General features: G+C 46.4%; 2 protein-coding genes across 8 annotated transcripts; both read right to left on the reverse strand.

The window, feature by feature from the left end:
• Nucleotides 1-3,085: 3,085 nt before the first annotated feature.
• On the reverse strand, nt 3,086-81,002 carry UXS1 (UDP-glucuronate decarboxylase 1). 7 transcript variants are annotated; one of them, XM_040993894.1, is made up of 15 exons: nt 80,880-81,002; nt 50,569-50,596; nt 47,970-48,018; nt 46,435-46,478; nt 39,124-39,184; nt 26,885-27,065; nt 19,885-19,989; nt 17,241-17,300; nt 15,869-15,990; nt 13,724-13,843; nt 10,194-10,237; nt 7,217-7,277; nt 5,882-5,939; nt 4,196-4,299; nt 3,086-3,893 (listed from the first exon to the last, which is right to left on the reverse strand). In XM_040993894.1, the coding sequence occupies exons 1-15, from the start codon at nt 80,971-80,973 to the stop codon at nt 3,762-3,764; spliced, it is 1,263 nt and encodes a 420-aa protein (XP_040849828.1). In that variant the 5' UTR covers nt 80,974-81,002; the 3' UTR covers nt 3,086-3,761. The 7 variants fall into 7 exon arrangements, with proteins under 7 accessions (XP_040849828.1, XP_040849827.1, XP_040849832.1 ...); XM_040993893.1 differs by having other exon boundaries at nt 47,970-48,033; XM_040993898.1 differs by lacking the exon at nt 4,196-4,299.
• A 17,691-nt stretch (nt 81,003-98,693) lies between these two features.
• Nucleotides 98,694-102,071, reverse strand: LOC121165001 (nuclear envelope pore membrane protein POM 121-like). The gene is given in 4 exon segments (XM_040993379.1): nt 98,694-99,941; nt 100,555-100,751; nt 101,046-101,843; nt 101,846-102,071. Coding segments are annotated over 4 exon segments (2,469 nt in total).
• Between the last annotated feature and the right edge of the window lie 42,108 nt (nt 102,072-144,179).

Consider the following 144,179-nt stretch of genomic DNA (forward strand, 5'->3'; position numbering starts at 1 on the left):
ACCATTGTTCACCAGTGGGAGTTATGACCCACCAGGAGAGTTTCCCAAGTTCTTCCACTTGACCTACTTTCAGACCCAGTTCTCACACATGCCAGTGGGTTTTAGGCCAGTGTCCAGCATAGTCTTGGCCTTCCATGAGCTGGTGAATGTTGCAGCCTGGCCCACCCCACATCCTATTTAGGATGCACGTTCAGGTGCTACTGCCTTGACCAGTTCAGACTGTTGTCGATTCCTTTACCTGTGAGTGATGGCAGGCTCCTTGTTTATACCTTGCTTAGTCCATCACCACCCCAATTCTTGAGCTAACCAGTGGGGCTAGTATTTCCACAGGGTTTGGCCCACAAATTCCGGACAGAATCTACTCCTGGAAATGGCTCTCCCATGTGCTTAAATGTCATGGCCCTGCCTAATGTGACCTGTCTCCTGATACTTCATTCTGTCAGGTACTAAGATCTGGTCTTGCTGGACAAGCCCCCAGCCTTAGCTTTTGCATGGACTGGTGTACGGTGGTCTGCATTGTTCAGTGATAATAAGTTCTACAAAGGACTCAAAAGAGGCTGGAATATCAGTCTGAACCATAAAGATATCTGGTTCTTCTCCTCCACACTATCAGGTCTCAGTACCCTTGCTTACCTTCAAAGGAAAAGTAACTCTTTTTGTTGTTCGGGGTCTTCAGGATTGATTCAGAACCCAGAAGCACAGTGGGCTCAACATGGAGGTAACTAGGCAGCAATTCAAAACCCCAGAACCCCAGAACTCACCACTGGGTGGCCAGCAGGTGGAGCCTGGTGCCAAATGGCGCACTGGCCACCAGCGGAAAGCTCACTGTGTGTTCACAGTGGCTGGAATCAGGGCTCCAAGCATGGAATCCAACCTGGCCTGCAACCTGCCAACAGCCAACAGGCTGCTGGAAGTTTTACCCCCCAGACCCTAAGGTCACCCCATCCTGATCCCATCCACTGCACGATGTTGGCAGCTGGTGGGGCCTGGGCCTACCCTGTTCTCAAGAATTCCTCTCTCAGTGTACTCACCAGGAAGGGAGTAGTCTCTGGTGCTCAGGCAGGCCTGGGCACAGCTCACTGCGTGTTCATGATGGCTGGAATCAGGGCTCTGAGCATGGAGTCCGACCTGGCCTGGGATCTGCAACAGCCAACAGGTTGTTAGTAGACAATATCTTTAAAACTCACAGGTCCTGAGTCCCAGGCAACTGATGTGGATTTGCCACACTTCCCAGTCTCCTGAAACAATACTAACTGGAACTCAGCATTGAGGCCCGATTGAAATGGAGTCCAGCTCATGTACAACAAAGAATAATCCACCAGCACGCAGCCCATGAGGTGCCAAAGCTGTGGTCAGCCCTTGTGAGGAGCAGCCACAGTGCTGAGGTGCCACCTGGTGCAGTGGGCTGGGCCCAGCACCCATGAGGAAGTCTGGACTCTCTGATGTGCACCTTGCTTGGGTCCCTGGGACTGTCACTGCGGTAATGAGCGACAGTCCCAGTGCAATTCTTGTACACAGCAGCGGTGTTTCTGAACCGCAGGTGTGCCCCATCATCTGTTCCAACTGCTCTAACAGCGCTTGATGCTGGCTAGCTCACCCTCAGTGCCCGAGGCTGAGGTCCATGACCAAAGCACCAGCACACTTGTGGAGCCTGGTGAAAGCCCTCACTCTGCTTCAGAACCATCTGTGTCCCTTCGTGGAGTAACAGGGGGAACGAGACCCTTGGGCTTCTCTTATAAGGGTGCAAATTGCACTGATGGGGCCCAAAGGCCACACCTTAGTACACCTGAACTAAGATTAGGTTTCTACAAGGGAATTTAGGGAACGACCTGACATTCACACCACACTACCCTCTTCCTGGACCATTCCTGGGCTTAACTTGCCATGGGTCCCTGCATACATTACCCCTTTGCTTAGAGAACTTGACACAATTCCTATTCCATCCTTTCCTGAAAATATGGTGGGAATCATAAAGAAAATCAAAAGAATGAACCAGGTGCTGTCAAGTAACAGTGTTAAGAGGGTTCTGGGCTTTGGGGTGTCGGGCTACTCCCAGTGTGATGTAACAGGGCTAATTCTGGGCTCTGGGGTCTCTTCTAGCCTGCACTGCATGGCCTGGCTCTACACAACTCATGCACTTCCCCATGAATGTGGTCACCATGGCCCGAGTTAGCTCCCAGCTCTTTCCATCCAGCCCAGTCAGTAGCACCTCACCAAGTTCAGGAAGAAATGATGAATCCAACCCTTAGCATCCTTGGGACTTCAGCATCTTCCTGGAAATGCAGCATCCTTGGCTAGGCGCAAGACAATGATGCAACAAACAAGCCCAATCAGAAAATAAAATCCCAAGGTGATTTTGAAGGACAGGCAAGTGTTGTTGACATGAGTTAGGTATCTCAGCATGTCCTAGTTTTAAATGTTTATGCTCTCAGAAGCAACTATTCCATCCGCCCGTTTACCCAGTGCCTGTCCAGGCTTTTGTTGCTAATGGGTGGAGCCAATCAACTTGGAAAATGTGGGAAAAATAACAACTGAGCATTATACCTAATGAAAACAGAAGCTCTCACAGTTTTCACTCAGTGAGCTTCTTAGTCCACAAATCCTGCTAAAGACCAACGGTCCTTCTTGGTCTCCATCGACGCTGTGTTGCCCAGGAAGGTCACAGGCTGACTCTGGGGAAGACCTGAATACTTCACACGGCAGTTAGTTCCAGTCTGTAAACCTGAAATTCACAATACTCTAAAAGCTCTTTCTGAGTGCCACGCTCAAAGTTCTGGATTTCGAAGCAACTCACTACTCAGATTAGGGATGCTCAACTAGCAAGTCTACGGAAACATTCCCAAATCTGAAAAATGGAACTCTCCAATATTCTTTGCCCCCAAGCATCTGGGTACGGGATACTCAACCTGCATGACACGCACAGCCTCAGCTGCAGCAGCATTCACGCAGTTTCAATGTTCACACGTCCCATTATGAACCACACGAACCAGGATGTCCACAAGGCTTCGTTATTTCCTTAGTAACCCAGTGATGGTTCCAGGCAGAGATGAGTGCCAATGTTTAAATTCCAAGTCCACAGGTGGTAAGATTCCATATTTTATTAAAATAGTATATTTAACCACGGTTGTCCAAGGACTTCATTCCCTCCCGCACCCCTCCCCCCGAATATGCAGCACAATACAGTAGTGATTTCAAATATCCTTGATCATGATAACCAACAGAAATATCTCAAAGTCAAGTTTGTAGCTAAAAACTAGACCGTGGAAAAATTCTGGATTAAAAAGAAACATAAAGCTCTCCAACAGAATTTGTTTTTACCTGCCTGAAGGTGAGTGCCGGGACACCACCTACCTGACAATACTGTTTGTTTTCCTTATGCATAGTGTAACGTCTCATTTATAAATATCATCGATGTTTTTCATTCCATTTAATGTTCCTTTTCAGCTTCGCAAAGAAACCAGTAAATAAAACTGTCAGCGACAGTCACGACATAGCTCTCACAGCAAGATAAAAAACCTGGAAGTCGGCAGGGATGCATCTACGCTATTTTACATCAAAAGACAGATCCAAAAAGTGCAAGGCGAAGTCTGCAGGGTTCTGAGGGGAACTTTTAGGCACATCCATTTCTTTAAAGCAAGCTTCAGGATGAAATTCCAGTTTGTTCTTCATGACACCTGTTAAAAAGTCTTTCTTTTTTTAAAAAAAAATACATCTCATCAAGTGTAAAACATGGAGTCCTCGTGTCCTAAGAGCGGAGGGATTCAGCTGTGGCGTGTTCGTCCCTTTTTGATTCTGGCGGGCTTTGGTTTGGGGATGTACTGGTTATTTGCCTGGTATTCCAGTTCTTTACGGAAGTAGTGAATCGCTTTGTTTAGACCTTCCTCCAGCGGGACCTGTGTGAGGTCACAACGAGAGAGACAGAGAGAGAGAGAGAGAGAGAGAGATAGAGAGAGACAGAGAGAGAGATACAGACACAGAGAGAGAGAGTGCACATTAGCAGAAGGCCTCACCGCCCCAGGCCTCGCAGGAGACCTCCTACCATAACAGACAGCTGGGTTCAGGCCTCACTTCACAGTGATGAGTGTCACTGCATCCTGAACGCAGCTGAAGGGCTCCTGGCTCGCGTCCATGTGAGTGGGGCAGAGCAATGGCCGGCACTGTGGACCCTCCACCAGGGCAGAACCCCTGCACGTACCACAGGCTCCCATCCCAGCATCAGCTTGGCTCTTTTGATGTCTGGTTTTCTTTTCTGTGGGTCATCTTGGGCTTCGGAGAGAAACTGGATTTCACTTCCACTGCCTGGAAAAAAGGCAAGAGTCACAAGATGCTACCTGCAGTGGTGCAGCCGTAGTATGGGTCCTTTGCACACGGTTTTCACAAAGCTGTCAAGCTACCCAGGACTGCCCCTGGACTCCCAAGGAGTGTGGTGGCCACACCGGGGCAGACCCTGTGCAGCTTTCTTCTGGCTCCATGAGAGCTGCAGCATGGGGTGCTGGTCTGCAGGCCTGTGTGGTAACACAACAAGGCTCTCACATCCCTCTGGGATGAGGAACTGTGCTTCTCACATACCAACATGCACAGACCACAGCGCATTCTGCTCAGGGAGGTCCATCGGGGGTCCCACGCTGGGTGGCAGGGTTAGGAGTGGGAGGCACGCAGCAATGCCCTCTGTACACTCATCCTTCCTAGGGGGGCACAGACAGCCTGCGATGGAGAAGTTGGCAGGTGGATCTACCCAGAGCCGTGCGAGCTGCTGGAGCCACGGGAGGCTGCAGTTCATGTCTAAAGAGGTGTGCATCCAACGCCTGGGGAAACAGGGTCCCAGCTGTGCAGGCATTAGAACAACGCAATGACAGCTCACACCAGGTGGGCTATGCAGCTCGTGTCAGAGCACCTTCTAGCGTGCTGAATTGTGGGGGCAGCCACCAAGCCAGTCCCATGTGTCTTGACTTAAATTTCTGGCTTACCTCCCTCCAGGATCAGGACACCTCCAAGGGCTAAGCTACCAGGCCTCCACTAAGACTTGGGATTAGGCCCAGAACACACAAGATTCTAAAGTTTAAGGGCATGCCTGGACACGAGCTCTCCTTCTAAGGTGACAGAGCCCACAGCACGTCAGAGTCAGCCCAGCCAGAGCTGCAAGCAAGCATTTTCAACTTGCCAAAAACTACAAGCTGGTGTCGTTGCTACCACTCCCCCTAAGTCTCCATGCTCAACAAGAACGCGCACTGAAAAATCAAATGACTGTCACCTATGCAGTTTGATCTAAAGGAATCACACCCCCAAACGTGGGACAAATCTACTCTTCCTAATGTATGCAGACCTTCAATTAAAACGGAACGAACCAACTGTACCCCCTTTTCTCTTTCTATTACTTGCGTAGAGAATAGGAAACATGTTCTTGATAAAAAATTGGCCATGTTGGGCCCAGCGTGATGGCGCAAGTGGTTAAAGGTCCTCGCCTTGCACGCCCGGGATCCCATATGGGCGCCGGTTCTAATCCCGGCAGCCCCGCTTCCCTTCCAGCTCCCTGCCTGTGGCCTGGGAAAGCAGTCAAGGACGGCCCAAAGCTTTGGGACCCTGCACCCGCGTGGGAGACCTGGAAGAGGCTCCTGGCTTCGGATCGGCATAGCATTGGCCGTTGCGCTCACTTGGGGAGTGACTCATCGGACGGAAGATCTTCCTCTCTGTCTCTCCTCTCTGTATATCCGCCTTTCCAATGAAAAAAATAATAAAAATAAATCTTTAAAAAAAAAAAATTGGCCATGTCTAGTTCAATCAGCCCTTGGGAATTGCCTATTTCTCACCAAGGTATCATCAACAAATGGGGGGGAGGGGGCGTGTCACCGATTTCATTCAAGACACGTTCTCTCCTACTTACCGACAAGGTTTTTAATTAACTGAGCAAATTCTAGGATTGTGTGTTCTTCTGGGTTTCCCTGGAGAAGAAACAGTTTCTGGTTATAACAGTGATGACAGTAACCCAGCAAATCTTCAGATATACTGTCTACTTCCCCAGACCCTGCCTCCGCTGGGGACTCCACTTACCAGCAGATTCAACCGAGCCCCATCTGACCTCTACCTGGGCTATGGAGTGTCCGTGGACAAGGGCTCCACTTACCAGCGGAATCAACCAAGCCCCATCTGACCTCGACCTGGACTACGGAGAGTCCGTGGACAAGGGCTCCACTTACCAGGCAGATTCAAACGAGCCCCATCTGACCTCTACCTGGGCTATGGAGTGTCCATGGACAAGGGCTCCTCTTACCAGGCAGATTCAACTGAGCCCCATCTGACTTCTACCTGGGCTACGGAGTGTCCGTGGACATGGGCTCCACTTAGCAGCGGATTCAACAGAGCCCCATCTGACCTCTACCTGGGCTACGGAGTGTCCGTGGACAAGGGCCTGTGGCTAGGTCAAGGGCATCTAATGACAGCTCACATGTACTGCCTCAGGTTGCAGGAGAGTTGCCCTTACCTAAGGCTTCTGTAACTTGAGGGTCACTTTGCACAGGAAGTCTGAGCTCACACAGTGGTCACGCCTCTCCCTCTGGGTGTGCTGTGTGTGTAACCTGCACGATGATGAGCACACTCACGGACAAGCCTACTGCGCAGCCTCGAGACAGACTGCAGCCTGCTACACTGAGCTTTTGGGGGCTTTGAGGAAAACTGTTTCTTTCCTTTTCTTCTTATACACATCACTGCAGCGGCTGTCGACCTCCCTTCTCAGGCCCAGGTCTCCTAGTTTGGCAACTCTATATCCTAACTACTTCTCATTCCCAATTTCCTAGCTGGGTTTAAAGACAGATGGTCAGAGACCACAGGGGGCCCTGGTTCTCATTATAAAAACCCAAACAAGCCTGGCTAGCTAGCAACACAGAGCCTTGGCAATGAGAGAGAAGGTGGGACTTCTGGGGCTGCTGGCAGACACGTGACTCAGCTTTTAGGGAAGAGGTTTCTAGAAGGGTAATGGAGTCCCGCAACAATCCGGGGCGAAGTCCATCCAAAAGGAGCGAAGGAAGAGGCTATGTAAGAAGTGTGGCTGCTCTCACAGCTTCGGAAGGACATGTGGCAGGGCTGGCGGCGCGCTGCAGTGGGTTTCGAGGTGAGCGTTTAATGGACACGCTGCACGTGTGCTGAGGAAAGCAGCACCATGTCTGGTGCTATGTGGGGTTCCGAGCTGTCCCAGGACGAGCAGGGCAGAGGCAGGACTCACCAGGTTGACTGGGCTGCTGACGTTGCTGTTCATGAGCGCCACGAGGCCGTTCACCAGGTCACTGGAAAAGAGGAGGCGAGATGCTACTGATGGTAACAGCCGGAGCTAACACACAGGCAGGTGGGGAGCAGGTGACGAGTAAGAGGACAGCCTACAGACCAAGGTGCTATCTGTGACGCTAAGGGGTTTACACATGACATGGCAGCCACGATGTCTGTGGGTGTGGACACGGTCAGCGGGAAGACAGCTGGGTGAGCGGCAGACTCACTGCTTTGGGGTGTTTCTGAAATCCTTTACTAATTAAGGACTACAAACGAGCTGGAATAGGCATGTACCCAGAACAGATGGAGTTCACAGGGTTCGTGACGGAACCCTGTGTTTGCTGTGAATCCACGAGCTGACCTGTGCCCAGGCTGGTGGGGATGCTGTCAAACAAGATCCTTAGTGATAAATCTGTCTGCGTAAGTCCTGTCCTGTGCTGGCAAATCGGAGGAAGCCAAGACAACTGAAGGGATGCGGTCAACGGAACGGGGCTGCCTGGTGGCCCACCTCCAGAGGGCTTGGCCTCAACCCAGGCATCTGGGCTTCTCCCAAGCATCATCACGGAGCGAGCAAGCTCTGGGTTACCGAGGCTTGTCCTGATTTCCAGCAGCTTTAAAGTGCGCCTCTGTTACTTTGTAAAAAATGGCACCTCACTGCTCAACGCTGGTCCCCCTGGCCTGTGCGCCTCCCGGGCGGGCTGTGCTCTCAGCAGACTTCCCATGTTGGAGCTTGGTGACACAGACCTCTACCCCCTTTTCCAACTCCATCTGTGCCAGGGGGGAGCTGGCTGCTATAGCTCATGGTCAGTTCCCAAACGGAAATCCCAGATGTACCTTATTTTCCTTTTATTAAACAACAACAACAACAAAAGGGTGGGAGGGAGGCTAGGGTTGTGAATTTAGTAAACCGGTTATTTCTGCTTTCTCACTCAGTGGCTATGTGACATGAGCATGCGTGAAGTGTCCTCACAGTTAAGTCACTGCTCAACTCGGATGTCCTGCTCTCCTTCACCGAGGACATGCAGGTCACTCGGCCAGCAGGACAGCGGTCCCGCCATCACCAAGCTCCAGCACACACCTGTACACGCTGGGAAGGACACAGTGAAAGCTGCCGCCCGTTGGCCCGGATACACGCACACAGTCAGACGCTCACTCTCAAGCAGCTGTCCTCACTGAGGGCAGGCAGACAGCGCCAAGTGTGTCTTATAGGACAAGTCGTCTCTCTGGCCACCTTTAAGGTGAAATCTCACTTAACCCGGGGCTCTTGGAAAGGGTCACCTTGACACAGCGACTTTTTCACACAACGCCCGTTATGTGAATGAGGGTGCAAGTGCCCCAGGGAAACATGGCAGAGCCACGCAGATTTCACTGTGTGTGCTGGCGAGCCTTGTCCCGTCTGTCATCCTCTCAGACTTCACTGAAGGGAGACAAGGCTGCAGCACCATGAGTGCTGGCAGTCACCTGCAAGTCAACTGGCCGAGCTTTCTGAGTGGTCTGTCAGGCTCGCACGGGAGCTGGGAGTGGGTGCTGTGACCGCTGGGTGAGAACACAGCGTGGGCAACTCCAAATGCTCAAAGCATCTTCATCACCAGCTACCCCAACCCTTCAGTGAATTTTGCCTGTGATGCCTCTGAGAAGTGGGGGTGACCAGTTGCACCTCTGCTGTGCCCTCCCCATGATGCCCCACTTGGAGTGGCGGCTGGGGGAGCCTCGGATGTCACAAGGTCCTTCAAGGCCAGTCCGCGGTCTGTGGCTGTTTCAGCGCCCTGGGGACAGTGTACACTGCGGGGGAGGGCACATGACAGAGGAGGGAAGGAGAGCGAGCTGTTACGAAGAGCTGGTCTCCCTGCACACAGGAGCGATTAGTGTGGTCTTGCTGCAGGAAGCAGCCAACACAGCACGTGGGCCCTGAGCTCAGCGTTCCGAATGAACCAGTCCTGATGGAGCGGTGCCCGCCACTGTCCTGCTAAGTGGCTTCTTAGACTAAGCTCCCCTGAGTGTCCCGGGCAGGGCTGGCGCTATGACACTTCTGCCCTGCTTGGCATGAGCGGGGAGGTCACGACACTGGCTGAGAGGCAGGTCGAGTCGCGGCTTTCTACTGGACTAACCAGGAAAAGTTGGTCTACAGCGATCACTTCCTCTTATTAACCAGCAGTTCCATTTCTCCAAGACATGGCTACCCAGGACCCTCAGCTTATCAGACTAAAGTTGAGAAGCGCTGGGAGGTTGCCCACATCCGTGCCCTCTCAGCCAGCACCTCCACCCCACAGTGCCCACGAGAAGGCCCCCGGTCAGAAGGAACAGCACTTTCTGAGGGACAGTTGCATGGCCATGACCCAGAGACAGGACTGTGGGGTCCCAATGCTGCAGCCTGGCAGGAGGGCCTTGCACAGCTCACAGAAGTGACGGGCTGGTGGAGCCACTCTTGTAGACATGACTACTTAGCACACAATGTTCCCCCAGCCCAGCCTGCTGTCTAGGAGCCACCAACCAAACTGATAAGTAATAAAACAGTGAAAACCACCCTGTGAAGCTATTCCAAAGGATGTTTTGGTTTTTTATCTGTATTTAGTTTCGGTTCAAAATTCAACAGTAGGACACTCCCAAATCTCCCACTCTCAATGAGGACTCTCATCCGTGCCCCAACCCTGTGTTCACCATGGGTCAGGCAGCTGCGGAATGTGCAGTGTCAGGTGACTAAGGCCATCTCTGCCAGTGTGGAAGTCACCCTCCGAGCTGGCAGTTCCACCTGTGCAACGCTAGGTGGCAGTAGAGGATCAGCAAAGGAGTCAGATGCGTTAAAGAGATGTGCTCTCACGGTGATGCTGGCTGCACATCCACACACACATATCCATGACAACGCACAGAGTGCCTGCACTGGCCCAGCCCCTGGTTAGCCCCAGCACTGTGTTGCAGTAGCCCGGGCTGGGCCTTACCTGACATACTGGAATGCCCTCGTCTGGGAGCCGGATCCATACACCTGGAAGGAAACTTACAGTTAGGTCTCTGCAAACATCACACGTGCACTGGAAGGTGGGGCTCCGTTTAACTCCAGGGGGTACCTGGACCCCAAAGGGGCAGTGGTACTGACTCAAGAGCATCTCCAGGCTCATCTATATTTCAAACTCACAGCACCCAAATGAAGTGGCTTCCATTAGAAGCGGAAATGGCAGGTACAACTTATGCTCCTGGGACTACAACCCCAGGAGTCCACGTGGCCACAGACCTGCCACCCACAATTAACCCTCCCTGGCTGCCCATCAGAACAGCCAACACTTGGCCCAATGCAGTCCACACACTTTCTGGGGATAAGCAGGTACGTCCTAATGTTGCTATATGGCTTTCCCAAGTGATTCTATCATGTGCCAAGGTCACGGACAGCTCTAGGAGCAGCCTCCAGCCCTCTCTGTGGCCCTGGCATGAGTCCACACTTGTGCATCGCAGCTAATCCCTGCCATTCAAGTTGCCTCTTTCCTGTATCCCAGCTGGCCAGAGCAGCTCACCTCCTAGGGTGCTGCTCCTGGCTCACCTCCATGCAGTGCCCACTCTGGCCGCTGTCCCTTTGTTCCCCACGTGGAACTCCTCCCCACCAGCCTAGCATGGACCTCCACCTCCTGGGACATTCCAGTATGTCAGTGCAGACTGAGCACCGCCATTCAGTACCCCACTGAGCTCTGAGCACTTGGAAACACCAGGGACCATTTTGGAGCTTTAAGGATCTGCGTGCGCACAGTGAGCTCTCCTGGGACAGGATCCAAGCCCTCACACAGGATTCATGCAGGCACATAACCAATGTTTTGGCTGCTACAAGTGACGCATGCGCGATTTCCCACCTGTGGCACCGTGCCATGCCTGAACTAAAAAAAAAGTTTAAAATGTTGACTCTAGACTGGGGATGCTCCACCTGCCAGAGACTTCCTAAGGCCACAGACCGAGGGAGTGACAGGGCCCCAGGTGTCTGCCTGCTTATCTCCTGTAACATGCTTGACTAGGCATCCCAGCGTGAGTGGTCCTGCTGGCCTTTCTCAGTGGGACGCTCCAGCAGCTGGGCCCACAGGACCTAAGAAGCAGAATGCGCGGGGCAGGGCAGGGCAGGGCAGGGCAGCTTCACGTAGTTCTTCTTGGTAACTTGCCATTCACTGACCCCCACCCTGGTCTTTGGCTACAAATCTCTTCTTGCCTAGGCTGTGCCTGGAATGGAGTGCACCCCCGCCCCAGAGCCCCTGAACTGTCCCCCCGGTGGGCTAGCAAGTGTCACTCTCCAGCGATGTCCCCAACAGAGTCTAGGGCTTCTTTCCCCAGTGAAGGCCTGGGGCAGATGACTTCTGCTGTCACGGTGTGAGTGACAAGGGTAAACATTTACGCCAGCACTGAATGTGCAGGTTTCCCAACATTTCCCTTTGGAAGACTTTTAACAAGAGACATGATCTGGAATTAAATTCCAATCCTGCCACACGAGGGCTGTCCACGGAAAATTTATTTTAATAAAATCAATTCTTTTTTCACCTGGAAACTAGAGTCAATTGTGGTAAGGCGCGAAGCAGAGTTAAGCGCCCCCTGCAAATGTGCATGCTTCTACTGAATTCTGAGCCCAGGCTTCTTTGAGGAATAAGCCCAGGAGAGTGGGAGTTCAATGCAGCGGAGAAGCCTCCTGCTGGCGCAGGTCCATGCCACACTGACCCTTAGCTCTGGCTCCTGACTGGCAGCAGCGGGTGACGTGAAGTGCCTGAGCTCCTGCCATCCCTGGCTCTGGCATGGCTCACTCACAGCCAGGGTGGGTATTTAAGGAGTGCGCCAGCAGATGGGAGTGTGTATTCTCTCTCAAATAAATAAATCAAACTTAACAAAAACAAACGAGAATACCAGGAGGCTTCACGAGCTGGATTTACCCAAACGACTTTTCACACTCTGTTAACAGGGGTCCAGTGTTTCCTGAATTTCTGCATGATTCCACTCAAAACACAGCTTCTATATACAATACATTTAGGATAGCAAAATAGTCCCTGGGGTCCCCTAACAGGTACCCTAAATAGCAGTAAGGAGCAATGCACTAACAGGCTCCGGGTATCATCCCTGCAGAGGGTCCCGAGAAAGGGGCCAGGTTCTCAGCAGAGCAGCTGTCATGTCAGTGGTCACATGAGCTCAGCGACAACAAGGAAGCCTGGTTCAGTGGTGACTTGCCAGGAATGGGGCAGCAAGGGCAAGAGGAACACATCTATTGTTCCTCCTCAGGAAGGCGGGCTCTGGGCAGTCCCATGAGGCTCTGCTACACTTCTCCATCTCAACCGGCCTCAAGGGGGATGCCTACCGGTGACTGTGTCGAATTACTGATGGGAAGTATACTAGTGTGTGACAAAAGCAAACCAAGTATCCCGAAAAGGCTCCGTCGGGCCTCCGAGGCACCAGAAGGCTTCTGGAAGGGATGAGGTCGGGTGTAGTGTGGAACTGTGATGACCCTGGATGGCACCAACAAGCCCTGCTCTCCTGGCCCTGGCACACAAGCTCGTTGGGGGAGAGAGGAGCCCAGGAGTTGCTATCACCTGCCTGTCAACAACCCGTGCCTTCTCGGGGCTGCCTGGGAACTTGCCCTCCGGCCAAGGAGCCCATACATCAAGAAGTGATTTAATGATGTACTCCACAAAGTGGCTCTGATCTTACGGGGGGGACCAAGAGTCACTGACTGTGGTGGCTCAACTGGCACTGGGGCTGTCCCCATGAGCAGAATTCTCAAGGGAACAGCTGGCCTGAGGGGTTCCCAGGGCACGAACCCCTCAGAATTCCAAATGACAGGATGGAGTTTCCTCTTGTACAAAAGCTACAACTGCGAGCCTCCAGCCTGGTCCCGGTCACTTGCACCCTTGCTTAGGGAAGCAGCCACCCAACCACGGGTGTGGTCTCCCTCTCATGCCACTTGGATGCCGTGTACTCAGGAAAGCAGGGACACAGCCACAAAGAGGACAATCTCCTGGTTTTGAAGGGCTTACCCTTGAACTCATAGCACTTGGTAAGCTAGAAATGTATTATTTCAGTTGATGACAGGTGCAGTGAAAACAATATGGTTACAGGTAACCAAGGTGAGAACCATTATAGATAACGGGACTTCAAAAAAGTTCATGGCCCACATCTGCCCTTCCTCTTGCCCACCGCAACCCAACAGTGCCTCATGGCCATGTGGTGACCAGTGAACGGCATTTAGACACAGCCCTGGCTCAGGTGCAGGCCAAGAAACATCATCGTGGCAGGTGAGCAGGCAGGAGACAAGGACAGGCAGCAGAACAAGGCCTTGCAGGTCCTCAGTGGGGCAGGCTGACCGTCACCTCAAGCTTGCCCTTCTTCACTAGGGGAATGGGGAAAATGCATGGATGCTAAATGGCAACTGTGATAATGTTACTCCCTGTATCAAGACCCACTCATCCCTCACCACTTGTGGGCTACAGTGGTCTCAGTGGCAGCACAGGGCACCCACCGTGAGTGGCTCCCCCTGGAGAGCTTGCAGGATGAAGTTGCTGACCACACGCCCATCATTCATGTGCATGCGTGGCCCAAAGGTGTTGAAGATTCTGGCCACTCGCACTTCCACGCCTTCCTGGAAAAGAGGAGAAAGGAGAGGAAGTGAGGCAAACCAACCCTCTGTGGTGCAAGAAACGGTCTGTCGCTGCCAAGTCAGAAAGGCTTTGTGTTGATTCCGAAAGGTCCTCATCACAGACTGACCTGGAGACCAAAAGGGGGCCAGAGGCTGCAAAGGGGGAAAGGTGCCAATAAGAAAGTTCCCTCCCCCTATCCAGTAAATATGTGATTCCAAATGAAATCACAGCATGAATAGGCTTTTAGAAATGATTATTGGAGGCAGAGATGTCAAGGCAGAGACACGGAGACAAGACTGTTAAGACAGTTCCCACCCACAGCAGCTGTGGCTGGACCAAAGACAAAGACAAAGACAGGGGCCAGCAGTTCAATTCGGGTCTTCCCTCCCAAGCAGGTGGCAGCGACTCAGCTAACTGAGCTATCACTGTTGCCAGGTCCCTCCTCACTGGGATCTGAATTCTCGCAGAGATGGCGCCAGGAGCCAGACCCCATTTAGGTCAACCATTACTGCAATCACCAGGCCCGCAACCTGCCACCTGCCCTCTCAACAGCTCTTTATAAGCCTTTTCACATAAGCTATTGTGCAAATTTGTCACCCAAGAGAGGTGTTACGTCCATGAATATTTGACTACTGATAGAACACTAAGAAAGCCCTCTGCCCTGGGAAAGCAGAACTACAGATACGCTCTTAAAAGGCTACTCTGCACCTATGTCACTAAGATATTCTAACAAAAAAAGAACCTGTTTTGGTGTCCAGCTAGATATGACTTAGCACCCAATGGTGGCTACCACCTATAGCCAGGGACACAACAATGCTACTGGACGCGGCCATCTCTGTCTGTAACTCCCTACCCCTTCATTCCTTCTATGCATGTTTTAAATGCTTCGATTGCTACAGTAAACACGTACTGCTCTTGTAAACCAGAAGGATATTTTCTTGTCATCAGTAATGTATTTTTTTTTAAAGCACCAAAAACTTCCTCCAATGAATTTTTAGATCTCACAGACTGCCTGCCATGGAACCGCACGTTTTCACTGCACACCTTGGTTTAGCGGATCTTCATGTGCGTGTGTGCGTAGTGCCTGTGTGTTTTCTGGGTATCAGAGGGCATGTAGTGTGTGATGTGAGAACCCGAGGCTCTTGCTCCCCATCCCTGTGACATGAAGCCTCCCTGCTTTTGAGCACGAGAAAGCGATGGAAGACAGCCAACGGCTCGGGCCTGCACCCATGTGGGAGACCCTGAAGATGCTCCTGGCTTTGGACTGACTCAGCTCCAGACACTGCAGCCATTTGGGGATTGAATCAGCAGATGGAAGATTCTCTCTTCCTTAGTGTAGCTCTTACGAATAAAGAAATCTTTAAAAAAGGAGGATCTCAGAGTGGAGATCCCAACAGAAGGACACACTCCCTGAGAAAAACGGGGCAGAACAGCCCAGGCCCTGCCTGAGTCCCTGGGAGCCCGTCTCCTGAACTCACAGTTCCTGCACAGCCCTGAGGTAGGCACGGGGGGGGTACAATGAACTCCAGCATGTCAGGGCTAGGACCGGAGTGGCCAGCGGGTTCTACCACATGTTGGCAGAGCTGGCGTGGGAATTTTAATTTCTTAAGTATCAGGGTGAGCAAATCTTTACTTTGAAATAGCCATGTCCAAAACACCCTGTGCAGAAGGGATGGGTGGTAAAGCAGGAAATAACAGTAAGCCAAGCAACAGGGAATTCATTTTATACTTAAAGAGGCGACTGATATGCCAACTTGGGACTTCATGAATGCAGAGAAAGCCGGAGGTGGCTGAGGACAAGCTGGCAGCCTATTTACACCCATCAGTCACGTAACAGCATCCTGTTCTATTGGCTCATCTCCAGCAAAGCTTTTGGAGAGAGAGAGAGAGAGAGAAAGAGAGAGAGAGAGAGAGTGCTATTGATAGCACCACTACAGCATGCTGTGGGGCAACTGGGCCTCCCCAGGATCCAGCCCGGGCACAAGGAATCCTGCCTATTCCATGAGCCACGGGACATGTTTCTGCACCTGCTTCATGTAGGCGTAGCACATGGTCTCTGCCACCCGCTTGCCTTCGTCATAGCAGGCCCGGGGTCCAATGGGATTCACGTGGCCCCAGTAATCCTCACTCTGAGGGTGCACTTCAGGGTCTAAAAGAGAGAGAAAAAGAAACTGCTTTTATCCATCTTTCCTTGCAGTTCATATACAGTAGAAACGATGTGTGATTCTGATTCAACAGTTCCCTTGCAGGAAAGCAGAGAGCAGAGCTCAGGAATCTATGCGCACTCTATACTACGTGCCAGTAATTCGGTGGCTTTACTTCTGATACTGAGTGACCACAGCATTTTACACGGGGAATAAGCAGAAGAGATTAAGTCTTTCAATCTGAAGTCTTGCCTATCTTTTATAATTTGCCAATGCTTTTTGTATTAGGCAAGCTATAATTGAATACAATTTATATGAAGAGACAGATGGCCTAATTTTATGTTGAAGAGGTCTACAATTTGAGCAAAACATGTGTCTTCTAAGCAGTGCACTGATTTTCACAGGTGCCCTACTAGAACCAATCTGATACCCAGACAAGATGCACCACCGAGCTGTGCAGGATGAGCAGGGGGTGGCATTATTTTAACCAAAAAGCTTCTGTGTTTTCTTTTTGTCACCCATCAGTTGCTTAGTGAGTGGTGCATTTTTCAACTCCACGCTGCTGTAAATTTTTTGTTTTAACTTCATATCTGTTGTTGACTTTTTTTGTGGCTTCTCATTTAAGGGAATGTATAGTGATGGCGTAATAGAGACTGTCATATTCAGAGTGAAGATACAATGCAATATGCATCCCTATTTCCAAAGCAAAGATGGACTCCCAGTGAAACTTATGGACTTATGACTGCTTATGAAGCAATGTATTGTTGTAATAATATGGGCAAACTCAGCAGGCAGGGCGGGGAAAATCCCAGACCCGTGGAGTATACCACAGAACTAAAAACAAACAAACAAATACACCAAAAAAACAAAAACAAAATTGAAGCACACACATGCCAACTTGCAGGCCACGGCAGGCCTCGCACATGATTCTTCCTGAAGAACACTAAACTCCACCTGTATAGGCTATATGCTCCTGAATGGCCATGACCTCGGGGCACTTGTGGAGCGCAGTGGCTCCTTTCCCAGGGAAGGCGGCCTTCCTAGAAGTATGGTAACATCTGTCCCTCTCAGAGGATCATGCCAACCACAGGGGTCAAGATGGCAACCTTCTTAGTTGCTCTGTTTGGGAAGAGCACCTGCAGCCTGGGACTGCTTAGAGATACCACACCATCCAGATTCCATTTCTCCTGCACCCAAGACAGAATGCAAGCAGCTCTCCTGACCAAGAAGCGACCCCCGTAGGGGCCTCACTCACCTCCATACACCTCGGATGTGGAGGCCAGGAGCAGACGGGCACCAACTCGCTTTGCCAGCCCTAAAAAGGCAAAGGCAGGATTAAAGTATTTCTCAATTTATCTGACCAAGTACTTTTTTGTGTGCACAGTTTAAACAGTACATTAAAGGTATCTGATGATCTACTGAGTTACCCACTCTTAGCACAGCTGGTTTGCAACCAAAATCCAGCAGAAGCCAGGGCAAGCATATGGTGCAGGCTTAAGATGCTTCTTGGGGGTGGGGGGCAACATCTATTCCAGAGTGTCTGGGCTGGAGTCCTGGTCTGAGCTGAGTCTAGCTTCCTGTTAAGGTATACCTGAGAAGCAGCAGGGGTTGGCTGAAGCAGCTGAGTCCCTATACCCTCACTGGAGATGTGACTGAGTTTCAAGTTCCTAACTTTCTTGACAGACTCCTATGCTCTCAAATACCACACTGTAGTTCATCCGGTAAAATCCCCCTGGTAGGCAGTGGGACCTTCGCACCTGGTCTCCAGGCAGGCCACCTGCCTCAACCTGCTTGCAACCTTCCAACTGTGCCTATGCAGCTCTCATCTGGGCAATGCAGCAGCCCTCTTAAACCTTCCAGGCCTAGCTCATCCACCCCTTCTCCAATGCCGCTCGCCCTGCTCCTCAATGCTTTGAATCCGCTCTAGTACTTGACTGTACAATCACGCACAGAAGGAACTAAAACACAGCTATCTCCAGGTACCATGGAATAGAGAGCCCTCAAGCTCTTCTCCAGGGTCCCTGTGGCCTCAGCAGTTTTGAGAAGCTCATGATCTTTATGAGGCCCTTTGCTTCCTAAATACACCCCATCACTGAGCACAAACTGGAGGGGAGGCTGAGCTGGGAAATGCACCTAGCAAGAATTCTCCAGCAGGCCATATAGAGATGGGAGATGAGACATGGATGTACACACGTATGGGCAATGCTGGGGGGCTGAGCTGGGCACTGCACCTGGCAGGGACCCCCCAGCAGGTCATGTGAGAGAAGGGAGATGAGGCACAGATGTACACACGTATGGGCAGTGCTGGGGGGCTGAGCTGGGCGCTGCACCTGGCAGGGACCCCCCAGCAGGTCATGTGAGAGAAGGGAGATGAGGCACAGATGTACACACGTATGGGCAGTGCTGGAGGGCCGAGGTGAAGGATCTCATCAGGAGAGAAAGAGTGTCTGAGCTTCTGTGGGAAAAGACAGCCATGAAGGTGTACCTTAAGAACAAGACAACACGAAGCTATTGTAAGGTGTGGAGAGAGAGAGACCTGAAAGAAAGGATTCTGAATGTTCTCATATTAAAAAATGGTAAATGGTTTGAGGTCCATGATCCAAATCATGTGTACTGAGATTTGAATGCTACACAATATGTACAAGCGCTGAAACATTATACGTACAGTTGGCAGGCCACAGCTACGTTAAAAATTTTAGAAATTAATAAATAACAATTAGATATGGTACCGCTAAGGGTGAGGACTTGGCGATCAGTGGGACTGAGGCCACCCACCATGTGCTAGGGTGAAGGAACGTCTAGAGAGACGGAGTGTCAGTCTGGGGACTTCACAGACCCCGTACACCCCACACCAGTATACAACAGCACCACAGCAGGGAGATGGGGGTGTTTTCAACAAAGGGTCCCCTGGGCATTTCAACAACTTCACCTCATTGCAGCACAATGCACACCGTCGGCCCTCGGCAATCAGTCAGCTAGCTTCATACAGACAAAAAGGAGGAAAGCAGAATGGTCAGCCCGGAGTGTCTGTGATCATTCAAGTGTGTTCACACTGATCGGTTACAAACTGTGAGTGCCACACAAGGAAGTGCGTAAAGGTTATTTAGAATTGCTCCCTCATGATGAGCTCTGAAGGAAGCTTCAAACTGCAGGGGCTGTGCAATGAGGGGGCCAATACAAAGATTAGACACCAACATTTACAGCTGCTCCACCGCATCTGTGGTTCAGTTAGCTACAGTCAATTGCCATCCAAAAAAATGAGGTAGAAGCTTTTCAGAAGCTAGCAGAAATTCCTAAGTTCAATTTTGTGCTGTTCTGAGTAGCGTGATAAAATCCTATATCAAGCACCTCTGTCCCACGTGATGTGAATCACCCCTTTGTCCAGCATGTCCACGCGTTTCACGCCCATCGGCCACTCGGTAGCTCAGGTGGTCAGATCGACGGCTGTAGTATTATAGTTCTTGTGTTCAAGTCACCCTTACCTTACTTAAAAATTGCCTCTGAAAGCTAGAAGAGTAGTGGTGGCCACTCAAATATGCCAACGAAAATTTATAAAATGCTTCTCTACGTGAAGAGGTATAGGTTCTCAATTAGGAAAAAATTTCCAAGTTTATGTGAGATCTATGGTAAGAATTAATTTTCTACGCATGACATTGTGAAGGAAAACAAAATTCATGCCAGTTTTGTTGTTACACTTCAAACTAGAAAAGCAGAGTCATGGTTTGCGATGAAAAAATCAGTTAAGACGGAGAAGGTGCAAAATCATAGGGCTAGGTATCACCCACGGTCTCACCTGATGAGGTGGCCTCCCAGACAAGACGGGACTATTCATTCCATCTATGCCTGAAATCTCACATGTCCCCAGACAGAGCGGCAAATAGAAGACAATGACAACTCACCCAACATGTTTAGTGTCCCAATTGTATTGGTCTTCAGCGTCTTGATAGGATTATACATGTAGTTGGGAGGGGAGGCTGGGGAGGCCAGATGGTATATCTGATCAACTGCACAAACAAAATAACAGCCTGTTATTCCTACAAAAGGCAGGCATGTGTGCGTGTGCACACATGCTCACACGCAAACACACACACACCCTCCCAAGAATTACATCATTTAATAATGGCAATAGTGTTTCTTTCACTGAAAGTCTAGTTGTTCACATGTTACTATTTATAGATACTAATTCACATTTGGTAATTAGAACAAAAAGAGAAAGTCCAGCCTTCTATAGACAAAACACACATTGAGTCAGCTGTCTGAGGCTATTCGTCACCAACCAGCGGAAATTTGATCACCGAATTGGTTGATTTCTGAGGTACCTGTCCCAGATAAAGCACTCAAATCACAAAATTCAGCCTGAATATCCAAAGCAAATGTTTTCATTTTGTTGTGAAGCAACATACATAAAAGATCTGGGGCTGGGGGTGGGCAAAGTAGGGAAATTGTAGGGACTCCTCTGGTGGGCTGCAGCTCCCACTGGTGAGCGTGAGAACCAGAGTCTGGGGCAGGCCTGGCCTGATAGGCAGAGACACCGCCAGTATAACTGTTAGCTACATAGGGGGGTTGTGTATGAGACCTGAATGGGACGAGGGATGAACTGGGCCAGCCTGCAGCATAAATCAGTATATGCAATAATGTGGCTGGGGTCGGGGCCTGATGGGGGATCCTGGAAGCCACTCTGACTAGGCTGAAGTTCCTGCTGGTGTGCGTGAGGGCTGAGTGTGTGGTGGGCAGGGTTAAGCTAGGCCGCAGCCGCAGCATCCAGTTGGCAACCCGTATAGCAGATGGGGTTGGGGAACTAATCGGGCAACTGCAACCACCAGTGTGTGTGTGTAGGCTGAGGTGGGAGATGGAAAAAGCCAGACCCTACACTGGCTGGCACACAAGGAGTCAGGTCTGGGGTTATCGCTGGTGAGTCTTCTTTGAGGATCCCTCACATCCCAGCTGGACCACTGGACTCAGAATTGCAACCATAAGGAAAATTATAGACTGTGTGGTTTGACTGTGGAGTGCATGTGCCAGAACTGGGTCTCCTCAGCTGCTGAAGCCTGTGCAGAGGATAGCAAGCCCAGAAGCACATGGGGGACACGACAAGCAGTTCACCGAGGCCTGCGGAGGATGTCTAGTACCATGCAAGCAGAACAAACTGGATAGTTCTGGTCAAGCTTTGACAGCAAATATCTGGGTGAGTGGAGAGACTAAGGTGGACCATGTCAGCCAAAGGATCTTGGAAGAATTTCCTCATCCCTGCAGCAATGAGATCAAGAGCATCTCAGACCTATCACGACCACTTGGGCAGTACTCTCAGACATGCTCCACACTGGGGACCCTGGGATGACGTCGGGTGGCCATCCCCCATATCCGGCTGCTGATGTGTTTGGGCTATTGGGAGTGGCTCCATCCCCTGTTCTCCCCACTTTTCCCAGATACCGGAAGAAAAAAAGACTGAAAACAGTAATCTCAGCCATTATCCTCCATTTCTTGACCCTCTCTACCCTAGTTGCTGGTCCCCATGGGGGTGCATTCTTAACAATGTAAACATCATCAAAAATAAAATAAATTTATTATTATTAAAAAAAAAAACCACCAGAACATACTCCTCTATACCAGCTGACTCTGCAGCAGGCGTGACATGCAGGGGAAGAGAGAAGATGGAAGACGGCAGGCTCTGAGAGCACCTGCTGCTGTTCCCTGACCTCCATGGCTTCTGGGCCTGAGCTACTCGGGGACGGTGCTCAATATAAGCCAGCTTAGTGGAAGAAATGAGCTGCAAATCAGGCAATCACGCATTTCTTCTGACTTACTGTAATCTATCTAGCTAGCTACTTAACGTCCAGTGAGACTACATCACAGCGTCGGTTTAGTAAGGTTGACAGGTCATCCCACCTAAGAAGAATTAGAAAATTCAACGCTCTCCATAGTCCCTCTCCTAGGAAAATGTTCTACTTGTGTCATTAAAACAGTAACTCCTGCTCCTATCCTAAGAGGGGCACTGTACTAGAGATTTCTGATCAGCTAATTAATAAAGAGTTACAAAGGGGAGAGGCACGAGAAACTTAGGGACAAATAAGCAGCAGTGAGAGATGCAAAATAAGGCAATTTAAAAAAGGCTTAGTAAAAGACATCTTGGAAATGCAATAAAGCAGCAGAGTTAGCTCTCACCAGCCAGGCAAAAAGCTCTGGGAGTGTGTCAACTATGTTGATGATCACTGCACCAAAACCACACAGACCATTCAAGAATCCAAGGTGGGCAGAGGAAGGACCCTGGCAGCAGCTGTGGGCTGACAAGAGGCACGCTCCTTCATTGCTGAACACACACAGCCTTTGGAGGCTAGCCACCCAGAGACCCTGCCATGACTCTCTCACTTTTGCAAAGCCGCGTATTATGATTTCATCCAGAAAAATAGTAGCCCCAAGAAATGAGCTAGAAAGAGCCCCAAATAATTATCAACAGCATCTCTACCGGAAGGCAAGCACATTATCACATTATTCTCAGGTAACTTAGGGCTGGGAAGCCGGCGAGGGGCTGGCCAGCCTTCCGGGGATTCTGAAGGGAAACTCAAGCAGTCTTGTTACACATCCTTCAGATGAATTCTGTGTGCTTCTATGTCCACCAATGGCTCTCAAACAGGGGAGAAAACGAAACGAAACACCAGCTCGCAGAAACTGAGTAGATTTGGGGACAGTCCCAGATCACTGTTCAGAATCAACCAGAGAAATCAGGTAATACGCAGTGGAAATATGCAGTGGATTATCAAAGGGGAGACCCACCTAAACTGCCTGCCTGCTTACACCACCATTCAGACGGCAGTCTCTGAGATGCGCTGTATCGAGGCCCCTGTGCCAGTCCCATGCCCACAGAGCTGCTAAGTGTCAGTTAAAGGAAAGCAAAGACTATGTTAACACTGACAACTAATTCAGCACATGTTCAAATCTTATCATAAGGGCACCTGTACTTGTATTCTTCCTTGTGCCAAGCCAAGGCCTGGCAGAAATACAGCTGACCCTGCACAGCCAAGGGTTTCATCACCTATGGACTGGAAATGACTGCCCTCTCCTGAGAAAAAGCATGCCTGTGTGAACACACAGACCATTTCTGCTTGTCTCCCTGTTTCCTAGACAATATAGTCCAAGGGGAGCATCCTGGCTGGGCTGATGAAGAAGGCAGGTTAGCAACATGCCACGTTTCACTATGCTTGGTTCTTTAGTAGTTCAGATTGAACTCCCTTATTGCAAATGCTTAAAGCCACAAGTACTTCAGTTGTAAGTGTTTGGGATTTAGGAATATCTGCGCAGACTTCTCCATCTGAGCATCCACAAGCCAAAAATCTGAAACCCACAAAGGTTGTGAAATCTGAAACTTGGGGCCAGATACTGTGGTAACTCTTTTCAGGTGTCTTCTATGCTTGCCTGATAAATCCAGCGGCTTTATGACCCCCTGTATCCTAATAGGTGTCTGGGTCACAGGTCCTATGCAATTTTCAGCTGGTTTTTGGCTAAGCCTCTGAGTCTGCAATCAAAATCTTGGTTTGGCTGTATTCCTTTTTACAGAATTTAATTCAAGACATTGGCAAAATACAGTTCCACAAGGCTGCTCAACTGAGTTCTTCATTTCCTGCCAGCCACAGGGGGGAGTCCCGTTCAGCCGCAACGGCAGCAGTGGAGGTAAGGTCCTTCTCCACTGTGACCCTCTCTGGCTGCCCGAGGCATCCCTCTACGAGGCTCTCTTCCACTTTCTTCTGCTTGTAAGGGTTCAGAAAATCCAAGAAACCTAGGTTTAAAAGCAGCAGACCTGAAGTGTATCAGAGCATCTCTGCTGAACACTGGGAGGGGCTACCTGGGCAGGACGGCTGTAGAAGTCCACCTGCTGAAGCGCTTCTCACCTGCCCTCCCTTCAACTGACCCCACCGCAACTCCACAGAGAAGGCTATCCGTCAGCTTTGGTACTAGCTACCATGAAGAGACGCTCATCTAGCCTGCAGTTCCAGAGATCCAAAAGGCATGGCACTACGTGAGCTCTGCTGTGTGAGGCCTGGATGATCAAGACAGGTAGCCAGTGGCAGTGGAGTGTCAGGAAAAGGGAGAGATTCAGAAATCACTGTCCCTTCTTTACAGCAGGTGTGGGGGACCTTCGTTTCCTGCCAAGAGCCATCTCAATATTTATAACCTCATCTGCACGTCAGAACAAAATTATCAACTTAAAAATCAGTCCACTATAGCGATTTACTGGATTTCAAGTCCTGCCTGTGGCTGCCTTGAGGTGCTGGACCCAATGGTTTTACAGGACCTCTACGGCCCACAGGCAGCCGCTCTTTGCCCTCCCTGTGTCAGAGGGAACACCTCTAACTGACCCAAAGGCTCAGCTCTTATTCATCATCCACAGCTCCACCCAATACCACCTTGCTGAGGGCCAATCCTCCGGGCACAATGGGGTCCTAGGCGACACCCACACTACACCCTAACCCTGGTGTATCAGACAACTGCCTAAGTTGTTGTCACAAAAACTGCAGCCTAGTCCCCATGTGGACCCCAAATCAACGGCCAAGTGCTTCAAAGGGAAGCAGGAGGCCAATAAAAAACTGACTACTTCAGAAATGCTAACTATTTATGCAACCTTGGGATTGTGAGAATATAAAAGGCACAGAAGAAACAGCAGAGGGATATAGGCAGATAAGATTATATTAAAATGATACCAGTTCAACAAAGTGAAAAGGCAACAGCTAGACTGGGGAAGGAATGCTGTAACTATGTCCACGGCTCACGTCCCTACTGCCTAAAACTCGAAAAGTGAGTGAAAACAATTTGCAATTCTTTTTGTGAATTAACACTTTAGAAAGTCTAACCTTTTTTAGCAGCCAAAGAAATGTACATTGAAACAGTGCTTTCTGTCATGTCAGTGAAACACTGTTAGTTGTTTGAGATAAGGCTCAATGCTACCAATATAGTAGAGATGACAGACACCACTGAACAATGAAGGAAAGAGAACAGCATGACTGGGTACAATTATTACATGATTTCTACTGCAGATATAAGATTCAGACAGGGATATTGGTAATAATACTCTCTGGAGAATACTGAGTAGCAGTAAGTAGCTATGATATATTCACACAGTGAGAACTGCTCAGCAGTGACACGGATCCCTCGAGGTACTGTTTACTGACATGCAGGAAATGGTTGCGATCTGACCTGAAACATGAAAACAGAGCGGAATGCTCTGTGGCAGCGGGTGTGGTGGGAGAGGAGCAGCTAACTGCACACTTGGAGTTGGATCCAAGCCTGAGTCCTCGGCCGCTGTGCAGTCAAGTCTGATCTAACCTGACTCCAGTTCTTCTTCTAGGCAGGGGTTGTTGAGCCGCGGTCACATAAAGAGAACACAGTTAAGTCTGCGGGCTCCTCAGAGGCGTCTATGAGCAACACAGCTTACAGAGTCTCGGAGGAAACGGTTTGCAGTCTACAGAAGCCTGCTAAATTAGCAACCTGCATGGCTGCTCTACTCAAGTACTGCAAACCAGGTGGTTATAAACAGCAGGCAAAGTCTGACTGCAAGGTGTCAGCAAAGCCACGCTTCCTCCAGCAGCTCTAAAGGAGAATCCTCCCCTCACCTCCTTAAGTGCTCCTTGCCATGGCCTGTGGGACCCCACTCCACCTTCTCCTCTTCTCTCCATGTGCTCTCTCATCTCCGCCTTTCTTATAAGAACATGGAATTTTAGTCCATCCACAGCACTCAGAAATCCTTGGGCACATTTGCTTGGGCTCATTTGCAAAGACTCTTTCGCCACCAGCATTATATTTCCAGGTACTGGGTGTTAAGCTTGGGACCAATCCTTTTTGGAGTCACCATTCACTGCATGACAGCCCCAAACCATAATTCCTTTTACAGTAGAAAAGTAACTTCCAACACTGCTAAGTAGGACATCATCATGAATTCAGCATTTTCCAGCAGCTAACTTCCCACAGGAAGCTCAGAGTAACTGCATGTGAAACAGCTCAGGCATCCCCTGCGCTATGGATGCTTACTCTGTTTAGCAGTGACTGACAAATGACAGGCGTGTACTGAGCACTCCTGAGCTGCTGGCAGCCCTGGGTCAGTGAGAGCCTGCTTCCTGCCCTGGTCTACAGATGGTGCCTTCTCTGCTCTCATACAGTGTAACAGGTGAGGGAGTCTGCAAGGTCTCTTGTCTAAACCTACCAATCCCCAAAGGTCTGATCCCCAATTCCACCAATTTAGGGGTTTGGATTTCAACTTGCAACATTTGGGGGGGGACATACAAATTCAGACCATAGCACATGTATATTTCACAAATATTCCTTTTAACGATTGTCAGAAGCTCAAAACTGTTCACGGAGGGGCCCGGTGGCATGGCCTAGAGGCTAAAGTCCTCGCTTTGAATGCGCCAGGATCCCATATGGGCACCGGTTCTAATCCTGGCAGCCCCACTTCCATCCAGCTCCCTATTTGTGGCCTGGGAAAACAGTCGAGGACGGCCCAAAGCCTTGGGACCCTGCACCCACATGGGAGACCTGGAAGAAGTTCCTGGATCCTGGCTTCGGATCAGCATAGCATCGGCCATTGCGCTCACTTGGGGAGTGAATCATCGGACGGAAGATCTTCCTCCCTGTCTCTCCTCCTCTCTGTATATCTGACTTTCCAATAAATAAATAAATCTTAAAAACAACAACAAAAAACCTGTTCACAGAGCAGTGAAACTTGAAGCTCCCACTGACAGACCCCCCACCGCCAGCACTAAGATGCTGCCCTGTGAACAGCCAGCTCACTTCAAAGGCAGAACACAACACTTGGCGCAGCCAGGTCAGAAGGACTGCCTGGGGGAATCTGGCTGCCCCAGGAGGGACCATCTGCCAAACGGAAAACAGTGACGCTGTGCAGGTTCCTCTCACCTTCAATGTAGAGAGGCTCCACCACATCGTGGTTAATCAGCTCGAAGTTCTCGTGGCCGATCCAGTGCTCCACATTTCTCTTGCGGCCTGTGAAGAAGTTGTCCACCACGGTGACCTCATGGCCGTCCATCATGAGTTTGTCGGTGAGATGGGAACCCACGAACCCTGCGCCTCCAGTTATCTGCAGGAGGACATGCACGTAAGACATTCCTGGAAACGGCACTGGAGAGCGTGGTGATAACCGTGTGTGGCACAGCCAGTTTCGGGCCACTCCCACGGAGACCCATCCCTCAACTACCAACCAGGTAGGCACACTAGCTCTGGTAGACACACTAGCGCGATGCTCTAAGTCACAGCAGTCCTGATGCTCAACAGCCAGCACTATCTCCAAAATGTCCTTTCATCAGAGACAAGGAACTGACACCCAAGCTGAGTTTTTCATTGAGATCATCAGGAAGGAATAAACCTCCAGCCTTCCGAAACACATGCTCTCTCCACCATCAGCCCGGTTTGTGTTTTACCTGGAGCCCTCCTACTGCTAAGATTCAGAAACAGCTTCATTCTGCCCCCAAGTACTTAAGTGCATGAAATTTGGTCCTCAGTGGGCTGACAGAGGGATGTTACCTCTGGGAGGAATTAACCTCCCAACAGGAGGACTGTCACACAAGAGGACTGTTACAAAGAGCAAGCCTGGCTTTGCCCTACCCTTCTGGTCTTGACATCTGATGCCTCCTGCAAGCAGTCTTGCCATGATGACACCTGCCATGCGGTCTTCGCCAGAAACCAAACGAAGGGGGTTATATGATATTGGACTCTTGGCCTCCAAAACCATGAGCTAAGCATACTTCTCTATACAGAGCTTGGCCTCAGGCATTTTGTTAGCACAGCAGAAAAAGGACTTCCAAACCTCCATTCCACAAGTGCACCTGCACAACAACAAAAAGATTCTGAAGAGAAATGACTGAATTTCAAATCTGACTCACTACTAAGATGCTTAGTTCATAAAATGAAACTTCATTTCATCAATAAAGCTTCAATTTATTGTGTTTGGTCAAAGGTTGCACAGTATCCAAATCAAAAATATCCTATCTTAAAGAACTTTAACCCCTTTTGATTAATATACATATACGTAAATGTTTCAAAAAATATTCTGTGGCAATATAACACTACCAATTTACCTAAAACAGCTGGCTGACAGCAAAGAGCTGAATGTAACGCACTAAACTATACAACACCATCTCTAACGGGTCAATATTTTAGCAGTGACATACACTTGCTGGGAGGGGGGCATGTGTTTGGGGTAGTGGTTAAGATGCTGATTAAGATGCCTGCATCGCATACCAGAGTGTCCGAGGGCAAGTGTCAGCTCTGCTCCCAATTCCTGCCTCCTACTAACGCCAACACTGCGGGGCAGTGGGGACATCAAGTGGTGGGTTCATGGCACCCACACCACAGACTGCAGGAGTTTTCAGCCCATGGCTCTGGAGGCACCCAGTGCCAGCTGTTGTGAGCATCTGGGGAGTTGTCTAGCAGATGGAAAAATCTCTTTCTACATTTCAAAGAAATAAAATTTTAAATTAAAATAATTATAGAGATTAACCTGGATTACTATGCATTTGAATTATTTTCTTGAGCAACTCTCTTCTGTTGAGAATACTAAAGGACTTCTGTGACATAAATGGGAAGTTGTAACATTTTTTTCTCAGCACGTTCAGCCCATTAGGCGAGTATTTCAAACGGAAACCAAACCCAGAAGCACAGCCTTTGGAAAGCTTTCTCAGAAATATCACCAAGCTCGTTCCCAAAGGATGCTACTGGAGGAGAATGAAGACTACTTTCCTGCAAATACTTAGAACACAAAGAGCTCTGCACGGCTTTGCGATGTAGGAGCTCAAGTCCACATGCTTCCAGTGCTTTCTCTGGTGGATCCTACAGGTAGCTGGAGGATGCAGCTTAAGGTCAAGCAAGCAAACCCACGTTCCTCAGTCAATTACCAGAAAGAATACACTTCCCAACAAAACTCTCCTTTGTTCTAAGGCTTCAACAATCACTGAAAAGCCTTTATGGTCTAGAAATAATCTGTGAGACACATGTGCCAAACGACTTTCAACACATCCATACGCTTACCCTATGGGACAGCGAATGAGTGGGAAATGTTAGGTCCTTTTGCAGTGACGCTGTGTAAAGTGACTTTTATTCTGGAACACTCAGTATCCCTGGAAAGAACAGCCCACACGGAAACAGTAACCCTGGCACTACCGAGCAAGTTTCATCTACTAGTGCTGCTGGAGTTTGCATATGGTCCCCCAAATGCATGTGCTAGAAACTTAACATCCAGTGCCACCAAGTGGGAGTTGCAACTTAACAACAGGGGATTAGTCTAGAAAGGTATTGTCCTCATAAATGGATGATTGCTGCTACCTCAGAAGCAGATCCATGATTACAGGGATGACCGTGCCCATTCTTCCGCTTTCCTGCCCTCTCTTTGCCCTTCTGCCACTGTATGATAGAGCACAGAGGCCAGGTAGCAGGCCTGGATCCTGGTGCTCCCAGCCACCAGAACCATGAGACACTAACTTCCAGCTCACAGTAAACGACCTAGTCTGGAGTTCTCTGCTACAACAACACAAAACACACTGACACAAGACCATCAGATTTTGATTGGTCTCATAAGAAAAAATTAACCTTGAGAAACCAATGATTTTTTCTGTCACTTGCACATTCTGTGAGTGACAGAAAAAAACCCTGAATGATGGGCACACAACTGTTGAGATTTTAGCGTCTGGGCCCAACTTATGTAAGCCTTCTTGGAACAGCAGGAGGAACAGAGTCTTTGGGATACACATTGCTACAACCCAAATGACAGGTGAAAGTAAAACAGTCATTTATTGTCACAGACGAAAAAAAAAAAAAAGAGAGAAAGAAAAATTCTGTGGAACAGCAGTGTGAAGCACTCCACAGACCTATTCTCCAACAGTATCCCAACTGATGCAAACTCCAATCAGCCAATCAATAACCAGAACTGTAGAAGTCAGAGACAGGCATTTGGCCTAGTGCTTTAGAAGCTGGTTAAGATGCTGATGGCTATTTTTACTTTTTGCAAATGTCTGTTGGCCTTTGGGTTGATTCCTTGGAAAAGTGCTCATTTCCATCACCCATTTCTTCACTGGCTTGCTCTTTTAGTTGCTATGGCCATGTTGGAGTTCTCTGTATACTGCGTATATTAGCCCCTTGTCTCCTGTGTAGTGTGCAAAGATTTTCTCCTACTCTGTTTGCTGCTTTTTCACTTTGTTGTTTCCTTGCTATACAGAAGCTTCTTAGTTTGATGTAGTCCCCAAACTCCCTAGCAACAAGGGCAATTCAAATAAAATAACACTGAAGCTCCACTTAACTCCAGTAAGGATGGCCCCCAGAGAGAAAACTACCAACAATATCTGCTGGTGAGGATGTGGGGAAAAGAAACCCTACTCCACTGTTGGTGGGAATGCAGGCTGGTGCAGCCACTGTAGAAGTCAGTATGCAGATTACTCAAGCAACTGAAAATTCACCTGCCATAGGATCCAGCAATTGCATTCCTGGGAATATATCCAAAGGACCTGATGCATGAGAAAGCAAACATTCACCCCTGAATTCACTGCAGCACAATCACAAATTGCAAAAACTTGGAAACAACCTAGCTGCCCATCAACAGAGGACTGGATAAAGAAACTGTGGTTCGTCTGTTCTATGGAATACTACTCAGCTATTAAAAAGAATGAAATACAATCGTTTGTAGCCAAGTAGGCTGAACTGGAGACTATAATGCTAGGGGAAATGAGCCAGTCTCCAAAGGTCAGATACCACATGTTTGCTGTGATATAAGATAACTTCCATCAAAAATCTCAATGCTAATATTGCTAAGGATTGTTTGGCTCATCCTCTTACAGAATGGCTCTCTCTTATTTCAATTTGCAGTTTTGTGGGGTCAAATTTAATTGTTTTTGCTGTAAATCTTGCCTTTTCATTCACACTTCCTATTTATTTGTGTCTCTCCCAATAAGTTCCTGTGATTCATTAATTGATCATCCATAAGAGATGGATTGCTTGTAAACACTTGAGATTGTAAATGTCCATTTCAACAGTTTTGCTACATATCATGAGTAATGAGGGTCTAGTTTTTTATTGTAATTTCTTCAGTGCCACAAGGATGATGCATTGGCATCTATTCCTACCAGAAGGTTGATTTTTTCACCACCCCTGTGATGCATTTTTATTTTAACAGCATGTTTGTTAAATTCATACTGATGAAAACTTATTATTTTCACCCCTGTGGACTGTGCTCAATGGTGCTGTAACTTAAGGGATATATAATGGAAGTGAAGCAGGTGTTGATATGCTCATATGTGGAAACAAAGTATTGTATGTCTCTATACATACAGACCAAAGATGGACTCCCAGTGAAAGAACTGAATACATCCTAACAGTAAGATGATGAACTGTGACAATGTCCATGCCTACCTTGTTGGGAAACACTTCAACAACATGATGGACTTGTGACCGTTCATGGAGGACATCCATTATAAAACTAGAGGAGAAACCAATGGGTGGTGGGTAACCTTGCGAAAGGGCCTGGGCAACCCCAAAGCCTATGGAACTACATCATAAGACAACATAAAATATTTCTAAATGTAAGGAAAAAATGGCAATGGTTAAGTACCACTGTTCAAATACCTGCCTCTAGCTCAATCCTGACTCACTTCCTGCCTACCCAGCCCTTGGCAGGCAGCAGCGATGGCACCAGCAGCTGGGTCCCTGCCACCCACCTGAGATACCTGATTGAGTTTCCAGCTCCTGGCTTCAGCCTGACCCATTCCTGGTCAAGGCGGCCATCTGCAGAGGAAACCAGCTTCTCAAACTAATTAAAAAAAAATCCAAAACACAAAATTCTCTCATACTTGTGTTAGGCATCTACAGCACATGAAATAACAATTTCAACAAAATCTAAACTAGAAGAGCCAAGAGAACATGACACTTGATTCATGACCTCCTCCTGGCACCTTCTTCTTCCCCTCCTCCTCACCCAAGTTCAGAGCGTGTTGAGTGTGGTTGAATGCTCCTACACAGTACAGCGGAGAACCACAGGATTCCGGTTCCCCCGGCCTGCTCCTAGGGGCTGGGTTCAATGCCCAGAGGAAAGGCAGGAGCCGGGTCATGGCTCCAGCCCAGCACCCTGCTTGTGAAGCACAGCAGGCCCCTCTATCCTCAACTCCACAGCACTGGCTCACAGACATCCTCTACACACAGAGCTCATCCATGCAGGTGGCTCCACAGCTGTCCTCACGAGCCCCCAAATGTTGTGCCGGTTTTTGAAACCCCCAGATAATCATCAAGTCTGAAGTCGGTGCTGAGGCAAAAAGGTGGTTTATTCAGGTTAGCCTAGGTAACCCAGCCACCTCCCCCAGCCCAGCATGGCTAGGCGGGGGAGGGGCAGCCGCAGCCGAGGCTGCAAAGATCCACAAGGAGGACAAAAGAAGCGCGAGCCAGCAGAGCCAAGGGAAGGGGCGAGAGCCCAAGCCCCCCAGTTCTTATACATTTCAGGCTATTAATTATACAGTCATGATTTAGTAGGCTTCTATTGGTGGGTTTGAAACAAGCAATTTTCAAAAAGTACAAATCGATGAGCTATTGGCCTGTGAATCTTATCAAACACCAGGTACCTCCTTCCTGAGGAGTGGTCTGCCTACATGACCTGCCAGGTGTCCTGCCGGGTGTCACGTGGACTATCAGGCCTGAGGTTCACACAGCCCCCAGCCAAGCCATTAAGGCAGAATCACAAAAGGCAGAAAACGCCTAGGTTCTTCACTCACAGGAACTGACTTCACTTCAAAGAAAACATAAGTAAGTTCAAGAACAAGCGTGTTCTCAAAAGCAGTGGGAACTTAGTGAGCAATCAGCAAGAGACAGTCGCTCTGAAAAGAAATATGCCAGAATCGAGATGAGCTCATCAGCCAGAGGGAACCGAGGAAAGGGTGATAAGGAGCCCTCTGGGCATAAGAAGTAACCTCAAGCATATGGATCAAAATCCACCTCTGAGAAGGGTTGGAATTGAACTGCATCTGAGGGAGAGTTTACACACAAAGCACCATTGGAAGAAAACATCACCAGCTGGCAATGATCAAAACTTAACAGTTGGGTGTGATGCCACAAGAGGCAGACAGCTGAGCCCAGAAAGGAAGGAGACAGTCCATGGAAATCTGTCAGAATCACTGCTACCAGGGGATGAGGCCAAGGCTACAAGGCAGACTAACAGGCAGAGGTTTCAGGATGTGGGAGAAACTGACCTCAATGAAAGAAATTAAAGACGTCACTAAACATACAGGCTGCAGGTAGGGGGTGCAGGCAACATTAGAATTCCCACAAAATAGTCATCGCTCAACATCCACAGGGAACTGGCCCAGGATCCCATCAATGCTCAATTTCTTCATGTAAGAAGTATAATTTAACATAATCTAGGCAGATCTGCCTGTGTACTTTAAACCGTCTCTAGCTTACTTCTAGCACAAATGTCAGTGTACCACTGCTACATTGTGTTGTTTAGAAAAATACAGAGCCTCAGATCATTACAGGACATCAGTATGTGCACAAATATGCATGCAAAGAGACTGCAGGAAGAAGGGAAAATAAGTAAAAAAAATTCAGAGAAATAATTGCTGGGGTCAACACAGTGGCACCGTGGCTAAAGTTGATGTCTACAACACTGTTATCTCACGGGCCCTGGTTCATGACCTGGCTGTTCCACTTCTGCTCCATCTCCCTGCTGATGTGCCTGGGAAAGCTTGGGCCCCTGTACCCATGTGGGAGACCCAAAGAAGCTTCTGGTTCCTGGCTTTAGCCTGGCCCAGCCTGTCCATTGTGGCCATCTGAAGAGTGAATCAGTACATGAAAATTTCTTTTCTCTTGGTAGTTCCTAATGCTCCCATTGGATTCGATATGTATGGGCTCCCCCTGCTGATGGAGGCAGATTGGAGTGTTGCTTCTACACAAGGAGTGCCAAGGATGCTGTCACAGATGCTTCCAGAGGCAGCATGGTCCTGGTAACACTTTTATTTCAGATTTGTAGCTTCCAAAACTGCAAAAGATTAAATTTCTGTAGCATGGGGTTGTTACAGTAACCCAAGGAAATTAATTCAGCAGAAAAAGAGAAATGACATGTCACAACACAAGGGAACCCTAATCTGATTAACAACTGACTACTGAAACAGACAATGGACAAAGCAGTGGACAGCACATACACAGTACAAAAAGAAAGAGACATTCAAGAACACATCCATATGGGGCTGGCGGTGTGACACAGTGGACAGAACTGCCACCTATGCCACCAGTGTCCCACATGGATGTTAGCCTGTGGCATGCCTGTTTCTCTTCTGCTTCAACTCCCTGCCTACAGGCTAATGATTAGGACTGCAGTCCACCTACGTCGGAGACCGAGATGGAGCTCATGGTGTCTAGCTTTTGCCTGGCACAGCCATGTTTTGAGGGGTAAACCAACAGATGGAAGATCTCTCTGTTTCTCACTCTATGTCTATCAACCTGACTTTCAAAAAACAAAATCTTTAAAAAAAATTACATATAACTGAAAATAACTATAAAATATAAAAAGCTTTGCTACATAAATTAAAAACTTGAGAATATTCATTGCAAGCAGAACCATGAGAAAACTTGTAAGGAGATGTTGTTTATACAAAAAGCAAGTGTTCTCGGACATGAGCTAGAATCCATAGGGACACTGCAGTGCTAGTGGTAATGGGGTAATCGTAAAACACAACTTGAGGCCATTTCAACAAGTTCGGAGAGTTGAAAAAATAAGTTTATTTCGGTGACAAATAATTTCTGAAATCTATATACATGGAGAGTCTTCAAAAAGCTCATGAAAATGTACATAGTAAAAAAATAAGCAAGAATTCCAAAGTGTTGTTTTGCAATAGTTAAGTGGCCAATTAGGGAGTGAACTAACAGATGAAAAAAAATCTCTCTTTCTCTTTCTGTAACTCTGCCTTTCAAGTTAAAATAAAGTAAATCATAAAATAAAAAGACTATGTGGGTGAAGTTTCAAAATGGCAGGGACTGGGTAGGTGACTGAGAGACGGATGGGAAAGTTGAAGTAAAAGGCCGGGAATCGTCCCTTCGCTGCTGTTTATAATCCCGAGAACCCAGAGGTGTGGGTGTGGGCGGGTTTAATAAAAGAGGCAGCCGCTCAAATCACCAAAATGGGACAAAGATCTGCACCATCCTCCAAGAATGGAAAGGTATGGACCCCACTGACCAAGCCGGAAAGCAAACTGGACAGAGAACTGGGAAAGAACAAAAACAATATAGAATGGTACGAGCTGTGGTTTCAAAGATGAAAATTCAGCGCAAGAGCCACAGTTAAATGGGAAAGTACTGAAAGACCAGCGTGAAAAGAAAAATGAGAATCCACATACGCATATAGGAATGAGAAAGCCAGAAACAGAATATAAACAAAAGAAGGTTCAACTTAGCCAACATTTCGATGCTGTAAAGGTAATGGTTGCTTCTGAGAAATAAAACGCTATATTTTGATTTACTCTTGAAAATGGATTATGTATAATCTAGTCATCTTGGTAATTTCTTACATTAAAGAAAAAAAAGCCATAAAGCTACTCTATGAGCCAGCAGACCTGACCCTCTGTATTTACAAAGGAGAACCTGACAGAGTAACAGGCAGAACTGGAAACAGCTCAGGTGTCCGTTAGCAGCAGGAGCCCTCCGTCTATGTGACTGAATGATGCTCAGCAATACAAAGGCATGATGCGCTGACATCCACACGCTCCATCCCACGCTGGGTAAGTCACGCAACACGCGGAGTGCTTCCACAGTCACCAGGCCACGTGTGTGGAGCGCTAAGCCAGCAGAGTCGCCCCACGATGGTGCTAGGGATTGATCAGAAGGAGTATGAAGAATACACATTTGCCAGCTCTCACTGAATTTACACGTTTCACTCCAAGTTTTATTTCAAAAGAAAAAATAACAGATTTTTAAAAAAAGATCATGGGGATCTGGCAAAGGGCAATGGAATCGAGAGTCTAGAAAGAAATATATCAACGGTCCAGAGACCCTCAGGATGAGCGCCACAGGACAACTCAACAGGCAATAAGCAGTCATTTCAATAAGCTATGCTGGACGGCTCGCCGACACAGACAACAGCAGGATGGACGATGCACCCTGACATAATACTATATTAAAAAGCTACTCAAAATGGATCACAGACCTAAATTAAAACAGTAAGCTCTAGCCAACTTAAATTGGGGAACTTTCTTTTTTTTTTTGTAAAGATTTGTTTACTTTTATTACAAAGTCATTAGTACAGAGAGGAGGAGAGACAGAGAGGAAGATCTTCTGTCCAACGATTCACTCCCCAAGTGACAACAACGGTCGATGCTGTGCCGATCCGAGGCCGGGAGCCAGGAACCTCCTCCAGGTCTCCCACTCTAGTGCAGGGAACCAAGGCTTTGGGCCATGCTTGACTGCTTTCCCAAGGCACAAGTAGGGAGCTGGATAGGAAGCGGGGCCGCTGGTATTGGAACCGGCATCCATATGGGATCCCGATGCTTTCAAGGCGAGGATGCTAGCTGCTAGGCCACCGTGCTGGGCCCAGGAAACTGTTTCTTAAACATGGCAACAAAAATTTTTTTTAAAAGTCAGGGGGAAAGAAAAAACAGACTTCATCAATGTGCTTCAAAGAATACCGTGGAGAAAGGGAGAAGCAATGGGGTCACAGGGATCCGGCCTAGCAGCTAAGACACTCCCAGCCCACTTGCAGTAACAGGTCGCACCTTCCTGCTCATGCGGACCACAGCAGAAAGACGAGACGGCCCGGGGACTGGGCAGCATGTAGAACCCTGCACGGAGCTCCCAGCTCCCAGCGTCGACCTTAGCCAGCCCACCAAAGCAGGCGTTTGGGGAAAGAACAAGCTGCTTTTATCTAACTCTCAGTTTAAGAAAGAAGAAAATACTGCAAATCATATATTTGATAAGAACCTCCTATTTGTACCATATAAAGGATTTTTATAAATGCATAATATAAAGGGAAAATAATCCAATTACCAAAGATATGGAAATGACCAGTAAGCTCTTAAAAAGACGCTCAATATCATTAGCCCTCAAGGACTTGGGGCTAGGACCGGAAAGGCGTAGTAACAAATGGTGTTCGGTGTGTTCAGGAACCGGAAGCTGATGGCTGCCACGGGGGCCGGAGAAGGGCAGAGTTTGCCTCCAACCAAAGCCGGAACAGATGGTGGAATTCTGGCAGGCCCTTCAGGTGGTGAGACCACCGTTGCACCAATGAGGGACACAGACTCATATCCCTCCACCAATAAGGGCCGAGGTGACTCCCGCCCCCATCTCGGCTTCCGTGTCAAGGAGAGTTTAAAACGCCCCTTCTCCATCTCTTTCGTGCTCTTCTTACTCTGCAGCCCACTCCTTCATGTCTGTCTTTGTGCTGCATGGGAAAGGGAAGCCCGTGACTGTGGGTCCCTGAAATAAAGGCCATCTAAATTCTTTTCATATGTGTGGCCGAGTTATTCTTTCCCTGGTGGTTGGCGAATCTCATTTTGGCAAGCGGTGAATCTAACAGAAGCCCCAAGCACGGTTGCTGGAAATGTTCGACGCTCCTACCCTGGCAAACTTCTGTTAGTTACTCAGAAGGCTAAACAGCTTTCATAGGAGATAATAAATGTACTAATCAAATGCGGTAGTCACACAATGTACCATTTGACAATGAAATACATAAAGACTGATGCGAAGTGCAACATGAATGACCTTGAAAACATTCTACTAAGGGAAGGAGCCTGTCACAAACGGAGAAATACCACATGATTCCAGCTTTATGAAACAAATGGCAAACCTTTGTGAACAGAGAGTAGAAGTGTGGTTATCTCCGGCGTGCAGTGTGGAGGATACTGGAAAATAGGTAATGATGGTCACAGGGTTTTTGAGGCTTTGGAATTGGATGTGGTGATCATTGCACAACTCCATAAATAGACAAAGTACCACTGGCTTCTAGACTTTCAAGGGTGAGCCACACGGTGTTGGGCTGTTACCTCCAAAAGGCTGTTACTTAAAAAAGAAAAAAGTTTAATCTCTTTGTTCACACTGTGCTGCACAACAGGCAAATAAAACTCTTTCACTGGTAAATCTGCACTGACCTCCAACAAGGGCATGATTAGTCAAGCAAGCGTCAGGGTAGTCATCGAAGTGATACAGGAACCAGAAAGGTTAAAACCAGCATAGTGCAAAAAGAAGGCGTCATACTTTTTCCAAAGTTTCCATACTATCTAATAGTTCACTCCGTTCCAACAGCCAGGACTGAAAGACTGTCCACAGAGAGGCTTACACCTGCTAGGTCCACAGCGGTATTACTCAAAATGCTGTCAGAGGATTAAGGACCACAAATGTCCATCAACTGACAGGCAGAAGAATAAAACGCTCTGTCTGTCCATACAGTGAACTACTGTCCAGCTACGAAAAGGAAAGGAGTACTGATTCATCCTATGGTGTGGCACACCTCACTCATTCGAAATGACCACAAAAGGCAAATGCGTGTTGGCAGAAGGTCATTTCAGAGGCTGCCCAAAGCGACTCAGCTAGGAAGGGAAAGTGCCCACTAGTGGGGGCAGGTCTCTTTTCAGGACTATAACAAACAGAAGCACTTAGAAGGGACCAGTACAGTAGCCTAGAGGCTAAAGTCCTTGCCTTCTGCGCACCAGGATCCCATATGGGCACTAGTTCTAATCCCGGCAGCCCCGCTTCCCTTCCAGCTCCCTGCTTGTGACCCGAGAAAGCCGTTGAGAATGGCCTTGGGATGCTGCACACATGTGGGAGACCCAGAAGAAGCTCCTGGCTCCTGGCTTTGGATGAGCTCAGCCCCGGCCATTGTGGCCACTTGAGGAGTAAATCATCAGACGGAAGATCTTCCTCTCTGTAAATCTGACTTTCCAAAAAAATAAATACTTAAAAAAAAAAGGTACTGAGAAATCAACACACCAAAAACTCAAAATGTGGTGCTACTGCAAAAACTTCACACACATATCCTTAACTCCGTAACTGGATGCTCAAGCGGTGTATGAACTCAGAAGCTTATACGTGAATTCTGTGCTATGTCAGTTGACTCTCAATTGAAAAACAAACAAACAAACAAAAACTTTCTTTAGATTACTAATACCAATGATGTACAAACTTACCAAAATTCTTTTGCGATCCTTTTCTGATAAAAACTTCACTGGCGGGTATTTCTGGGTGAAGCTGTGTCATGTGGAGAGATTGAAAGCGAGAGTCAATCATTTCACAGTATTCTCCCCATCCACCCTCAAGACCAGGCTGGGCTGCAGAACTGCTACTGTTCTCCTTACTGAAAATGAAAGTGGAGGACCAGAAGGCTGCCTAGCTGAAATTCAAGAAATATCTGACCTGTTCCTTGCTCAGAATTAAGCTGACAGAATGTTCTGAGAGGTGAAAATTTAAGCAGCCTCCTCTTAAAGCTTTTAGAGGGTCCCCTCTCTAAATCTAGTTAAAAACAAAGAATGAGGGAGGAAGTGGCATTCTGAAGATACCACGAGAAGCATGGCAGATGGCAGCAGCATGAGGCTGTGGTCCAATGCGGGAGACAGGGCCTCCCATGGTTCTGGAGACGCCCAGAAAGCTGCCTCCTATTCTGGGCAGTCACAAATCCAAGCTCTTTCTGACCAGCGACCCTGGCAGCAGCAACTGCTGTCTGTCTATGTACGCTCTGATCCTTGCTCCCCTAAAGGGACCATGGGGTCCTCAGCTCAAACAGAGCCAATGAATCCAAACTGCATTCTTGAAATGACTGTTAGTAACAGAGGCGATTCAAGAAAAATCCAGATGACCAGCTTCATAGCTCCTATTTTAATTTCAGAGGTGTCAGGCCAGGCGGCACAGGCTTCATCCAGAGTCCCTGTCCCCACCACGGGCCCACAGCTAGCACAAAGTATATTTCCTTTAATTTTGCTGGATGAAACACAGTGTGATACGTCATCAGACAGAAGACCTTGACAGGTGTCCTTCGCATGCGAGGCAGCGTGCAGGGGTGTTTAAACCAGTACAAGAGGCCTTGCTATTATAATGTAGACATACAGTGCCATTAAGAGCTTGTAGATTCTCTAAAAAATCAAGTTGCCCTTATAGACAAGGAAACCAGAGACAGGCAGATGGGAACGTGTGCCTAGGTACCCAGGCCTTCCCCTTGTTAGCTCTGTGACCCCCTGTGAGCAGGGGTTAACCACAGCTTTCCTTCCACGGGCTGCCTTGGATACAGCCTGTCTCCAGCACATACTGCCCACAGTGAGCCCACGGGCTGCCCTGGCTACAGTCTGTCTCCAGTGCGTGCTGCCCACAGTGAGCCCACAGGCTGCCCTGGATATAGCCTGTCTCCAGTGTGTGCTGCCCACAGTGAGTGTCTGTCACTGGGTGACAGGGGCAAGCGCTGCTTTCAATTGGAGGCAATTCCATAGGACTTGGGGGAGAGAGAAGCCAAACTGTCAAATAACTTTTGAGTCATTCTACAAGCTTCCGCCATCATTCAGCAAGGGGCTGGCAACATAAAACAGAGCTGTCTGCAAGTTCCCCTCACCCTCTGAACTTGCAACATTCATGCCTTTAGCCTCAGTGCCATCCCACCCCAAACTCAGTCACACAGCACAACAGAAACTCGCCTAGCTCCCATCTGCCCTCAGAGCACCATGATGCCAGCCCAGGCTGAAGCCATCCCCTCAACTCACTGTGGAAGCCCATTCTCTGCCCCCTGTGGCGGGGAATGGCACTGCAGCTATGTGCAGGAACATAGAAGTGGATGGGTAGAACCCGCCCTGTGAGGAGCACTCCTGGAGCCAGCAGACCAGTTTAGTCAAGAAACCAAGTTTTATCCCAAGTTGCTAGCTTAAAATAAAAGTTTCCCTGCAGGTCACTGGTTCTAAAGTTCCATGTAGCCACCGACATCCAGATTTCAAATCCCTTCTATGCAATGGCATACTGCTTGCCTATGACCAACACATTCTCTTGCAGTCGTCAGATTGGTCTCAGGTGACTTACACTACCTAACACAATGCAAATACCAGGTAACTAGTTGCTGCATGGTGATGCTGAGGAAATGATTACAAGACAACAGTGTCTGCACAGGTCCCATATAAAGGCATTTTTCCCCACCAAATGATTTTGAAGTTGTTGGAACCTGCAGACAGGGGAGTCACAGAGCCTGTCAGAAAGCTTAACGTGGAACTTAGTGTGCTATTTATTCCAGGAAGAAAACGACAGGTGGCTGTCCTGTACTCAATGTGACCAAAGAAAAAGCATGGGTGCTGACACACACGGTGACTTGTGCAAGAAGGACTAAATGGAGGGTATCTACCATGGCTAAAACCTTTCATTTAAAAAGCAAAACCCGCTGGCTTCTTGCTTTGTTTTCTTTAAAATGTAGCGAAAACTTTTAGATTCATATGCATAACTAACTCATTATGGCATTTCCGCAGAGTGGCCAACACCTGCAGGCGGCCACTCGGTGTCCCCCAGCACCTGTTCGGTTTACCCAGTGTGGCATGCTGGGGTCTGTGTGATGGATATGGAAGACAGGAAGGTGTGAAGAGTATCGTTCCTTTGCAGGCAAGGCCGCAAGGAATGTCCCGCTGTGTGGCAAGGCCCGGTGGATGTCTACAACACCTGAATGCAGCTCTGCCTCCCTTTGCATGGACACCGGACAACCCCATTGAGATTTCTATAATCTATTTAGGCATTGTCTGCCTCTGCGGAGTTTAACATCAATGGGAGCTTAGAAGCTGATGTTGCTGTTGCCGTTTTTTAGCCAAAAAGTTGTTATTGCTGTTAAGGCTGCATCCTGTGGCAATATGCTAATCAAGGGTGCTAACTCCCCTTTTGATCCTATGCTAATCAAGGGTATTCTGTTTTCAGGTGTAGTGGGAATCTATTCTTTCCCTCTTTCTTTGATCTTTTAGGTCCCTTCCTTCCTTGACTGTCTCAAGACCAAGCTGTAAAGTAATTGTGGTAGGAATGTGTTAGTGATTGATATGCACCATCTATTGAGAACTTTTTCCTAGCCAGGCGCCAGGTGCCAGGCACCAGGTGGTTAACATCCTAGCCTTAGGTGAAACAAATGGCAGAGTTATCTTTGGAAACACCCACTTGACCATGACATAAAAGTCTGAGCCAGAGTTTGACTGATTCTGTATAAATAAAGCGGACAGCTTTTGTGTGTAGTCCATTATGATGAACAAGAGTCCCTAGTGGTCCGTCTCTTTCTTTCTTTCTTTGCGCCTCATCCACGCACCCTTCGCGAGCTCCGAACTCAGCTGGGGCTGGACTCCGGCAGTGGCAGGTGGAAAGCAGGCCACGGAGAGGCACAGGGCTTCTTAGAAAGGTGAAAGGGGCTGAAAACATGACTCTGTATGGGGCCGATTCACTTAGGCGCTTCAAGCTGAGCACCTGCCCTGCCGTGCTAACCACGGGCAACAGTGGACCACATGGAAGGAAGTCCTACTCCAGGAAGCCTGCTTTCCAAGCAGGAGACAGGCAAGCAGAGAACTGAGAAGAACATGGCAGAGTGGACCTCTGCCTACCTCCTCTCCAAATCAACCCTGCACTCCTTATACATGTGATGCTAGGCCTAACCTTGCTGTTTAGTCGAAATATTAGTAAAAAGTCGGCTTATTTGGAATACACACTATTATCCTTATTTGCCATCCATTCATAGAATAAAGCCATGGAGGTGAAATTAAAAGACATTTAATTGGTTCTCCACATCACAGGTTCTGCAAAGACGGATTCAAGCAATTGTGAACAGAACATATCAAGGGAATACAAGCAAAGTTACATCTAGATTGAACACGTGTAATCTTTTCTGCTTGTCATTAGTGCCTGCACAATAGAATGTACCCTCTACTTACACAGCACTTACAATGTATGAGTAGCCTAGAAAGGATCTTATCCCTGTGGGAGAGGGTGTTTGAGTTAGAGGCAAACACTGCACTTTGCACAGGGAGCTGAGTGAGCATCCTCCAGGGCTGGGTCCACTCCCCTCCAGAGCCTCCACAGGCCACAGCAGCTGACTGCAACAGTGCTGCAGGCTCCTCTACCTGCTCCTCCACGCCACCAACCAGCAGACCCTAGGAAATTCTTAAGGCTAAATTCTTATTCCTGTTTTAAGGGATCTTGTTTGTAAGCTCCAGGGAAGTCATGCAATGGACACATTTCTCTTTTCAAAAAACGTTTAAACAGGGGTGGACTATAGAACAGGAGCCAGCCTATCAGTAAAGATGCCAGTCCCACTTGCAGTGCCCGAGTTCCATTTCCGGCTCCAGGGCCTGCCTCCGGCTGCTCCCTGCTGCACCCTGGACGCAGTGACAACCACTCTGGCTAGAGATGGGGATTGCACCCCAGGGCCTGCCTCCGGCTTCCAGCCACTAGGTGCAGTGGGCAGTGAACGAGCAGACCATAACTTGCTCTTTATGGCATCACACAGCCTCTCAAATAATAAAAATTAAAAACATGGATATTATTACCTAAGAAAATGACTGTATATAAATTTTTTTTCTTTGCTTGCATTGGGTTTTCTTGACATACCTAAAATATTTTTAAGCTTCCTTTAAAATCTCTATATAACCTTATCAAAGGCAGGATTTCTGGCGCCTATTCAACACAACGTTATCAGGAATTTAATTTCTCTACAAAATCATGGCAAGAAAAATGCAAAGCAACTGCAGCCTCATGTTACTAAGGCAATCTACTAAAAATACCCACCAGCTCGCACTCCAGTACGAGTGGAAATGAAGGCTGCCCTGATGGCTCCGCTGAAGATAAGAACAAAAGGAAGGAGCATTCCTCTCCACTCTCATCCCCTCTGATCCCTTAATGAAAAAAGTCAAGGGGAATCTGCTCTTCGTTCTTCCTTTTCCTTCTGGACTCCCATAAATACTGACTCGCACCAACCAAACTCATCACAGGAAGAGATTATATAAATTCTAAAAAAACCATCTCCAATTTTCTTTTTCAAATTTTCTTAAGATTCAGTTGTTACTTCAGACATACAAAGTTTTCTACATAGACACTCAAAGGAAAAGCTCTGGTGCCAGAAACGCAGACATATTATTATTTTTTTAAGAGTCACAGAGAAGACCTGGCACCACAGCCTAGTGGCTAAAGTCCTCGCCCTCAACGCATCAGGATCCCATATGGGTGCCAGTTTTGAACTGGCGGCCCTGCTTCCCATCCAGCTCCCTGCTTGTAGCCTGGGAAAGCAGTCTAGGATGGCCCAAAGCCTTGGGACCCTGGCACCCGCATGGGAGACCCGGAAGAGCTCCTGGCTCCTGGCTCTGGATTGGCACAGCTCTGGCCATTGTGGTCACTTGGGGATTGAATCATCAGACGGAAGGCCTTTCTCTCTGTATCTCCTTCTCTCAATATTCTCTCCATATATCTAACTTTGCAATAAAAATGAATAAATCTTCAAAAAAAAAAAGAGTCACAGAGAGAAGGAGAGACAAAGATAGATCTTTCAACTGCTGGTTCACTTCCTAAGTGGCCACAAGGGCTGGAGCTAAGTTGATTCAAAGCCAGGAGCCAGGAACTTCTTCTGGGTCTCTCACATGGGTGCACAGTCCCAAGGCTTTGGACCATCCTCCCAGGTTACAAGCAGAGAGCTAGATGGGAAGTGGAGCAGCTGGTACATGAACCAGCACCCATGAGCTTCTGGTGCTGTGCAAGGTGAGGATTTAACCACTAGGCTAATACACCAAAAGTGCAAACATTTTATAAGTGTGAGTGACACAGAGAATGACCCAAAGCTTGCATGCTCTGCAATCTCTCCAAGTCAAAGAGGAGGAGGAATTTACTTTGGAATTGAATTCAACTAAGTGTTTCTGTCATGTTACACAATTCTGGCTTCTTAGCCACTGTACCTGGACTTGGCTTCCCAAATTCACGCAGGACATCAAGATCTCAGTCATACGGTAAGTTAATGGGGCTGATGGATTAGGGTGGAGAACCTCAGCAGAGTCCTGGTTCAGCCTGGCTTCTCCACTTCCTGGCTCGCCATACACTCATAACTTTGCACCTGCTCCACCAGAGGACAATGAGGGGGGTCTCCTGAGCCTGAACTCCGACCTCCAAGCTGTAAGCCTAAGTCTTTCCCTTTTTAAGAATGTTCTTTGCATTCCTGAAGGTATTTTAGTTAATGTAACAAAAAGCTAGCAGAACTCCTGATACACATTGGGTATAAAAGCAAAAACCGACAGAGAAAGCACGATGTCCTGGACCCCACACCTACAGCTTCCGACAGTGTCTCCATCTCCACCCTCCAGACGAGTCTGCTCTGAATCCTGCTGGACTTATCACTACACGCACAAGCCAGCTGGTGTCCTGCTCAAGTTATTCTCAACAGTTTACACATAGGGAAGCCCTCACAGACCCAGATTCATTCTTCTCTCAGAGTTCTAGTGGGGCTTATACGCAAATGGAGGAAAAGATCAAAATGTTTAATGTGGACATCTGTTTAGACGATCAAACTAACATCACAAGAAGAACTTTAGCAATCTGTGTGGTAGAGATAGCCAGGCAGATAGAAAGAGAGCGTCTATCCACTGCTTCATTCCCCAGATGGCCAGCTCCACCCAGATCTTCTCTGTGGATGGTAAGGACCCAGGGTCTGCATGACCAGGCAGCTGGGGTCAGGAACCAGAGCTAAGCATCTGACTCAGCTTCTCTGGGTAGGTGCTGTCACACAGTGGGACAGGCTGCCTCAGGGAAGGCCTGCCATTACATCCAGGAACGCCTGGCTACTTCCCAGCTACTCTGCTTCCAGCTGAGCTCAAAGGTCACATGCCTGGGAGGTAAGCGAAGGTGGCTCCAGTGCCGGAGTCCCTGCTGCCTACGTGCGAAACGAGGATGCAGTTCTGGGCTGAAGGTTTCGGCCTGCCCCACCCGGGAGGTTGTGAGCATCTGGAAAAGGTATCCTTGCAAGGCAGATATCTCTTGCTTTGTGTCTGTGTGTGCGTGTCTCTCCCTTTCTCGCCATCACTCGGCCGAAAAAAATAATTAAAAAAACAAAAAAGCACAGAAACCTAGCTACTCAGACACAGCCAGTGTACTCCATACTTGGAGTCTTGCTGCTATGCTAAATGTTCACTCCAGAGGGCTTTAAACTTAGAATTTAACAGTTAGGTTTTAGGAAGATTTTCTGGAAATATAAACTGATTAAGTAAATAAACATCCTCTATTCTGGAGAGAAGTCACGACTCATCAGAAAGAGTCTTTCAATAGAGAGAGAAAAAAAAAAGATTTTAAAACTCTACATTCAAAGTGAAAAGTCCATACTGACCTTTTCATGGAAGGGTTCTTTGAAGGATGCCTTCCATTTTTCATGACAGGGAATTAATTATTCAGCTGATATGAAATTAGATACTGACTTTTCCCTATTACAAAGCCCAGTATCAGCATTTTCCTCTACTCAAGACGAAGAGAATACATACCTTTTCTCCAAATCTCTGATTTTCTCTCTTAGTGGTTCAACAATCTGGAATAATAATGATAATAATCAATTTTAAAACAAAAGCAATTTTTTATCACTTTTACCCCATTTTGACATTTCGGATAAGCATGATAAGATGCAAAATCGATTTTAATTTCTACCAATTGACTTCCAATCTGAAATTAAGGCAAGTTACTTGAATCACCATGCTAGAATTACACAGGTAAATGACATGCTAGATCTCACTCCAGTTACCTTTTGATCAGGAAGAAAAAAAAAGGGACTGCAGGTTCATTAAACCGGGCAGGTCAATACGACCTCTCTCTTTCCAGGAAGAAAAGAATCCCCCAAGAGCAGCCTAGGAAACTCCACCTCCTGTTCCTGTAGTGAGATCCAAGTGCTCAGCATGTAAACTGCAGGGCATGGCCGAGTCAACCCACATTCACATTCATAATGTGAGCTTGGGCAGAAATAGTGACCCAAGGCTTCTCTAGGACGCCAGAGCCAACATGAATGACTCCAGTCTCTTTCTGCAGCCAAGACAGTGGGGCTATTTATCCATGGCCTCCCACCTGTTTTAGGGTCATGACCTACTCAGGGGAATGCACATTGGTACTCCCCATCTCTTCTAGGCAATCAGTTCAAGTGTGAGTCAATTATTTCTGTCCCTAAGGTGATAGTTAATACATCATGTAAGGACTTATTCCAATATCCCACCCTGGACCCTGCGCCATTTCTTCTTCCTCATAGCTCACAGGATTCGCGCCAGTCCAGCCATCCACCAATCGGACGTAACCTGGCATTCCACCTGAGAATCCCACCCCCAATCTCCCAGCCCCTTCCCCAACCACGCCCACTCACCAATCATCCCCAGGCATTCACCTGCAGGCACCAATCCCCTGGGGCCTTGACCTCAATCCCTCCAAATCCCCGCCCCCCACACCTTGCAGACAAAAAAGGCCCCCAGGTGCGGTTCTCTCTCTTGCTCTTGCTCTCCTTGGTTCCTCTCCCCTGCTCTTCCTCTCTCTCTCCTCCTTCTTACCTCCCTTTCCTCCCCTTCCCTGTTCCTGCCCCACTCGGTTCTCTCTCTCTCTCTCTCTCTCTCTCTCTCTCTCTCCTTCCTTACTCTCCTCCTCCCCCTTTCCCCTTCTCCTTCCCCTTTTCCTGCCCCGCTGGAATAAACTTCCTAAGATATGTTGTTGCGTCTGGTGTTTTCAGCTCACGGTAAAGAACCAGGTTGCGAGAATTAGCTGCGCGTAAAGTATCTTAATATCGTATGACCTAAAACTAGAACTCTTCCATTCTTTTAAATAACTAACACATCACACCCTTAAAATCAGGCAGTGGTCACCAAGAGACTGCTTCTCCAGGAGAGTAAGCAGGAAGCCTCCTCTTGATTAACGGAATAATCTTCTGAGCAATGGTTTTGAATCCCACAACAGCACTAAGTTATCCAAACAGACACCAGCACCAGCAGGGACAAGGGGATGGCGAAATGCAGCAATGCAACAGAAGACAACGTGGAAAGAGACTAACCTCTTCAATCTTGCTTTCAATTTTGAGTTCGCTGGTTTCCTGGATAGACCTGTTGAGTAGAAAGCTACAAAACTGAGATCAATGGAAAGGCTCTGTGACTTCAAGATATGCTTCCGATAAATCATGACACTAGCACTTGAGCCCATCTCCTTGTCCCGTTCAAGTGTCTGTCCTGGGTGCTCACTGCCCCTTGAAGGGTGTGGCAGAGGGAGCAGACCTTGCATACCCATCCATGAGCACACCGCTGTCCAAAGGGACTGGATCTAGAACTCCCCTCCCACACTAAAATCTGCTGATGTTTGTTCCTTACATAAGAAGGGATATATCTGCACATAACCTAGGAACATTCTCCTCCCATTTGCTTTAAGTCATCTCTAAATGATCTCTGATGTCTGACACAATGTAATTGCTTTGTAAATTGTTGGTACACCATAACATCGAAGAAAGAATAACCTGGAAAACAAGTCTGGATGTTGGGGTCCGTGCAGTGGACATGGGGACATGAAGAGGTGAAGAGTGTTGTTCCATTGCAGGCAGGGCCGCAAGGAATTTCCCCCGCTGTTCAGCAGGGCCCGCCCAGTGGATGTCTCTACAACCACCTGAATTCATCTCCACCTTCTTTTGCATGGACACCGGACCACCCTGCGGAAGAATTCTAATCCATCCTGGCATTTGCTACTGCAAGGCTGGCCTTTTGCTCAGTCTGAGCTTGGAGGTCAATGTCTTGCAAAAGGGCCCTTTATTATTCCTACTGTCTTGGCTGTCCCCATTGAGCCTATGCTAATCAAGGGATCTAGATTTAGGCTTTCATTCTTTCCTCATTCTTTAGGTTCCCCTTTTCTTTGTGATACAAGATTGAATTGTAGGATAAGAATTGTAGCAGGAACTTCTAGGTACTGGCAGCAGGAACTTCTAAGTAATACTATGGCAGAGTTATCTTTAGAAACACCCACTTGACTGTGACGTAAAAAGTCTGAGCCAGAGTTTGACTGATTTTGTATAAATAAAGCGGACAGCTTTTGTGCATCGTCCATTATGATCATGAGGTCCTAGTGGTCTGTCTCTTTCTTTCCTCTTTACGCCTCATCCATGTACCCTTCGAGAGTTCCGAACTCAACTGGAGCAGGACTCTGGCATCTGTACATATTCTGCTCCGATTTAGCCACCAGAGGCCCAAATCCATTTTTAATATGCAGCTGATTAAATCCAGGAATACGGAGTGCCCTGTGCATTACCTAATGGAATGTTGATACGAAACTACAACAATCTCCTTTCCATCTTGCCTCATGATGGGACATTTAAAGAGAAGCAAGAAGTATTTCTATAAGAGCACGTGTTTGCCTGCTGAGCCTTTTCCACAATTTAATGCAAAATGGAGTATTTCCAAGTAAAAACACAGAGCTCCTTCAGACGGGATCTGAGCACCCCACCCAGCCACACACAGCCGGCCTTGTCAGGAGACACAGCAGCCCTGGTGGCGAGATGCAGACCAACACCACCCCACCCACCTTGCAAGGCCAACTTCACAGGACAAGCTTCCTGGGGCACGGGCACCATTCACACAGCATTTAAGGCTGATGCCAACTTCATCCTCACAGTTCGGAGTGCTATTCTGACATTTCTCAATGTCATGAAACATAGCAGAGTGAATTTTTCTTTACATGAAAAACTGGGCTAACAATGTCAAATGTTTTAAGATCAATGCTTGTTATGTTTTGTAGATTAAAAAAAAATCCAAAAAGTTTATTACTTATTTAATTTGACTAATTCCTAATCCTTCTATGCAGACACAGCTTTTGCTTTTACACGCGTCCCTCCTGACCTATTAGGAAGCACAAGTTACTCAGGCTTGGAGTACAAAGCTCCCTAAGGTTGCTCTGGCATACACAGGTGGCCTCAGGCCCCACACTCCAAACAGCCTGAGCACCCCTCATCTGAAAACCCTAAAGCTAAAATGCTCCAAAATCCAAAACTTCCTGAGTACTGATGTGGTGCCCCAACTGGAAAAGTCAATATTTTATCTTATGTGACCTGCCACAGTCAAAACATACATATAAATACTGCATAAGACCACCTTCCAGCTATGTGTCTAAGGTATTTGGGAAACATCAATGACGATTGTTTTGACTTGGGTCCCCACCCAAGATATAGCATGATGTACAAGCAAACATTAAAAAAAAAAAAAAAAATCCCAAATCCAGATCACTTCTGGTCCCAAACTTGAGTTAGCTCCCTGGAGCCACGTCAGCCGGTCCCTCTGGAAAGGCTCTGCAGAAGCACCGGCTGTGCTGCTTGCCAAGCTACCTACATGTGGTCACTGGCCTTCAGTGGTGTGAAAGCCAGGGTGTGGGCTCCAGGGTAGGGCAGGGAGTGGGCAATCTGAAGGAAAAGCTACTGCATCTGGGTGCTGCTTGGGTAAATGTTAATATCAGGTGATCCCTGTGAATATGCACATAAGAAAGGGTTTTATGTATGAACTACACAAAATTCAATTTCATTTCAAAAATATTCTCCGATTAACCCACGACATCTATGGCCTATCAGCAGCAACTAAAATGTGTCTATAAAACCCAACCATAAAACAATTAAAAACAGTTACCTCATATTAACGAAGTTTCCCCAAACAGCTGTGAAAAAAGAAGACAAAGATAATATTTAAATCCACAACACTCAGGGTTTTATTTTTATATAAACATGATTTTTAATATTTATCAATATCAATATTTTAAAGCTGACTGAGAAAATGACATTCTAGTCCATGAAGACTACAAAGTCGCCACTTGATTTTCCAAAATCCACCTAAAATGAAAATAGAACTCCTGTTTGGCCTTTGCAGTTGAAGGGTGATGAGCTTCTGATGAACAGAATGGCCCAACGTTTGCCTGGGAGAGGATCCTGCAAAAACTGAAAGCCTGCATTCCTAAAGGGAAGTGAAGGGTTCAAGTCAGCCCCCACTCCCCCCTCCCCCGCCCACCTTTAAATGTTGATGAAGCTGTGTCTTAGCATCATCAGTTCTAGGCACTCACCAATTTCCCTTCTACAGTCTGCTCTGCCAGGCTTTCCCTGGTAGGCAGGCTAGTGGACACAAGCCAATGGACACAGTCCTCCACACAGGGTCTAACCCCTAATACAGTGTTACTGCAGGTCACTGTTGCAGTTTGAATGTCTGCTGAAGTGAGGTCTCCACATCAGTGACGCATGATGAATTGGGACCAGGTGGGCAGACAGAACTGGGTCTAGTGGATTAATGGGTCACAAGAAGGGTATCTTTGTTGTGAAGATCGAGTTTCCTCTGGCAAGCTTCCCGTCCCACCATGGTGCATTCCTTTCTGCCCTGACCTAGCAGATGCCTCTGACATGCACTTGACCTTCAAGAAGCATGGCTTTGATACACCTCTTTCCTTTGTAACTTGTTCATTCTCTGATGTTTTATCACATCAACACAAACCAGACTAAGACAATGGTTTGAAAATGCAACTCTAGACCATGAGCAATCACCGTAAGCTAAAGAAACCTTTAACATAAAATGTGTAGACCTGATATTTCATACACATTTCCAGGTGGCTTGGGACCCTGCACCCATGTGGGAGACCCAGAAGAAGCTCCTGGCTCCTGGCTTCGAAAAAGTTCAGCTCCGGGTGTTGTGGCCACTTGGGGAGTGAATCAGCAGAAGGAAGATCTTTGTCTCTCTTCTCTCTTTCTCTGTGTAGATTTGATTTTCCGATAAAAATTTAAAAATCTTTAAAAAAAAAAAAAGGTGGTGGTGGGAGAATGCTAGTGATTCCATAAAGACACTTCTATATCTTTAAATAGAAGAGAAAGCTGCTGACAGAGAAGGCAACCATAATAAACTCAAGTGGCAAGGAAGTGAGAAATGTGAGAAACTAACATACAGCCGTAGGAGGTTCATTAAAAAAAAAAGAAAGAATGTCTACATCTTTGGATGTAATTTTAGAGTATTACTCTCAGGAAATAATTATATATACTCATACAAGAAAGCTGTCTTCAGAAACATCATGACCTTATTTATGCTCACACCCATGAGCAAGAACAAACCTAAATATCCCCAAGCTGGATCAATTATGCTACAACTGTTCAGGGTCATGGCTGACAGTCCTGTAACCAACTACAGGTTAACAAGGGGAAGGCAGAATGACGTCTTTGGATCACAGCCACACAGTAGCCTCCAGAATGAAGACCCAAAGACATAGGGTAAAGTCTCTACTTTATGGCGACAACTGCAGAAATGTGACAGTGTGTATGTGTCAACAGTAACGGCTAACAGGACCAGGAGCACTCCCAGCAGGGCCTGTGGGCTCACGTTCTTCCTGGTCTCTCTGTGCAACATTCCTTCCTGCTGGCCGTGAGCCAGGGGCCTGTCGGCACTGAGGATCTTCACCCAAGGAAACCAGCAAGCCCAGACAAATTTCTTCATGGTCAAGGGGAGGGTAGGAAGGCTGGACAGTTTCAGGTTTTAAGGCTGGCTTTGAGGCGAGGGAAGCTACTTCCTAAGATCTCCCTTAGGAAGAAGCTTGGAATGGAAGACAGCAGGAACCAGGGAGACCTGGTTCTGCTCTGAGGCCTTCCAGCCTCCTCCTGTTCAAAGGACCCGGCATGCTCAAGGGCCATTCTTTAGAGTTTTCAGAGCCCCAAACACGAACATGTTGCTATGACACAACCAACTGACACAATAAATACCTGGCATGACTTCCACGCTCCAAATTACATCACAAGAAAGAGACTGAAACTGCCCAAGTCCTGAGTTTACTGTTCCTCAGTGATTCTTCTCCCCTGTATTTATGCACTTACGTGCTTTTGCAAAAGGAGGGGAGAGATTCTAAGTGCCCTGCCACACGCTGCATGCCCCCTCGGTTCTTGGGTTCTTGGTCTCCAGCCGACTCCAACACTGAGAAGCCCCCACTCACTACCCAGAGCCACCCAAGGCCAGGAGCACTTTACTGTGCCAACCGCAACAACAGGCAGCCTCTCACTTGCTCTGCTGAAGAATTCTCTATCAGGGGCCTTGTCCCTCAAAGGGGCAGCCAGGCATTATTAATGGATGATCTCCACAAATATCTGAAACAAAGTGAACTGAATTAAACTCTTATACCTAACACCTGGAGTCAGTATCAAACGAATAAATACAAGAGAGACATAAATCTACTATTACTGACAAAAGCTTAAACTGAATTCCCTGAACACATTTCAAAACACGATGAATTTATTCCTGTCTTTCATATAAATTTTAACAATACTGTTGCGCACAAACTGAGGACCAATGGTTTCACAATTCTCGTTATGTTATGTCTTTGTATATACTCTGTGGTATACAGGGAAACCCAGTTCAAGAAAGTCTAAATTTTCACACAGAGTCAAAAGTTGAGTTATTTCCAAGGGTATGATTAGAAATGGGGGCTGGTTAAGTGAGTTAAGCCACTGTTTATGACACAGTGCCCCAGTGCTAATCAGTGTTGGCTGCTGTTTCCAGTCCAGCATCCTGCTAGTGCACCTGGAAAGGCAGTGTGGATGATGCCCAAGTCCCCCCACTCCACCTGCTGCACCTGAGGAACCTCCAGGACATTCCAGCCTCAGCCCTGGCTACCACAGTCATTTGGGGAGTGAACCAGTGGTTGGAAGGTCTCTATCTTTTCATTTCTTCAAAGAAATCTTCATAAATCTTCATAGTAAAGAAAAAAATGAGTGTCTTTTCCAATGAAGAAGAATACAACAGTGCTTTTGGAGTCTGTGTTAGTCTAAGCAGGCTCTGCATCAGCTAGCACTTGAGACAGCTCCTTTTGGAGCACAATCTCTGAATCTGAAGTGGGGTGGTCTTGTGGACTTGGTAAGAATTCCTAAAAGTCCAGGGCAAGGATCCCCTGAAACACACACACAAAACCCCGTGCCCAGAGCTTTCTAAAGCCTCCAATGAACCAGAGGTCACAAGCAAACTAAAACACCAGCAGCTGAGAATTCACACAAGCTTGCAACTTTCGGGAGAACAGGACAGGCAGAACAGAACCTGTCAGCCCGCTGGGGAAGGCAGGTCTGCAGCAGACACGTCAACAGCACTGTGACAATGCTGGACCTATTCTGCTTGCTATTTCAATCTAGCAAGCCCAGGTATTTCACGCTGCATTCCACGAAGAGGCAGAACTTCAGGAAGCTGCTCCACCCCTTTTCCAGCACAAGCCCAAGGTACACAGTCTGTGTTGCTGTAAGGCATGCCTACAGACCTGGATGGGCAGCCACACCTGCCATGCCTCCCAGACTCCTTCACTGCCCAGCCACCAGACACCGGAAGAACCTGCAGCACAGGGCAGGACAGGTGAGACTCAGCATACAACAGCTGCACCTTCTACTTGGCAGTGTGCGTTGTGACCAAAACGCAGCAGGATGCTGAGGGAGGAAAGCCTGGGAAGCCGGATGGAGAAGCTTTCCCCCTAAGCTGAGCCGGTTAACAGAAAACAGGGGAGGTCCACCTGGAACTACAGGAAGCATGAGCATGACACTCATTCTAGGAAAAGAAAAGAAAACAAAACCCACAGTACAAGTCACCAGCTGGGCACTGGGCACCTAATCCACATTATGCACCTAGACAACCGAACTGAACAAGCATGGGGAGAAATGGCGTGTCTTAAAACAGCAGGAACACTGGCAGTCAGCAGGCATAAATGCAGGTCTTTTAAAAATCAATTATCAACATAATTTACTGAGTTACTCCTTTAGGCCAAGCAAGCCACAAAGCTCCATGAACAAGGCTCCTAACCGTGTGGATCTTTAGCAGTGAAAAGCTCTCCAGGACCTGGCAATGACTGAGGTCGGGGTCAGCCCACAATGTCCAAGCTTCCATGGGGTTCCACGGCCTGGACTCCAGCCCTGAGTCAGAATCTGCGAGATTCTCCAACCTGCCAGGTGGGCCCTCGCCTGAGTGTTCTTCCAACTCGTGCCCTCCCTCAGTTCATACAGCTCTCAGTCCAAAAGTCACTTGTGGGCACCTCAGAAATGGAAGCTCCACCTGCTGCCCCCAGGCCCGTACACCTGCACATGCTGGGCACCCTCACCTAATTGGCTTGGGACCAGACGCGCTCTTGACGTTTTCAGATATCCTGGGCATGGGACACAAGTCTGCATGTGGAGCGGATTTGTTTCATATGTGCATTATCCACATGGCCTGGAGGCCATTTTATTCATCCTTAAAAAAAAAAAATTCATGGCATGACATTTTCCGTTTGTGGCATCACACTGGGGCTCAAAAAGTTCAGACTTCAGACAATTTCAGATTCAGATGTTGAGATTACAGATACTCCATGTTTATTATCTGCCCCCCAATAAAATATGAACACAGGTTTTCCATGTTTCCTTCATTACTTCAATCTAAAGTATGCAGGCAGAGGAACTCTATACGTGCTGAAAGGAGGAATTACGAAAACCTCCCTAGGTCCCTGGATCACTGCCCTGAGCAGGAGCTGGCAGACATTTCCAGCAAAGCGTAAGAATGAATACTTCAGCGTCGGCAGGCTCTCCATCTGTCCTACCTGCTCCACGCTGGCGAGGGCAAGCACAACGCGCAACCTGTGAACGCGCACTGTGTCCTTACACCACTGCAGTCTCACTTTCACATGACTCTCGGGCGCTGTGACTAATGCTTCTGCCATCACTTTTTCCTGATAGAACAAAAATTGTTAAAAAAAATTTTTAACTCTTGGGTCTCACAAAAAGAAGGAGAATCTGAGGCCTGGGCAGCCCAGAAAAGAAGCCACTGCGCTGCAAAAACGCATGGAGGCTGTCAGCACAAGTGGGCCAAATGACGGGCACAAATGAGCCTGCAAGGAGAGCTGGGAAGGGGCCACGCGGGCAGAGGCCCCTGGGCAGAGGAAGAGGAGAGAGATCACAAGATGAAGATGGGCCATGCCAGACGGACATATTCATAAGATACTCCCCAGCAAAGTTCTATTAACGAACCAAAGATGCATGCCATCATGTTCCTCTGCTACTACAGAAAGACGACAAGCCTGGGTCAGTTTGCACCAAAGCATACGAGTGGAGTGTGCAGCCAGAGGCTCCTGCCTACATTTCAGCTGACCAGCCGACAGAGAAGCTGGGGTAGGGCAGAGCTCCAGGGCCTGGGAGTGAGTGCGGCGAAGGACGGGGAGTGGTCTGGGATAAGCACATGTTCAGGTCGTGTCAAGACATCTTAAAGCAATCCCGGCCAGGATGTCCCCCTGGTGAGCAGAATCCGAGACCTGAAGCTTGGAAGGCCAACACCAGCCAGGGGAGCCTCACGGGGGACTGGGTGAAGTCTCCTTAGGACTGCCATGTGGAGGACACAGCCTTGCAGCCAAGCCACACTGCCACGCTCTCCTGAGCGCCTACTCCAGGCAGACCGTGCAGGCTCACCAGTGTATCCACAAAGTCAGGCTGTCGTTAGCTCACACAGCCAGCGGCAGAAAGGAGCAAGGCAAGAGCCCAGGATGTGCTCCAATTCACACAGTGACTGCCTGCCCAAACTCTGCCATGCCTCGCCCTTCCATGGTCTGTGTGGAGTTGCCCCATCTGCATGCAAGAAGGACTACGTGCTCATTTTCCAAGCTTGTTCTCAAAATGAGTCCCCACCCCCCGCCTTGCCCTGACTCTGCAGGTGCAACATGACTCGTACTCTTACTGACAGAAACACCAATGAAATCCATAGGGGGCAGGCTCCCACATGGAACTCTCCCTGGCTAACGTGAGGGCATTTTAATAGAGGTCCTGAGCAAACAAGGTACCCTGAGCACCTTTTAAGTATCATTGGCAGAGAGGTCCCAGGACTGGGCTGCTGCTGGACTGTTTGTTGTTCTCACGTTTTTCTGAGAATGTTAACTGCACCAAGATGTCTGACCCATAACCATGTGGCCGGTGCTCACTGCACAGCTGGACAGCGTCACTGTGGCTTTTATATAGGGAGTCTACAAGGTGGTACTTTTAAACCCTATCCAAACATTGTCTGATGTGCTTCCTGTGGGGGAAGCCTCCACGTCTGCCTTTGAACCTGGGACTTGTGCTGCTCACATCACAGGAAAGGGTGGAGATGACTTCTGAAGATAGTCACCAATGGTCAGCACCGCTCCCTCACCTGCTGGGACATTCAGTTTTAGAATTAGAGCCCGGGCCACCATGAAAGACAGCGAGCAGCCTGAACCTACTGAGACTTGGCAGCGTCTGTCCCTGGAGACCCGTGAAGCAGCCACCTGCAGGTGCGCTCTCAGCTCCTGACTTGTTCCAAATGAACTCCCCACTCCATTCCACACTTCTGACCCAAAGAACCTAGGGGTATAACAAGATGATGGGCGCTTTCCTCCAGAAGCTGTGAACCGGCTGCTTAAGTCGGTTCTGCCACTCTGTAATCTAAAATTCGGTCAACCCACTGAGGCACTCACATAGCTTTTCCCATTCAAGCATTCCCTGGCAGGTGTGGCTGCACCAAGAGGCACAGCTCTGCACAGAGAACAACCAATCTGGGCCAATCGTGAGAGGCAGAGGAGCAGGCCCTGACCCTCTGAGTCCCCACTCTGGCTCCTGATGCCAGCTCAGCATCAGGGCAGCCCCTGGGAGGCAGCAGTGATAGCTCGGGAAGCAGGGTTCCTGCCACCCACATAAGAGACCTGGAATAACTCCAGGCCATAAAGCATATGGGAAGCTAGCTTACATAGTGGAGCTTTCTGTGTCTCAAGTAAAACTTTAAAAGCTTTCTAGCTAAAAGAAAGTAAAGAGCCAGGTCCAAAGTCCTGGCAAAATCCTGAGTGCTTCCAGCCTAAGCTGCTTGCTTGTACTCCTCCTGTCCCCAGCTGAACCAAACGGTGGATGTGTCCAGGAGAGAAGTGCCTTTACTCACCCCCAAAGCAGCTCAGCGATCTCAGCTCTTCGGAAACAAGCCAGTACCTGCCTCGCCTTAGGAAACATAGAGGTGGCAGAGTTTCAATGTTTTCCCAAAGCAGATAAGAACTTGTGTAAGTCCTGCAATAATAAAAGTACTGAAAGTCTGGCTTAAGTTGGCCTAGGTTCCAAAGAGATGATACTGTTCTCTTTTCAAATTTCTCGAATAAGGAGCACGTGCAGGAGCGAGAACGCACTTTCTCTTTTATACTGAAAGGATGAGGTTGCTAACGGCTGGGCAGCGTAAGCCACCACAGAGCAGCCACTCCCTGTGGAGCATACCCTGCCCACACACCCTCAGCCTGTTTCTCAGCCTGCCAATACAAAGGTCCCCACCAAATGCGGCCCCTCAATTATTGTATGTCTTAGCTTCCAAAGCAGAATCTATGCTTTATAATTTGCCCAATCACATTCTATTAGTAGGAAAAAACAGACTAAGAAATCCACCATCATTTTCAGGGAAAGTATTTTTGTCCAAAACTGCCATGGTTATTAAATGGGTGGTTAAAAGTGAAGGAAACTGGGGCAGCACAGCACATTAAGCCATCACGTGCAATGCCAGCATCCCATATGCAAGTCCTGGTCCAGCTGCTCAGCTCCTGGGCCAGCTCCCTGCTCCCACGCCTGGGAGGCAGTAGGATGTATCTATAGGAGACCATATGCAGGTCCTGCCTCCTGGCTTAGGCCTGGGCCAGTCCCAGCTGCTGCGCGTGTTGGAGGAGTCAATCAGTGGATGGACTGCTTCTTCTTGTCTTTCCTTTCTGCCACCCTGCCTTTCAGAAAAAGTAATATTTTTGAAAGGTGCAAGCAACTGTGGACTTTGTAGATATCTGGATCCTTAAAAAGCCTATATAGATGGTAAGTGAAAAAGGCAATCTGGAGAGCATAAACATAGAGTCGATTTTTGCTTCTTAAAACTACAGCATGTGTATCTGAATATTCTAAAGGGAAGTCTGGAGGACAGAATGAAAGGCATTTCCATATGTTGGTACTGAATTATTTCGATTTCTACAACCCACAGCAAGTTCACGTGTATTTTTGAAGTCTGTAGAGGATGCTGATTTGGTTTAATGAGTCCACAGGGGTCCATATCAGGGCTTTCAAAATGCGATGTACAAATCCCGCAAAGTATAATTTGAATTATAAAATAAAACCCAGGTCCTGTGCTGCGGAGTAGTGGCTTAAACATCTACTGTCCCAGGGTAACATGCAGGTGCCAGTTCAAGTGTCTTGGCTCTCCCCCTTTCAGTCCAACTCTCTGCTGGTGTGCCCAGGAAAGCAGCAGATAATGGCCTGAATGCTTAGGTCCCAGCCGCCCATGTGGGAGAACCAGATGGAGCTCCTGGCTCCTGGCTTCAGCCTGGTCAGGCTCTGCCCATGGTGGCCACGTGGGGAGTGAATCAGACAGAAGATATCTCTTTGTGTGTCTGTCTCTCTCTTCCTCTCTCTTTCAAACAAATAAATATAATAAAAAAAAATTAAACTCACACAATTTCTAAATTAGAAGAGCTAGAAATTCAAAACTAATTACTTCACTATCTCAAAGAGAGCACAAAGGGTGGCCCCAGAGAAGGACAAGAACTTTCTGGAAATGCAGGCTCTCGGGCCCAAAGCAGGGCTCCTGTTACCATCTGACTGGTCATGTCCACCCGAGATTCACAAGCTGAAGTCCTAACTCCCACTGTGACGGTGCTGGGAGAAGGGGCGGAGCCCTCAAGGATGGAGCCAAGGACCCTCTGGAAGAACCCAGGGAGTGCCTTGCCTCTCCCCCACATGATGAGAAGGTACCACCTGCGGACCAGGAAGTGAGTCCCTGACCAACACTAAATCTGCCCACGCCTTACCCTGGACTTCGAGTGGACATCGGGGATCTCCACCATGGGAGAGCACGCTATATCGCTGTGGATGCTGGTCTACGACAACAGTGTAGAAAGCAGGCAGCTGCGGAATTACAAGCTCTAGGGTAGGCCCAGCCACGAGAGCTCCAACAGGTGCTCCAGGGAGCACTGCTGCGGCCCACAGCCCACCTTTACTCTCTCCACTTGTGTCCGCACACAGCCGGGGTTTGGGCAGCACAATGATCAGAGTGAACACACCCACCAGAAAGCACTGTGTCAGCCCATGCAGACAAGCCATGTCTCCCTGCCTTGCCCGGACAGCTGGCAGACCCTGTGCCCAAGCCTTTATCATTAAAAGTGTTTTATTATTGACGATAACTACATTTATGGGCACAGAGGGAAATTTCTGCTTTTCTTTGTGCTCCTAAAGCACCCAGGTTTATTGTCAGTTGTTGTGAACTGGCTGCAATAAACACGGGAGGGCAGCTAACTCTTTCATATGCTGACTTAATTTCCTTTGGATAGAATCGCAGAAATAGGATAGCTGGATTACACTGTAGACCCATTCCTAGTTTTTTTGAGGAATCTCTGTTATTTACATTCCCACCAACAGAGTATTACAACACCTTTTTCTCCCAAACCTCGCCAGCGTTTGTAACTGTTTTGGCTTCTGGATGACAGCCACTCTAAGTGGAGTGAGAAGACTCCTCACTGTGGTTTTGACTCACATTTCCCTAAAGACTAGTAACACTGAATCTTTTTTTCTTTAAGATGTACTTCCTTAAATGAGAGGCTGAGTGACAATCAGATAGGGAGAGGTGGACTTTCATCTGCTGGTTCACTGCTCAAATGACTGCAACAGGCAGTGCTGAGCCAGGAGCCTGGAACTCCAAGTCTCGCACATGTGTGCAGGGTCCCAGGGACTTGGGCCATCTTCAAGTGCTTTCCAAGGCACAGCAGCAGGGACCTAGAAACAGAGTGGAATAGCCAGGACTCAAACTGATGCTCTTGTGGGAGGCCCACACCGCAGAGAGCACTTAACCTGGTGTACCACAATGCCAGCCCCTGAGCATTTTGTTGTATCTGTTGGCCACTGGATTTCCTCCTTTGAAAAATCTCTTGTCATATCCATTGCCTACTTAACTAGATTCTTAGCTTTGCCACTGTTACTGAGTTTCTTGAACCCCTAATCTATTCTGAATAGTCTTTAAAAGATTTGCTTTATTTTTTAATTGGAAAGGCAGACACACAGAGAGGAGACAGAGAGAAAGATCTTCCATCTGTTGGTTCACTCCCTCAAGTGGCTGCAATGACCAGAGCTGAGCTGATCCAAAGCCAGGAGCTAGGAGCTTCTTCTAGGCTTCCGATGCAGGTGCAGGGTCCCAAAGCCACAGGGGCATTTTTTTTTTTTATTGTTTTCCCAGGCCACAAGCAGGGAGCTGGCTGGGAAGTGGAGCATCTGGCATATGAACCAATGTCCATATGGGATCCTGGCGGATGCAAGGTGAGAATTTAGCCACTAGGCTATCACACCTCTGAGTATCTATATAACTATCTATATCTATCTATATCAATATCGATATAGATATATTTATTTAAGATTTCGTTATTTTTATTAGGAAGATTTACAGAGAGAAGGAGAGACAAAGATCTTCCATTTGCTGATTCACTCCTCAAGTGGCTGCAACAGCCCGAACTAAGCCAATGTGAAGCCATGATCCAGGAGCCTCTTCCGAGTCTCCCATGCAGTGCAGGGTCCCAAGGCTTTGGGCCGTTCTCTACTGCTCTTTCAGGTCACAAGCAGGGAGCTGGTGGGAAATGGAGCAGCCGGGAGATGAACCAGCGTCATATAGGATCCCAGCACATGCAAGGTGAGGACTTTAGGCAGTGAGTCACCGTGCCCGGCCCTATGCTGAATATTAACGCTTTATCAGATGCAGAGGTTGCAAACACTTTCTCTCCTTCAGTCGGTTATTTTCTTAACTAGATTTTAACAGATTTAGTATGGTTTGCAGACATGATTCTAAGAAAATAATAATATTCCTTACCTTCTTCATTCTCCTCTTAGTTTTTGAGATAATGTAATTTAGATTTACATCATGGTAAAGTAATACTTCATCAACTAAGAAGCATGACAAGTAAAAGGTGAAAAAATGCTAGTAGGAACATAGACAACGGCTGGAAACAGTGACCATTCACCCATACACTAAATTTCAAAGTAATCACAGATCATTAAAAGTATATTTGCATGACATTAACTACTGGCTTGGCAAAAGTATGAAGTTTCATAAAACTGTATCAGCAGCAATACTGACAAACACAGGAATTTCTTTTTTAAATTTCAGCTCCCACATACAAGAGAGAACACGCAGTATTTGCCCTTCTTTGTCCAGCTCATTTCACTCCACAGGATGTCCTCCAGTGGCAGCCATTTTGCTACAACTGGTAGAATTTAACTTTTTTTAAATAGTTAAATGGCATTCCGTTGTAGACACAGATGACATTCTCCTTACCCATTCACTTCAACGTGGCACCTTGGTTGATTCCACACTTGGCTACTGATACAGTGTATTTCTGCCTTTTGGGGATATACCCAGTAGTGGGATTGCTGGATCATATTGGGCGAGTCAATTTTTGTTTTTTTTTTAAAAATCTCCACACTGTTTTCCATAGTGGCTGCATTAACTTAAATCCCTATGTCACCATTCCTTTCCTTTAATCATTTCCTTTGCTGAGCAGAAGCTTCTAGTCTGATGTACCTCCATACATTTTTTCTGCTTTTACTGCCATTGCTTCTGGAGGGTCTCACCCTGACAGCCTTCTAGAACAACGCCTTGCAATGTTTCCCCCATAATCCTCTTTAGTTGTTAGACAAATTCAGAACTCAAGTTTAGATTCTTGATTCATTTTGGCTTGATGTTTTCTATAGAGGATAAATGGGGGGTATTATTTCAAACTTCTGCATGTGGAAATCCAATTTCCCCAACACCATTTATTGAAGAGACCGCCCTTTCTCCAGCGAATGTTCTTAGCACATCAGACAAGAATGAATTGGTTGAAGATGTGTGAATATATTTCTGGGGTTTCTATTCTGTTCCATTGGTCTACATGTCTATTTTTATGCCAGGACAATGCTGATTTGGTTACAACAGCTCCGTAGGATGTCTTGGAAGCTGGTAGTGTGAGCCAGATGGTCTCCCAGCCTTCCAGCCGCTGCTCTACTTCACAGCTGAGAGTGGCACAAATGCTGGGCCAGGGAGGCAGGTCTCCCAGAGCTGGCAGAGAGGGGCTCGACCTGTGAGTGTGGCTTCACCCTCTGAAATCATATGTCTGGGTTTTCTCCCTGGAGGTGGAGAATGCTGCCCTTCTCTGTGTGGCTGTCTGGGATCCCCACCTTTGCACCGCCCCGTCCATTTGATCATCCCCACCAGCTTCACAGCCCTTCCGGTGCCACAATCTCCACTAGGCACCACTCTCTCTCACCGCAAGATGGCTTGTCATGAAAGCTCTTGTCCTTGCCATTTTCCTGTTCAAGATTTCCAAGTCACCACTGTGACTGCTCACCTCTGATTATGGAAAGAATCATGTAATAGGGCTGGCATTGTGGTGCACCACAGAAGGCTCACATCTCAGAGCCTCACATCCCATGTGGGTGCCAGTTCATGCCCATGCTGCTCCACTTTCAATCAGCTCCCTCCTAACAGCCTGGGGTCAGCAGTGGAAGATGGTCCCAGTGCTTGGACCTGTTATTCCTGTGGCCTACCGAAGGAAGCTTCCGATTGGTCTGTTCTGTCTTGGCTGCTGAGACACTCTGGGGAGTAGATCAGAAGGTGAAAGATCTCCATCTCTCCTCTCTACATAATTCTTTCAAATGAATAAGTTTATCAAAAAATAGATATGCATTATTGTATTATGCTCATTAAAAAGAAAGAGTAAATTAAAAGCATGTGTCCTGAACAAACCATGGTTTGCACTCAATCGATGAGAATGCAAAAATGATCTGCAATACATGGAAATCACACTTGGGATGGTGCAGGATACCAGGCAGCAGCAGCCACTGCTACAGTCAACCCGAGGGTTACCAGGGAAACCACCACACTCCACAGTGCTGCACTTCCGGGCTGGGAGGGAGGGAGACCAGCACACCCCACAGTGCTGCACTTCCAGGCTGAGAAGGAGGGAGACCAGCACACCCCACAGTGCTGCACTTCCGGGCTGGGAGGGAGGGAGACCACCACACTCCACAGTGCTGCACTTCTGGGCTGGGAGGGAGACCACCACAACCCACAGTGCTGCACTTCCGGGCTGGGAGGCAGACCACCACACCCCACAGTGCTGCACTTCTGGGCTGAGAGGGAGACCAGCACACCCCACAGTGCTGCACTTCTGGGCTGAGAAGGAGGGAGACCACCACACTCCACAGCCTGCACTTCCGGGCTAGGCTAAGTACTGGGTAAGGCGAATTCAATGTACTATCAATGCATCATGTCTTCAATTGATTTTCTGCCAGAATATTCCTTCTTTGTAACTCCGACAGCATCCACGTGCGTGAATGTGAAGTAGTAGTGAGTTATACAATCCCTTTTCATAACACTTCATGTGAAGGCTTCCAGCATCCACTTTAATGAATGCCTTGCACCTGTCCACCTTGCCACCCTGCTGCTCCTCCAGCAAGCAGGCAGTACTGTATGAGCACTCTCAACCCTCCAAACCCAAGGAATACCTTCCAGCTTTTACACAACAGATGCACTGCCCAACTATGGAATCAGTGATGTTGATCTCAGATGGGTCTCCTGACAGCAAGGAGCCCTCAGCACCATCCCCCACGAGGGCTTGGGCACAACTAAAAGTAAGGCTGGTTACCTTTAGTCTCTGATGCAAAACCCGGCAGGACCACGCTGTCTTCCTATTACCACCGAGCACGCCCAGTAATTCCCCGGCTTGGCTCTAACGCATGGCCACAGTCCAGGTCCCCTCTCCCAACGACAGCTGACCCCAGGGCTCCCTATGTATCCAGGCATCCCACAAAATCCTGAGGGTCCCTTTGTAAAGAAGCAGGATTCACCACTCCTCCAATCACCTCTCAGTTCTCAGTCCAGCTGTCCTCCCAATGCAACACTGAACACTCTTCATAAAGGCCTCCTAAGAGCCCAGCATGATAGCCTAGTGGCTAAAGTCCTCACCTTGCATACACCAGGATCCCATGTGGGTGCCAGTTCTAATCCTGGCAGCCCCTACTTCCAATTCAGCTCCCTGCTTGTGGCCTGGGAAAGCAGCTGAGGACGGTCCAAAGCCTTGGGACCTTGCACCTACGTGGGAGACCCAGTAGAAACTCCTGATTTCGGACCAGTGCAGCTCCAGTCATTGAGGACGTTTGGAGAGTGAATCAACAGATGGAAGGAAGATCTTTCTCTCTGTCTCTCCTTCTCTCTGTAAATCTGACTTTACAAGAAAAATAAAATAAATGTTAAAAAACAAAAAGGCCTCCTCACACTGCTTCCACTCTGTGTCTCCCCCTTTCCAAGACCTACATGGCCCTGCCAGTCTTCTGCCCTCTGTGGTGTTTCCCACTCATTTCTGCCTCTAGCACCACAACAACCTGTGGGGCTCAAGGGCAAGCAGGTAACTAATTCACAAAATGGCGGCTAACGAAGAGTCCAGGGTGGGGACCAATGTCACTAGGTTGCACCTGGCAAATAAGATGGCGACCAAAGGAAGAGCCCTGGGTGTGAACCACGCGGGATCAAGTTGTTTAAAGAAAGAATGATTGGCCAGGGGCCATTTCCGTGCTCACCTGCCCCTCACCTATGGACTTCCACAGTTGTGCTGAGGACTGGCTCTTAGTTCTCCTCTACTGGAATTCCTGGAATTCCAGCCCTGAGGCTGTTCCTGATTCCATATGAGTGTGTGTTTCCCAAATAAACCAGAACTGCTCCTATGGAAACCCTGCCATGTCTGCTTGTCTCTCACATGCCCGTAGACTGGAATGCCGGTAGACTGGATGGCAGGCAGTTGGCTCACCCCCTCTGACAACGGGGTACTAGAGGATCAAATCTGTGGGGAGGGAGCCCCACAAGAACTGAGTCCCTGTGCTAACCATTTCTGAAGGTAAAACTGAAGTTAAGAATGATAGCAGGACCTGGTGCGATAGTGTAGTGGTTAAAGTCCTCGCCTTGCACGCGTCAGGAACCCATATAGTCGCTGGTTCCAATCCCAGCGGCCCTACTTCCCATCCAGCTCCCTGCTTGTGGCCTAGAAAAGCAATTGAGCATCGCCCAAAGCCTTGGGACCCTGCACTCACGTGGGAGACCTGGAAGAAGCTCCTGGCTCCTGGCTTCGGATTGGCTCAGCTCCAGCCGTTGTGGCCGCTTGGGGAGTGAACCATAGGATGGAAGATCTTCCTTTCTGTCTCTCCTCCTCTGTATATCTGACTTTGTGATAAAAATCAATAAATCTTAAAAAAAAAAAAGACTGATAGCAGAATAGCAGAATGTAGACTGCAACAACAACTTGAACACAACTGGTCTAAACCCCAAGACATGAAGACATGTTATACGGTAAAGTCTCACTGATCTAAAAATGAAGTTCTGTCCTTCAGGGGTCTCATCTTCTTCAAGCAAGGTGTGAGAACATCAGTTGGAAGGAACAGGAGCCTCCCCTCCCCCTGGAATCCTCACCAGGCAGTCCATACTCCCAACCCCCTGGCAATTCTCACCAAGCAACTCACCCCCTCCACCAGCTGCCCACAATCCTTACCAGGCAGCCCCTCCCCTCCAGCCCCAAATCCTCACCAGGCAGCCCAAGTTTTCAGTTACAAGAGGACAGTGCAATATAAGCCCACTACACATGAGTGAAGTAAATTTCTGCATGGGAAGACGTGCTCCGAATAGACAAACTAAAAAGCAAATTCGAGCAAAATTGAGGCATAAAACCATGATGGAGTCAGTATGCCACATCCCATACGGGAGTGCTGGTTCAAGCTTCAGCTGCTCTGCTTCTGGTCCAGTTCTCTGCCACTGCACTGAGCAAGCAAGCGAGGACGGCTCAAATCCCTCACTCCTGCCAACTACCTGGGAGACCCTGATGGAGCTTCCGGCTCGGACTTCAGCCTAGCCCAGACCTGGCTGTCGCAGCCATTTGAGGAATGAATCATCACCAGATGGAGCATCTCTCTTGCTGTCTCCATAACTACCTATCAGATAATAAACAAACAAACAAAAAAATTTTAAAATTTACATTTAAAAGGCTTGGAGAGGGTGACAAGTCATCCTGTTTGGGAGGGAACTGAAAGAAGCTTCCCGTTGGCTTCCATAGGATTTGAGTGCTAAAATTATGTACTGCAAGACTTTACCACCTTGCTGTGCAAACTCTACCTAGCCCTTAATCACCACGTGCCTCAGCACCCAGATCGTCCCAATCAGCTTAGCAGCAATGCTCGCCCATGATGGGGATTACGAGCAGGAAGCTTCCTGGCTGCAAATCTTCACGGGACAAAACCATACTGCCTCGGCCATTCACAGCAGTGCACTGTAAACAGGCCAGCTCCTGCCCTCACACGAGGTCCAGTGCGGTGACATCATTCTTCAACCAACCTTTAGAAATGTCCGAATGTGAAATGCTAGAGGATGGCGTCAAATATGGGGAAGAGGATAAGCAGAGACAGGAAGAAAGCGAGCTCCACAAAGCGAAACCACTGCCAATTCTGAGACAAGCATTAAGTGAAAGGAAGTGGGTGCCCCTTTCTCCCGTGGGCCTCACCAACACCAGCAGACGTCTAGCGTGCTACAGAACACCTGCCACGTCATTACCTTTACTCATACAGTCTACCAAAGGAAATGCAGTAGCAGTTTATCTAACAATCACATTCATATGCAAGGGCACTGCCAACTGCTTACGGAAATTTATGAAAAAAAAACTGTTTTTATTTCAAAGGTTGGGGAGGGCAGCAAAACAAACCATAAAATGAACTTTTCAAGCATCCTTATATATATGCCCTAAGGGACCAAACAAATGCAGCTCCTTAATTTTCTCAGTGAAGGGAAGAATGGATTCATTACAAATAAAAGAGCACCAAGGGAGTACAAGCCACTGGTCCAGGGTGGGGAACAGCCAGGTCAAAGGTAGAGAGCCGCTGAGGCCATTCAGTTCTGGTCCCCACCAAGGCGACCCAAGGTGGGACGCAAACTACAATGAAGCATTAGCACGCTGATAGGCTGATAATGTTGTATGGCTGCAAATGCTACACATCATTCAGTAATCAAAAATACTGCTTCTCTGGATCCTACCACCACATCCTAAGACCCTTGTTTCTCACATTAGACAAACAAAGAAAATGGGTTGGGAGAATAATAATGAGTCCTAGGTTACTAACAATGCTGTTTCTAATTTGGCCATTGGTTATAAATAATGAGAGGGCAAAAACCTCATTTACCATGTACTTTCATGGTATATATACTGTATTTCAATAAGATGATTTAAAATGAAATAGATTTCATTTACAAGAGTATAAAATATTTAGAAATAAGTCTATATTTGGGAAACAGAAATAGTTCAAGTAAAAGAAAATTTGTGTAATTGAATACTTCTAGATGAGGAAGTTAAATAAATATCCAGATGGCCCTTGGCAGCGAAAAGGTTTTCATGTCCTGCCCGCGCCCGCCAGCATAGGACCAAAGGGATCTAACGCAGCACCCCTGTGGTGCCCCCAGTCTCACATGCCCACCATGGGCACACTGCTCTTCTCCCATTACTTCTTGCTGGACACACAAGGCAGAAGCGGGCAACCCTGCACAGCCCACAATCCCACACAGCAGTTGGCAGCGCTGCCAGGCCTCTGTGGAGACTGCTGTGGGCCCTGCCTCCCCTCCGGCTTCCTGCAGTGCCAACCATAACATTGATGGGGCTATTCTGAGACTTCGCACTGCCCAGGAAGCCAAGAAAAACAAAAGCAGTTTTGGTGAGGAAGCAAAGGTAAAACCAGACTTTTCGCCATGCTCCTGTACAAAGGGCCTGCCCTGGAATCGGACCCTGCGAGCTAGGAGACAGCCTGGCAGGTAAAGTCACACGGATTCCTTCTAGCAGGTGGCACACCGTGAGAAGAACAAGATGGGAAAAACAGAGGAGTGTCAGAGGCAGTAGGAAAGGAGTCGGCCTACAGTCTCGGGTGAATTCTTGTTCATATTTCCCCGAGTTTCAAGGAGCTCCCTTACCTGCGAGGCGTGGGACCCGGCAGGCTCCAGCTTTCAGGTACCTTCAGGTTTGGGATTATTTGCATATACATAATGAGGCATCTTAGAGCAGGTCCTTAGGACTCAACAGAAAACCCCATGTGCTTCATAAAAAGCTTACACACACTGCATGAAGGTAATTTCACACAACATTTTTAATCATTTTGTGCGCGGTGCTGCGTGTTGTAGAACACTGTATTCCTGGATGAGGCATGTTCACCTGTAATGTGTTTGGCACTGTGTTTTTACACAGAACACTGCAGAGAAACTTGATAGCAGCGCGTATCACTGAAAGCACACGACGCCCGCGTGACACGGGCCTGCATGAGGGACTGGAGAAGCTCGCCTGTGTGTTCAGGACAGGCGGCCTCGGCAGCAGGCACAGGCTTGAGGACTGCGATTTCTCTTTGCACTTTACTCCCTTGTTTTCTTCCACACTGAAAGCCTTACATTCTTATTTCCACATTCTTTTGTAATTTTTCAATGAGAACTTTAGACAGCTTAACTTTAGACAGCTTTAAGGCGGTTTTCTACTCCTCTGTTCAAAAGGAGCAGAATGAAAGAACTCTGGGATGGGGATTGCGGTCTCTCCAGTAGGAACCTGGAAACTACACTGCCCACGGACATGACCTCGGGACTCATTCTCTCCCGTGTTGGGATGGGATCCCAGGCTGTGGCTGGTCCTGTATGGCAGTCTAACGTGCCCTGTGTTTCCCAGTATAGCTTCCATCAGGATGGGCAGAGCCCAAGCCCACGCGTGTGTGAAGACAGGGAGAGAGGCTTGCAGGCGGACAGCATGTACAAAATGGGGTGCTTGAGAGAGGACATAGCAAGAGAGATGGAGTTGGGGTGCGTGGGTGCCTTCAGAAGCCTGCCTGGGAACTGGTGATTCAGGGCTCAACAGGGCACATTCAGGCAGGTGCATAAAAGGACATAAGTGTGCAGCAGGTGGCAAGAAACAAATGGATGAACCTGGAATTTACTCCTTGCAGGGAGGGCCAGCACCCTCCTAGCACTTCACTCAAGTCTTTACAGAGCCTGAGCTCTGGAAGCCACCCCTTCCTGGAAGTTAGGACACTCTAAGCCTCTAACCTTTGGTCTTCCCCTTGGCCAGTCCATCCCACACCCAGGCTAACCTCCAGTGTGTCAAAGGGGATCTCCTAGACAAGCACGGGACACTCAGGAAATCAACAGGGGTTTCAGGAGGCCTGCGACAGAAACCAGTGGTACAGAGCCAATATATGCTTGTGCTGTATCACCCAGTCTGAGGACACACCTGCAATTTAATCCCAAAAGACAGCTGTCACCCAATATATATATTAAAAAAAAAGTCCCTAAAATTGAGTAGAAAGGGCCGAGCTCAATAGCATAGGGGCTAAAGTCTTCGCCTTGAACGTGTCAGGATCCTGTTTGGGCACCCTTTCTTAACTTGGCAGTCCCGCTTCCCATCCAGCTCCCTGCCTGTGGCCTTGGAAAGCAGTTAAGGATGGTCCAAAGCCTTGGGACCCTGTAACCATATGGGAGACCTGGAAGAGCTCCTGGCTCCTGGCTTCAGATCGGCGCAGCTCCGGCCATCGCAGCCACTTGGGGAGTGAACCACTGGACAGAAGATCTTCCTGTGTGTCTCCTTCTCTCTGTACATCTACCTTTCCAAATAAATAAATAAATAAATCTTTAAAAAAATGAGTAGAAAAGGTGAAAACCCCACATAAAAATGAACAGACTGCACCAGAAAGATAAACGAATAGGCCTTCCACATTTGAAAAGATGCCCTGTCTCCTGAAAGTGCCCAATCCCATCTGCTGTCCTAGTTACATAACTACTCATAATCCAGGAGCAAACGAACATGACAGGGAGACACCATTTTCCATGTGTAAAACACAAGCATGTGTCAGTGAGGTGCTGGGGAGCGGCGGGGGGAGAGGAGACAGCAGCTCTCGGGCTCTGTCCCTGGCTGCCAGCACAACACCTGCACATCACCTGTGCATCACCTGTCCCTGAAGGCCAGCAGCCTGCACATCACCGGGCCACCAGTCCCTGGCTGCCGGCAGCCTGCACATCACCTGTGCATCACCTGTCCCTGGCTGCCGGCAGCCTGCACATCACCACGACGGGATTTCTGACAGCAAGATAAGGTTGGACAAACACCGACGCCTTTCCTCAGGGTGCTGCAGCACACACCCACAGCAGTGCCACACGACCACAGAGATGGGAGCATGATAAACCCATGTGCAACTCTCCCAGAAATACTGAGGGGGGAATTCAGACACAGCGTGTGCACTATGCGCTCCTTGGGGAGGATTCGGTGTGTGCACAGAAACACAGACTCAGGCAGACGGGCTCGGGATCAGACACCGAGTGGGACAGCAGAATGGGGGGCGGGGGGATGCCAGAGACTGCAGGAGACACCCAAGCGTAACTTCGGGGGGGAGTTCTGACTTTTGAGGTAATTTAGTCTTAAACAAACAGACCTTGAAACACGAACCTGGCTTTCAGAGGGAAAATTATTTCAAGCGACTTCAACCAAACACTCTGTACACCCCGATGTAATACAGTCTGAGGAAAAACCACCAAGAGATCCTGCATTTTCTGCAGCTGGCTGTTGGCAGGGTAACCAAGAAGACGGTTCAGAAACTACGGTTCTTATGAGAGGAAGGGACAAGCATGTACAACACGGACGCTGATGACGAGGTTCTCCTGACGGTGCAAGGAATGGGGCTCCATGGGACAGCGGGCTGGGGCACAACTGCCCCGTCAAGATGGAGAGCCAGGCAGGAAGAGGGACCTGCAGGAACTCACAGCCAGCAAGGACACGTGAGAAGCCCCCCTCCCAATAAACTCACATGCCACTCACAATGGACACATCCAGCACTCAGAGGCTTCAGTTCTAAAGAAATCTCTGTTAAAAGTTAGTAACCAGGGCTCCCTGAGGAAACAGGTAAAGTCAGATTTGGAGCAGAAAAAGAAAACACCTCGAGATCAGAGAATCGCTTGAAGACTGAAATAGTTCATGAGGCCACAGTGACTTCAAAAGACCAAACAAACCAACCCAAACAAATCAAATTGTAGTTAGACGATTGGTGCCTCCCAACTAAGTCCTCACCCCGATTCCCATGAATGTGACCTGACATGGGCAAAGGGTCCTTACAGATGTGAGTGAAACTTTGAGACAAAAGATCATCCTGGATCATCCAGCTCTACTTTAAGTCCAGTGATAAAAGTCCTGACAAGAAATGCTCGGTGACAGGCAGCGGCTAAGGGCTGGGGACGATGCCCACGCCCCACGCCCCAGCACCCCAGGTTCCCCTCTTGGCTGCAGCCCCAGGGAGGCACTGGTGACTAGCTCCTTTCCACCACACGGGACACGTGCACTGAATGCCCAGGCTGGGATGCAGTTCCAGCCCTGTCCCGGCTCCCGCAGAGACTTGAACTGAATCAGCAGATGGGGGCTCTCCCTTTGTCTTTTTCTCTACCCCTCAAATAAATAACTAAATACAATATTTTTTAACAAAAGAAATAGGAGAAATCTGGTGGATGGAAGGTGAAGCCTGGTGAGGGTGAAAGAGGTTGGAGCGAGGCAGACAGTCCAAGACGGCTGACCGCCACAAAGGATTCAGAGGCAACTGGGCTCTCCAGTCCAGTCTGGCCTGCAGAGCTTAGAGAAGAAACTCCTCCTGTTCCACAGCCCCCAAGTTTGGGGGTAGCAGCATATCAAAGCAACGATAGCAAAGTAATACAAAGACTGAGAAGAAAAAGGGAGGGAAAGTTCTCAGAAGAAGCTGTTTAGAAACAAAAGAGAAAGCTACCCTTTGCAATCACCAGTATAAAAACTGATCTAAGAAGGATGGTCAGTGGATGCTAAATGGCCTGGAAGCAGGACACTTACACGGTCATTAAGAGCCAGGCAACAGACTACACAGGGAAGACGCACCTTATGAAATGAAGCCACTGGAGGCCACCCTCTCCAGGGTGTCACACTTGGCACCGTCAACAGTGGTACCACTTGACATTTAAACACATCCTGATGTAATGACAACTTATAGACACTATACATATATACATAAAATGAAGCCACTGGAGGTCACCCTCTCCAGGGTGTCACACTTGGCACTGTCAACAGTGGTACCACTTGACATTTAAACACATCCTGATGTAATGACAACTTATAGACATTATACATATATATGTAAAATGAAGCCACTGGAGGTCACCCTCTCCAGGGTGTCACACTTGGCACTGTCAACAGTGGTATCACTTGCCGTTACACACGCCGTGACATAATGACTAATTAGACATTCTATAGTTTAGGGGCCAGCACTGCAGTATGGCAGAAGGCAGTTTTTATAAGGCTAGCATTTAAATTCGAGTATCTGTTCAGGTCCTAGCTACCCCATTTCTGATCCAGTTTCCTGTTTAAGCACCTGGGAAGGCAGGAGAAAGTGGCCTAAGCAATTCTGTCACTACTACCGAGTAGACTGCCACCGAGTTCCAGGCTCGTGGCGTTGGTCCTGCCCCGCCCTGCCTGCTGTGGTTAACCCGGGCGTGAAGCCACTGATGAAAGGTGATCTTTTTTTCTCTGTCTCTCCAATTCTTTTCTCTTCTCTGCCCTGCTCTTCTGTCTCTCCAGCTGATGGAGGGTTCTCTCTTTTTCCATCTCTTTCTTTCTATTGGTCTTTCAAAAAAATAAATAAAGCTAAAGTTTACCTGAATGCAATTTTAAGAAAACAATCACACAAATCTAGAATGCTGGAAGTTTTAGAACTGCTCTGAGCTTTTAGTCTTTCTCTCTTTTTTTTTCTTTCTTTCTTTCAATCTCTTTAAGAAATAAGCGAAGGCTGATGCATGGGCAATGGCTCAACTGGCTAATCCTCTACCTGCAAGCTCCAGCATTCCTATGGAAGCCGGTTCGTGTCCTGGCTGCTCCATTTCCCATCCAGCTCCCTGCCTCCGCCCTTGGGACCCTGTACCCACACAGCAAATGGGAAGAGGCTCCTGGCTTCAGATAGGTTCGGTTCTAGCTAGTGTGGCCATTTAGGGAGTGAACCAATCAGTGATGGAAGATCCTTCTCTGTCTCTCCTTCTCTTTGCAAACATACCTTTCTAATTAAAAAAACAAACAAACATGTAAAATGTAAATCTAAAAAAAAAAGGCAAAGCAAAAATAAACTAAAAAATCTGGCTATTATAGCTCAAGAGATTTATAGACAAAATAACCAAATGCATATTATACATCCTGACTGAATCCTAGATTGAACAAAATAAAACAAAAGCCCTCAAAAAGACATGAAAGGTACAAGGGGGAGAACTTTAACTGTGGACTGTACCTTAGATAATACTATTCATGTTCATTGTTAGGGTGTAATATGGTAAGGAGATTACACAGGAGAAAGCCTGCATTTTTAAAGGATCCGTGTAAAAGTATTTAAGGGTAAAGTGGCAATTACGCCTGAAATTTTTAAATAGCTCAAACAAAAAGTGAATATAAAATTTATATTAAAAGAGTGAGACAAAGAATAAAGAAGAAACGGGACTAGTTTATGCAGGCAAAGTATTTGGGTGTTGCTGAACTATTCTCTGAACAGACATGGCAGAAAATAGGTACGAAAATTAAAAAATGTTCAAGTTTAAAAACTGTTTCCGGGTTATGCGTCCAGTCCCTGCTGTCCTCAGAGGGTTCCTGAGTGGGTCTCAGGGCTCGCTGGGCTGCAGGGGGCTGGGGGAGTCCAGGAAGCAGGGCTGGAGCAGCCCAGCCCCATACATCTGGAAAAGGCCCCGACAGGGGTCTCTCTGCAGCACCTTGCTGCCTGCGGTCTGCTGGCGCCACGGTGATGTCTAACCCGCTGTGCAGGCTCCACGGCACCAGACCAGGAAATGCTCCCTGAGTGAATTTTTGAGGGCAGCCAAACTGCCTCAAAATCAACGTGGCTGTTGGTGAAGGTCAAAACTGTACTTGACTGAAAGTCCCGTTTCAGAAGTTTGCAGTATCACCATAAAAGCACAGTTGGAGCACAGAGACAGTTTATTTAGACGGTGTTCAGGTTTTATGTCTCCTCAGTGGAGTAAGGGCAACAGGAAAGGACGATGCCCCAACTCCAATGTCACTGCATCAAAACCCAGGATACAGCAAGAAGCACAAGGATGCTGCCACACACTGTGAGTGCAGAGTGCAAGAGCTGAGGCGAAGACAGACCCAGAAACCCTGTCTAAGTGTCACAGAATTTTTTGTTCCTTCTTGATTTTTCTTTATTTTGTTCCTGCTTAAAGAATAAATCTATATAGACGGGGTAAAGGGGTGAAAGAATCAGCAACAACATTGCTAGAGCGGCCGGTGCTGTGGACAGACAGGCTAAGCCTCCACCCTGCAGTGCTGACCGCCCACACAGCCACCAGCCGTGTCCTGCCTGCCCTACCAGCGATCCAGCCGATGGCCTGGGGAAGCAGTGAAGAAAAGTTCAAGTCCTGGCACCCCTCAGCCACATGGGGGATCCAGAAGAAGCTCCTAGCTTTAGATAGGCTCAGCTTCAGCTACTACGGCCACCTGGGGAGTAAACCCGCAGACCGAAGACTGACCTCTCTTCTCTTTGTATATCTAATGTTCAAATAAAAACAAGTAAATCTTCAAAAAAAATTGCTGAAAGGTGGAAAAAGAGATGAGACAAGGGGAGAAGAACAGAGAAAAAGAGTCATGCAAAACAGGCTATAGGAACAGCTAGTTGGGACAGCTGGACCTCGCATTGGGGTGGGGTAAATTAAACCTCCATTTACAGCATGGCACAGCCTAGTGTCAGCTCAAGTCCCAGCTATTCTTGCGAGCTAGCACTCCTATTAATGTGTCCAGGAAGGCAGCAGATGATGGCTTAAGGACTCGGACCCATCAGATGTAGACTCTGAGGTCGGCTGTGTCAGCCAATGGACACTGGAAGTGCTCCCTCATCTTTGGATTGGTAAATGTGACAGCATTGCAGAACTACTGAAAGAACCTGGGAAGAACCCTCGAGCATGCTCCACATCAGGACCCAGGGTTAACACTGGGTGGCTGCTTCCCATCCTTGGGTACTGGGATGGTTGGGAGGCTGGGTATGGCTTTTCTCCTTATCTCCCTTCTCCCCGCCAGAAACGAGAAGAAACAGAACTTTTCCCTAACCCACTTTTCCCTAACCCTCAATCCTTCTCACCCTGATCAACGCTGTAAACACTACCTAAAATTAAAACAGAAAAAAAGAACGTGGGCCCACGCCACTCTCATGGGAAATCCTGATGGAGTACTTGGTTCCAGCAGCCTATTCCAGATCTTGCAGGCATCTGAGGAGTAACCAGTAGATGGAAGACCCCCCCCAACACTGCTCTCCCCTCTGTCAAGTGAACAAATAGATCTTAACAAAAATAAATGAATAAAAAGAACTGGTGTATCTGCAACAAGTGAAGGCATAAGTCTGACTTCCAGAAATGTCTGGGCAACAGGACAGTTTCTGGCTCCACTTTCTGTTGCCACGAAGTCCAGTGAGTCCATCCGTGACCTGGACCAGCCCAGTCCAACTGCAACAATAGGGGTTGTCACTTAGCCTGCATCTCTCTCCTCACGCAGCTCCAGGACCCAGCAGGAGAAACAGAGGGGTCTATCATCTGACAGGGCCACCGTGAGCCCGCACGACAGAGCCAATAAGGCAGCAAGGCGAGAGAGAAGCTTCCAGCAAGGAACAGCAAGGCCAAGCTCAAGGGACACTAGCCATCAGCTCTCCAGTGCCCCACTCATTAACACTCCCACGTAATCAACTGGAAGTTAGCCTCAAACTGTAAAGGAGAGGCAACTGGAGGAGGAAAAAACTGAATACACAAAACCATCATTAAAGAACATAACCACGGCAGCATGATGGGCCAACTGGCCAATCTTCAGCCAGCAAGAGCCAGCATCCCATGTGGGTGCCACTGCATGTCCCAGCTGTTCTACTTGGGATCCAGCTCCCTGTTTGTGGCCTGAAAAAAACACAGGAGGATGGCCTGAAGCCTGGGGACCCTGCACCCACATGAGACCTGGAAGAGGCTCCTGTCTTTAGATTAGCTACGCTCTGGCCATTGAGACCACGTGGGAGATCCTGGTGGAGTGAAATAGCACATGGAAGACCCTCTGTTCCCCCTTTATCAGGAAGGTAAACCCACCTTCCCGATAAAAATAAATCAATCTTTAAAGAGAGAGAGGACCCAATCCAGGCTGGCATTTGGCTTCATGGTTAGCACTGCTGCACGTCATTTCAGAAGACCTGAGTTCAAGTCCCTATCCCAGCAGCTGAATCCATGAGTCCGTGAGAGACTTGGACTGGGTCACCGTCAGCATTTGGAGAATGAAGCAGTCAGTGGGACAAGCATGAAATAGAAGCCATATTCTAGGTTTTTAATAATTCAGAATAGAACTCTTAGAAATGAAAAATGATGGGAAAAAACACATAAAATCATGAGCAGAGTATAAATACAAAGAAGACTCTGAAAAGTAAGGCTACACTTTAAAATACTGAGAGATCAGAAAAATAATGAAATAAAGTACTTATCCAAGCAATACTACAAAATGACCAAGAACAACTGGAAATTGTCAGAAATGAACAGTAACAGATCCTGGATGTCTGGGGCTCCAGGACCCCCAGCAACTGGAAAAAGCAGGCCAAGGCCTTGTACCAAGGCTTTGTGAGCCCTGGAGCTGTACCAGCCAGGCGGTCCCACTCAGCCGCAACAGCCAGCAAAACGGAAACCCACTTACGCTTCACAAACTGATTCTCCAAGTTTATTCCAAGTGCTTTGGGTAAGTGGGAGGCAGGGCTGGGACATTAGCACCATCATCTTGAAGGCTGCAAGTTATTAATCCAGAAGGGAAGAAAACTAGAGCAGCAACTTAACATTCACTGCTGAATATAAGGTTCAGATGCAGAGGACAGTATTTACACTGATTCCCATGCATGCCACAGTGCAGGGCTGCACACAGCCACCAGGCAAGGGGTGAGGAGGGCCATCACAGCCATGCCAGGAGCGTCACACTGGGACTACCAGGCAGGCCACAGTGCAGGGCTGCACCTACCCAACAGGCAAAGGACGAGGAGGGCCATTGCAGCCATGCCAGGAGCGTCACAGTGGGACTAGAGAGGGAACAATGACTGCTGCGGGCATAGAGGAGACCCAACAACTTTCCAGCAAGAAAAGGACTGGCTTGAAAGTCCTCAGCAACATGAGAAGCCGGAAGGGTTGGAACAACACTTAAAACTTTGAAGGAATCCTTTCTCTAGAATCGATCTAGCAAATGTGACAGAAAAATCACATACAACGCTTCTCCAGTCTGACCTAAACCTGGGAGTGAAGTGCGACAACCACACCGTCAGGACGCAGGAGCGCTTGTGGCTAGCAGCTCCGGGTGACAGGCAGAGCTGGGGGTCACTCTTGGGCACGCAGAGCAGGGGGAAGGCTCAGCTCCAGGAGACAGGCAGGGCCAAAGCTAGTGTCCACTCCTGGGCACACAGAGCTGGGGGGAGCTCTGGGGTCCTTGCAGCAGGTGCACGTGAGTAACAACTTGTCACTCAGGAACATCTCAGGGCAAGGCATGGACAACTGGCCAAGCATATGGAGTTGGATGAGCTACAGTCACAGACAGCAAAGCAAACAAAACAAACAATAACAATGCACAACAGGGTTCACCGTGAACAGCGTTTACACAGTCACGCACATAAATACTAAGTGTTGATCTTCTCAAAATCACACATCTTCGAGAGAGGAAGAGAATAAACAAGCCTGCTCCAAAGAACAGAGTCACTGTGTACATAACAGCTCCGAATGAAAAGTCAGGAAGCTGTGATTCAGCGGAACAGAGATAAATATCAAAATAACGAGCCAGAAGTGAGGCACTTCTTCTGGGGGAGGGGAGTGGTGTGGCAGGGCTTGTGATGCCCTAGCAAACCCTGCAGGGGTTTTTGTAAATGCCACAAACACGATCACATTTTTAAACTAAATGCATACTAAATAATAATAATCATAATAAACATATGTATATTTAAAAAAAAAAAAACCACACAGGTTGGAGTGAGCAGTGGCTGGCTGGTGACACTGCTCTGACTGCTACGAGGGCTGAAGCACATACACACACAACCCTGTGCTGAAGGACCGGGAACCTCACGGCTGCCAAAAGCATACGCACGGGAGAGAATTCGAGGATAGTGCCCAAGAGTCTTAGCATAACCAGAAGGCAGATGCTGGGCCACAGTGGGGGACAAAGACTTCGGGAAAGTTCTAAGCAGTGGAATGAGAAAGATTCAGTGATATGGGGTCCCATGCTTTGAGCCCTAAGCGGAAACAGCCGGTCCCTAAGTGCATGGCTTTGGTCCTGGCACACATTCACACCACTTGCAACGGATCCAATCCCACCCACCTCCCCTTCTGGGAGATCACAGCCAGAACATCACAGGAGAACTTACTAGAAACCCACACTCTCGGGCCACACTGTAGACCCACTCAATCACCTTCAGGGACTTCCCAGACACCCTGTTAAATCTGAGACCCTCCCTGCTAGACTGAGGGTCCAGCCTGGAGCCAACAAACTTCAACAACAGGGGACCCTGAGGACTCTGTAAGTTCTGTGAATGAACAGCTAGTGAGAAACTGGCCCTGTGATTCCCTGGTCACTAATTCTACGGAAGTCTCCACCCCCAATTCAACAGTGAACCCGCTGTTTCTGAACCTGGATCCTAGCTCCAGCTCGTAAGCCCCGCTGAGCTTCAATCTTGGCTTTCCATCCAAGTCACCATCCAGGGACTTCCTAGCTGCTCTCGGCCTTCACTTGCACATCTCCAAATCGGAAATAAGCCATTCCCAGGATCAAGATAATCCACTAACCATGCCTCTGCGCACCCGATTTCAACACACCACAAACTATGGTATTATCACGGCCATTCTTAGAATCATTCAACTTTGGGTGATCTTTCAGCTTTCTCTTTCACGTCTAATGGTACTCCTGCTGAGCGCTTTCTCCTTGTAAATCTGCTCACATCTCACGCCCATCCCAGGCTTGAAACCTCCCCCGGCAAACAGCAGGAGCAAGCAGCAGCAGCAGCCGGCTCCACCTCCCTGGACAGAAGGGCTGCAGCACGCACAGGATGCCTGTCCTTACACTGGTCTAACTAGAGCTCAGCTGAAGTCCCCCTCCCAGTCCTTAGACACACACACACACACACACACACACACACACACACACACACTTACTTCTGCAATTATATGAAGTATCCACCCCCTAACCCCCCACGCTCACCCCAATCAGCCGCTGTGCAGGTTGGACTGGGAGACAGTTCTAGCCCGATTTCAGAAAAGTAACTAATAGCGGCGATTCAAATATATGCCTCTAGAAGAAATACTCTTAAAAAAAAAAAAAAAAAGACAGGTTTCTGCATCCCTTAAGAAGCAGAGGGTCCGGCACGTGCCTGCAAAGTGGCCCAGTGCCCCGTCTGCGCGCGCCCCGCCCGGGCTCCGGGGACACCTGAAGTGCAAGCTGGGCAGCCCCGAGGGTGCCAGGCTGAGCAATTCTCCTGCGGAGCAAGCCAGCGGCAGTCGAAGCGGGGACTCCGCCAACGGTATTTTGATCCAGCCGAGCGGCGCGCGGCCGCGGGTGTTCCGAGGGGTGTCCACGGCGCGGCCACCCTCCGGAACGGCCGGCTGCCGGGGCGACGTGGACAGCGGTCGGCCGGGGACGCCGGTGGGCAGCGCGCCCGGGCCCTGCGACCCAGCCGGCCGGGAGAGGACGCCGGGGGTCAGCGCGCCCGGGGGCCAAGGCCGGCCAGCGCGCCAGGCGGGCGGACGGGGCCGACGGACGGGCTCCCCGCGCGCGCGCGCACCCCGGGGGCGGCGGGACCTCCCCTCCTCTCCCCGCCCGGGAATGAATGGGACCGCGCGGGGCCCGCCACACTCACAGGCGACGTAGGCGAGCAGGGCGACGGCCAGCAGCAGCTTCATCCTCCTGCGGTTGACGGCTGACACGAGGCGCAGCAGCGCCTTGCTCACCATGCCCGGGAGCCGCGCCGGTCCGCGGCCCTGCTGCACAATGCGCCGCGGCCGCCGGCGCAGCCCCGCCCCCTGAGCGCCCGGCTTCCTGCCGGCGGCCGCGCTGCGCAGGCGCGGACACGCCCCCGGGGCCGCCCCGCCGCCGCCCCGCCCGCGGGGGCCCCGCCCACCGGCCGCGCAGGCGCAGCGGGGAGGGGCGGGCCGGCGCGGCGCAGGCGCGGTTGGGCGTGTTTGTCCCGCCGCGGGGTGCTGCCTGGCCCGGCCCTGAATGTGGGGGGCGCCGGGTGTTGCCGTAAAAGGAAACACTTATTTATGCTGTATTTGGCCGCGTCTTTGAAATTCTTTGAACGCCCCAGTTGACTGCTGCTCTGTTTGCTTGGCTTCTGGCGCTCTTTCAGCGGCCGCGAAGACGGCAAACCCCCGGAGCTCGGCCTTCCCTGCCCTCTTTCCAAATGGAGGGGGTTTTTGTATTTCTTTCTTTCTTTATTTTTTAAGATAGAAAAGGAACGCTGGGTATATAAATGTAAAGTAAGCCAGAAGTGGACGAGCTCTTTGTGCCTGGGACGCCTCCCCTTGGGCGTCCCGTTTCCATCCATTTGAACGCAGCTCAGCGGCCAGTTTATTTCTATGTTAACGTATCTGGGATGTGCAGTGATGCAGAGGGCAGGACCTCTGCAGAGGGACAGACAGGTCCACCTGCACAGGCCCCTGAGAGGCCGGGCGATGGGAGAAGAAATGCACAGGACTTCTGCCCAACTCAGCAATCCAATACCGTTCTTTATTGGAAAGCTCCAAGAAAAAGAAAAAAAAAAAACTACGGATAAGCAGCGATACATCGAAGTATGTTACACCCTTCAAATGTGGTGACTCTGGGGTTCTGGCACTTCTCCCGCGGTTGCTCCAAGGGCAGAGCCACCCTGCTGGCCATGCTAGCCAGCCTCAGAAGGGCCCTCCTTCCCCGCAGAAGCCCAGGGTGAGTGGTACACCTGCCGTGGAGTTCTTGGGTTCCCATGAGGGCCATTCCCCCCTGGAGTGGAGCAGCTCAGAACAGACCCTCCCGGTTCCTCGGCACTGGCATTTTAGATTTGAGTTACATCCATCTTTGCTTGTTGGTTTTGAAAAGAGGAGTAACTCATTCTATGAATCCGTGATTTTTTTTAGTTAACTATGAGGAGCAGAGATGGTAGAAAACATTTTGTAAACACCTACCCTCTAGCCGCAGTCAGATGTGAGACCTCCAGACAGATTTCAAGCTTTCAGCTTGTACGTGTGATGAAGTTGATGGTGGTGGAATGCCCTCCATGTCTGTGCAGAACTCCTTCAACCCAACCTTTCACATCCTTTTTTTTTTTCCTGCTACCAGCCTCTGGTGCCAACTGGGCCCCAATGGAATACATCTGTAGGAGTGTCAGTAGCTCCTGCAGCTACCGTGGAGCTGCTGTCATGACGGCTGCACAGAAGGCAACTGGGGACCCAAGCCCCTGCTGTCCAAGCTGCTGGTAGAATTGGGGAGTTGACAAGCATAGCATACAGCTGGTGGAGTTCAGCAGGCTTGAGTGAAAGGAGATGGTGGAGGACTCTGAACACACTTCTCCAATGCTTGGGGCCCTGGCCTGCTTTGTCTCTTCCCAGCCAGTCCCTGCCTGCCCAGAAGCCTCCATCTCGCCCGTGCTGACAATCCCTCATTTTTCCAGTGGGTCTATTAACAATATTTTTGAGCAATTACTGGTGACAAGGCAGTGCTCCTGACACTTAGGGCAATTTTTAAATGAATCATGATATGGCTCCCCTCCTAGAATGTTAAAAGCCGGAGGAGGAGAGAAAAACTAATATATTTATGAAATTCCTACCATGTGCCCGGGCTGTGAAGTGAGGCCGGTTCTCACAGTGTCTCATTGCGTTCTTCTGACAGCGCTCGGGGGAGGGGGAGAGGGTAGCTGTTACTGCACTTCTCTCTCCCCTTCCTTTAAATCTTTCTAAAATGTATTCATTATTAAATGCACACCGAGAGCCGTGTGTTTTTGTGATGGGCAGCACAATGTTTTCTGGATACGTTGTGGAATGTCTGATTTGCATGCCCACATGGGCTTACATACTTGTTATTTTTTTATGATGATAGCATTTGAAATCTTGGATGTTTTCATTATTAACACTAATCACTGTGGTGTGCATGAGTCCCTTGGACTTCCTCAAAAGTGAAAGTTGGCACCTCTTAGTCAGTGCCTCTGCTGTTCCTTTCCCTCCACTCACTGTCTATCTGCTATCTACTGAGTTCAACGTTTTCAGATCCATCTCACTTAACATAATGCCTTTCATGTCCTTCTATGCTGTCAGAAATGGTAATATTTCCTTCTGGTTTTTCAGGCCGGGTAGTAGTCCATTGTCCACCTTTTCTTGATCCATTTTTCTATCGGTGCACCATTGGGTGGATTCCACTTCTTAGCTATTGTGAACACTGTGTCATGAGCATGAGTGTTGTACCAACAGCTGTTTGATACCCTGCATTTGATTCTTCAGAGTGCATACCTAGACATGGAATTGCTGGAATAGTTGGTGGTTTTATGTTTAGCTTTTTTTTTTTTAAGAACGTCTGTATTTTGTTCCTTGGTGTTTGTGTTGCAGAGAACTGCATCTGTGCACGCCTGGCGAGTGTGCATGCTCACCGCCGTGGAGCTGTGAGCGGGAGGCTCCCGGGTTGAGGACAGCCTTCTATAGGGGAGCAGAGACTCGAGAGCAGGAACAGCTGCCGTTCATGGGCGCATGTGGTGAGTGCACACCGCGGTTGCAGGAATGACTGTGGAATTTCATAGAGAGAGATAGGCTTTCCAGCTGCGGAGTAGGGCTTGTCATGGACTGTCCAGCTGGCATAGGCTCACAAGAAGTGGCCGTCCCCAGTTCTTCCTGTGGGAGTGTTTACATTTACAGTAGAAACGAGCGTTGGCTATGAATCAGGGTCTTTGTTTATATCAGCTTATTTCAGCTTTTCAGTGAGACGGTGGGAGAGAAGGAAAGAGGGAGAAAGGAAGAAAGAGGGCTAGGTTGGCTGTGCTATTCTGGAAATGCCTGACATGAAGCTACAGGGTCACAGGGTCTTCCAAATTCTAAGAGGCCACACAACCTACCGCAGAGTCCCTCTCTATAGGGTGTTATTCCATGCCTTCTCAGGAGAAGGTGCTATGGGAAGTAGGCTGTGCTTCCCTCTGGCTTTAATTCCTACCTGATCATCCCAGGAAGAAGGTGAGTGCAAACTGGCTTAATGGCACTGTACAAATTAAGTGAAATTGCAATTTTAATATGCCTGTTCTTGAGTCATTTTGTTTTAAAGATTTATTTATGTGTTTGGAAATCAAGAGAGAAGGGGAGATCTTCTACCTACTGGCTCATTTTCCAATTGACAACAGTGCCAGGGAATGGACCAGGCCAAAACTTAGGACTGGGAACTTCTTCCCAGTCTCCCCTGTGGGTAGGGAAACAGGTCCCAAAATGTTGGGCCATCTTGTGTTAGTGTTCCCAGGACACTAGCATGGAATTGGATCAGAAATGGAACACGTGGGACAAGAACCAACACCCATATGGGATGGTGCTGTGGGAGGTAGCAGATTTATCCCCTAGCTACAACCTCGGACCCCCAAGTTACTTTCTTATTTTTTTTTAAAGAAAAGTTTTACATATTGGTGGGAAGGGTAACAAGAGAAATCCCTGAGTTTATGGAACTGTGCCATGAAAAAAAATATGTTTTTTAAGTTCTATGGAAAACTTGAGAGGATATTTGCAGGAGGTCTCATGTTTCCTATGGTGAGCAGCTTGCATCTGTATGGGTTATCTATCATTTTGTGTCAAGAGTTCACATTGATGTTGACCTTGATTAGGTCGATGTCAGCTGAAGGAGTGTTGATCAGATTTCTACCCTATAATGTTATTCTTGCCACCCTTTCTCTAACAGTGCTCTCTGGGAAGAAGCCAGTGAGACACAGCACATCCCGATGAGTGGGTGGGTGAGGTGTGATCTGCCCTCTGTAAGAGTGGTGGAACTACATAAAGTGTTAGCAGTTGGGCACAGGACTGTGTCCCGTGTCTCTTGTCTCCCTGTGCTAATTTATACAGCCCTTCCTTTATGTCAGCATGGACCCACAGAAAGTTATTTTATCCTTTGATTAAATACTATTTAGTTGTTTGCTTAAATTGTTCCACTTTGTGTTACTGGAGCTCTTTCACTTGGCTCTTTTGCCCCTTGGGCATCCTCCCATCTTTGTGTGGTGATCGTTTATATTTTTCTTAACCAGTGTATTGTTTATCTTAAGAAAGACAGACTAGCAGAGAGAGAAAGAGCACCCACTGTTTGGCTGACTCCCTGAATGCCCACAGTGACTGAGGCTGGGTTGTACTGGAGCTGGGAGTCAGAAACATAATCCAGGTCTCCCACGTTGGTAGCAGGAATCCAATTAAGTCAGTCATTATCTACTTCCCAGGATCAGCATTAATTGGAAACTGGAATCAGAAGCTAGAAGCAGGAACTGGAGCCAGGTACTGGTGGCATGAAATTTGGCTAAATGCCACCCCCATTTTATCCTCTTTGCGCTTTTTGTATTTCCTTGCTTTCTTACACTGCAAGACACACCAAGCTTATCTTGTGTATTTCTTAGCACAGTCATAGAATCACATTTCTCTGAGAATTCATGGTACGTTTTGTTGGGAAACAGCATTGGGAATCTCAGTCTGAAACTAAATGTCCTGACATGACTGGGATGTCATTGTTCTAGGCCTTACAAGCTGCCAGAACATGGAAACATATGTGTGCGCTGTAACCCATGTATGTAAACATGTTAATGAATATTCCTAGAGGCGACCATCTGAGTGTCAACAGGAGTTCTCACTGATGTCTCCATGTCATGTGTACTGATGCTTGGATCGGCCTGGCTCCCTTCCCTGCTTGGCTCAACTTCTCACTTCAGAGCTGAGAAACCTGACTCCCACTGTCTGATGAAATGTTCAGTTCCAGGGAACATGGAGAGCAGTGTTGGTTGTGAAGCTTAGACTAGCTCATCACTGGGAATAATGTCTGTGGCTTCCATCCCTCCCCCCTACACACAAAAGAAGTCTACTACCAGAACTTCATGAAAAAAACAGAATTAAGGGTGCAAGTTTATTTTGGTACAAAAGAATCCAGGTGACTTTCCTTTTCATGATGTATGGTAGCTGCATTATGAAAAACTGTGCATGAATTTAAAAATTTTTTTAGTTCTTCAGAATGTACTCATTTTAAATTCTGTTTTTCCATCTTTTGAGGTATTTAGTGTATGTACACACACACGCACACGTACACACCACCACCCCTTCCTTTTCTCTCCTCATCCCTTCAACCACTTCCCATCCCACCCAATCCTAGAATTACTGTTTATTTCTGTGCAGTGCTGTTGCCTCAGTAACTCCCTCTATTAATGGCCTCAAATTTCTCTCCCCAACTCACTTATAAAAGTGTCTTTGTAAGCAAATCCGGCTCCGTCCCTTAAAAGGATTTGGCTCATGCTCTTTACAGTGACCTGCAGCCTGATCAGGATGAGACCACAGGTTTGCTGCCTGACACATCAGATGTTCCTTGTCCCTCGTGGGCACCCACTCCCACTGTGCAGGAAGGGTTATGGCAGTGGTTGCCAGTAACAGGGACAGAGCCTGCCATACGAGTTGCAGCAAGAGTGTGAGTGGACAAAACAGAGGAAACTAGTCACTGCAAAAAGAATATGGACGTTCACTTCCACATGATTTTGGAAGCCATGGAAGTTTGGGATGATTCTAGAGATTCCATTGCTGGGAGGTGAATGACAGAGGATTCTAATTTTGGATACCAGGCTGCCAGATCCTCCTGAGGTGCTACTCAGGAAAGATAGGTAGTTTTCCTCTAAGGTGTTTTGTTATACTGAGACTGCTGTGCCAGATTTTAGGGTTGTCAAATAGGTTCCACATGCATGCCAGTCAGCCACAGTTGAAGCCTGTGTGGAGCTCGCAGTTAGGTGGGGTTCTTGCATGCAGGCGGTGTGGGAAAGTGCTGTGTCAGTGCTGGTGCTGCTCGATTGTGGCAGGGAGGGTTAACATTGGGACACTGTGTCTCTTTTTGGTTTCCTCATTCTGTTTACAAATCCTCTCAGGCTGAAGAATTTCACAATGAATTTTAAGGACTAAAACCTACCAATGATGGAGCCAGTTTTAAGCAAAACCCCCCATTTCTTCTCAGGTAGCAAGCATGCTTGCTTTTTCTGGTCCAGGGTTACATCTGCATTTCAAATAAAAACAACAAGGAGGTGGACTAAAGCCCCAATTCCTGAGAGCAGGGCACTATGTGATAAAGTAATGTGAATTAATCAGGTTTGATATCAGCTACTAATAAGTCAGACCTTATAAAACTCACACTACTCCAAGGTATAAGAACAGGTAGGTGTGAAATTGTACGGATTCTAGAAGAAGAGCTGCCGTTGGGCTATGCAATCTTTGGATCCAAAGCAGAGTACTCAGTAACTCTTGATGTAACTTAATTGCATCTAGCAGGAAATTGTGCCAATGAATATGTACTATGTAATAGAAGCATTATCTTTTTTGTGACATGGTAATCTTGGCCCATACATGACCTATACAACTGTAAATGTATAGGTGGTCAGAGCGGGGTTGCAGTGTGGTGGTGCAGGAAGGCAGAGTAGGAAACAGGAAGAAAATGGCTTCCCATTACATGTCTGGGGCTGAGAAGTTACAGAAATTAGATTGGCTTTGCTTGGGTTTCCTGGCGTACAACCGGTGATCACACTTACCGAGGCACTTGAAGGAGGGGAGGCAAGCAGCTGGTGCATGCCAAGTAGATAAATAGTTTGCTTCCACTTCACTGTCAAGAACACACAGAGTCAAGGACAGCATTGGAGAAGGGTGGGAGTGACCGAATTCAGTCAAAAAGGGAAGGAGGCTATGGAACTCTAAAGACATAAAACTCATAAAATTGGTGTGAAGACAATTCCACAGGCATTTCCAGGTGGTAATTTTAAAGGAGAGCATTGATTTAAGCGTGTGTGCACAAGTCAGTTGCTTTATTTTCTCATATTTCATATGCAGCCTTCTATTGCATGTAAATTGCCAGTCTAAGGAAAAGCAGAGACTGTGTGATATAGCAAATCTCCATCAAAACATAGGGTGTAGATCTCAAGGTTGACATGGGGAAAATTTTACATGTCAACTGACAAAAGGGATTTTTTTTCTTGTAGAATTAAAAAAGGGACTGGGGGCAGGAAGGAGAGCCCAAAAGATGCAATCCAATGGATGTACTTTGCTCTTTTCGAAGACAAGCAAGCATATGTAGTTTAATACACAGATTCAAGAGGAAGCCGGAAGCATCCATGCAATTGTAGCTTGAGAATACCCAAGGCCTCTCTCCCTCTCCACACGTCAAATACTGATTTTGCTGGGGAAATATTTGAACTTGGGAAAGAACTTCAAAAGATATCCCTGGGACTGGTGTTGTAGAACAGTGAAATAAGCTACCAACCACAAGTAGCCAGCAGTTCGATTTCCAGTCCTACTCATTGGTACTATTAGTACCTGCTAATATACCTACTACGTAGTGGAAGATGACCAAAGTACTGGGACCTTGCCACCCACACAGAAGACCTGGATGGAACTTCAGGCTCTAGACTTTGGACTGGCTCAGTCCCAATCATTGCATGGTAGTGAATCAGTGGATGGAAAGTGTCTCTCTCTCTCTACCGCCCCCCCTTCTCTAATTTCCTTCTTCCATCTCTCCATCTCCTCACTCTCTATAGCTCTGCCTTTCAAAAGAAAGAAAGAAATCCTTTTTTTTTTTTTTTTGGCGGGGGGTGGGGGCGGAATGCCATTCCAAGGTGAATTGATGAATGATGTTAAAATAAAAATCACATTATCTGACTGTCCATTAGTGGTTGAATGAATGAGCAACATGTTGTATGAATATACAATGACGCACTATTCAGTCTTACAATTCTATTTTAGGGCAAAATAAAAATGAATCTTGAAAATATTAAATTAAGTGAAATAAGTCGGTTACCAAAGGATACATAATGTATGGTTTTACTTGTTTGAAGTCCCAGAAGTAATGCAGAGCAACAAAGGTGGGGTAATTGATGCCAGGAGTTGGGGCTAGGAGAAATGAAGAGTTGGGTTAATGGAGACAACGTTGCTAAGGGAAGTTGAAGTTCTTGAAATAAATGGTGATGGTGGTTACCTGGTAATGGCAATGTACTTAATTTCACAGTTCTCTGTGTTTAAAAATAGTAAAATGGGCAGTAAAGTGGCACTGCTTTTAAATACTGTTTAGGATGACTGTGTCCACAGCAGAGCTTATCGTTAGGAGGACAGTGTCCACATCGGAGGAGCTCCTGTGCGGGTTTCTACTACCTGCCATGTGCACCCTGGAAGGCAACAAAGCGTGGCTCATTACTTGTGTCCCTACCCTTCATGTGGGAGATGTAGAAGGGGCTCTAGGCGCCCCGCTTCAGTCTAGCTCAGCTTGGCTCTTGCAGCTGTTTGGGGAATGGAACTGTGGGTGGAAGATTCTGTCTGTGTCCCTATCTGTCTGTCTCTTAAACCTATGTTAAAAAAAAAAGTAACCTCATTTATCTTTATCCTTATGATCAGTAATGTTACCTTTATTGCTGTTTTTGCTCAACATAGTTGACTCTTAATATAGTGGCAAAAAGTGCACCTTCAAGCCTGTGAGATTGGTACTGGATTACAAGTAATGATAAAACCAGCAATCATCATCATTAGTGGATTTTAATAAAATCCTTCCCACCTGGGTTTGCTAACTCTTTGACATTTTCTATTAATTTTCTCCTTTTGGTGTTTTGAGAAACAGAAATCTCGTACAGAAAATGTAACGTTAAGTCATGCTGACAAGTACCTTCACTAATAAAGAAGAAAATATCTATTGTAGAATGTGCTGAAAAATTACATAATGTGCTGTGACAATCAGCAGGTGCTGCAAAAATGAGGGTTGCAATTCAGCAGCATTACCATAAGAGCTGCCAAGAGAAGTGTCACATTTTGTTCTCTAACGAGTTTTTAATTAGATTAGAATAATGGAGCCCTCAGGTGTGATACAAAAGATATGGGTCTCTTAGCACTTGAAAACCAATCTCAGATGGCTGATAGGTGATGCAGCTTAGTTTTTATGTGAGGACATTTACATTTGCGAATGTCCAAAATCAACCTAGTCTGCTGCAAGGGAATGGTAGGGGGCTCCTGACTAAATAACATGCTTATAGGAAGTGCAGTAGAAACTAGGGCCTTGATCAAGGACTGAAAGTGGGAGCCCAGATTGCTACAAAGACTGTGTCTCCCCTGACAGCTCTCCCCTGACTCCAAATGCACACACACACACAAAAACACACACTCCCAAACACATACCCAAACATACACACACATACCCAAACACACACACACAAATACCCAAACATGCACATACCCAAACATACACACACACACATACATGCTGACACACCTGCACACACACACACCTTCCCCTTACACACCCAAACACAGACATACACACACATCTAAACACACATACACACACACACACACACACACTCCCCATCTCTCTCTTATGCAGGATGGAACTCCCCCTGCAGGTGGGAAACACGGTCCTGAGAAATTCAAGGGTTACCGTAAGTGAACAAGCGGCAGCCTGTATGTTGGCTGCTTATTTGTATGTGGTCTGCAATCTAAGAATGGCTATGTATTTTAGATGCTTAAAAATTGAAAGGAAAATGGCATTTTGTTACATGAAAAATATCTAAAAGTCACATGTATCAGTGCATCAGGTTTATTGTACACAACCACAATTGCACATTGGTTGCTTTTGTACTGGGAAGGTAGAGCTGTGCAGATGCCACAGAGTCTAAAGTGATGCCCTCATCCATTTACCTTGCTGTTCCCCACATGACAAATAGGGTCACACTGCTGTAATGCAACAGAATATTACTACAGTAGACTCATTAGGTCAAAATAAAGAAAAAAAAAATAGGAAGTAGACTTGGTGTATCATGCTTTCTGAAAAAAATTTATTTGAGCACGGAGAACTCTGACCTGCTGGCGCCCTCCCAATTGCTCACAGCAGCTGGGGCTGGCCCATTTCATCCAGATCTCCCTCAGGAGTGGCAGGAACTCAGTGACTTGTGCTGCCGCTGCCGAGTCCCAGCATGAGCCAGAAGCTACAGTCGAGGTTGAGCGGCCAAGTAGACACAGAGACTCCAGTACAGGAGGTGAACATCTTAACTGGCATCTTCAAGTGCTGGGCCAAACACAGGCTGCCCTGTGTATGCCTTAAGGAACAGTAAACTAGGGATTATTTTGTTGGATTAGGAGGCAAACGTGCAGTGACACCATAGTTGCATGAATGAATTCTTACCCAGCTTGACATGACCAGGCTAAGCATCCAAAACAAAATTCCTGATCTAAAAGATTGTCTCACCCAGCAGACCTCTTTTTTCACAAAATAAAAATGAGGTTGCAAAGTCGATTTCTAAGTAACTCATCTGTCAGCTAAATAAGGACAAAAATATATCAATAGGAGATTAATTGAATTGTAGTTTATTACAGTGGCCAAAGAAATCTGTTGAGGTATGACACACTCGTCCAAAACTGTTAGCCTTGTGGTGAGAAGCAGTTCTATATAGTGTTAGAAATTTCCATCAATAGTCAAGAAAATAGCATGCTTTTTTTTTTTGGCTCTTGATGAATTAACACATTTTCTGACACTGTGCAACTGTTGTTTATTTGGAAAGTTAGTGGAGAATTTGAAGTAACAGAATAGTCAGCCTCTGTAACCTGTGAGGAAGAACTATGGGTGAGAACATTTTCAGAGGTTAAGAAATCAGAATTCTGTGCATCGCAACCTGAGGTAGAATCTGCTAAGATGTGTTTAATCTATTGCTGATAAAAATGGGTTGAAAGAAACCCAGCTAAATTGGACAAGTTTATAACGTTTGTGAAAGTGCAAATTGTTCAAAATGTATAGCTGTTTAATATTATTTTTAAAAAGATTAATTTTTCAGTGGGTCTCAGGACGGGGCGTCTCATGCCTGGATCCCGGACGGCCGCCATGGGCACATGGTGAGCCATCCTCCCCGGGCCTGCTGGGTTTCGGGGGCCGCTTCCTTTGGGGTGAGTAGACCGAGGGGGGGAGGCCTCCGGGACTGGGCAGGTCCGGGGCCCACCCGCCGCCTTCATGGGGCGGTGAATGGGATTTGGGAGGGGCGCGACCTTGGGCCTGGGTTATTTAAACCTCCAGCTGCCTCCTGGCAGCTGGTGGGTCTCAGGACGGGGCGTCTCATGCCTGGATCCCGGACGGCCGCCATGGGCACATGGTGAGCCGTCCTCCCCGGGCGGCCAGTGCGCCATTGGTGCCAGGCTCCGCCTGCTGGCCGCCCGGCTGGGGAGCTCTGGGGATTTGGTTCTTTGAGTTGCTGCTTAATTAGCTCCAGGTTGAACCCATTGTGCTTCTTGGACCTGAAAGAGGCAGTAACTCTTCCTTAGCAAAACTTGTAATCACTAATAATTCTGAGCACCAAATACCAGTCATGCAGAAGCTATGGCTTGGGGCTTGCCCTGCACAAGTAGCTCCAACAGTTGGCCAATGTGTCAACTGGTAATGGAACAGAGTAGATTAGGCACGACTGAGCAAACCTTAGCCCACAAGTAAAACTAGAAACCAGGAGGGAGCAGAGGTCATGCCGAGCTAGGCTCTTGTACCTGCTGGTCTGTGGGAGCCTGGGACGCTAAGCCACAGTGTCTAAGGCAGAGTTCGGGACAGGGGAGGGGTTGTGCCAAGCTGAGTCAGAGCATCCATTGGCAGGCATGTGATCTATGCCTGGGAACGGACCCGGTTGGGGAGCAAAGGGGACAACCCTAGCTGGGCTGAGGTTCCCACCAAGAGGCGCGTGGCCTGGAAGGGGGCTGCGTTCTGATCTGGAAACAGTTGTAGTCTCCCTTGGCACAAGTGTGGACTGGGATTGGATGCACCGAACCGGGCCGGACCCCGACTCCCCCTGGTGTTCTGGAGGACCAGGGCAGATGTGGGATGGACTAGGCAGGGTCTCAAACCCCTACTGAGCCATGTGTGAGCCATACGTGGGTATGGACAAACCATGGCTGGGCTGGAACATCCAACAGCAAGAACCAGATTGGGTTGAAGGCCAGTCAGGAAAAGCCACAGTTCCTGCTATGACAGGAGGTGGACTGAGTAGGGTTGGCTCATGGACCCACTGGTAAGCGTGAAACCTGGCATTGGGAGAGGTTCTGATGGAGGAGCCTGGGCAACTCCTCTGGCAGGACACAGACCCAGCAGGTAAACGCAAGAAACATGATAGGAAACAGCCCAGAAAAGGCCATGGAAACCTACCCACTGGCATACAGTTGGCAGACGTGGGGGCAAGACCAGGCTGAATCTGTCCACATCATCCACTGGCAAATCCAGGCACCAGTGTGGGTCGACCCAGGGTCGGTCGCAACAAAGACTAGTGCACATTATGGAATGCCGAGGTGAGGTTGCCTGTACCAGAAGGGACCGCAGCGCCCAACCAGCCTGAGAACAAGCAAGGAAGTGGGCAGAGCTGGCAGGGGAATAAGGGAGGGTTCCTTTGCTGGACAGCTACTTCCGCAGGAGAGCATGGGCTGGGATGGGGGCAGACCAGACTAGGCAGAGCTACCACACCTGTGCGCCTCATGTGGACTAGATCAGGGAAAAGCCAGGCTGGGCGGATTATTCCTACTGGTGCAAACAAAATTAAAGTGGGCGAGGTTTGTTTGGGCAGCATCAACTGGAATCTGGGAGTGGGAGAGGCCTGGGAGGGAAATAGTGGGCTCATCCCTCTTGGGTTACCACTTCCACGGGAGGACATAAAACTAAGACAGCGGCTGGGGTGGAATGGGATGTGGGACAGACTGGATTACTGCTACACTTACTGGCAAACCAGGGTAGGGGGTGGGCCTGGTTGGGGTTATTGTGGGTCGCTCCAACCTAGGCTACAGCTCCCGCTGGTTTATGTGAGGGCCAAGTATGTGCTGGGCAGAACCAGACTGGACTGCAACACCCATTGGCTCCAGTGGAAGACGGGAGTGAAAACAGAACCAACCCAGGAATTGCAACCACCAGCTGATTGGAGCGATGGACGGTGCCAGGCCCTGTACTTGTTAGCACATACAAGAAGTTTCTTTGGAGATCTTCCTAATCTAAATGCTGGACTCAGAACCATAACAAAGAAAAGAGAGAAGACAGAACGGGTCAACCAACCATCTAAGCTATGATGGACTATGTCAATCAGTGGATTTTTCAAAGACCTCATAGTGCTTGGAGCGGCAAGATTGACAGCGATTCATAACTGTTGCAATATCAAAACCACTTGAGCAAGAACCTCAGAGCATGCCCTACACCCGGGACTTGGGGAGGGTGGGAAATTGGGTGGGCCTTCTCCCTTAATACCCCCCTTTTAAACATGAAGGTAACAATATGGAAAACATATTAGTATTATCCACTTTCCTGTAGCCCTTGAACCTTCTTACCCTAATTAACTATGTAAAGAATGTCAAAATAAAAATTTATTAATAAAAAAAAAAAAAGATTAATTTTTCTTTAAAAGGAAGATTTACAGAGAGAAGGAGAGACAGAAAGATTTTCTCCCTGCTGGTTCATTCTGGTGGTTGCAACAGCTGTGGTTGAGCCAATCTGAAGCCAGGAGTCAGGAACTTCTGGATCTCTCACATGGGTGCAGGGTCCCAAGGCTTTGGGCCATCCTTGGCTGTTTTCCCAGGCCACAAGCAGGGAGCTCAGGAGCTCAACAGGAGGTGGGGTATCTGGGACATGAACCGGTGCCCATAGGAGGATTCCGGCACATGCAGGATTTTAGCCAGTGAGCTAAGGCGCTGGACCTCATAGTGTTCTTGTTGCATTTGAAAGGCAATAAGAAGAGAAAGGGGAGAGCACAAGATCTCCCACCCACTGGTACAAACCCAAATGCCCATAAGAGCTGAGACTGAACCAGCCAAAGTCAGGCGCTAGGAACTCAATCTGGTCTCCCACATCTGTGGCAGGGGACTAAACTATTTGGGTCATCACCTTCTTCTTAAGTTGGCCATTATTAAGCTAGAATCAGGTGCAAAGCTGTCTCTCAAGCCTATGCACTCCATTTGGTTTTATTTATTTATTTATTTATTTATTTTTTGAGGGGTGTGTGTGTGTGTATGTGTGTGTGTGTGTGTGTGTGTGTGTGTGTGTGTGTGTGTGTGTTTATTGAGAAGGTGCATTTACAGAGAGAAAGAGAGGCAGATGGGTCTTCCTTCTGCTAGTTCATTCCCCAAGTGGTCTCAGTGGCCAAAGCTGAGCTAGTCTGAAGACAGGAGCCTCTTCCTGGTCTCTCATGTGGGTGCATGATCCCAAGGCTTCTGGCCTTCCTCCCATGGTTTTTTCAGGCCACAAGCAGAGAGCTGGATCAAAAGTAGGGCTGCTGGGACATAAACCAACACTCAGATGTGATGCTGGTGTTTGGAGGTGGAAGATTAGCCTGTTGTTGGTCCTTGCAAATGGCATCTTAGCTGTCCCAACAACTGTTTGCCCTTCATTATATTATTAATGGTGCAGGCTATCAAGGTGGAAAAATATGTGAATACATCTGGTGTTACTGAACAGTTAATTAGATCAGTAGTTCTCTCCATTAGACTTAACCACTCTGAACATCTGTCAGAAACAATATTATTGGGGTTCATAAAGAGATACCCCCAATACTGGCACCTTGATGTGGTAAGAAGCTTTAGAACCCCTGTTGGAAAGAAGGTCCCTTTGTCCTTCCCTTGTTACAGACCCTTTTGACTCAGCAAACTGAGAAGCTTTCTGCAAAATTATCTGTGCCAGGAAAAACAACTGTCTCTAACCCTTAACCTGTATGAGCTAAACCCACCCCGACTTTACCTCACACACCGTGATCTTCTATTTCACTCCCATTGACTACTACAAGGGACTCATTTATAATCCATTGATTCTTCAGGACAAACATTCTTTGTTTCCAGGCTTTTGTGTGTTCTCCAAACCTTGTGAGTTACTCTGAAACTCCTTTGGTATTCCCCTTAAAGTTTACAGTCTCTCCCTCTCCTAAAGGAAAGAGGGTTATAAGTGTGTGAGCCTTGTTGGAGCCTGGGCACATACTCCCCGGACAGGCACAGCCATCTTAACCTATAAACTAAACGCCTGCTCCCTGGGTTTGTTCTTATGAATAAGCCTCATCAACTGGTAGTGTAGATCTGGGGACTTGTAAGGCTTTTGCTAGACCCCCAGACTTTTTTTTTTTAAACAAAACCTTCCTGCCCATCTTGCTGGCCTTACCCAGAGGATTGAACATGGGTTTCACTGGCAGTGGCCAACAACCAAGGAGGGTATCACCTGTGTGACTACTAATTTTGGAAGCTTTTAGCTCCAAACTCTGTGGAACGGGGAGTATTTACAAGTGGATCATGCAAAGACTTATGTGTTGAACTACTCTGCTAGCTGCTGAGGAAGAGAGGGGGCAGGTCTCTGTTAGGGTAAGGTTCCCAGTGGGCAGACAATCGATTCTCATCTTTAATGCCCATGCCAACTTTGGTTGTGCATGCTCAATTAATACTCACTGACCATCTGACTCCAGGTACATCACCATCTCCATTTATTTTGTGAAGCATTTATTAAACACCGAAGATTGTGATTTCCCTGCAGTATGCTGAGTAGAGGTTTCCTTCAGTGAAGGAAGAGGCAACCTTACCTAACCAACAGCATGATTCACAAAGTCTATTGAAAATGATTAACAAGTATAGAGACAGGGTGCTTACTTTGTAAAGAAATAATCATTGTCTTCTTTAATCTTACTAGAAATCTGGTTGATCTTTTTAATGATTTACGGAGTTAGGGAAAAAGAGAGAATGAAAGATCTTCCATCTGTTGTCTCACTCCCCAAATGGCTGCAATGGCCAGGGCTAGGTTCCGGTTCTCTCACAGGAGTAGCCCAAGTACTTGGCCCACCTTCTCCTTCCTTCCCAGCACTTCAGCAGGGAGCTGGGTCACAAGTGCGGCAGCCAGGACCTGAACTGGCACCTGTATGGAATGTCATCACCACAAACAGCGGATTTTCCCACAATGCCACAACACAGGCCCCAGATATCCGATGAATTTGAAGTCCTTTAAGTATATGGCTGCATACTAATACTGATTTTTAGAGTGAGAACTCTAGAGACTTGCAAAATAGTGTTGATAGCCAATCTTTGGCACCCAGTTTGAAAACCTATTTCCTGCTGGTAATTCATGCCTTGATCAATACTCAGTGTTATCTGTTTCCCTTCCACTGGGAATACAACCTTGTAAAAGTAAGATTGGTTATGTAGGTTTGCAAAATATCTTGTTTTACTCTTTCTTTAGCCCAAGTCCCCATGATGTTCAGAATAGGCTGTGGAAAATGTGCTTCGGAACCTAACTTTTACTCACCTAGAAACAATGTTTAAATTTTAGCAGTGGTGAAAATGCTGTTTAGAAAGCAGAGCTGTTGAGAAGTTTACTGTGCATTGTCTAATATTTTCCTTGGGACTAGTTAAAAAGAACACATTGATTTTCTAGCATGTTTTTTTTTTTAAATCTTAAATACAAAAACACATTTATATTTTGTTTTTAAAATTTTATTTTTTCTTTTTAAACACATGGGTTAATATTTCTCTCAAAGGGAGTAAGGATGGCAACAAGGTTCTTGGGCCTAGGGTATGTGGTTTAGGAATAAAGGAAGAAAGGGAGAAGGGGTGGAGAGGCTTCTGTTTAAGCAAAAGAACGAAGATACAATTTTAAAATATGGCCCATGGATTTGGGTTTACTAACACAGAAAAGGAAAGACCTCACCTATAATGAGGTCTGACAAGGGGGAAAAATAGTAGAAGGAAGAGGCTTTTGTTTCCCTCTGGAAGATTCAGAATTCAGTACCTGTAGCTATAATGTAGTGCTACTTCTGTATTCCATTGGCTAGGCTCCAGAAAAGACACAAGAGTGAAGGTAGGCACTGCCAGCATGCCACCATGTGTGCACTCCTTCCTCCAGTCTCCCAAAGGGAGTGGACAGGAGCGCTATGAAGGCAGCCTAGCAATAAGAGGGCGACCCAGCCCACTGAGGTCAATGAGTAGGTGGGAAAGAAGGCTGTGGACAACAGCTGTGGGCAACCTGCCTTCTCTGAGAGTTTCTCCTAGAGCAAAATGCCTCTCCCTTAGATCTGCCAGGTTCCAGTAAAGGGACCAAAGGAAGAGAACCACTTACTGCAGCTAAGACTTGCAAAATCAAACTTCCAGGATCATTTATCACCCTATCAAATGTGCATGGAGAGCCCAGTGGGCTGTGCCTCAGGCCATCCCATAAAGATGGTTGAGGGGAAATGCAGCAAGGAGCTGGCCTCACTGTGGTTGCTTCCACATCAAACAAGAATGGGAATTCTTTCGCTTCCCCAGTCTGTCCAGTGCATCTCTCTAGGCAAAGGCCTCGGGCCTGTGCCTTGCCACCTGAGGGCCCCTTTTCTTGAGGTCTCTCCCTCGAGGAGGAGTGAAAGGGACCAACCACCGTCATTACAACCCTTGTGGTTGCGCTTGGTCAAGGGACCAAGGTGCAAACTTGGACAGGGGGTCGGGGAGCAGGATCAGGGAGCAAAAGCAAGAGATAACATCTATATCCTGCGAGGCTGCCGCCTTCGAGCCTGCAATCGCTGCTGAGGCCGTGGGCTTTTGGATGCTGCACCAATGCAGAATGAAGGGGTCTCAGACTTGAAAGATCCAATTGCAGCGAAGCCTTGGGTGGGTCGTGAGGACATCCCTCTGCCTTTTCCTGAGGTAGGAGTGTTTTGAGCAAGGGTGAGTGTGGAGGTGCCTCCAAATACAGGCTTGCTGGCTACGTTGAAGGCTGCTGGGTCCTGACTGGATGCGCCCTGGCTCTTCTGACTCACAGTCCCTCCAAAGGAGGTGGTAGCTCCTGCACTCCCACTCTGCTTCGCCCTCAAGCTGAATGCTTCAGAGGGGGAGCTGGTGACCTGAGTGGCCGTACTGAGCCTGAAGCCTCCACTGCCAGGGAGGGGTGCTGATCCCCCAAATGTGAAGGGTGTGCCATTGGTCCCACTGCAGGTAGTTTGGGTGGTAGCCCCAAAGGCAGACATGGTGGCTGTACCAATGGAGAAGCCTGCTTTGGTGCTGCCAGTGGCTGACTGGCTGTTTGCTGTGGCACCGAAGGCAACAGTTGTAGATTTCAAACCACCAAGAGGCAACTGTGGGGTACTGCCAGCCACTGGCTGAGTGGGGGCCAGCACTGATTTTACCTTTGGAGCTGGGGCTGCCAGGTTCCCCAGTGTGAAAGAGCTACCAAAGTTTTGGGCAAGGGCTGGCTTGGCAGCCCCCTGTCGTTGCCCATCCATGGCCCCAAACGTGGGCTGTGGTTGACTAGTGGGCTTGGCACTTGAGCCAAAGGACATATTGAATGTTGCAGGGGCCACATTACCAAACTTCAGTGGAGGCTGCCCAGTGGTTATGGGGACTGAGTTTGTGAGGGCACTACCTGAACCGTTAAAGTGGGCAGTGCTGCTGTCGGCCATGTGAGCAGCACTGGAGGACTGTCCAAAGGTGGTGACTGTGGCTGAGGCTGGCATGGTAGGAGGCTTGCCAAATTGGAATGTGGAGCCCTCAGCTGGGGTAAAACTAGCTCCTGAGGTAGGGGGAGCTCCAAAGAGGAAAGGCGGTGCTGTAGAGGAGGCAGTGGTACCAGTCTCACCGCTCAGGATGCTGGGCACACCCATGACACCAAAGCCAAAAGCAGACTTTGAAGCTGAGTCTGTGGTGGTACTGGCTGTGGTGACAGAGGCCACCTGGGAGGTGGCAGTGGCTAGTCCAGGGAAGGCAGGGACAATTGAAGCTGGGTTTGGAGTATGCTGGAAGGGGAAGGGAGTGGCCAAGGGCATGGGTGCAGGTGGACCTGGGATACCGCAGTTAGGCATGACAGTTGGGGTGGAAGTGCTGGTCAAGGTCTTAGAAGATGCTGTGGTTGTGACATCACGGTCAGACAGCAGGGGTCCTCCATTCTCACTTTCAGCTGGAACTTCAAGGATGGACTTGAACCTGCAGGGTGCTGAGAGCCCAGCTGGAGCTGTGGGGGAGAGAGAAGAGAGAGAAGGCAGTGCTGAGCAAAGCTCCACAGTAGTAGGGACAAGGGACCTGAGCAGAGCTCCACAGTAGCAGGGACAAGGGACCGGGCAGATGAGGATGAGGCTTTAGCAGTTGTCTGAGCCTGAGCAGCTGGAGGGGACTTAACAGGTATCAGTGACTACCATCAGGAATAACTGTGGGTATAAAATATGAAAATTTACCTGGAAGGGGCCCTGGTTGAGAAATGGTAATAGGAGCCAGGCCAGATGTCTTTTCAAGTGAGGGGGCCATGGTGGTCACTGCCCCAGCAGAGGTTGGGAAGCCTGGGAGGCCCGAAGAACTCTGTGCCTTCGGGGTCTCTAATGGTAGCCTAGTGCTGGGAGCCGGGAATGTGGCTACCGCAGATGCACTCCCGACCACAGTTGGAGCCAGAGTAACAGGCAGCTTCTCCATGGCAGCAGGGCTCGCTGCATCCTCCGGCTTGGCCTCCAAGAACCTGTTAAGCCATTGGAAGGCAGCTCTCTTTTCCCTGTTGTACTCCTCCACACTGATGGGATAGCCCAACTGTGGCCCTGGAGGTAGGGTCAGCGGTTCCCCTCGCCTGCAGTGCAGCAGCTGAACCTTGCGTTTCCGCGGCCTAGAGCTGTCAGGTGGGCTCGGAGACCGGGACCTATTTTCTGTCTTCTTACTGGCTGGATCTGCCGCCGGTTTTCCTTGCGACTCGCTGTTGGTGACCAGTGCAGGTGTGGAACCAGAAGGAGAGCAGGGCTCCTGGTCCTTTGCTTTCTTTCCGGGCCTCCTTGGCACCTGCAGCTGGGATGAAGAAGAGCTACAGGAGGAGGATGAAGGGGGACCAGTCCTCTTTCGTGGCTGCTGGAGGCCTCGGAGGCCACGGGTGGAACTGTAGGAGCTGGTAATGGCATTGTGGCCAAAACTGGGGATGCCTGCCGTGTACTTAGTAGCCACAAAAGAGGGGCACACACTCATCTTACTCAAGAGCTCATCCGAATTCTGGGAATCGAGTCCTTTCGTCAGAGACTCAGCTTCAGGCGCCAGAGCAGCAACAACCTCATTGGCTGCCTGGGACTCCAATGTTGAGAATCCACTGCCTAGGTTATCAGGGCGCCTTCTTTTATTCTCCAGACCACTCAGGAATATCCGGTCTTCTTCGTCCAGGGTCCTTTTCTTCCTCTCTTGGAGGATATTCAGTTCAGCGTCGTTTTTCTTTGTGACCATGGCTGAGGACGAGGGCAGCGCTGAGCAGATGATCCGATCTGACGTTAAAGAATGCATCAGTTTGCTGTGGGGAGGCGCGATCCTCACGGTGCCGGAACCACACACCATTTTGGAATTTCGAGCAGAGAGCACAGCCTTCTTTGGACTACCATCCCAGCTCACAGAGGGAAGAACCCTCACAAGCGGGTTCCGGGTCTGCTGGATCGGATAGTGCCTTCTAGGTGTTATTATAAAGCGCTCTGAAGTAGCTTCCAGGTCCCATGGGGAAGAGCTCCCGGAGCGCGGGTGAAAAGTGCTAGGAGGGCGAAAGTAGAGTGTGTGATGGGTTGGGGCAGCAGGCGGTGGCGAGCGGGCTGCTGGGTGGCGGCTGGTCTTTTCCCACCCGTCCCGAACCTCCTGGGTGCCGGCCGGCTGCGGTGGGCCGGCCCTGCCCAGGTAACTGCCCATAAGGGCAATTCAAAGGGGTCAGGTCCTTCGAATAGAGTCAGCGGCTCTAGGAGTTTTCGATTCACTGCCAACTTTGCCAGATGCGAAGTGGGCAATGTTCGTTGGAGCGCGTGTTCCAACGAACTGAGTGTGACGCGAGAACCCGTGGGGGGGCTCGTGGCTAGGTTCCCACGCGGTCCTGGAGATTGCTCGAGGTCCAGCAGCCTCGTGTGCCCATCGCTGCCGGCCTCCATCTGGCATGTGGTGCTCTGGTGCCTGTGTTCTGAACATTGAGGGATGATTCCAGGGCAAGAACCTCGTGGTCAGGAACAACGCCTCCTGTTGAATAGGTGCAACAAGACGAACACAAAAAGCTTAGTACCAGGAGTTCAAGTCAGGGGACGCGAGGCGTTTGACTGGGTGGGGACGCCCCAAGTCATCCTGCAGAAGACCTGAATCTAGAAGGATCATTCGTGCAAAGCTTTTCCTCAGTGGAGTTCACAGATTTTTTTGGTCTTGTTTTTAATTAAAGGATATGATCTTGTTAAAGAATAAGGAGATGAAGGTGGGGCCCGGCGCGGTGGCGCAAGTGGTTAAAGGTCCTCGCCTTGCACCCCCGGGATCCCATATGGGCGCCGGTTCTAATCCCGGCAGCCCCGCTTCCCTTCCAGCTCCCTGCTTGTGGCCTGGGAAAGCAGTCGAGGACGGCCCAAAGCTTTGGGAACCTGCACCCACGTGGGAGACCCGGAAGAGGCTCCTGGCTTCGGATCGGCATAGTATCGGCCCGTTGTGCTCACTTGGGGAGTGAATCATCGGACGGAAGATCTTCCTCTCTGTCTCTCCTCTCTGTATATCCGCCTTTCCAATGAAAAAAAAAATAATAAAAATAAATCTTTAAAAAAAAAATAAGGAGATGAAGGTGGAGGTACTGCAACAACGTAACACAAGTTGTATGCATTGAAGCATGGCTGGTTTTTGTTTTCCTGGGATATGTATGTAAAAGCATGAATAACCCTATATTTAAAGGGGTATGGAAAAAGGCAAGTGATCTTGGGTCTGCATTCTGCTTTCTGGAAGAGCCCGCTGGGTCTTCTTCCTACACAACGGCTCCCAGACCCAAGCGGATACTCTAGCTGTTTGAAGGTCTCTTCCTCCTGTTTGAGGAATCCTTTGCTGTACAAGCTTTCATTGGGATTTTTGTTGTTGTTTTATAGTTTGTTGCTGTGCCTTTATAGAGATATTTGTGAAGATCCCAAATTTATTCTGCTATTGCCATTGCAATTTCCCCAGGCCTGTCTTAGATGCACGTGCATGTTTTAAGAATAATTTCACTTAGATATATTGCACATATCATAAAACTTGCCCCTGAGCTACATGGTTTTGAATTAAATAGTTCCCCCCCCACCACTAAATTGGGCAATAAAGTGATTAAGTTCAGGTGAAAATATAGTTACATTTTGATATAGTTGTTGTAGATCAGAAGATCTTGTTTACTTAAATCTGTGACTTCAGGACTTTCATTAATGACCTGTCTTTATTTATTGTGAAAACCAATCAGGATCTGATTTTACAAAGTGTGCTGAAGAGTCTCCATGTCTTATTTACACTTGGACCAGGTCTGGCATGATTATGCCTGCATGGAATGTATCAGCATCTATTGTGGCTTCATTTGGCTCTTGCTTGTCTAGGATATATGGCCATTGCTGACAAAATGATATTAAGATTATATAAACTTCCACTTAGATATGTGTAGATGACCATCTTCAAAATATTTCCTATGCAAATGTAGAGATTAGGATGCTTGCTGGTGACCTGGGGGACTGCAGCAGGAACTGCTGTGAAGATGTTAGCAGAGCCCAGTTTCAGCTAAGGCTTTGTGCACTTCATGCAACCAGAGCTGTCTTTTGGAAGTATGAGAAAGTAAACCAAGTTTGACATTCTTGTCAGGAGTTGGAATTTTTGGATGAGTTCATCCTTCTGTAAAGAAAAAAAGTCAATTTCAGTCTGAGGTGAGGGAGTCACAGTTTCTAGAGTGAGAAAGTGATGTTGCTTGTATATCTTCCTTGAGGTAGATCCATAGTATTCGTGATTCCTAGGACTTGCAGAATATAGAGTAGTTCAAGATTTAGCAGTTCTGTGCCCTCTTCTAGTGTCTAATTACCTTTATTTATTTGCTTGCTCATTAGTGTATAAATTCTAATCAAAGAATGGATTTTGCTCTAACTTGTGTTGGCTTTGTGTTATGCTAACTGTGGCAAAGCATGTAACAAAAGTCCAAGTTATCCACAACACAGACTAGGTTTATATCAGAAAAATCATCAGCTCACCTGTGTATATAACAGTCCTTAGTTCTACAACTTTATTTCTATCCCTGGGTACAACTTCTGTGGCTTTAAGGAGACAAATGTTGTCTTCAACACAGAAGTCCTAACTTCCAACTCGGGCAGTGCTAAGCCCATGTGGAAGTTATTGTATGTCTCAGAGCCATCCAAGAACTGGTGAGAAGATCAAGGGGTGTATGCCTGTGAGGGTACCCAGACCACTCTGCACAGGGGATGCTCAGGAAGAGGATAAGCAGCAAGAATGCTTTCTTCCATAATGGGACTCATTTCCAGCATAGTGGACACACGGGATCATCCCTTCAAACCTCAAGTTGCCTAGCTTAGTGCCTGGCTTGTAAAGCAGATACTCAGGAACTGTTGTTGAAAGGGCACAGCTATTAAGCCAAGTGTTGGGTGCAAATGATCACCCACTCATTGTGAAGGGCAAATCGCCCTGATTTATTTTCTACCCACCATGACATGCCTGTTGCAGTCCTATTTGCCAAGTGCCTCCTTCTTCCCCCAGGGAGGTAACATCCATGCCTTCCATAGTCAAGAGATTTGCAAAGCATTTTCATGGATGAATCATATTTCCCCAAATTCATATATTGGAGCCCAAATCTTCAGTACTTGAGAAGGCAAGTCTACCTAGAAACAAAACTTCAAGAGGTAATTATTGAGAAAGCTATGTGCTGGGGTCCATGTGGTGGATGTGGAGGACACGAAGGTGTGAAGAGAACCGTTCCTTTGCAGACAAGGCTGCAAAGAATTTCCTGCTGCTTGGCAAGGCCTGGCAGATGTCTCTGTATCCACCTGAAGGCAGTTCCACCTCCCTTTGCATGGACACTGGACAGTCCCATTGAGAATTCTGTAAATGCTCTAGGCATTGTCTGCCACTGCAGAGTTGGTCTTTACTATAAATGTGAGCTTGGAAGTTGATATTGCTGATAACCTCTTAGCAAAAGGGCCGTTTACTATTCCTGCTATCTCCGCTGCCCCCATTGATCCTACGCTAATCAAGGGTGTAGCAGGAACCTATGGTTAGTATTTTCCTCCCCCACTGGCCATATGCCAAATCAAGGGTGTTAAGTCCCTAGTTGTAGTGGGAATCTATTCTTTTCCTCTTTCCTTGATCTTTAGGTTCCTCCCTCTGTGATGCACTTCCCCCCTTAACTGATTCAAGACTAAGCTGTGGAATGAGGATTGTAATAGGAATGTGTTACTGATTGATATGTGTCTGTTGAGAACTTCCTGACCGCAGGATTAGGACGGCTGATCTCCTACCTCAAGGTGAAACAATTGACAGAACTATCCTTAGGAATTCCTGCTTGACAAGGTGTGAAAAGTCTGTGCCAGCCTTTGTAATTGCCTCTGTATAAACAAAGCGGACAGCTTTCTTGCATTGTCCATTATGATCCTGGAACTGTAGTGGTCCATTTCTTTTCTCTTTATTCCTAATCCACGCACCCTTCAGGAGTCCCAAACTCAGCTGGAATTGGACTCCGGCAGCTGTGGTAGGAACCAAATCCAATCTGACTGTTGATCTTACAGAAACAAGAAGGATAGGTGCGTACAGTGATATCCACTTGGAGATTGTAGTGAGCAGGTGGCTGCATGCATGCTAACCAGAAGCCTCAGGCCTCTGGCCTCCAAAGTGTCATTTCAGTCTCACCATAACTCCACCCAGACTGTGCACTTTGTCATGGCAGCCTTAGAAAATCAATACAGATATTCTTTAATCCTTACAACCAACTCACAAGGCCATTGTGGTAATCTACACAGTTGAATAAAGCTCTGGCTCCAAATCTGCTGTGCGCCCTTTTGTGTCTGAGCTTTCTCCTATCCAGTGCTTGTACTTCGCTTACTGTCCCGCTTGGTGCCATGTCTCACAGGGAGGTTCTCTACCTAATTCATAGTTGGTTGGAAGCAGTTCTGGATCTATTCTAAGGCACCACCATTACTCTATCTCTGTAGATCAGTTTCTTGGTTGTTTCGTTATTGCCATGTTTCTGTGCTTTGCAGATTTAATAAAATAAGATATTAAGCTTTGGATTTTCGAGAAGTTGATCAGTGATAATTCCTCCACAATACTAACAAAAATTTTAAAAAGGAACCCAAAGCTTCTCTCACTTAAAGCATTATTGAACTGTCAGACTCAAAGATTTGAGAGCTGGAGACTTGATGTTTTTGTGAACACACAGGAAAGCTATGAGGCTGAGAGAGCAAATACATTGCTTAATGTCAGAACGTAGTTTCAAGATTTGAAGGCATTATTTCTCAGCTCATGGACAGTTAATAGCAGGAAATCATAGAGAGAGAGGAGTGATGCTGGAATTGTGGTATAGTGCTATAAGCTGCTGCTTACGATGCATATGTCGTGGTGCTGGTTCAAGTCCCTGTTGTTTTACTTCCAATCCAGTTTTCTGAAAATGCACCTGGTAAGGCAGTCGGTGATCACCCATGTACTTGAGTCTTTGTCACAAATGTAGGAGACCCAGAAGTGGTGCCTGGGTTCTACTTCAGCTTGCAACAGCTCTGGCTGTTATGGGTGTTTGAGGACTGAAGCAATAGGCAGATCTTTATCTCCCTTCATCTCTATTCTCTTGCCTTTCAAATAAATGGATAAATAAATATCCCTGGGTTAATAGTTCCATTAAATAATTGAAATTTATGATGAACCTTGCTTGCCACGAAAGAGTTATTAAATTAGCTTCCACTTCCACTCTGATTTCCAAGGCTGGGGGCTATACTAATGCAATTCATGAACACATGCATGAGTAACTAACATTTTCTGAGTACTATGTGTCAGGGTCAGTGCTACCAGCTTTATAGGGATTATCTCATTTTAGAAATCTTTCCATCTAAAATCATTTCAGCTAAAAATGTTTTGGGACACAACTGCAATTGGGTGGAAATTCACTTACATGGAAAAACTCTTGCACTAAGTAGGGTTTGATTAAATAACTTCCTCCCCACACCCCATGTGTGTATATGTACTCCAGGATACATCAAAGACGTGATGGAAATACTAGCACACATGTATATACATGTGTATATTTATTCTTACATGTATGTGTATATACATCCATACATTCATACATATGTAAGGGTAATTCAGAATGTCCCTATTAAAAGTAGATTTATTTTGGTGCCAAAAAAATTGGAAACTCATGCATAGTTTTTTCATAGTAGGTGTTTTGTTTGAAATTTTGGAGGGCTCCTCATGTGTTTGTAGGTGTGCCTATTAAAAACACAAATACCCAAGGCTGATTATGCTTTTGAGTCAGTCTTCATGTACTTGCTAATTCCCTGTTCTTCTGGGTCTTTCATCTGATCTGTGTATCATACATCTTTCAGGCATTGATGGAAGTGACTTCCTGTGGCCACCTTCATCACTGCCCTTAGTCCCTGGCACTCCCTTCTCTGAACTTCAGTTCTGACTTTTCTCCTGCTCGTTCCAGCCTGTGAGATATGGTTGGCCGCTCAACATTTCCTGTGCATGGATACAGCCACTAAGTCAATGCCTAACTCCTTTGAACCTTAGATTCTTAGATCCCTGGATACTGTTTCCTTTTGATGCTTGCAACTGTTGCAGGGAATCACTTGTATCATGTTAAGTCATTCACTAATCCATCCTCCAAGAGCTTTGTTTTCTTGTGTGTACAACAGAGAATATGTCCACTGGTATAATCATATCAACAATTATACCCTAATAGCCTTGTGGGGGTTATTGCAATTAATAATGAGAATAACATAATTTTAACTTAATTATTAGTATGTGTGTTAATTATTATAGTACATTTCACATAGAACTCAGTGTGCTTTTATGTGATACATAAAAAGAATTTTAGCAACATCCCTGTAGTGAGCAATTATAGAAGAGAGCCCAACTTGGACCTTGGATGAGGCTCCACCTGCTGCCACTGAATTTATGGAATTACTTGCTTGATTTTTATGATTCAGCTTGCTCAGAATTTCTTCCTCAAATTAAGGATGCATAGACTGTATTGTAAGTTATTCTGTGCAGTAGACTGAATGCTTGTGTTCCCCTTGAAGCATATAGGTTGAAACCTCTTCTTCAATGTAACGGTATCAGGATACATGACCTTGAAAGAAGACTGAGGCATGAGAGTGGAGCCCTCATGAATGCAATCGATCCATTTATGAAAGAGACTCCAGAGAGTTCTCCTGTCCCTACCACCAAGAGAACACAAGACAGCAGACTGAATTAAGAGTGTCACCTGACAATTTATCTGTCAGCATCTGGATCCCGGGTTTCTAGTCTTCAGAGTCATGAGAAATAAAGTTCTGTCATTTGTTAACCACCCAGTGGCTGGTGTTTTGTTATAGAAGATCAGATGCACTAAGACACTCTGCAGGGTGCTTTGGACAGCACTATGCTAAAGTAAAGAAAGCAGCTCAGTACAGCTGGAGTAAAACTGACTGAAAAGTAGGGGCGAACCCAACAACCCAACATCCTCTGCTCTGACTGCCTTAATTTTGTTTCCCCTCCTTCAGGACACACAGTTGTTTGTCCTGCAGCTGGCAGTTTCTTGTTCTGTGGTATCAATATTTTGACCAAACTATTTGGTTTGGATCCAATTTTTTTTAACCAAAAGGGCTTCCATGAAAACAATCTCTAATGTTAGACATTTTCTGTTCAATTGGGATGGCTGAACTTGAGAAGGATAATGAATGTCAGGACAGTGATATGAGACTGTTTAAGGAAAGAAATGCATTTTCAAGGAGCTGGTGCCATGGTGGATCAAGTTAATCTTCTGCCAGCATCCCATATGGGTTCATGTCCTGACTGCTCCACTTCCAGTCCATCTCCCTGCTTATGGCATGGAAAAGTAGTTGAGGGCAACTCAAGTTGTTGGGTTCCTGTATTCACGTGAGAGACCCAGAAGAAGCTCCTGGCTTCAGATCAGTTCAGTTATTCCATTGTGACTATTTGGGGAATGGATCAGCAAATGGAAGACCAATCTCTCTTTCTGTTCCTCTATATAAAATCTCCCTTTCAAATGAAAAAAAAAAATTAAAAAAAAAAATAAAATGGTGCCAGTGGTGCTGGTGCAATGGCTCAACTGGCTGGTCCACTACCTCGCAATGCTAGCATCCCATATGGGTGATGGTTCATATCCTGGTTATTCCAGTTCCAGTGCAGCTCCCTGCTTATGGCCTGGGAAAGCAGTTGGGAATAGCCCAAAGAATTGGGACCCTGCACCAAAATGGAAGACCTGGAAGAGGCCCCTGGCTTCAGATAGGCTCAGTTCTGGCTGTTGCTGCCATTTGGGGAATGAACCAGTGGGTTTCTCTGTGTCTACTCTCTGTGGATTTGCCTTTCCAATAAAAATGAGTGGATCTTAAAAAAAAAAGAAAGAAAGGAAAGGAAAGGAAAAAGAAAAAGAAAAAGAAAAAGAAAAACCCAAATGCCATTCATTACAAACATGCCCTATAGGACTTAAAATATGGTCACAATATGTTTGCCCAGAAATTTCTTTCCTGAATTTGAAATGCCAAGGGAATGAATTTCATTTTTCAAAACATACTTGCGCATTTTACAAGCACTAATTATGAGTGCTTATAAAATAGAGAAATGCATGCCTGTTCCAAGAAGTGGGTGGGGTCTGGAACGAGTCAACACTCTGACTTTTCCACCTTGAGATCCAAAATCTGCTTTTCCTTTTTGAGTCTTGACATTCCTTAAACCTCAAAACTGTCTATTTTTTGGTCTTCATTCATTCATTCATCTATATGGGCTATACTTTTGGGGTAGAGGATTTTTTAGTTATTATTATTTTCTATGATACACATTTATAGGTATAGGGACTCCATGTCCTCCTGTCCTCCTCCCCCCATTTTTTTTCTCACTCCCCAATATGGGCTACTGGTTTTTTTTTTTTTTAAGATTTATTTTTATTATGTTTTATTGGAAAGGCGGATATACAGAGGGGAGAGACAGAGAGGAAGATCTTCCGTCCGATGATTCACTCCCCAAGTGAGCGCAATGGGCCGATGCTATGCCGATCCAAAGCCAGGAGCCTCTTCCGGGTCTCCCACGTGGGTGCAGGGTCCCAAAGCTTTGGGCTGTCCTCAACTGCTTTCCCGGGCCACAGGCAGGGAGCTGGAAGGGAAGCGGGGCTGCTGGGATAGAACCGGCGCCCATATGGGATCCTGGGCGTGCAAGGTGAGGACCTTAACCACTGTGCCACCGCGCCGGGCCCTGGGCTACTGTTAATTGAAAATCTTTTCATTCCCAATGGCTTCTCATTTGCTGAATCTTTTAATATAAGTTACATTGAGACTTGGTTTTTTCTTCTTTTTCTAATCATTTCTGTTCTTATTCCTCTTTTCTCTCAAGTTCTTTCCTAACACATGAGGGAACAAATCATGTTCTCAGGCTCAAGAAATTTTTGATGACTCCCAGGAGCCTACAAATAGAAATCTATACTGTTCACCGTAGAACTAAGATTCTTCAGAATGGGGTTTTCAGTTTTTCCACTGTACTTTTCCATTCTGTGCTCCCTTTGTTCCTTTTGTGTTGGTTTCATGCCCTGCCCATAGCAGTGGACTGTTGTCTTTTCACAACCCCACCTGTATTCCTGGATGATGTTCCTCTCTCTCTAGCCCACTGGACTGCCTTGGATGTCTTCCCTGTCTCTGTTGAATTGAGTTGCTCTCTGCTGGCCTTCTACACAGATGCTTGTACAACTCAGATGGTGTCTGTTGCTTTCTGCTTTATTGAGGTGCTCACCCCCTTACTTAGCCCCGAGGCCATGGGTTCTTACTGAAGAAGATGGCATCTTCTGTTTCTATTCCCTTCTTGCTTGTGCGTTCCTTTGTGAGTCACAGGTATTCATTGTGCATTTGCTGAAGTTGGGAGAGATTTGAGTATAGTGGTGGCTCAGAGAACTGGGCCGTGAGGTCAGTCAACACTGGTTTAAAAACCAACAGTATTCTATATTTAGTGTGAAATATTATGTAACATTAGCATTGTATTTCTGTGGGATGAGATTGATAGGACTAAATGAGATCATAGAGCACGTAGCCTGACAGTGTTCAGTGTTCAGTGTTCACTCTTACTCTCAGTGAACCTAGATACTTGGGATACTCTTGAACTCTATGTCCTGGGGAAGGTATTTGGCCTCATGGCTAAGATTTGGTTGGGATTCCTGTATCCACGTTGTAGTGCTACCGCTTTCGCTTCCAGCTTCCTGATCATGCAAACGCTGGGAGGCAGGAGACAATGGACAGTGTGGTGATTCCCACTCATGTGGGACACATTGATTGTGTTTTTAGCTCCTGACTTCAGGTATTTGGTGAGGGGACCGGCTGATGGGATCACACTCTCCAAATATATTTTAAAAAGAAAACATCAGATAATCAAATCTCAAAGCATTTGTCCCCAGGAGATTTGCAAAGAAGAAGGGATATTTCATTCTTTTTATTTTGCAGGGAGTTTGAATTCTTACAGACTGATTTCCTTTTTAAAAAACAATTTATTTATTTGAAAGGCAGAGCATGCGGGAGGGAGAAAGCGAGAGAGAGAGAGAGAGAGAGAGAGAGAGAGAGAGAAAGAGAGGAGAGAGAGAAATCTTCTGTCCTTCTGTCCTCTGTTTCACTTCCAAGTTGACCACAGTGGTTATGGCTCATCCAGGTTGAAGCCAGAGCCATCTGAGTCTCCCATGTGGGTGACAGGGATCCAAGCACTTGGACCATTTATATTGTATTCCGAGGTGCATAACTTGGGGGCAGGGTGTATCAGAAGACTTGTACCAGCACTCATGGGATTCCAGTATTGCAGGTGGCATAAATCACTGTAATGCAATACTGACCCCTGATTCTCTCCTTGAGCTAGAGCCCATCCACCCTCTGAGTCGTACTCACCTTGGATGAGGCTTGTTTGATACAGGTGGCTGGGCACTACGGCAAATTGGTTTAAGGCAGGAGTTGAGAACTGGAATCTCTGAGAGCTTCCCAACTGACCTGATGCTGCTGGTTAGGGCTGACACTCCAGGAACAACTGCCTTTTCAACACTCAGTTTCTCTAGTCAAGGGCTTCATGTAGTTTTTCAAGTGTGGGTATTCTGGAGAACATGTTGTATAGCTTCATATGGAGGAAAAATAAGCTGGAATTAGGTGTTCTTTTCATCCCCAGACTTGACTGAATGGTCATGTTAATAATTTGTAGGTTATTCATTGGTTGGTCTCTAAACATCTTTGAATTATTTAAGTTGGCATCTCATGTGGGAATGTTTAATGTCACATTAGACAGGAGCTGGCTTGGAGATTCTCGGGTTACTGTATCTCATCGGTTTGATATGGTCATGTTGCCTTTGTTGGTCAGGCCAGCATAACCCCAGTGTGTATCCTTCTGATGTGGATGCTGGAAGCTGCTACTAAAGTGTGGCCCTGGCTTGGTTGCTAGCATGGTTACTCTGCATGAAATAACTGTCTTGTCAGAGATAAGAGGCAGGCTGGGAAGAAGGATGGAACATAAGCCAGGAAGGATGGCAGTCTCCTCCCTGCTGTAAATACAAAGTCAACCTCTTCTTGCATGGGTAGGTATCCCAAAAATGGTGAGATTGCCTGTTGGTTGGAACACAAGAGTTCTTGAACCTGAGATTAACTTCCTATAGTGTGTGTGTGTGTGTGTGTGTGTGTGTGTGTGTGTGTTGGCTTAGGAGGCAGACATTACTCATTTAATTGTCCCAGCCACCTCCAGCAAGAGTGTGAATATCCTTATTGGGTAGATGATGAAACTGAGCTTTGTTGAAGATGTTCAACATCTTTTAAGATTTCATAATTAGTGAGTGATCAAACCTGGGCTGCGAGCCCAGATTGAGCCCCCAGTTAACGGGCAATGGTACTATACAAGTAATAGCCTTGTGTCTTCATCACCAAGTCTGTAAGTGATCAGGCAATAAGCAGCTATTTCATTCATTCATTCATTCATTCATTCATGCATTTCATTTAAATACCTACTATATGCAAATGATCATGCAGAACATTCTCGGAGATAAAAAGATGATCAGATCAAAAGTTGGTAGTTTAATAAATAAATTAGTATGCTCATTTTTTAATGGAAAGCACAAGATGCTGCATATTGATTACAGAACCAGGCCTATTAATGTGGAAGTATAAAAACCAAGGAAGCAAAGTGCATTTTTCTAACAAAAATACCCAGCTACTCAAGCAGTATTGGCTTTCAGTGTTCAGTGACCTTGAGGTATTGTAATAAAGTCTATGTCTTATATGCAGTTGACTACTGACTCATCTTGATTCCTTCCCAAGGACTCCTCTTGGAGGAGTTGAACTTAATTCTATTGCCCGATTTCATTTACATCTTATAAGAATGAATTTGACAGCAAAAAATCATAACATAACAGAGTAGAAATCGTGGCCATCAGTATTGTTTAACAGAAGAACCGAGAGTTGAACAGCCAAGTGTTATGGAAAATCCAGGGTTTACTGTAGTGTAGTGATACTACCATCATTACATTTTATTTTACGTGTGACCAAGAATCACAATGAAGGAATTCTAGGAAGAGTAGTTATCAGGTAAGATGATTTCATGCATTTATGTAATTATTTGTATCGGTGCATGTTAGAGAGAGAGAGCCCATGAGAGCACATTTAACTGCTGGTTTATTCCCAGAATAGCTACACAGTCAGGGCTGCTCTGGGGGTGCATCCAGGAACTCAGCATCCCATTCACGTCTTCCACATTGGGCAGCATCATTCTAAGGACTCAGGATATCTTTGGCTGCTTTCCCAGGTGCATTTGTAGGGAGCTGGGTTGGAAGCAGACTGGCTGAAGTTCTGATATAGGATGCATTTTGTGACAGATGGCAACTTCATCCTATGTGCCCCAATGCAGAAATCCCAAACAGGCTTCATTGAGTGTCCAGAGCCCCTGGACACCCAGAGAAAGGACAGGACTCAATAAGCATCACATACTTGATAGGGCTGTCTCTTCTTTCTCTGCTGTCTCAAGTGGGGCCTTGCTTTAGGAGGCTTCCCAACATAGCTTTAGAAGACAATGGCTGATGACAGGCATCACCTCAAGACATGGTGAGATCTATCTGGGGAAGAGGAGCTATGTTCCTACACACCCATTTTGATGATCCTGAGTTGAAAAAAACCTTTCCAAGCAACTCCCTAGTGTGTCCCTCAAGATTCATTTGGGCATGTTTAAAATAATTCCTATATGGAATTGTCAGGGTGAGCGTGGATTAATCATAGTGGACCTGAGCCTCAGAGAAAAATTGGAGCTTTGCTAACATGGAAGGGAAAACTGCTCACTGGAGGTAGTCAACATGTCTGATTCAAAGTTGGGACATTAAGGCTGCCACAGTGAGGAATATTTTCTAAAGTTAGAGGCACAGTAAGTGGTCCTGAGAGGAAGCCCTTGGGAAATGTACTACCTTGAATGGAAATAATGAGTGAAAATGTGTTGCTTTCCTTGCTCCATCCATCATTATGATAGGCATTTATGATTACTACTTGTAACTGACAACAGGCGTTTTGTGAGGCACTTGAATAGATGCCCAGAAGTTTGCTGGAATCCATTTCTATTCAACTGAAAAGAAAAAAAGTTGTTAATTAATGGGAACCGTGGTTACCCTTCCAGAAATTGTTAACAGCAAATTCTCCCAGGATTACTCTCAATATGTGTGATTGTGTGCATTTAAATAACTGGTAACATGATTAAGAATAACTTGCAATCTTCCCATATTCAAATGATATCAACAATTGTACATTGTAAAAAAATATAGCTACATGCTATGGTCAAGTTAGTACTAGCACCACTATCCCATAGGAAATCAGAGACTGTTTGCTTGCCTCAGCTAGACTTGCCCGAAGAGAAAAGTTTATAAATGGAAGAGGTAAAATGTATTAGAAACCGTCACTCTTAGAAAGCTGTTATGGTCAGACATAGCAGGTTCACAGATCTCATTAAAACCCAGCCTCATGGACATAGCAGCTAAACAGTCTTTCTAGAAATTTCTGCTTGGTCGAAGGAGACTACACGCCCCATCCACCATTGACTTCTTTGACCTTTGAGGTAGTTTCCTTGAAATCCATTCCCTTGGCGATAGTCACGAAAGCTCCAGTTCTATCTTAAATGCATTTTACAATTAGATTACATAGAATGGCTACAGTGTTCCTCATAGAGCCATGACAGATACTGTTCCTTGGTTTTTCTTTTGGTTTAGTTTCATTTATTTTTGTTTGAAAGGCGGAGTTATAGATACAGAGGGAGAGACAGAGAGAGATAATCTTCCATCTACTGGCTCACTCTCCAAATGTCACCATCAGCTATAGTTCAGCTAGGTTGAAACCAAGCTTGATCTGGGACTCGCACATGGGTGACATGGAACCCAAACTGAAGCCTTCACCTGTTGCTTTTCCCAGAGCATTAGCTAAGATCTGAATCAGAAGTGGAGCAACTGGAAGGCAAAGCAGTGCCTGGATGGGAGGCTAGGATTTCAAGAAGCAGCTAAAGTGCTGCACCACAATGCCAGAACCCACCCCTGTTTTAAAAAAAAGATTTACTTTGGCTTCGGTTTTTAATATCAGCTCTCAGCACACACAGAGAGGCATATATACAGGCATGCACACATTTCACCACCACCATGGCTGCCACCACCCACACCATGACCATCACCAGCACCTCCACCACCACCATGACCATCACTAGCACCTCCACCAACACCATGACCACTACCACCACCAACACCATGACCATCAGCAGCAGCACCACCACCATGACTATCACCAGCACCACCACCAACACCATGACCATCACCAGCACTACCACCATGACCATCACGAGCACCACCACCAACACCATAACCATCAGCAGCACCTCTACCACCATGACCATCAGCAGCACCTCCACCACCACCATGACCATCAGCAGCACCTCCACCAACACCATGACCATCACCAGCACCTCCACCACCATGACCATCACCAGCACCACCACCACCACCACCATGACCATCACCAGCACTACCACCAACACCATGACCATCACCAGCAACACCACCACCATGACCATCACCAGCACCACCACCACCACCATGACCATCAGCAGCAGCACCACCAACACCATGACCATCACCAACACCACCACCAACACCATGACCATCACCAGCAGCACTACCACCATGACCATCACCAGCACCACCACCAACACCATGATTACCACTACAAGTTTTATTAACTTCTTTCCCCAGAATTAACAACTATGGCAGGTAACACCCACTTATAAAAACATGGGTATCTTACATATATGATATTAAAAGTGCAAATGAGATCATACTACTCATATTGGATTAGTAACTTTTCCATTATTGTGTTAAAATACCCAATGCAGTCAACTTTATAAAGGAAAGAGCTTTACCTAGTTCTTAGTTTTTGGATTTTTAGGGTAGGGAAGCTGGTTCAGTTCTGATGAGAATCTCATGGAGGATGGTAGGGCCTGTGCAAAATGAAGAGAGCATGTCCTGTAATAGGAAGCCGGAGTGAGATTCAGGATTAGGCTTAGCTCTTGTAACAGCTCCTGTCATAAGAACTCAGTCTGGGAGTCCGGTATTCCTCCCGAGGGAGGTGCCCAGGTGATGTGCAGGCTTCCCATAAGACCCACCTCTTGAAGGTCCTCCCCTCTCACTTCCCAATTTTGTCACCCAGGGGAACCAGCCTCCAACACATAAATTTCTGGGTAGACACTAAAGTCATGTCAAACTGCAGCACATATCATTCAGCAATATTATTCTTTTTCTTTTTGTGAGCCTTGGGTATATTTTTATGATACAGATACTGCCTTCACTGTTTCAAAGAGATGCGTAGTATTCTGTTATGTAGCCATAATACAATTTGCTAACTGTTCCCATATGTATTTATGAGCATTTAGGCTGCTCCCAGTATTTTACTACCATTCATATCACTTCAGTGAACTTTGTATGGTTTGCTATGTGCTATGTGCACATGGCAGGCATTTTGTATCATAGAGGTGCAACTGCCATTACAGAGGGACTCAATTTAATGCTTTGGAGTAAATTGCAAATTTTTCTATGAAAGTGCACAATTTTTGTTTCTTCAACATCATGCCATGATTACAAAATCCTTGTTTGCTGTTAAAAAAATAATAAAAGCCAAGACAATGATTCATTTAATTACTCTCAGAACTCTTTTACCTTTTATTTTCAAATATTTTACTTATTTTTATTGGAAAGGAAAATATACAGAGAGAAAAAGATGCAGAGAGAAAGATCTTCCAGCCACTGGTTCACTCTCCAAGTGGTCACAACAGCCCATGCTGAGCCAGTCCGAAGCCAGGAGCCAGGAACTTCTTCTTACTCTCCCATATGGGTGCAGGGTCCCAAGGCTTTGGGCCAGCTTCAACTGCTTTCCCAGGCCACAAGCAGGGAGCTGGATGGGAAGTGGAGCAGCCGGGACATGACCTGGCACTCATATGGGATCCTGGCACTTGTAAGGTGAGGACTTTAGCCACTAGGCTATTGCCGTAGGCCCTCTTTTACCTTTTCTAATTTCTACTTGATGTCACTATGTCTATAAAACTTTTAGGATAGATACAGGACCTAAGAGTGAAAAAAGTTATCATGAAAAAGTTCCTGAGGAGAAAACTGAGAAAGAAAATCTGAATTCTGGATTTCTAATGTTAAGTATTTTTTTTTAAGTTTTATTTATTTGTTTTAATTGTTATTAACATTGTATTATGTGATACAGTTTTATAGGCACTGGGATTCCCCCCACCCCTCCCACAATACTCCCTCCATAGTGGATTCCTCCACCTTGCTGCATAACCACAGTTCAAGTTCAGTTGAGATTCCTTCATTGCAAGCATATACCTAGCATAAACTCCAGCATCTTATTGTCCAGATAAGTTCAGTGACTTCTTGGGGAGACCTTCTCTGGTCTGAAGGTAGAGCTAACAGAGTAAAGTTCCGGTCAGTTAAAAGCCCCAACAAAACATCAGCATCAATGTACAATGTTATAGAATTAATTGACATAGTATTGAGTAAAACAGTATGTTAAAAATAATACAAGTTCAATTCTTCAAAACACCTGGGTTGAGACAGTATCAATGACAGGTTCAAAAAGTAACAAACAACCAAACAAAAATTACAGGTTAAATCAAGGCAAACATGTGGTATCTAACCTTTTGGGATTCGCTCATTTCCCTTAGCATTATAGTTTCTAGTTGGGCCCATTTAGCCACAAAGAACTGCATTTTGTTTTTTTTAATAGCTGAGTAGTATTCCATGGAGTAGATGAACCAAAGCTTTCTTATCCAATCTTCTGCTGATGGGCATTTCAGTTGCTTCCATGTTTTTGCAATTACTGATTGTGCTGCTATGAACATAGGGGTGCATGTTGGTTTGTCGTGAACCAGGTGTTTTGGATATATTCCTAGGAGTGCTATTGCTGGGTCATATGGTATGCAGATTTTGAGTTGTTTGAGTGTTCTCCAGACTGATTTCCATAAAGGCTGTGCCAACTTGCAGCTCCACCAGCAGTGGAGTAGGGTTCCCTTTTCCCCACATCCTCGCCAGCAGTCATTGGTGTTCTTTTTTATGTGGGCCAATCTTACTGGTGTTAGGTGGTACATTATTCTTGTAATTCTAAATTCCTGGCATTCAGGTTATGACTTTTTCAAAAGATCCTTATAAATAACTGCTGCCAGCTTAACTTAAGCTATATAAAATTGCTGATTTGAGAGTTAAAGATCATCTAGTATCTCTTGTTTCACGTGGCTCATCCTAGTGTTAAAGTACAGGGCACGCTGCACACAGGCATTGAACAGATATTTCTTGATGAGATTATTGAGTGCCTAAAAAGCACTGTCTGTGATTAAAAGATAATATTGGGAATAACATGAGCATAATATTAAGCAGAAGAATTCACAGTAGTGAGAATGGATGACTTTTTTGGTTTCTGTAGCTCCGCTTTTCTTTTTTACAGAATCACAGTATTTTGAGGTAGGTGTCTAGGAGGTCACTAGTTTTACTTTGCCTAGTATCATCCTCTGCACAAAGCAGGCCACATGAGCAACTTTTTCAAAATGGTTCTCTGTGTGTGAGCAGCACAGCTCGCAGCAGTGACAGATGTGTCAGTTCCCCTCTCCCAAGTCCCATGAAGTGATACCATTGGCCTAAGTGGGTGCTACACACATAGGTCAAAGGTTCTGCAGCTTGCATGGTGAGGAGCAGATAAGCCAATTTCCAAGAGGTTGCACATTAGTCATATTCTACGTTGCTGAATATTGTTGATAGATTTCCTGGTGGGTTCATCACGGTCAAGAAGCAATACAAGTACCCAGAACAATGGTTCAACTGGCTAAATTTTCTACTTTTCCAAGTGCCGGGATCCTGTATGGGTGCCGGTTTGTGTCCTGGCTGCTTCACTTTCCACCATCCAGCTCTCTGCTTATTGCCTGGGAAAGCAGCAGAAGTTGGCCCAAAGCTTTGGGACCCTGTACCCACACAGGAGACCTGGAAGAAGGCTCTGGCTCCTGGCTTCTGGCTTCAGATCAGCTCAACTCCAGCAGTTGTGGCCATTTGAGGAGTGAACCAGCTGGTGAAAGATCTTTTCTCTGTCCCTACTTGTCCTTCTAAATCTGCCTTTAAATAAATCTTTTAAAATAAAGAGATTGCTTGATGATAGGTAAATAGAAATCACATAGTTTAAAAACATGAATGAAAAAAAAAAAGCAAAAAGGGATAGGACAGGAATTCCAAGAGCCAAGGGACAACAGCAATTAATCTAATGTTTATATGGAATCCTAGAAGTAGAAAACAAACAGGAAGGAACAAAGGTATACTTGACGAAGCAATTGCTGAGATTTTCAAATTAATAACAGAAATCTCCCAAATTCAGAATGCAAAGCAATATAGATATAACAGAGAGCAAAACTGAGCAATAAATCAACATGAAGAACACCAATGACAGTGATTGCCCAGCTCCCTCCCTCCCTGCGAAAAAAAGGAGGAAAAATAATCCTATATGCTTGGGCATGTATCTAGAGTTTGAATACCTTCCAAAGGCCCATGTTTTAAGAGATAGCACCCTATGAAGAGGGGACTCTTAGGAGGTGAGGCTTAGAGGGAGATCCTTAGATCATGGTCTACCATTGTAAGACGGTTTTTGTGAAAGGGTTGTGGTCAGATTGGAATGTAGGGCCTAATTTCTGGCTTTCTCTCTGGCTTGCCATGCAGTTCTTCCTTCACACATGCTCTCCCATCTGCTACCCTCACCAGATGCATGCTAATGAAGTCATTTGATGATGAACTTTCTAAACTGTGAGCTACATCAAGCTTTTTCAGTTTGTTTGCTTCTTTCATCTTTATTTTCATCTCATTTGAAAGGCAGAGAGAGAGAGAGAGACAGACAGACAGACAGATAACAAAGGTCTTCCACTTGCTGGTTCACTCCCCAAATGTACAGAGTAATAGAAGCACAGACAGACAAGAAGAGAGTGCTCTTTTATCTTCTGATTAATTCCCTAAATGGTCACAATAGCTAGGACTGGGCCAGGATGAAGCCAGGAGCCTGGAAATGCATTCTGATCTATCACGAGGTTGGCAGGGGCTCAGACACTTTTTACTGCTTTGCTAGGATTATTGGAAGGGAGCTGAATCAGAAACGGAGCAGCAAAGACTGAACTGGCATCCTGGTATAAGATATTGATGTTTCAGATGGTGACTTAACCAGAAGTGCCACAACACCAGCTCTGAATCAATAATCCATATCAAAACTTATACCTACACATTATGTTTATAGATTATGAAAGCAAAACATATGACAAAGTAATGTAAAGAATGCAAAAGGTCTTCAGCAGTATAGTATCATTTGAAGGTAGGTATGTGGCCAGCACTAGGATGACCATGGGCATGTCTGAAAAACAATTATCCTCTTTCATTTTGGCCACTGCCATGCCATCCACACTGAGAATGATCTGGGATGTTTGAGCTGCATAAACAAACACGGCAATCATTAGGAGGGCACATGGTGCTGGTGGCAGCATCTTTCAGGTGAGCTTTGACAGGTGTCACGCAGGTTATGTGTGGAAGTTTTGGTATGGAGCATTACCACCTAAAGAGGACCAGAGCTTCTGCCTAACTGTGAACTGGATAGATTATGGACCTTGGTCAGTCAACAGACATAGGGAGATGCTGCCTGGGGCGAGGCTGGAGCAGCTGCCTCATCAATGCCATGACATTGTGCTGCTGCAGCTTCTAGGGGAAGGGAAAACTGCCAAAGCAGCCAGCCTCTGGGAAAGCCAGCTTCTTCAGAAAGCATGCGTGTGTGTGTGTGTGTATGTGTGTGAAAGAGTTTGTGTAAGGCTGTGTACGTTCTGTGTTCTGGTGGCTTCAAGCCACATGGAGAAAGAAAAGATTCATTAAATGTTAAAAATACCTTTCCAAGAAAAAAAAAGCAGATATTGATAATAAATAATAGAGATGAAAAAGCTAATAAAATGTTTGATTAACGTAAGAGATAGCAGGAAAAGGAATAATGAACTAAAGGAATGAAGAATAAAACAAACAACCAGAAATATAATTGATTTCAACTACCAAAACACAGTCAATATGAAGCGTAACATATGAACAGTCTTAATTTACTCATACAGATTTTAAATTTGCTGTTAAAGAACTTCAAAAAAGAAAATTCCAGGCCCATATAGTTTCTGAGTTCATATAATTTTACTGGTGAATTCTACCAAACTTTTGAGAATAGTATTGATTCTATACAATTTCTTCCAGGAAATAGGATCTTCCCAAATAATTTTATGAGGCCAGTGGTCACCCTGTTTGCCAAGTCAGACAGTGCATCAAAATTAGAAACCTGCATCCGTCATTGTCATAGGTGCAGAATTCCTCACAAAAATAGAAGCAATTCAAATCCAATAATATATCAAAGTAAGAAAACAAAGGGCTCTAGCTAGGAAAGGAGCACCATCTGAAGCATTCCTCATATTTATGAGTAGAGAAAAAAAATAGGTAGAGGAGTGCATGTGTGAAAAAGATTAGATTCAAAGCAATTCATTGGACAAGCTCAGTGTACCCATTAATCATAAAAATAAGACACTCAGAAAACCAAAACTAGAGGAAAATTTCTTAACCTGGCAAATGACAACTGTGAAGCACAAGCACCCAGCTATCTGTACTCTGTGATGCACAGCACAAGTACCCTGCTAGCTTTACACATCACGGTGTACCGCACAAGCACACAGCTAAGTTTACACTCCACAGTGCATGGCACAAGCACCCAGCTAGCTGTACTCCCTGGTGCGCGGCTCAAGAACCCAGCTAACTCCACAGTGGACGGCACAAGCACACAGCTGACATTACACACCGCGTTTCATGGCACAAGCACACAGCTGACGTTACACATCGCGTTTCATGGCACAAGCACACAGCTAAGCTTACACTCCACAGTGCATGGCACAAGCACCCAGCTAACTTCACATCTTCTCCCAGAGATCTAGAGCTGACTGCCTTTGTGTGGGTGATCATGGTTTACTTCTTTGTTCACAGGTTGAAGTCCATTTGGATTGTTTTAAATGTTAGTTATGAATAAAATGTCTCTAAAATGTTATGTAAGTTTTTGTATTTTTAATTTCTCTAAGATATATACCTAAATGGAATTAGGATCACATGATGATCATTTACTTATCTTACAAAAAGTCGACAAGTTGTTTTCTATAATGGTTTCACGATTTTGCATTTCATAAAATAGATATAAAGGAGTTCCAGTCCTGGTTTCTATGTCCTTGCAAACTCTTGGATTTGTTGGCCTATTTTAAAATTCTTTTGATTTTTGCTGTTTATCCTTTTTTTTAAAGAGACAGTCTGACAGAGATCTCTCACATGCTGGTTCACTTCTGAAATGCCCACAGTAGTGAGGCTGGATCAGGTTAAAGCCAAGAGGCAGGAGTTGCATGCAGGTCTCTCCTAGGGGTGAGAGGGACCAGGCCATCTGATCTATCAGGTGCTGCCTCCCAGGGGCCACACTCTCAGGAGCTGGAATATAGAATGGAACCAAAACTCAATCCCAACACTCTGACGAACAACATAAGGGTATCCAAATGATCTCGATTTATCCCTCTTGACATAGTTTTAAACTTACAGTTACAGTTTGGCACTCTATTGTGGCTTAGAGCTTTATTTCCTAATGATTAATCAGTTGTAGTGTTTCCCGTGCTTGCTGGCTTGCTTGCTTGCTACCCATGCATCTTCTTTGTTGGTCTGTTTAGAGCTTTGCCTCCTTTGTTTTTTTAAACTGGAGTATTTCTCATTGAATTTTAGAAACTTTTTTTGTATAGTACAAGTGAAAGATGCTTGTAAAACAAAATGTGCTTTGAAAACATTTTTCCAGGCTGTGTCTTGTCTCTTTATGGTCTAAATTATGACTTTTGCAAAGCAAAGGTTTTAAATTTTAATAAAGTCCAATTTGTGAGCTTTTTCTCTTTAAAGGCATACACTTAAAATATATTTATTTTTAGGGAGATAAAGGACACAAGCTTCTATATTCAGGATCATTTCTCAAACACATGCACAGCTCAGATGGGACTGGAAGTGAAGCCAGGAGGCAAAGGACAGTTCAGGAATCACATATAGGTGGCAGAACGCTGTTATAGCATCCAGCACCCCGCCTCACATGGTCTGCATTAGCAGGAAGCAGGAGTCAGGAGCCAGAGGCCCAAACCAAACCTGGGTATCCCTGTTCTCTTACACAGGCTTTGTAGCTTTAGCAATTTGTATATAGTCCATTTTGAGTTTTTTTTTTTTTAATGAGTTGTGAAACGTGGATTGAGGTTAATTTTTTCCCATTCACACTTGTTCAAAAATTTCAGTATCATTTGCTGAGAACACATTCATTGTTTCGTGCAATTGCCTTTTAGACCTTGGTTACAAGATATTGACTTCTTAATGTGTGTTTTTCTTCTACTCCATTGACTCATTTGTCCAATACCACACTGTCTTATTTATTTAAGTTTTTAAGTAAATTTTGAAATCATGTCATTTTTTAGCATGTAGTTTTATTTTTAAGCTTTATTCATTCATTTCTTTAGAAATATTAATTTATTTGTAAGGTAGAGTTACAAGAGAGAGGGAGAGACAGTGGTTGTAGTGGTCATGTCTCTGCCAAGCTGAAGCAAGGTCCCTGGAGCTTCTTCCAGGTCTCCTTACTCAAGCATGTACACCATGTGGTGTATTTGCAGGAAGGGAGCTCCATCAGAAGGGGTATATCTAGAATTTGAAGCAGCACCCATATGGGATACTGGCACTGGCTGTGGCGGCTTAAACAGCTATGTAGCAGTGCTTGCCTATTATTTATTTATTTGAAACAGAAGAAGAGAGGGAAAGAGAGAGATACTGTCATTTGTCAGGAAATCCATCTCTTTTTCCCATGTGGGAAGTAATGGCCCAAGGACTTGGACCATCTTCTACTTCCTTTCCAAATGTGTCAACAGGGAACACTTTAGGAAGCTGAGCACTGGGTCTTGAACATTGAGCTAGCACTCTGATAGCAGATGCTGGAGTCAAGCAACTGCTTAGCTTGCTGAGTTGCAATGAGGCCCCACTGGCAATTTTAAGTCATTAGCCTTCCTCTGTACATTTTAAAATCACTTTATGGGAGGCGGAGATTCATCGGACTTGTGCTGCATCCACCAGCCAATGGGAAGGAGCCTCGACAGCACCTACCTGTTAAAAGGGAAGTCAGGGTTCCTTCCCTCTGCTGTTGGCTTCTCCATGGGCATGTGTAACAATGTCTGTGAGTCTCAGAACAAAAGGCACAGTGTCAACAGCAGGGATCAGCAACAAGGACCAAGACGGCCCACAAATACTCCCATGTAGTCTTTGATATCCTGGTAATCACTTGAACGCACAAATTGTCTGCTGGTTAAAGATGATGGTGAATGAAGGTGTCTCCAAGGGGAGTGTTTCGGTTAGAACCTTTCAGCTTCTAAGTTACCAGACACCTCCCTCCCCTTGAAAATTTGTGTCTTTTCAGAGCACAAATAGGCCCAATTCATGTGGATGTTTGTTAGGTTGCATTTTTAGAGTGCACATGTGCATTCATAGTAAACATTGCACCATGGGCATCACTGACTGATGGAACCAGCCCAACTCTGGCCATGGCAGCCATTTAGGGAGTGACCAGTGATGGAAGATTCTCTCTCTCTGTTTCTCCTCTGTAACATTGCCTTTCCAATAAAACACAATATTCAAATAATGTTAATTTATTTGAAAGACAGAGTCCCTCTCCACCCCTCCCCTACTATTACCAAACACACATACACACACACAGAGACATCTTAACATCTGATGTTTCATTCCCAAGTGTTTGCAATGGATGGGATTGGGCCAGATTAAAATCAGGAGGCAAGAGATAAGAATTCCATCCAGGTCTTGAACATGAATGACGGCGGCCCAAGTACTAGCACCGCTATCCACTGTGTCCCAAGTTCATGAGCTGGGAGCTGGCTTCCAAGTGGAGCAGCGGGGTTTGAAGTGGCACTCGGCAGATATGGGACGCCAGTGTTGTAAGTAGCAACTTACCCTTCCTGTGCCATGACACCAGCTCTGCTCCACCTCTTTTCGGGTGGCCTCTCTTCCAGGCCTGACCCTTTCAGTCTACCCTTTTGGACCTCTGGAGGTAGCTGTTTACTGCTACTGAGGCTTGAGTGCCTGCGTCTGTCTCCCAGCTTTGTAAACAGCCCTAGAAGATGCCCTTTGTTTCCCGCAGGGGCTCAGCCGATGCCATGGTTTAGAAGTTCAACTAGTACAAGTATGGCAGAATGCTAAGTGTGGCTGAGCACCACATGGGTACCATGTTGGTTCATTGTTCACTGAATTAGCATCTCACAGCTTATTTCATACAAAGTCCCTGAGCAGACTACATATCTGTAATTCATGAAAAACCAAAATCGCTGACAAGGCCCTGCACTAGGCACGAAGCTAGAGAGCACGAAAGCCCATCCCATCTTTGTAATTACAAATCCAGGGTTGTTCTTATTGCCTCAAACTGCTTTAGGCAGCATAAGATAGGCTAATGACTTGAGTGAAATATCTGGAAACAGAAATAAATTCCAGATTTTTTCCCAGTGCATTTCACGTCTCACCAACGACAGGATTCCTTTGAAAGATCTTGGTTTCTAGTCCTGGTCTCCTTTAGGTCTTCTTGTATCCTGTTTGAAGGCAGAGGGCAAATGTTTCCTTCAGTCCCATTATTTCTTTCAGGGTTGTGTTTGATCTGTGGTGCACAGTTGTGTATTTGTACAAATGAAGCACCACAATATTTGTTTCAGCAATGCCCTGCCAGGTTAATCTTCTGAGAAAATTCAGCCATTGTTGATTTTGCTATAAATAGTGGATTTGTCCACACCTACCTAATTCAATCCACTGGGGCTGCCTTCTCACTGTAGCTGAGCACGTCAAAGGGACTAATAAGTAAATTAACACCTAGAAGAGTCCCATTAGTGACGCTCACACTGCATGTGAACCAAATAAATCGAATCCTTTTAAAACAGCTCTTTGCAAGGGACTAGGTGTTTTTAAAATAACTCCTGACAATCAAAAGCATTAACATGCAAAGAAACTTAAGTTTACACTTCAGCTGGAGGTCTATAATTTAGTCATCCATAGATAATTGTTAGTAGTGGTATGGTAACATGGTTTTAATGTGTGTCAGTTTGGCTTATCACTAAGCCATTCTATAATCTGAATACATTTTGGAGGGGAAAGCAATTTTTCTTAAAAAAATGATTGGTAGTGTAACGTTTCATTGAATTCATAATGACACCTGTAATTAAAAGAGGAGTGTTCACACACCCAAGAGCCACAAGTGGCTGGAAAGACCCCCAGTTTTCTCTGGAAAAGAAAAGACCTTCAAGGCAGGTGCTTCTTTGAATGGTTTGCAGTTTCCTGCTGTTTGGGGTGTGAGTTTTTCTGACATGAGGGTATTCCAGTTCATTCCACGTGGAACAGTGAGATTATTGGGAACTGTTGATGATAACGGACTCAGGAAAAGCTTAGTTTTTGTAAGATAGCCGTGATTCTGCAGCAGTGACAAGGGACACTTGGCTGTGTGGCAGGGCAGTTCTGATGCCTGTGATTCAAGAGGAGATACTATGGGCATCTGGTGGACAGGCACTTGGGATGATGATCAACACTGTATCATGCATGGGGCAGCCAAGAATTTTAGCCATTCTCTATTGCTTTCCCAGGCCATTAGCAGAGAGCTGCATCAGAAGTGGAATAGCCGGGGCTTGAACTCAGACGTTATGGGGTGCCAGTACCGCAGGTAGAAGCTTAATGTCTGAGTTCAAGCCCTGGCTATTCCACTTCTGATCCAGCTCTCTGCTAATGGCCTGGAAAAGCAATAGAGAATGGCTAAAATTCTTGGTCCCCAGTACCCATTTGGGATACCCAGAACAAACTCCTGACTCGTGACTTCAGATCAGCTGAGCTCTTGCTATTGTAGCCATTTGGGGTTTAACCAGTGGATGAAAGATCTTTGTCTCCCTTCCTGTCTTTCCTTCTCTCAGTAAATCTGCTTTTCTAAATAAAATTTAAAAAGTCCTAGAAAGAAAGAAGGAAAGAAAGAAAGAAAGAGAGAAGGAGAGAAGGAGGGAAGGAGGGAAGGAGGGAAGGAGGGAAGGAGGGAAGGAGGGAAGGAAGGAAGGAAGGAAGGAAGGAAGGAAGGAAGGAAGGAAGGAAGGAAGGAAGAAAGAATCACTTTATCCCTCCAAAGGAAACAGCAGTAAAAATGGTTTGGGGAACTGAACAAATTGAATACATGTTAAAATTTCTGCACAGTTTAATGAATGCCAACTTCTAATTGGTTGACCCTGTTTTTGTTTTGGAGGAAGAGGGTCAAGGTCACACCCAGGGTGGAGCCAGTCCAGTTTGGCAATGAGGGGTGATCTAAGGCTCTCGCTAGGCTTTGAATTACTATGTAGCACCACCTTCCCCTGAGGCACTTTAAACACCACATTCAGAGATTTTAACAATCAATGAGAAGGCATTTGTCAAGCACTCTAGGCTCTTTGGATGAAGGGTCTTGCAGGTGGAAACTGTATCATTATTCACATGAGAGATGCTCAGCAGAGTGCTCTGTGATGACGTCCTGTGCTCTCTGGCTGATAGCTGTTAACAGCTGTTGTAGCTCCACGTGCAGAGCTCACACAGCTCCCATTACCAGCCTGCTGGTTTCAGCTGGCTCCCTTTTTATGAAGCACCCGAGGGAAAGACAGGCAAAAGAAAAGTTTTCAGAAGTATGGCTTAAGTCGTTCGAAAATTCCTCATCCATTTTCAACTTGATGCACGTCAACTGATATTTAAGATTTATCTCATTTTTAATGTCTTATTAAAAATGTCATTGTCCTATAAACGTAACTGAGACTGCAAAGACACTTAGAATAAGGCACCAAAATATTTCAACATGTCATTGTGTTGGCCCTTAACATATTAGTTATTGTATATTTCTTAAGCGTCTTCTTTCATGAAAGTGATCAAAATAGTGAATTAGATTTTAAATGGAATGAACCCAACTAAAGAAAAGAAAAGAAAGCATATATTAATGACAGATAAAACCAAATACGGAACATATATGCAGAGGAAATTCACAAGAAGTGATATATCTGTCTGGAATACAGCAATTGTGTGGAAGGATTCTCTTTTAAATAAAAAGGTTTAAACAGAAACACAAGAGAAATTGAGCACACTGTCTTCATAGAACATCAGGGCATTAGTCATAAACAATAGCAAACAGTACTATTAGCTATTAAATAATAGCTCAATAGTGGCAAAGTTAAACCTTTCTGATTTTCAGCAGGCAGCAGGTGCGTCACAGGCCTGCAGCCCAGCGGGTGAAGTCAGGCCAAGCATGCTGGGAGTCGGGGCTCTGAGATGCATCATAGAGGCCACCCAAGAGTCCAGGGATTAGCACAAGTCATCTGAGCCAAGGAAGCTGTGGCTATTCATCACATGATCCAAGAGCACAGTCGTGTTCATGAATCATCAGTGGAGATTAAGCTTTCCTTTGTAGTAGAAAGGTTAGCTGTCAGAGATGTCTCTCACTCTTTGGTCCGACTCTCCCATGTTTTGACCATGCCATGGCAAGTGGAAACAAAATATTCCCTTGAAGCATGTTATACTCTTATCAACTGCAAGAAGGTTTATTTGAATTAGACATTGCTATCATAATTTTCTTTTTTAAAGATATATTTCTTTTTATTGGAAAGGTACATTTACAGAGTAAAGGAAAGACCAAAAGATCTTCATCCACTGTTTCACTCCCCAAGTAGCCACAATGGCCAGAGCTGAGCTGATCCTAAGCCATGAGCAAGGAGCTTCTTCCTGGTCTCCTACATGGGTGCAGGCTTCCAAGGCTTTCAGTCTTCCTTGACAGCTCTCCCAAGCCACAAACAGAGAGTTAGAAGGGTTAGAAGGGCAGTGGAACAACTGGGATATAAACTGGTGCCCCTAGGGCATCACAGGCATGCAAGGAGGGGACGTTAGCTGCTAGGCCTCCGTGATGAGCCCACCATCATAATTTTCAGAAATGGAAGCCTTGAAGGGAAACATGAAAGCACCCTCTTTTAAATATAGATATAGATATATAGATATAGATAGACTTAGATATAGATACATAGATAAATAGACATAGATATAGATAGGTAGGTAGATAGATAATCTTTACATAGTTGATTAGGGCAAAAGGGTCAAGAGCTACAGGAAAATGGGTAAGATCATTGTTTCCATGCTAATACCATCATTTTTTTCTGAATCTGGGGTAAGGGAAAAGACAAAGGGGAAAGACAAAGGGAGAAGCCCCACCCAGCCTTCCCACCCATCCCAGGTCCCTGATGTGGGGCATGCTCCAAGGGTCCTGTTCAAGCAGTTTTGATAGTTCAACAGTTCTGAATTGCTGCCAATCTTGCCGTTCCAAGCACGATGAACTCTCTTCAGAATCCACTGACTGACATAATCTCTTCACGGTTGGGGTTCTGAGATGAGCAGTTCCGTTGGAGGGATCTCCAAGGAAACTTGGTCTGAGGTGATCCCAGACCTGATTCTTCTGTGTGAATGTCAGTACAGGATCCAGCTGGTGGCTGCAATTACTGGGTCAGTTCTGTTTCCAGCCCTGTCTTCCACGCGAACCAATGGGTGTTGCTTTCCAGCCTGATTCTGCCCACCACATGCTCGGCCCTCATGCAAACCAATGGGAGCTGCAGCCTAGTTGGGGCGACTCCCCATAACCCCCACCAGGCCTGCCTCCTACCCTGGTTCCTATGCTTGCCGGTATGTACCACTGACTTATTCAGTCTGTCCCACCTCCCATTCAGCTCTCATACACGTCAATGGGCATTGGAGCCTAGTTCAACCCAACCAGCCCTGCTATCCAGCCCATACACATGCTGGCAGTGTTGTTCTGTCTAGCCACCCCTGCCCTAGTCCTGGTTTTCATGCTCTCCAGTGGGAGTGATAACCCAAGAGGGAGGTGCCCACCATTTTCCTACTAGGCCACTCCCACTCCTGGATTATGCACTGTCCAGGTGGTTCTGGAGTTTAAGTTGACAGAATTAGCCCCAGTGCCAGCCTTGACCAGCTGATGCTGCGGCAAAGCCCAACCAACCCTCATCCACTCTGATTTATGCTTGCACCAGTAGGGACAGTCAACCAAGCCTGGCTTTTCCCTGATCTAGCTCACATGAGGCCCACAGGTGTAGTCCTGCCTGGTCTGGTCTGCCTCCATCCCAACTCATGCTTACCAGTGGAGGGTACCCTCTTTAGGACACAGAGCAGGATGGTGGTGAGACCAGTCCACAAGCATAAGCATTCCCCAGGTCATTCATAATTTAGGCAGATCAAGAGCTTCCTCAGTGTAGCAAGTGTCTCATATCGTCTCCCAGTTTTTCAGCCTGAGAAATTGACATAAAATTGTTTCTCTAAACTGTCCCTTTTATTTCTCTAAACTGTCCCTTATGATCTAGAACTGTGGCTATGACTAACATGTGGCCAACCCCCTTAGAACAGCTCCTAGCCTAGAAAAATTATTTCTAGTTTTATACATACATATTTTGGGTACTGAGAACAGTCATTTTTAAAACAACTCCTATCACTTTTTCAAGCCAAATGCAGCTGATAGAAGAATGAAGAATTTTTATTGCTTTTCCCAGACACATTAGTAGGGAGTTGGAAATTAATTGAAAGTGCAGCAACTGAGACTCAACCTGGCAGTCTTATGGGATGAGGACTGAATAAGTGGCAACTTCACCTGCTATGCCACTTGGCCCCAAGTGGAAATTTTTGAAAACCCAAAAGCAATTAGCGGACAGGCAACAGAGGTGTAAGACACAATTAAGGATAATTGACACCCATTTTGTGAAAGAAAAAATAGAGCAGCGTTATTAGAGTTCAGTGTAGGAATGTTCCTCTGAAACACAGGAATAAATACATTTTGGGTAAAGAATTAACAGAGGCATACTTTAAAAATTTGGACATACAACTTCCAGCTTCCTGTTAATGAACCTGGAAAGAGCGGGATGGCTGGTGCTTCTGGGGCCCTGTTAGTCATGTGAGAGGCGAGCACAGATCCTGGCTTTGGCTTGTTCCAGCTCCATCCATGACAGTCATCTGGAGAATGAACCAGCAAATATATGCTCTCTTTTCTCTCTGTGTCTGCTTTGTACTATGTCACCTGGCCTTTTAAATAAATAAAATAATTCCTTTAAAAAGAAAAATTGAGAATGACAAGTTCAGGTACCTAGGCAGAAGAATCAAAGCACCATCAAGGTCAGAGAGGTCCAGGGTTTCCACAGAAATTCCAAGAGACAGTGTGGCAATACCCACAGTGTCCTGAGAGAAGCCAATGATCACCTTAAAACAGCCTGGATGGGAATCTGTTTACACATAAGCAGGAGGTGGACGAATTTAAGCAATTCTAGAAATATCATTCCCATTAGCACTAATTTGGGGGGAAGCATTTTCTTAAAGCATAATGTAACAGTTAAGCTCCTAAATCCTAAACTTAACTTTCAAAAAAGCTTTACAAAATGAGCAGTTGTGTAGCACTTCTGGACCAAGATGTAGAACAATGCCCTTACCCCAAAACATTGCCCCGCCCTTTTTTTCACACCCAAAAGAGCCCCTTCCCGCAGTTACATGCTGGCTATCATTAATGCCATGTTTGTTTTTGAAGTTCATGTAATTAGATTCATGTAGCACTCACTTTTGTTGTCAAGCTTCTTTGGCTCAGTATAACATCTGTGTAATGTACCTATGTTGTCTCAAACCGAAGCTTGTCATGTAGTTTTGATTTGTGTTCTGGTCATTTTGAATATTATAATATGAAACTGGAGATCCTGTTACAATCTTCCAAGGAATGTGGCTTAGTATTTTTGTTTAAGTAGCAATCATTGCACAGTGTTGACCCACTTCTGTGAGCTGTGGTCCCAGCATCTATTCGGTACTGAAAATCCTTTCAGTGCTGTCTTAAAGTTCTGCCCAAGACTTGAGAACTGATGACTCTTATCACATAATTATTCCATCCCGACTTCCATGCTTAGAGGTGACCAAACTTCAGCATGGGTTCTAGCAGCAGGAGGTTGTGTGCCTAGGGGGGCCCTGAAACAACTCCATGCCACCATGGGAATTTACTGCTTGTTCTTACAAACGTCCAACTACAAAGCCTTGACCTCTCTTTCTGAGAGCATCCACTAAAAAGGGGCTTGCATTGAGAATACGCCCACAACTCAGGAGTGTCTTTTTTTTAAGAACTGGAAAGCAATGCCTTTGAAATACAATCATCAAAAAGGGCAAGACCTCTGTCTCCTAGCTTCTGTGAGGATAGAATCCGAACATTGGTAATTTATAGCTAGTAGAGACAGCTGGACTCACTGCATGTACACTGACCCACCCTTTGTAGCTGTCACTTGCCGAACTCCTCTGAGCCCAGGCTTACTCTCTTTCTTATTCCTGTTTTCCCTTTGAAACACCCGGACACCTCAGCTGTGACTCTATGTTGGTAGCTCAGCTCTTTCCCCTGATGTCAATAATTACTGAATAGCATCTTTGCGGCTTTAGCTGAAGTCTGGCTTTGCTTCTCGTTGGCAGTGGCCTAGGCCACAGTTGAGCTATCAACACTTTGGTTGTGTTCATTCCAATCTGACCAGAGCTTGTGTAGCTCTGCAGTAAGTCCAGTACATTTCGCATAGACCTGAAGGGTTCCTTTCTCCAGCTCTGCACACTGTCTGCCTTCCTGGGATTCAGGCTCCAAATCAGTGCTTTAGCTTTCTTCATGCTGCCAGGCACTCCTTGCAGCAAACGTCACACCATGATGAAGCACGGAGAAACCAGGGAAAGCCACCAGCAGCACAGGGTCGTAGCTTCTTTGTGAAGGCTTACTAAGCACAAGGTCGAAATATGAGCAAAATTCTGTCCTGAATCAGGGCCAGTTCCACTGTTAAGTCCTCTGGCCAGAGAGAGAGAGAGTTGGTTTCTCTGGGAGATTTTCTTATCTGTACCCATCACCAGTTTTAGGAAATATGGCATTTGAAACCAGGCTGCCAGTTGATCAATCAAACAAGGCGAATGCCAATCAGACCATTTCCTTTTCCATGGCTGTAAACATAATCTGTTCATATGTTGGACAAGATATTCTGATCCATGTTTGGTATCAGATGTTTCTTAGTTTTAGAATTTTTATCTTGCTCAAGAAAGCCTAATTGGTATCTCTATTAACAATATATAGAAATTAAGAGAAAAAATCAAATCAAATTAACCCAAACCAAAAAAAAAAAAAAAAAAGGAGCTCATCTATGATGATTTTAATTCTTTTTTTAAAGACTTATTTTATTTTTATTGGAAAGTCAGATATACAGGGAGGAGGAGAGACAGAGAGGAAGATCTGCCATCCAATGAGTCACTTCCCAAGTGAGCACAAAGGCTGATGCTACACCAATCCGAAGCCACACTGATCCGAAGCCAGGAGCCAGGAACTTCTTTCAGGTCTCCCGTGCGGGTCCCAAGGCTTTGGGCTGTCCTCAACTGCTTTCCCAGGCCACAAGCAGGGAGCTGGATGGGAAGTGGAGCTGGATGGGAAGTGGAGCTGCTGGAATTAGAACTGGCGCCCATATGGGAATCCCGGTGCGTTCAAAGCAAGGACTTTAGCTGCTAGGCCATGCCGCCGGGCCCTATGATGGTTAATTCTAAGGTGTGATTGTTTATCTGCTGTCCTTATGTAGTTTTTCAGAGCCCTCTGTTATTGCTCTGTGTCTTCTGGTGATTTTTGTCATGTGCATTGTTATCACTGGGAGAAATCATGTTCTGTATCTGAAACAAAACTCTCCATCTTCTATTTGTTAAAGCAACTTTCACTTATTTGAAAAGAAGAGTGACAAAGAGAAACAGAGCTTTGATCTGATGCTTCACCCTGCAAATGGCCACCATGGCAAGGGCTGGGTAAGGCTGGAGCTAGGAGGCTAGAATGCCATCTGAGTCTCCCACGTGGGCATAGGACCCAAGCAAGCAGAATATGTTCTTCCGCTTTCCCAGGCACATTAGTGGGGAGCTGGATTGGAAGCAGAGAAACCAGGACTTGAAGCAGCACTCCGGTGTGGGATGCTGATGCTGTGCGTGGTGGCTTAGCATGCTAAGCCACAGAGCCAGCCACACAGACCACCTGTGCAGATATAGTTCACTTGGAATCATATGGAAAGGGGTTTGTTCTTTAAAAAAGTAATTTATCTCACTAGTCTTCTAAAAATAACTGGCTGCCTACATTGGGCATCTGTCTTAATTGATTTAGTTAATTACCTAATGTTCAGGTGCTTTAAACTTGTAGCAACATAAATAATACCTCTCTAAAATATGTCAGTATACCTTATTTTTGAAGATATGACAAGAATATATTTAGTCCCATAGTTCCATAGTGCTACATTCTTTATAAATAGTGCTTAAATCTTTATAAAACTTCCTGAAGTATTAATATTTATTCTCTTTCTTATGGATAATATGAACCCAAAGAAGAAATGTCTTTTGCCAGACTGCATAATCAGTAGATAGTAATGCTAACTTTTTAAGTCGGAGTTTCTCAGTGAATATTGGTCAGATGAATAAATATGTACAGTTGAACACAGGCAACTTAGAAACCAAAGGGCTTTGCTTGTAACTGTGATGCTGACTTTAACAGGGCACTTCAAAAAGTTTGTGGAAAAATGGAAATAAAATCAAAGTTTATTTTGGTTGTAGGAAATTTTGAAATGCATGCATTGTTAACTATAGCATGTATTTTCTCATGCGTGTGTGCATGGATTCAGTCTTATTTGTTTCAAAAATAAACTCATGTTTTACTTTCATTCTCCATATGCTTTTTGAAAAACTTAGTTTCCAGGGAAAAGGAACCAGTAAGATCTATCTATCTATCTACCCACCTTTCATCTAGTTTTTCTACCTACACATCCATCCATCTCTATCTGTTATCACCTATCTATCAATCATCTGCTTATATCACCTATACTTTATCAATAAATGTGTCTGTTATCTAACTTCATCTATATGTATCATTCATTATTACCTATGCACATCCATCTCTATCATCTAATCTTTCTATCAATCCAGGCATTCATCTATATCTGTTATCTATCTATCTATCTATCTATCTATCTATCTATCTATCTATCTATCTATCTATCTATGTATTCTATTATCTATCATTCTGTATCTGTTAGCAATCATCATCTATATCTATCAATTATCTATCCATCTACCTAGATTTTTTTAAGGAATTGGCCCATGCAGTGGTGAGTGAGTTTGAGTTTAGCAGGGCAGCCTGGACAGCTGGGATTTCAGAAGGAATTGATGTTGCTGTCTTAACCCTGAAATACAAGGAACAACCCCGTAGACTAGTGACTCTGGTAGGCTCACAGACACCTTCACGGCAACACCTAGGCTAATAGACGGATGAACGACTGAGCAGTGTAGCCTGGCCAAATAACACATAACTTCACACATCCTTCTGACTGGCAGACGACTTCAGGAGCATTCATTTAATACTTAATGCCTCTACGTCTCTACTAAAGAGAGAGATGTGACACCTCATTAGACCGAAGAGATGCGTGGGATAGTTAATATACACCATTTAAAAAACTCTCCGTCATAGTAATATAGCTTATGTTGATGACTGCTGCAGTGGCTGACACTGTTTTCTGCTTGAATATTACCCGACAGCATCCTCATAGTCAGCCAGGAAGTGAAACCATGAGCAAAATTTTACATTTCACTTTGGCTTCCTTAAAGGAATATAATCTTACCATATAAAAACCACATTTTATTTTTCTGCCCTTTTAATTTTTTTTCACAATTCATTTTGAAATCATTTTCAGTTTGTAGTTGCAAGTTGCAAGTATAACATTGAAATCACTGAAAGCATTAACCTTTGATTCCTTTTGCCTTTTCATTGTCTTTTCTCACGTGGATACATAAAGTTTGTTTTGAACTGTTTGAGAGTAGGTAGCGTACATAGTACCTCCATGACCCTTTCACTTTGGTTTGTGTTTTTTTAAAATTTGAGATTTATTTTTATTTTTTATTAGAAATGCAGAGCTACAGAGAGAAGGAAAGACTTGGTTTACTCCCCAAGTGGCTAAAATGGTCACCGCTGAGCTGATCTGAATCCAGGAACCAGGATCTCCCTCCAGGTCTTGCACAGGGGTGGAGGGTCCCAAGCCTTTGGGCCGTCCTTGACTGTTTTCCTAGACCACAAGCAGGGAGCTGGATGGGAAGTGAAGCAGCCAGAATGTGAACTGATTCACATATGAGAGCCTGATGATGCAAGGTGAGGATTTAGCCACCAGGCTACTGTGCCAGACCCAGTTTATATTACTTAATAGAGACGTTCTCCTTTACTGTGATGTCTGCTTGAAAGTCTTCTTTTCACTCTCTTGTGTGTATTTCTTAGTAAATACCTTCTCTCATATCACATGAGAATAGTGATACTAGCCTATTGTAGTGATGGGGAAATGAGCCCTGTGCTTGCATTCACTGTCCTTCCTGCCTTATCCAAACACGCACAAAGTCAGAAATGTGTCATGAATTCCCCTCCTCCAGATACCCGGCTCTACGCGCCACTGATTCTCATCTGTGCCAGTGTGATTTCTCGTCGTCTTCCAGTCCCCTTTCCAATGCTAGATTACTTTAATTCAATTCTCATGTTCTTATTTCATTCACTGATATTTTAGAAAGCCTAAGAGAGAAAGATGCACTTAAAGATATAACCCATTCAAATTTGTTCTTTTGAAAAATATCTGTTCATCTTTATCCGTTTTCTTTCCTGGGTTGTCTGCTTTGCTGCCGTTGAGTTTCTGAAGCTCTTCGTAAATCCTGGATATTAGTTCTACCTGTTGTGTAGTGTGCAAACATTTCCTCTCATTCTTTTGGTTGCTCCTTCACTGTATCGTTCTTTTCCTTTGCTGTACAGAAACTTCTTAGTTTGATATAGTCCCCATTTGTTTATTTTGCTCTAACTACCTGTGTTTTAGTGACTTTCCTAAGAAGTCTTTCCCCGTCCCTATATCCTGTGGAGTGCTTCCTATGTCTTCCTCCAACAGTTGCATGCTTTCTGGGCACAGATTTAGGTCATTGGTCCATTTAGAGCTGATTTTTATATAAAATGAGAGGTGGCTATTAGATATATGAAAATGCTCAGGCTTCCTAGCTATCGGGTAGATACAAATAAAAACCACATTGAAGTTCCATCTAACTCCAGTGAAGTTGGCCTACATTCAGAAATCTACAAATAAGCCCTGCTGGCAAGGATGTGGGGAGAAAGGCAGCCTACTTCACTGTGGGAGTGTAGGCTAGTACAGCCACTGTACAAGTCAGTATGGGGAGTGCTAAGACTACTGAAGATTGATCTGCTATATGAACTGGCTATCCCACTTCTGAGAATAAATCCAAAGTGACCTCTAATCCTATATGTAATAATAATAATCCTATAAATATAATCCTATATTTAGAGCAGTACAATGTGCAATTATGAAGATGTGGAAACAACCAGATGCCCATTGAAAGAGGAGTGGATAAAGAAACTGTGGTGCATCTACCCTATGGAATACTACTTAGCCACTAAAAAGAATTAACTTCTACCATTTGCAACAAATGGTCCCAACTAGAGACAGTTTCGCTCAGTGAAACAAGTCAATCCCAACAAGACAAATATTGTATGTTCTCTCTGATATAGTACAATATTCATGTAAAATATAACATTTATACATATATATTTATTTTTAGAAAAATAGCATAATGGAGGCAAGTATGCTACAAACTGAAGATACAATGCAGTATGCATCTCTACTTCAAATCAAAGATGGACTTCCAATGAGGCTTGTAAATACATCTTGACAATAGGATGCTGGAATTCCTTCCATTGTCTATACCTACAATGTTATGATATATTTAAATAACAGAATTATAGTCTTATGAATGTTGTTGAAGGACTATGCTACTGTACTGATAAAGGAGAAAGGGGATGAGGAGAATAAATAGGGAGGGTAGAAGGAGACATCTCTGAAACTATGGAACTGTATCATGAAAAAATTGAAAATGAGATGTAATTCAGATGCCATGATCACACTTCACAATAATAAATTCCTCCCTAATGTCCAATTAGAATCCAGATGTCTTCAGTTCGATCACAAATCTCATATTAGAGGGACGTTTTCTGAATAAGGACCAAAAGAAAACCAACAATCTTCATTTTGTTGAAATACTCCTATTTCTTTAAAAATTTTGTTCACACAGATTTAGAGCACTCTTCCTCACACATTCCCATCTTCCTGTCCTCCTGCCTCTTCCTTTCTTATTTTTTCTTTTAATTTTTACTAATGACATGCTTTCAGTTCATTTTATAATCATAGGCATGAAACATTGGGTAGATTTTGTCATGTTTTTTGTAGCTATAGCTGGACAATGACAAATAGAGAGGCTTTACTTCAAAATGACTTAAAATAAACAAGTCCAGAGAGCTACTGCAATAGGATAATGGAAAATTTTTATTATTATTTAGCCAACAAATTCCCTGCTTCTTTTGTGCCCTAGAGACACATATGCTAGAAGTGCAGCAAAGAGTGCTTGTTAAATTTATGAAAGCAACATATGAAAACATCCTAAATGTCTCCACAGGATAATGGGTAATTAATTGATTCATTTACGTAATGTAGTACTGTAGATCAATGAAAACAATGAGTCAGTTACACAAAATTGTAGATAAATTTTAATTATGTGCCAAATGGAAAAAAGAAAGTCGCAAATATATGCTATGCGTGGTCTATAAATACAAGGAAATGTGTTTGTGGTGTAAAACACACAGTGATAAACTCCATGGCACAGAGAGTCAGAGCGTGGCAGGGCGCCAGGGGAGGAGAGGGACATGGCTGGGGAGGGGAGAAGAAGGAGGAGTTCAGTGTGTTAGCTTCCTGTACGTCTGATAGGCTGAAAATATTTAACAGCAATAAAGGAAGCTATGTTGTTAAGCAAAGTTTGATCTCAGATGACATGAGTCTACTTCATTATTTTTTCATAGAACCTTCTCATCCAGTGATTCCTGTCTCATTCCTACTTTTCTTATGATTCCTTTTATAACTCTTCCTTCCTTCTCTGCAGTGGATGTTGAATCTGAAAAATTAGATGCATAGTCTTTCTCTGTCTCTCTAATCTACCTGCCCATCCATATCTCTCTCTGTCTCTATTTTGATCTGTTTGAGAAACACATAGTATGGGACAGGCAAATCCAGAACTGAACAGACTGTAATTTACTCGGGACTTACAAATTGAAGCATGTCTTGGTTGGCTGCAAGACAGTCGTTTCCAGTGTTTCAAGGCTGTTGAAGAGTATATAGACCAAGGTGATCTGTGGCTGATCTAAGTGCACCTGGGCGTTCTGCAGAGTGTTAATGTCCCTGAGGAACATTACAGGCGTCAGGTAAAATCAGCAGTGGGCTCCCTGTGGTCTTCACCACAGCAGAATCCTACACATTCCTGAGGTCTCTAGTCAAGTCACAACAGAGACCTGCCTTGTTGCACAATGAGCTAAGCATTGCATCTTGTATTGCTGGTTTAAAGTCTCAGCTGTTCCACTTCTGATCCAGCTCCCTGCTAATGTGGCTGGGAAAGCAGCAGAAGATGTGCCAAGCACTTGGTCCCTGCTGCCCAAGTGGGAGAGTCAGGTGGAGCCCTTGGCTCTTGGCACAGCCGCTGACATAGCAGTCACTCCCTAGTGAATCTGTCGGCAAAAAGATCTCTTTCTGTCTCTCTCTGTATGTACTCTTCAAATTAATAAATCTTTCAAAAATAGAAAATATCTTTATCTTTTAGCTTCTATATCTTGACATCATATCATGAAATTTCAGTAGTGAAAGCAGTTTTGTGCTGCCAAAAGAATAGATAGATTCCTGGGTTAGTTTAGAAAATGCTGAAGAAGCTTCAAATCACTAAGGGGATTTAGTGCTCCATTCTTCCAACACAGTAGGGGAGGAGAGACATGACTTCATAAATGGTTAAGGCAACAGAAAAAAGAAAAAGGTTATAGCTGAGCAGGAAAATCTATTTCAAATGACTCAGCAGTTTTAATGTAAAAAGCTTATTATCAGCACGGGAGAACTTTTATAGAATAATATTAAGAAGAATATTAAGAGGTAGGAAGGTCATTTTGAGCAATACAAAAACTAAGGCTCTAGAAAATGTAAAAAATAAAGCTGAATAGTACAGGATAAAGTAAACATACTACATTTTCTTTTTATTTTATTTTATTTTATTTTATGTGTGTATGAGAGTGTGTTCTTTTTTTAAATTATATTTTTGACAATCTTTACATAGCTAATTAGGATAAAAAGATTCAAGGGCTATAGGAAAGTAAGTAAGGCTATTATTTCCATATTGTTTCTTTCATATTTAAAGGGGGGTATTAAGGGAGAAGGCCCACCCAATTTCCCACCCTCCCAGGTCCCAGTTGTAGGGTATGCTCCAGAGGTTTTTGCTCAAGTGGTTTTGATAGTTCACCAGTTATGAATCACAGCAAATCTTGCAACTCCAAGCACTCTGAGGTAGTTGAAGAATCCACTGATTGACATAGTCCATCATAGAGTCTCCGTTGCCCCGTATTTCGCTGCCAACATATAGCTGAGATGGTTGATTGACCTGTTCTGTCTTCTCTCTTTTCTTGGTTAGGGTTCTGATTCCAGCATTACGATTGGGGAGATCTCCAAAGAAACTTTGAGGTGTTCTCAGACCAGATTCTTGTATGTACTAGCAAGTACAGGGCCTGGCACAGTCCATCGCCTGAATCAGCTGGTGGTTGAGATTGCTGGATTGGTTCTGTTTTCAGCCCTGACTTCCACTGGAACCAATGGGTTTTGCAGTCCAGCCTGGTTCTGCCCAGCACATACTCGGCCCTCACATAAACCAGTGGGAGCTGCAGCCTAGTTGGAGCGACCCACAATAACCCCCCACCAGGCCCGCCCCTACCCTGGTTTGCCAGTATGTGTAGCTGTAGTCCAGTCTGTCCCACACCCCATTCAACCCCAGCCGCTGTCCTAGTTTTTGTGCCCTCCTGTGGAAGTGGTAACCCAAGAGGGAGGAGACCACTATTTCCCTCCCAGGCCTCTCCCACTCCCAGATTATGCACTCACCAGGTAGTTCTGTGGTTTGACTTGACAGAACTAGCCCCCAGTGCCAGCTTCTGCCAGCTGATGCTGTGGCTAAGCCCCAACAACCCTCACCCAGTCTAATTTTGTTTGCACCAGTAGGAATAATCAGCCCAGCCTGGCTTTCCCCTGATCTAGTCCACATGAGGCGTACAGGTGTTGTAGCCCTGCTTAGTCTGGTTTGTCCCCATCCCAGCTCATGCTCACCAGTGGGAGTAGCTGTCCAGCAAAGGAACCACCCCTTATTCCCCTGCCGGCTCCGCTCCCTCCCTTCCTGATTCTCACGCGTGTGCTGGTTGGATGCTGCAGTCACTTCTGTCACAGGCAGCCTCTCCTTGGCATTCTGTATTGTGCACTAATTTTTTTTGCGACCAAACCCAGCTCAACTCACACTGTTCTGGTGCTTGGATTTGTCAGGCAGGCCCGGGGACAGCTCACCACGTGCACATGGTGGCTGGCGTGTGGGATCCAGGCATGAGATACCCTGTCCTGAGACCCATCAGCAGCCAGGAGGCTGCTGGAAGTTGAAATTCCCAGATCTAAGGTCACGCCCTTCCCCAATCCTTTTCACCACCCAATGAGGGCGGCGGGTGGGCCCTGGACCTGCCCAGTCATGGAGACCTCCCACCTCGGTGTACTCACCCCAAAGGGAGCAGCCCCCGGAGCTCAGACAGGCCCGGGGACAGCTCACCACATGCACATGGTGGCTTGCGTCTGGGATTCAGGCATGAGATGCCCCGTCCTGAGACCCACCAGCAGCCAGGAGGCTGCTGGAAGTTGAAACTCCCAGGCCACCACATTTTCTTTATGCATTCATCTGTTGATGGGCTTCTGGATAGTTTCCATTTCTTAGTTGTTCTGAATTGCATCGATATAAACATGGGGTGGTGAACATCTCTTTCATATGCAGAACTCATTTCATCTTCAAAAAGAATGGATGACCCCATTCCAAATTACCACCCATACATATTAACCCTGAATGCAAATGGCTTAAGCTCAATCAAACATCATAGATTAGTAGACTGGATTAAAAAGCAAAACCCATCTATTTGTTGACTACAGGAGACACATTTCACCAACAAAAATCAGCAGAAACTTTATCATGGATTTTGATGTTTTTGTTTATGTTAGTTGCATCTCTTCAAAACAGTTTCTTCTGATTAAATTATTCGGTGACTCATAGATCATACAGTAGCATCATTTTCTTCAAGAAGGTTCTTGATTTTCTTTTTCATTTCTTCAGTGACACATTAGTCATTGCATAGCATGTTATTTAACTTCATGGTGTTGTTAATTTCTTTTTTCTTCCTGTTGTTTATTTTGTATCGTGACTTTTCATTTCAGGGGATGTACAGTGACTGTGAGATGGAGATAACATATCCAGATGTGAGGATACAATGTAGTATGAATCTCCACTTCCAAACAAAGATGGACTTACAATGAAACTGTTTACTGTATCTTGACAATAGGATGCTGGACTTTGCCATTGTCCATGCCTGTGATTATGGACATATGACTGTGTAAGAAGAACTATAGTAATAATATAGAGGAACCAGAGAGAACTGACCAGGTGGGGGTGGAATTGGGGAGGGGATAAGGGAAATCCCAGAGCATATGGAACTGTATCATAAAATGATAATAATAATAATAATAATAATGAATAAATAAAGGATTTAAAAAAGAATGGACGTTTACTGTTTGCAACAAAAGACCCAGCTGGAAACTATTATGCTTAGTGAAGTAAGTCAGTTCCCAAAAGATAAATTTCATTGTGTTCTTTCTGATATGTTACAACTAATACATAACACATGCACGCACACACACACTATAAACTCCGTTAGAAAAATTAACATACTGGGAAATAACAGCATGTGTCTTTCCTTCTGAATAATGGTAGAACTCCCATCATTATTTTTAATTGTAGTTTTACACTTCTTAGCCAAAAGGCAGAGAAGCGATTAATTATACTTTTACGTATGTTACTTCATTTTCTTCCTTTTCCTACATTTGTGATGTTATGATACATTTATATATCAGAAGTTAAGCCTGTAACAGTGAAATGAATGACTCTGCCATTGCTGTAACTTGGGGACAGATAATCAGAGGGAAATATTGGGAAGGGAGAGGGAGAGTGTATGCATGTGATCTGTATCCAGGAAAAAAATAAATAATTAAAAAAGTAAATATGTGTTATATTTATGTTAATATAAATGATTACATTTTAAAAATTCTACAAAGCAGACAATGCCAAAAGTTATATTAAACAATTAAAACTCAAGTCACATACTAAAGAG

This window comes from Ochotona curzoniae, unplaced genomic scaffold (assembly GCF_017591425.1).
Source record: "Ochotona curzoniae isolate NIBS_2020 unplaced genomic scaffold, NIBS_Ocur_1.0 contig_883, whole genome shotgun sequence".
NCBI classification, from domain to species: domain Eukaryota; kingdom Metazoa; phylum Chordata; class Mammalia; order Lagomorpha; family Ochotonidae; genus Ochotona; species Ochotona curzoniae.

Bases quoted from the DNA above. Each gene is read 5' to 3' on its own strand.
- UXS1 (XM_040993893.1), bottom strand. From the start codon at position 80,973: ATGGTGAGCAAGGCGCTGCTGCGCCTCGTGTCAGCCGTCAACCGCAGG. The intron at 17,301-19,884 runs GTGAGTTGTCAT...TTGCCTTTTTAG, and splicing joins TGGGACACTAAACATGTTGG to GGCTGGCAAAGCGAGTTGGT. The intron at 10,238-13,723 runs GTGGGTGCCCTG...GTTTCCTTCCAG, and splicing joins TCCAGGGGGAGCCACTCACG to GTGTATGGATCCGGCTCCCA.